The following is a 112,676-nucleotide window of genomic DNA, read 5'->3' as shown; positions in this document are numbered from 1 at the left end:
ATTTTTTTTTCTTCCAGTATTTCTAATAAATAAATTTCGGTTAAATATAGATGATGACTGCTTCCGTAATATTACTATTAGGCTACTAGTACTAGTAGTAGTAGTAGCATCAGCAATAACAGTAGTAGTAGTAGTAGTATAGTACGGTAGCAGCAGCAGCAGTAGTAGTAAGAGTACTAGTAGTACCGGTAGTATACTGAAACTTTTACTTTATCTTTTTTCATTAACGTTACAGCGATAATAAAGACATTAATCTACGAGTATTAGGGTCGCCGGCCTATGTGGCCCACGATCACAGTAGCCTCGTAATCCACATCCGCCAGAGAGACAGGTCTGAGGGCTGATGATCTTGTGCCCCTGAGGCGTTGGAGTGCAGACCTCACGAGGGAGAATGACAGTTGACATCTCATCCAGGCCACAAGAGAACTCTGAGGATGATGCTTCATCTCAGAAAGAACCTCTGCCAGTCTCGAATAGAATTTCCCCGCCTCTGGACTCAAACCACCTAACGTTGTAAACACAAGCTAGGGGTGAATCGATCGTGGTCCACATGGTGGATCCTTCTTAGATTTTTTTTTTCTTCTTGTTTATTCCTCTTGTGTGAAGCCTCGAGAGACAGTTCTCGGTGACATGCTGCCATAGGATTAAATACTGTGTCCTAATGTCGGAGAAAGCCTTCTGCCCACGTGTCCAGAACCTCGAGCACGAGTACTGACATCCACTCTTGCATCATTTGATGTGTTTGCTGTTCTGTGGATGAAGTGCTCGCCGTCTAGGGGGAGCAGAGTTGGCTCTTTGGTGACATCATGGCATATTTCCTGCAGCTTTTTCGCAGTGAGTTCGCACACTTCATCATGTCTCATGCACACAAAACCTCCCTACTTTCAAGCCATTGCATGGTTTGCATCAAAGACAGTGCCACAGGGACAGGTTTGAGGTAGGTTCTCTAATGGCCATCCATATCTCAGGGCCATGGTGTCATTAAAATCTTGCTTGTTGAAGCAAAAGTCTTTTGCCTTAAGAGGTAGGGTTGTCAGCCGATTCGATGCCCCAACTTCCTGTGCCACTTAAACTCTTCTGCACTGGTCTGATATCAGATGTTCGGTCATGTGCTGCAGCAACGCCTTTTGTCTTGCTGCTCGCTCTTTGCTTATCTGTGTCTTTATATATTTCTGCATCATGGTCGGCTTCACTCATCTCACCCTGAACACAAATTTTCCGTGACATGGATTCGGTGAGCCTAAGTGAATTTCTGTGTTCATAGCAGGCCATAGCTGCTGGATATATAATGCCAAGGTTCCCCATCCTGGGTGGTAGTGCTATAACATCCCTCTCTTCAGGTGTGGGGATAGCAGTAGTAGTAGTAGCACCGGTAATAGTAGTAGTAGTAGTAGTAGCACTGGTAGTAGTAGTAGTATCACCGGTAGTGGTAGTAGTAGCACAGGTAGTAGTAGTAGTTGTAGTAGGAGTAGGAGTACAGGTGGTAGTAGTACTACTACTACTATTATTACTACTACTACCGGTAGTAGTAGTAGTAATAATAGTAGTAGTAGTAGTAGTACCGGTAGTAGCAGTAGTAGTAGTACCGGTAGTAGTAGTAGTAGTAGTACTAGCAGTACCGGTAGTAGCAGTGGCAGCAGCAACAGTAGCAGTAGTAGTAGCAGTAACACCAATAGTAGCAGCAGTAGCAGTAGTAGTAGCTGTAGCAGTAGTAGTAGTCGTCGTAGTAGTACCAGTAGTAGTAGTAGATGCAATAGTAGTGGTAGTATTAGTAGTAGTACCTGTAGTAGTAGTAGATGCAGTAGTAGAGTAGTAGTAGTAGTGGTGGTAGTGGTGGTGGTGTCGTTTTATTTTTACACTCACCTCCATCCATGTGGAAAGTAAATTGTGAAGTGATAGTAGTAGTAGTAGTAGTAGTAGTAGTAGTAGTAGCTGTTGTTGTTGTCATCTGAAATGTAAATCCAGTGGACTAGAGGCTGAAGTGATCGTCCTACAGACCACCATCCTGCTTTAGGGGATAGGGAAGGAACTGAATGACGTTTGTACAGCTGGGAAGTGGAGCCACCCCCTTCCATCAGTGCCACCACGCGAAGGCGTCCTCCTCCAGCACCACGTCATCAGACTCAAGGTGTTAGTCATATGACCGTTATTGCCGATTAGTGGAGAATGGGGTGAGGGTCGGATACAACATTTGTAAGAAGAGAGGCAGCAGTTAATTTTCTTTTCCTTCTTTCGTCTTTCTTTTCTTTTAAGGAGTATAATCATGCAATGAAATATCGGTCCAGTAAAAACAAATATATGTTGATATACAATTTTATTTTACAACCATAACCCTCAAAGATTCATCGATACTGTCAAACTCATACGAGCATTACTTTGGAAACCTGTATTGCTGTTGTTTTCAATACAATGGCTCTATTAACACCTTCAATCCGATGCCGCAATTTGCACTGCATTCTTGCTACCCCCAGACGATTTTATTCCGTACAGTGTGTAGGTCTGGTTGTGACGGGGCTAATGAGTGCTATGTCTTACCTCTCCGTTCTTTATTCTAGCCTAATGGAAATAAGAATCGATTCGCAGTTGCAAGAAAAAAATCGAACTGAGGACAGGGATTTATGCAGGATATGATTTTCCCTGACGAAACTGGGCCAATCCCATACTCTGAATACTAAGCTGTAGGTGCAGGAAAATTGATGAGTCTTAGTTACGAGGTAGGAAAGAGTCGCCTTAGTCTGACCACACCTGTCCATCAACTGATCTGAAAAGTGTTGTGATGCTGGTCAGGTTAGAACAAACGTAGTGTACAGTCACCACGTTCCATTGTCTCCGCTATCGACAACAGTGGGGTGTACACGAAGGACGTTACACTGCACAATGATCGTTATCTTATCGTTCTGTCAAATCTCCCGTCTTTCATTTTCCGCATACTGTTATCTTTAGCAGTAATAGGGATAACTCTAGTGTTGCATTCAAGTTAACGCCAAATGATTGTATTCACCTGAGAGTGAGTCACTCACTGGAGCCTGAGTGTTACAACTGGTGCCCTTAATGCTCTCATGATCAGCGCAACTCTAATATTATTCGGTTTTAAATAACGTCAGACGATTTTATTCAGCTGAAAGTGAGTATTGGGAACCTCATTGCTAAAATAAGTGTACCATTAACCTTACCAGAGTCGGGACAATACCAGCACCGTATTAAATGGGTGTCTTCAGGTGTCAAGTGATGAAGTGTACGAGGTTGATAGATGGTAGGGGGATGAATATAGTTTTGAATGGTGAGTTGCTTGAGGAGGTAGATTGTTTTAAATATCTAGGGTCACATGTTGCTGTGGATGGAAGAATAGATGCAGAAGTGAAGTTTAGAATAAATGAAGTAGGAAAGGTGCTGGGAGGAATGAAAAAAGTGTTTAAATGTCGTTCGCTTAGAATGGATGTAAAGAGAAGGCTGTATGAGGGTGTTGTGGTACCGACTGCGTTATATGGGGCTGAAACATGGAATGTGGGTGTAGCAGAGAGGAAAAGTTTGAATGTAATGGAGATGAGATGTCTGAGGAGTATGTGTGGAGTGACGCGTATGGATCGAGTGCGAAATGATGAAGTGCGAAGGAGAACTGGAGTTGTTCGGGAGATGGCTGGTAGAGTTGAGCAGAGGGTGTTGCAATGGTTTGGGCATATGGAGAGAATGGATAATGAACGATTGGTGAAAAAGATAACGAGATCTGATGTGAGAGGAGTAAGGCTGAGAGGGAGACCACGAATAGGATGGATGGACAGTGTGAAGAGAGCGCTGGATGCGAGAGGGATGTCTGTTGAGCAAGGAAGAGTGGCTGTGCGTGACAGAAATAAATGGAGAGAAATTGTGAATGAATAAGTGATGACGCAGCCCTGAGGGGATATTCTCCCGCATTTGGTCTGATCAGCTAGTCAGGTCAGGTGCGGGTAAGGGGATGGGTCTGTTATGATGTGGCAGGGGTAAACCAGTTCTGCTGTCGGGCCCTGCTGCGGATGTCACTGATTGCATTGCGCAGTTGACCCTTGTGCGGTGTGATGCGGTGAGGATCTGTCCGTTCTCCCCTTTGGGGCTAAGATGCGAATGAATGTGTTTGAATGGATGAGTAAATGGAGAGTGAGTCGTCCTGTCTCGGCTACCTCCCTTTCCTTGGGGGAAGCAGCCTAGGTATATAGATAGATAGATAGTCTTCAGGGTCAGTCAGCCGTAAAAACTTGTGAGCGTCAATATAAAATACTGTGTACCCATAATTCCATTATAATGGCGTGTTTGTTCTAACTAAAGCTGCCGACAGCCATCACCAGGCCCGTGGCAAGATTATCGACAACGGGCTCCTCTACCCTCGAAAGCTGTGCTGAATAATTATATTATTTGAAGTCTAGCGCACGACTAGACTGCGCCCAAGGCAGTGCGTCACGGCACATTAATGTACTGCCAAAAGAACCCTGCTGCGCCATAACACCTTCCCCTCCCTGGCTGTATAACAACGATAATAAGTAAAAGAAAATTATACTGTAGTATATTATGTTAAGAAAAATGAGAAATACTATTTAGTAACGTAAGGAAACAAATGAATACATTAAAGTTTACGATCATGTCATGTACTCATGAAGTATAAATATTTCTGACTAACTGATAAGTGTATAGCAGACAAAAGAAGACGGCGAGTCAGTAGTTCTTTACATCCCTCGGCCTCTTCAGTAGGACATATAGTACTGTGATATACAACTCTGTACTGTAAACGCTATACATAGCCTTCTTTTAATGGGGTGACATATAACTACTCCTACTTGCTTTGATATATTTTCTTTAGAGATCCAGTGTGTCATTATGAAGTGAACTACGCAATGTTATACTTTCCTCCATCGCAACACCATCTTGGAGGGCGCAGAGGCCGTCCCCCTCAGGCCCAGCCCAGGGAATTGTCCCCAGCTGGCCCCACCCCCCCCTCTCTTCGGCCCTATTACGCCCTCACTGTTCATCATCACCTTTGCTTCATCATTCTTCACAATCTGCCCACCTATGATATCCCTGTTTTCCCTCTTCATCGGATTTTCCATCATAAAAATTAGATTCTTCCTTTCAACGCCATGATGATGAGAAACTTATGATGATGATGATGATGATGATGATAATGATGATGATGATGAGAAACTAATGATGAAGATGATGATGACAAACTTATAATGATGAAGGTGATGATGATGATGATGATGATGATGATGAGAAAAAATCATGAGGATGACGGCAATGATGACAATGATGCTGATAAACGCGTACATTGCATCTGAATTTCATGACCAAAGAGGCTGAGCACACATGAGTAGACAATATTTTGACTTTGCAGTTAAATTTGTACTATAAAAGAAAAAAAGGAATATCTTTGTAAAATGAAGTTTCAAAAGATGAAAAAATTCCTTGACGAGTGTGAAAAAGAAAAGGATGAGAGGAGTGGCGAGGACGTGGAGGAAAATGAGGAGGAGAAGGAAGAGGCACTAGAGGAGTTTGAGAAGAGGATGAAGGAAAAGGCTGTTAAGAAAGGAAGGGTGATAGGCATTTGGCTTGGGAATAACATGAAGTGGTTAGTGGATGTCACCAATGAGAGGGGGATGAAGCTGCAGCAGGAGCTGTACTGGAAGCGGTTAGGGCAGCAGGAGATGGGTCAGGAGGGAAGTGTTAAGTCGGTGGAGAGGCGGGTGGTCCAGTTACTGGTGATGCGGCAGGTGAGGGTGAAGGGAGTGCCGAGAGTGGAGGCCAAGATGGCAAAGCTTCGGCAGCTGATGGCGCAGGACAGGAGTGAGGACAAGGCCGTCTTGAGAACGACAGAGTGGAAGGTGAGGGAGGAGATGATGACGGCCATGAGGGAACAGGCAGAGAAAGTCATTGCGGAGGAGTTGGGCACGCTGATAAGAAGGAAGTTGAGAGAGAAGATGAGGGAGAGATGGACGGTGGCCAAGGAGGAGGAAAGAAGGACAGCTAAAGAAGAGATAAAGAAGGTTAAGCAGGAGATGCGGGAGATGGCCAAGGCTGAGAAGGAGAGGGCGAAGGATGAGCGGACGAAGGCAAAGGCTGAGAAGGAAAGGAAGAGGGAAGAGAGAGAAAGGGCGAGAATCGAGAAGGAAAAAGTTAAAGAGGAGATGAGGGAGAGGAAGAGAGCAGAGCGGGAGAGGGTGAGGGTAGAGAGATTGGCACAGGCAAGAAAAGAGGCAACGCCCCTGCCTCCCACACCATTCCCGTCACCCTCTTCCCCACCAACCCCCCCTAACACCCCACCCTCTCCTCTTCCTTCCCCCCCTTGTCCTCCAACCCCCCCTAACACACCAACCTCTCCTCTTCCTTTCCCCCCTTGTCCTCCAACCCCCCCTAACACTCCAACCTCTCCTCTTCCTTCCCCCCCTTGTCCTCCAACCCCCCCTAACACACCACCCTCTCCTCCTCCTTCCGCCGCTTGTCCTCCAACCCCCCCTAACACACCACCCTCTTCTCCTGCTCCTCCTTCTCAACACCTCCCTCCTCTCGAACCTCTTCTTCCTCTTGCCCCTCATAATTCTTTTGATGCCCTCATTCCTCTTGCCCCCCTTCTACCTCTTGCCCCCCTCCATCCCTTTAATTTCCCTGCAGCACCGTGAACACCTTCACACTCATGACCACCGTCACGGTCGCGTCATTGTCATATCATCATCTTCCTGATATCATTCTCATTTTGATATCAGCTACATCACCCTCACCGCCTCGTCATCTTCGTCATTTCATCTTGCTCCTGATATCATTCTCATTTTGATATCAGCTACATCACCCCCATCGCCTCGTCATCTTCATTTCATCTTGCTCCTGATATCAGTTTCATTTTGATATCGGCTACATCACCTTCATCACCATAATCATCCTCATATCACCTTCGTCCTCACATCACCATCATCCTCATATCACCTTCATCCTCATATCACCTTCGTCCTCATATCACCATCATCCTCATATCACCATCATCCTCATATCACCATCATCCTCATATCACCTTCGTCCTCATATCACCATCATCCTCATATCAGCTTCGTCCTCAAATCACCATCATCCTCAAATCACCATCATCCTCACATCACCTTCATCTTCATACCACCATTTTCTTTTCCTGGTTACCATCTCCTCACAAGATCCTGTAACAAGGATGGCACCTGTTCTTATATCAGGTCTGGACTTCAGTTGATACCATTTTGAACTTCACTTCTGTTAACTTTGATTATTCATTATACAAACTAAATTATCTAAATATTGCCAAATATATCTGTGCAGTTTATCCCTCCTCCAATGCTTCTTCAGAACCCAATGTATTTGACTCCATATCCACACAGTTGACTAACCTTAACCTCACTCTTACCACTGAAATTACCGTTTTGGGTTATTTTAACGTCCATCATGTAGAATGGTTATTGCATTCTGCCAGGACTGACGATACTGGTCTAGAATGAGAGATGTTGCAGAATCGTTTAAACTCACTCAGTTGGCAAAACAACCAACCAGAATACAAGATAATCCTGACCATAAAGCCTATCTCTTGGACGTATTCCTGACAAACAACGCAGATGGAGGACAGGAGAGCCAGCCACATGAAATTGCAGAAATCTTAAAGCAACAGTTTGAATGTGTTTTCAGGCCACCAGATCAAGAGATGAAAGTTACCTGCCCAACTTCCTTCTTCAATGAAAATCTAGCAACACCACACAGGCTCCGCAATTGATACACGCATATCAACTGAAGATTATCACCTCCAATGACAACATAGCCAATATATTAAGCAGAGGCTCCAGATGGATATCATACTCAGCATTTGAAAAACTGGAAACTTCAACTGACCCTGCCTCTGAAACTACTGCTATAGGATAAGGCAGTGCAAGTTGGTCACGTACCCCAAGTGCTTCAGACTTCCACACCATTCCCGTCATCCCCTTGTCCTCCAACCCCCCCCCCCTTAACACCCCACCCTCTCCTCTTCCTTCCCCCCCTTGTCCTCCAACCCCCCTAACACCCCACCCTCTCCTCTTCCTTCCCCCCCTTGTCCTCCAACCCCCCCTAACACCCCACCCTCTCCTCTTCCTTCCCCCCCTTGTCCTCCAACCCCCCCTAACACTCCACCCTCTCCTCTTCCTTCTGCCCCTTGTCCTCCAACCCCCCCTAACACTCCACCCTCTCCTCTTCCTTCCCCCCTTGTCCTCCAACCCCCCCTAACACACCACCCTCTCTACTTCCTTCCCCCCCTTGTCCTCCAACCCCCCCTAACACACCACCCTCTCCTCGTCCTCCTTCTGCCCCTTGTCCTCCAACCCCCCCTAACACCTCACCCTCTCCTCTTCCTTATCCCCCTTGTCCTCCAACCCCCCTTAACACTTTACTTTCTACTCCTCCTGCTCCTCCTCCTCAACACCTCCCTCCTCTCGAACCTCTTCTTCCTCTTGCCCCTCATAATTCTCTTGATGCCCTCATTCCTCTTACCCCCCTTCTACCTCTTGCCCCCCTCCATCCCTTTCATTTCTCTACATCACCGTGAACACCTTCACTCTCATGACCACCGTCACAGTCACGTCATTTTCTGTCATGTCATTTGTTTCCTGATATCATTTTCATTTTGATATCAGCTACAGCACCCTCATCGCTTTGTCATCTTCATCGTCATTTTGTCTTGCTCCTGATATCATTTTCATTTTGATATCAACTACATCACCATCACCATCATGTCACCATCACCATCATGTCACCATCACCATCATGTCACCATCATCCTCATGTCACTTTCATCACCATCATCATCATCATCATCATCGCCATGTCACCATAATCCTCATGTCACCATCATCCTCATGCCACGTCCTCCATACAAGGAGGATAGAAACGTTGCAAGAGGATGAAAAAAAAAAAAAAAAAAAAACAGAATATAAGAGACATATGGACGAGCGATTCGGTAAATATGATTTGGAGCAAATGGGGGACGTGGAATGAAAAGGTGAGACAGGCTGTGGCACAAAAGAAGAAAGCGTGGATGAGAAACATGGGCGTGGAGGAAGTTGAGGGACGGAAGAGAGAGTTGTATGTAGAAAGGATGAGAGAGGTGAAAAGACTAGTAAGAGAGAGTAAGAAGTGAGTGGATGAGGAACTTGGAAAGAATTTGAGTGCAAAGTGGAGGGAATGTAAGAAAATATTCTGGAAAGAGGTAAAGAGAGTTAGACAGGGTGATAAAGAAATAATTCGTGGAGTAAAAGATAAAAATGGTGGCTAGATTGCTAGTGGAGAAGGGAGAAAAAGCGAGGAGATAGAGAGAACACTTTAAGGAATTATTGAACATAGAGAATGAAAATAATGTTGAGTATAAGTGGCTGGGGAATGGCTGGGAGAGGGAGAGAGGTGAGAAGACAAGAAGAAATCAGTAGGATGGAAGTAGTGGAAGTAATGAAGAGTGTCAAAATGGGGAAATCCCCAGGAACTGATAGACTGTGTGGCGAAATGCTGAAGCATGGGGGAGAGATAGTAGTAGAATGGTTATGGAAGATGTGCTGATTGGTTTGGGAGGACAATAGAGTCCTGGAGGATTGGATATTATTATTCTCCTGTTCAAGGAAAAGGGGTAAAAGAAGTGTGTGGTAATCACAGGGGCATTTGTCTTCTTAATGTAATAGGAAAATATATGGAAGGAAACCTATTGACAGAGTTAGGGAAATAAAAGAGGAATTAGTTGGAGAAGAACAGGCAGGTTTTAGGAAGGGAAGAGTTTGTGTAGATCAGATATACATTCTTGGGTCTATAGTGGAAAAATTTAAAGAAGGGAAAGAAGCTGTATTCAGCCTTCATGGATTTGGAGAAAGCATTTGACAGGGTGGATAGACAAGGAATGTGGAAAGTATTAAGAATATATGGAGTCTCTGGGAAGTTGTTCAATGTCGTGAAGAGTATGTATGAGGGTGCTAAGGCTGCAGTGCGTGTGGATAGTGAACTGATGAACTTTTCTATTTGAGTGTTGGATTGAAACAGGGATGTCATGTCCCCTTGGTTTTTCAATCTGTATATGGATGGGGTTGTAAAAAAGGTACAAGGTAGGGCATTTTATGTTGTGTCGACCCTAATGAGAGAGAGCAGTGTTAACTGCCTGTAGGCTACTGTTGTTTGCAGATGATACTGTACTATTAAATTAAGACGAAGGGGAACTGCAAGGCTTGGTGAATGAGTTTGGAAGAGTGTTTAAGAAACGGAATCTAAAGGTGAATGTAGGGAAGGGTTAAGTTATGGTCTTCGAGAAAAATGAAGCCACTGAATGCACAGTGAGGCTGGATATGAGGAGGAAATGGAAAATGTGAGTGCGGACGGAGACTAATCAACCGCATGAAGTACAACGTGTGACGCATTATTAACAGGGATGTCGAGGGGTGTACGTGTCTGGGGCCGTTCAGTCTGGGGGCGGTCAGTTCATAGCAGTCAGAGATTCAAAGGGAGAGGCGGCAGTGGCGTGTCAAAACAACTGAGGTAAAACGTCTAAGTTTGAGATTGCCCTCTCAAACCACTCTCGGGAGGCAGCGTCTGTGTCTGTTCACAATTTCACACCCCAGAGCGATTAATGAGGGGAACACTCCAGAGGCATGTAAGCAAAGACAGTCTCAGAACAAATGAACAGACACCTACTGTTTCAAACTAACAGGGAAGGAAGGTAAATGAAACTAGCTAGACTGGCGGTCACCAGGAGGGTTTAAAAAAAAAAAAAAAACGCCGGTTGGGCAACCCTAAAAATCTAGAGAGCAAAACATGTCTGCACCCTCCACGATCATGCATCAAAGTCTGACTCTGGATACCGTTTGAAAAATCTTGGTTTTAAGGTCATAGGAGGAAGCGGATTCGTCAAGGATCGAGTGTTGCTTAACTTTTTTTTTTTTTTTTTTTTTTTTAACAACATAGTTTTAATGGTTTTACACGCATTTTCAACGTCACTTTCCATAACACTGCAACGATATGTAAGTTAATTATAGTAGGCTACAGTTCGAAAGACTTGTATTATTTCCAGAATAGCTTCACAACATAAGTTGCCGATTCGACACCTGTTTCAGTCTGTTCGACTTCTGCATCCTCAGTGCACTCATTCATGACTTAGCAACTTACGGGATGTGTGGAAGGTTTTTAAGCAGATTACTCATGGTAATTCTTGATTACGCTGTTTTGGAAAATTTATTAATGATTATTTCCGGTAAAATAGTTCAAAATAGCCTCTGAGATAGAAGGATGAATAACGGCTAAGTACTGTGGTAGCCTGAATTATTTTGTGGCTTTGTATCCCAGGATATTGGGTGAAAAAACCCGCCACAGGCTCAAAGGTCTAAGTTACGGAGATGAGCATTGCGGCTAAGCGCCTCATGGTGGGTATCCCCACCTATACCTATATATATATATATATATATATATATATATATATATATATATATATATATATATATATATATATATATTTTCCCACCTATACCTATATATATATATATATATATATATATATATATATATATATATATATATATATATATATATATATATATATATATATATATATATATATATATATATATATATATATATATATATACCAGTATTCAGTAGCTTTGTAACTACAATAATTGGCATATTTGTCCTATCTTCATATATATATATATATATATATATATATATATATATATATATATATATATATATATATATATATATATATATATGTGTGTGTGTGTGTGTGTGTGTGTGTGTGTGTGTGTGTGTGTGTGTGTTTTCCGTAATGTAAACAAACTGACAAGAATGGCCAGTCTAGGCAAAATGTTCGTACTCTAATATTGAGCTGCTTTTCATAATTTTACTTATTTTTTGTTGCTGTCATCGAAAAAAAAATCAGAGTCCAATTAGATATAAAGTCTGGATGCCTGCGATTGATATTATTACTGAATCGATAGTTTTCCCCAGATGAAGATATAATGAAACGCACCACAGTATGTGAGTCAACCTGTTGCTGCTCAATATCATTCTTCGTACAATGACGTGAGGAATAACAACATGTAAGTAATGCCGGGAAATATGCTTGGAAGAAGGCTGATTGATTCAAAATTGCCATTTAACTTGTAGAGACAACTGTGCCAGGGATTTCTGAAGATAACGTGGTCATGGTCAGTCAAAGGGTGTAGGCTATGCCAAGTTACCAATTTCGTGTGTATTTTGTATTTCATGTAATAGCAGGAAGTTGTTGAGGTACTGTATTTATTTCCTTTATTGCCATTTCTTTAGTGGGCAGTCATACCATACTCATTGGATTTGTGCTGTCATATAGTATATGCCTGTATGTGTTTTTTTGTGTGGAAATGAATATTACCGAATCTTGCTGAACATATTGAAAGGTGGCTTTCATGTCCCAACTTCCCAACTGGATGCTGGGTTTGGATAGGTTAGGTTAAGTTAGGGTAGATTAAATTATTAGGTACAGTTAAACTAGGTTGGGTTAGGTTTAGTTAAACACTTAGATTAGGCCCAAAATTGCCATAGTCATTTTATGGTTATTATTCATTTGCACCACAAATGAGGCCTCAAAACACTCAAATGAACTAAAAAATACTGACAAATGGAAGAAAAAAACACAAAAAAATAGGAAACAGTAATAAAGGAAATATTTACCATTGTTAATATGCAAATACAGTACCGGTAATGTGCTTCGTGAAAGATGTGGAGTGAGGACGTCTGTGGACACCAGAATCGAAGAGAGTGTACTGAGATGGTATGGTCATGTGGAGAGAATGGATAACGACAGAGTGGTGAAAATGGTATATCTGAGCGAATTTGAAAGAAGGAGGAGGCGAGGTAGGCCAAGGAGAAGGTGGAGGGATATGGTGGATGAGTGTGTGAGGAGGAGAGATTTGGAAGTTGGTGAAGGCCTGAGGCCAGGGGACTGACATGAGATCAGGCTGGCTGGATGAATATTGTGAGGAGAAGTGCATGATTATGGATTTGGAACCCCTTTTTAACATGACAGCATTCGGATTGACTCTTTTGGATACATTTACGTGAAGCTGCAGTATATACGTGGTGAATGTTTTTGGCATATCAGATAGAGCCAGGATTCCGGGGATTTGAATAAGTGAATGGAAGCGTGGCCCATTAGATTGGGCAAGTTTCGTGTCAAGTGGGGTTGGTGGAGGATTAGTGCCCCTCCCTGTAAAACAATTAACTCTGAGCCCTTGGCCACCCCGTTTGGGATACATGGCGTCTGGCAATGAATGAATGATGAATGAAGTTTGGGCTGTCTGGAAATTTCTACTCCTCACCCTGTTCTCAGGTGGGAAAGGAGGTCTGGATGGTGATGATGATAGACAAGGTATTGTTCATGGGTTCCTAAATATTTTCAAATTGCTACTCAAATTATACAGTAATTCTTGGGAATCATGTTGAAAAAAGATAAGTTATCGTAACCCAGTCATTGTACTGTATATTTCTCATTGTAATCTAGCCATCTGCTGATAATTTAATTCAGCCTTGGATTAAATATTTTTAACTGGAGGGTTTTAAATAATGCTATACTAAATCCCATCAGTATGAGAGGCAATTCCTAAGTTGAATGAAACTTGGTATTAGCAGGTATAAGCAAAAATAGTATGTCACTTAGATTCAAGGGATTAAGTATGAAATTGTCACATACAGTATATTCTGGAGATACGTAGAGGTTGTTTATTTATTTATTTTTCATATCTAATCCTTGTTCTCCCATCAGGACCATAGGAGCTTTGGGATAGGCCGTTTAATTCAGATGTATGAGGCGAGTGTTATTAATCACCCACCTCTGAGTGGCATTAATTTGTGCAATGACCTCCAACTTTCACTCGGATGAATGAGATCCACTTGAAGCACCCTAACCTACAAGACCACCAGCTGTCCATTTCCATATCATGGCACAAATTAGCATATGATTCTTGTAAAACATAGAGAGGGAGAAGTTCTTGTAGTGTTCATTCAGTGTTGTTTCATTATTAGTTGGTCTTAAATCAGCACCCATTACTGTGTTACTAGTGTTGCATATAACTAAGTATATTATGTTTTGAAGTCAGAAGTGAACTTTGTCTTGTTTTCATCCATCCAGTCCCAAATCTATAACCAAAACCATGTCTTACTTAAAGCTGCCTCATTTAAAGTAGTAGTCATCCTTCCTACACACATCTGAGACTATTAGTGAGGCTTGATTTTAGTCTGGTAGTTAGGATCCTAAATATTTTCAGATTGTGATTGGCACTCCTGATGTAGCAGTAGAGGATTGGTTGATACGGTATATAAACAGAAATCATGATTGTTGGGATGCATGGAGTAATAGCCTTCAATATGTTTTAAAGCCATATTCTTGACTGGTTTCTTTTGTCTTAAATATTTTCAGATTGTGACACAAAGTATGAGACTTGGGATCCATGGAGAGAGAGGAGAGGTTGCTGAACGTTCCAGTAGTGACCCATCTCTTGTCACACCACCACCTACTTCCCTCACCTCGTCCCTCTCATCATGCACCCTTACTTCATCTCTCACTTTACACACTCCCACCTCCCCCATCTCACCCACTCGTACCTCCCTCACCGCATCCCTGCCATCACACATTCCTGCCTCCACCATTGCGCCCACAGTAATTGTAAGGGACTCTTCGCATCATGAACTGGAACATTCCCTTGAGGATATGGTATTTTCACCAGAGGTGAGATAGAAATCAGTCATTCTGTGCATGGATAAATGATGAATAGATAAGTATCGGTACAACAAATAATTGATGTGGTGAATGTTTTTGGCATTCTGATGGAGCCAGGATTCCGGGGGCTTGAATGATAAGTGAATGGAAGCATGGCCCATTGGACTGGGGAAATTTGGGCTGTCTGGACATTGCTACTCCCCACCCTGCCCTTGGGTGGGAAAGGAGGTCTGGATGATGATGATGATGATGGTGATGATGAATAATTTCATAAGAAATATAGGATAATGAAAGGGATACATTCTTTAACTGCTGCAAATATATATGTATATTTAGCTTCCATATCATACACTAGGCCTATAGTTTATTCCAGACAGTTGGATGAAAGAGTATTCATTCACACAAACAAATATGCATATAAACACACATGCAAACATACTGAGTCACTGACTGTTCTCTACAGCCACACAGTAGTATCCCACAGCACGAAAAAAGACAATGGAGTGAGCCCCCTGATGAGAGAAAGCAAGTCTTAATGATCCCTAGTGAAAGCAAATTAAATTCAAACTTTTACTAAGACCAAGGATGTGAATTTAAAAGCCAGTCTTACCTTCAGGGCCTTGGGATTTTCTGAGTGATAGACGAGCTTTACTTTTAATAGCTGGATGCTTACCTGCCATGATGAAAGTCTAGCAAAACCGTGTACCAAAACGAGCAGTTGTTGGGACTGGGAGAGACTGCCATACGCACCATCTTGTGGCAGCTCTCAAAGCTAGCACAGAGCGGCAGGAGCTTCAGATTCACATCTTCCGTTACCGGTATTTTGAATAAATTGCGCATGTTATGTAATGAAGGTGGGGCTAGAGCTAGCTATGTGACAAGAGTGAGGAGTGGTTGGAAGAAGTTCAGGGAGCTGTTGCCTCCCCTGACATTGAGAGGGCTCTTCCTCCATGCTAAGGGATCTTTGTATGCAGCATGTGTTAGGAGTGTAGTGCTGTATGGTAGTGAGACCTGGGCAATAAAGGAAGAGGATATTTGCAGGCTCAGATGTACAGAAATGGATGTGCAGTGCATCCCTGAGCGTGAGACCTAGGGGGGCTAGGTTTACGATGGAAGAGTTGAGGAATAGGATGGGACTGGAGTGTATTGGTGTTGTGATGAGGAGAGGTAGATTGAGATGTTTTGGCCATGTGGAGAGGATGGGGGATGATAATTGGGTGCGGAAAGTGAAAAGTGTTAATGTTGCGGGTAGGGTTGCGAGAGGTAGACCGAAAAAGACCTGGGACGTGGTCATTCAGTGTGACCTCAAGGATAAGGGACTGAATAGGGAAGCTGCCAGAGATAAAGAAGCATGGAGAGCTGCCATTAGGTGACCAAGGCCGATGCATGCAAACATGTAGGAGCCTTCCAAAATGAAACGATTTCGCAGTTTAAGTGGATTTACCCCATTTATGGCCTTATGGTATTTTTTAAATATTTAGAGCAAACATGTATAAAATGCGAGTTTACTGTATTTTGGAAACAGCCAGACACACACACACACAGGCATGGGCAATGTCATTATCACCTTGTTAGGCAGGTGATAGCAGTACTCCAATGCTGTACTGTACAGAAAAGAATTTCTTTTAATGCATATGTACTGGTGCTTTATACTTTACTACATTATTTCATCTATCTATAGCCCGACGCCCTAATCCCGCAAAGGGTGGCCGCAGACAAAACGCCTCCAAGTCACTCTGTCACCCACCATTTGACTCCCCTCCCCCCAACTCACCCCCCCCTCCCTCATATACCTCTCAACTCCATCCCTCCACCTCATCCTCGGTCTACCCCTCCCTCTCCCTCCCTCCACCTCACCTACATACACCCTCTTAGTCAGTCTTTCATTCTCCATCCTCTCCACATGTCCAAACCACCTCAGTGTATTTCTCCTAATCTTTTCAACCACATCCACATCTACCCCACAACGTTCCTTCACTTCTTCATTCGTCAACCTGTCCCTCCATGTCACTCCACATGCTCCTCTCAAGTAACTCATTTCCACTGCTCTCACTCTTGACTTGTTCCCCTCTTGCAAGGTCCACGCCTCGCTTCCATACGTCAGGGTAGGGATCACAATACCATCATGCAGTGACTTCTTAACTTCCATACTCACCTCCCTATTTCTCATCACTGCTTTCAGTGTGCCAACAACCTTCCTTCCCTGCTGTACCCTTTCACGTACTTCATCCCCCAAAGTTCCATCCTTACTCATCACACTACCCAAGTACTTGAATGCACTCACATTCTCCATATCCTCACCATCCAACCTCACTGCACACTCTGTGACTTCATTCCTCTCAAACACCATAACTTTACTTTTGTTTACATTAACTTTCAGCTTCCTCCTCCTACACAGTGTCCCAAATTCATTCACCAAACCTTGCAACTCCCATTCATCTTCACTCAACAATACTGTATCATCAGCAAACAGCAACACCGGAAGCTTCCAAATCTCACCCTCATTCATTAGGGCCACCCTCACATCCACTGCTCTACCTTGTACCTCCTTTACGACCCCATCCATATATATATTAAACAGCCATGGAGACATTACACACCCCTGTTTCAGTCCCACATTGAGATCAAAGAACTCACTCAGCTCACCATCCACTCGCACCGTAGCCCTAGCTCCCTCGTACATACTCTTCACAGCACTCAACAATTTCCCCTCCACTCCATATATTCTTAATACCTTCCACATACCTTTCCTATCTATTCTGTCATAAGCTTTCTCCAAGTCCATGAAGGCAGCGTACACTTTCCTTCCCTTCTCTAGATACTTCTCCACTAAACATCTTAGAACAAATATCTGATCTACACACCCTTTTCCCTTCCTAAATCCCCCTTGTTCTTCTCCAACTAGCTCCTCTGTCATATGCCTAACCCTATCAATGAGTATTCTACCATATATTTTACCAGTCACACTAAGAAGGCAAATACCCCTATGGTTACCACATACTTCTCTCTCCCCTTTTCCTTTGTACAGAGGAACAATTATACCTGATTTCCAGTTCTCTGGAACCCTTCCCTCTTCCCAAGCCAATCTACACAACTTCCAAATCCACTCCACAACAATCTCACCCCCATACCTAAGCATTTCACCACACACTCCATCAATTCCTGGGGCCTTTCCCAGCTTAATCTTCTTCATCGCTTCCACTACTTCCGACCTACTGATCTCTTCCTCCCTCCTCTCATCTCTTCTTCTCCCAGCCATTCCCCAACCACTTATACTCACATTGCTCTCACTCTCTTCGTTCGTTCGTTCGTTTTTAAAGGCTCCAACATGCTTGCATGTGTCGGCCTTGGTCACCTAATGGCGGCTCTCCATGCTGCACGATCCATTGCAGCCTCCCTGTTCAGTCCCTTAACCCTAAGGTCACACTTAATGACCTCGTCCCATGTCTTTCTCGGTCTACCCCTCATAACCCCACCCCCAATATTAACACTTCTCACCTTCCTCACCCAACTATCATCCCCCATCCTCTCCACATGTCCAAACCACCTCAATCTACCTCTCCTCATCACAACACCAATACACTCCAGTCCCATCCTACCTCTCAACTCTTCCATTGTAAACCCAGCCCCTCCAGGCCTTGGACGCAGGGACGCACTGCACATCCACCTAATCATTGTCATTTCTGTACGTCTGAGCCGGCGAATGTCTTCCTCCTTCACTGCCCAGGTCTCACTGCCATACAGCATTACACTCCTAACACACGCTGCATACAAAGACCCCTTAGCACGTAGGGAGAGCCCCCTCAATGTCAGGAGAGGCAAGAGCTCCCTGAACTTCTTCCAACCACTTCTCACCCTAGCCACAGAGCTAGCTCCAGCCCCACCTCCAGCACACAACATGTCTCCTAAATAACAAAACTCTTCCACACACTCAAGAGATTCACCAGCAAGTTCAATTCTTTCACGTCTGACGATCTCCACCTGCTCACCCCGGCACGCCGTACACATAAAATCAGCATTATCTCGCAGTCTACCTCTGATACCACTACATCTCTTATGCACCCATTTATCACACACACCGCACAAGATGGAATTACTTCCCACGCCCTTGTGGCAAACTGCACATGGCCACTCTCCCTCGTCTTTGACAGTACCGCCACCAACCCTAGATATCATCACTTTTGTTTTATCTGCATTTACCCTTAAACCCTTTTGCCCCATACCATCTCTCCACTTCCTAAACCTTTCCTCCGCCTCCCTTTCATTCTCTGCAATCAACACCAAATCATCAGCATACAACAACTCCCACGGGAGTCCGTTTCTAAAGTCACGTGAAAGGGCTTCAAGTACCATGATAAACAACATGGGACTCAAGACTGACCCCTGATGCACACCAACATTCACGGAAAACTCATCACTCAAATCTCCATTCACTCTCACCTGGGTGTGAGCACCCACATACATGGCCATAACCACCCTAACCAGCCACTCCTCCAAGCCAAGCTTTCTCATTGCCCACTTCACCACCTCTCTAGGGACTCTGTCAAAGGCCTTTTCCAAATCAACAAAAACAAAATAAAGATCCCTTCTCCTACCAATATATTTTTCCTGAAGCTGTCGAACAATGAATATGGCATCAGTGGTCCCCCTACCTGGCATAAACCCAAACTGCATCTCATCAATATTCACTCTTTCTCTAATCATACCTTCTAAAACTCTCTCCATTACCTTCATTATCTGATCTAAAAGCTTTATACCTCTATAATTCCCTCTTTCCAGGGCATCACCCTTCCCTTTATACACATTTACAATTACACTCTTCAGCCAATCATCTGGGACAACACACTCATAAATAATCCTATTTATCAGGTCAGTGACTAAACTCACCCCTATATCGCCTGAGGCCTTCAACATTTCGGCAGTCAACCCAGACACACCTGCTGCCTTCCCCACCCTCATCCTGCCTATTGCCTCACTCACAGTAGCAGTATCAATCAAAGGCCAAGGGCCAGACACTGGATCTGCTGGCTCCAAACCTTCCCTGTTCCAGTCAAACTCCTCATTCAACAACCGGTTATAATGCTCTCTCCATGCATCTTTAATATCCTCACTGTTCACCACTACCCTTCCTTCATCATTCTTCACACACTGCTCACCTATGATATCCCGATTATCCCTCTTCACCTGACCTGCCACCCTAAATATATTTTTCCTTTCCCCATGATTTAGGTTATCAAGTAATTGTCTCTGTGACTCAGACTTTGCCCTGTATACCTCTCTCCTAGCCCTACGCTTGGCAGCCAAATATTCCTCTTTGCTACCACCCTTCTTCCATTCCCGGAAAAGCCTTCTTTTCTCCTTAATTGCAGCTTCTACACCCTCATCCCACCACCAAGTTACTTTATGTCTTGGTGGTCCTCTTGTCCAGCCGCATGTTACATCAGTAACTCTCAAGAAATTGTTCTTGAGGGCTCTGTACTGTTCATTAACGCCTCTGTCTACAGCTCCCTGTTCAGCCACCACTCTCCTCAACTCGCTATAGAAGGCATCCCTTACTACTTGGTTTTTCAGCTTCCATATTTTCCTCCTAGGTACATAAGTCCTCTTTTTCATCATTTGTTCTTTAAGCACCATATCACAAATCAATAGTTTGTGCTGCTGCACACACTCCTCACTTCCTATAACTTTAACATCCCTCACTAACCTCCTATCGGCCCTCCTAACCAGAAAATAATCTATCTGACTGCTATTTCCCCCAGACTCATACGTAATTAACCTACTGTCTCTTTTCCTAAAATATGTGTTGCACACAATCATGTCCGTTGCCTCCCCAAACTCGAGTATCCTTTCCCCTTCTGCATTCCTTAGACCATATGCACATCCCCCATGCACTCCTTCATAACCTTGGGCTGCTTCACCTACATGACCATTTAAGTCCCCTCCCAAAATCACTATCTCATCATCCCGCATACCACCCACTACACGTATTAAATCATCCCAAAATCTATCTTTCTCTGATTCATCCAATCCTGCCTGTGGAGCATATGCCGATATAATCACAGCTATCTTTCTTCCCAACAGAATTTTCACAACCAGTATCCTATCGCTTACTCTCAAAACATTCATAACATATTCCACCCATTTCTCCACAACCATCACACCAACACCTCCATATCCGTCTGTCCTCCCCTGCCAAAACAACTTATAGCAACAGTCCTTCCCAACAATCTTTCTGGCTGATCCACCCCTGTACCGGACTTCCTGCAAACACGCCACGTCCACCCACCTCCTACTGAATGCCTCAACGACTTCCCCTGCTCTTCCCCTCAAACTTCCCACATTCCATGAACCCACCCTCATCCCCATGGGTGATTTACTGTCCTCAGGCTTGCTTTGAAACCTTTTTTGTTTTGTCATCTTCAGTATTAATAAATGGGGACAGACACAGCACAGGTCCCACTCACCGCACAGTCCCAGGTCCAGGCAATGGATCTGGGACCCCTAGCCCACCAACTTACCAGTGGCTGTGGTAGTGGCCTCGGGGCACCCTGCCAGGACAGCTGCAGGGACACCCTCCAAGCGCGTCTTGGCACTGCAACTATCCCGCCATTATACACCCACTGATAGGGCAGCCTCCTGGGACGCTACTCCCAGGTTCGGGCCCCTCTCTATTGGGCGGAAGCGGCAGCCTGGGAACCGCAATGCCCTGTACCCTCTAGCACAGGCCCGAGCCCCATCTCGCCCTGGACCCATGATCTATGCCGGCGGAACCCCCGCCACGCCTCCCCCCAGAAGTCCGCCACTAGGTAGCGGGGGCAAAGTTTTCTGGCCGCATGCCCTTGCTGGCGCCAACCCCTGTAGCGTAGTGGGATACGTTGTGTGAAATGTAAAGTGCATGTGGTGTAGTGCATAGATAGTTAGAGGAAATGTTTGGGAGAGTATGCTGGTCTACTCTCCATGTTACTGTCACACTGAAAAGGTCAGCAAAGGGGGATGGTTAGATAGCTAGTGAAACAGGAGCTCCAGCTCTCCCTATCACCACCATTCTCATTCCCCTCGGGAGTACTACCCTGTTCGGCCCGTGCTACGGCCTCCTCTCTACATTCAACAAATCCTCAAAGTGCTCCTTCCATCTCCTCAATTTCTCTCTTTTCTCCACCAACAATCTATTATTCCTATCTTTCACTCCCCTACTATTTCCCCTTTCACACTGCCTTACTTTCTTTACCTCCTTCCAAAACAATTTCTTACTCTCCCTCCATTTCACACTCAGATTCCTCCCAAACTCTTCATCCACTTTCTTCTTACTCTCCTTCACCAGTCTCTTAACCTCCCTTCTCCTGCTCACATATACCTCTCTCTTCTCTCTCTCATCTTCTCCCCTACCTCTACTCGCCAACCATTCACCATATGCCTTCTTCTTTTGTTCCACAGCTCGTTTCACCTCATCATTCCACCATGCTGTCCCTTGCACACCCTTGCATCTCCTCCTCACTCCACAAACCGCCTCACACGCTGCGCTTATCTCTTCCGTGAATATCTTACATACGTCTTCCACCCCTTCCATCTGCTCTAGCTCATACCTTCCCAATCTTTCTTCCACTATGCTCTTATACATTATTTCATACAATGCTATATACAGTACATTATATTAGTTATTGAAGATTGCTATAGAGATGAACCTTGTTATTCTTGCATATGGTGCTGTAAATTTGGGAAACTGGCTGAGCAGCTTATATATACAGTAAACCCTCGATATAATGAACCCCTGTACTGTGAATTTCGGATATAATGAATGGCCAAATCGCGACCAAGCTTCCCCCAGATTTTGCGAACAAAGTTCGCTAAATGAGGAGGAAGTTCGGGAAGGAGCCTACGGCGACAACAGCATCCCTTTGTGGCACAGTAAATGTACTTCAACAGCATCCCTTCCTGGCACAGTAAGCAGACTGGAATGGTACTGCATTATACTGTATTCTTATTATAGGTATTGTAATGGTACTACGTTATACTGTATTCTTATTATAGGTATTGTATTTATATGTACAGCATCATACAGTATTGTATTTACATGTACAACTTCATAAACCATTGAATTCTCCATGTAAAGCTTCATAGAGTTAGTTTAGGTTATGTCTGAGCACATAGGACTGAACGACTCCCCTTTTATGGTGAACTGAGTTCAGTAATCCCTCAGAAATACCGACCCCTTGTATATAGCAAACTTTTGGATATAGCGACCCACCTCTCCCCCCAATTAGTTTTTTATATCGAGGGTTTACTATATATATATATATATATATATATATAATCCAGATCAATACAGGATAGAGGTACTGTCGCCACTTGGATCCTCTGACCACAATCTCATCAAAGCCTCATTAGTTAACCCTCCCACACCTCCCCATTCTGAACCTGTCAGGGTGACCCGATGGCACTTTGACAGGGCAGACTGGGATGGATTTAGAAATTATCTTGCTGATATTCCATGGCAGTCTTTCTTCTCTAGTGATCCCAATTCTACCCAGTCCCACATTTGCGACTTAATACTAGCTGGTATGGATTTATTCATACCAAGTCAACAATTCACTAAAAGATCAAACTCTCCAAAATGGTTTGATGGCAATTGTGCCAGAGCAACAGCCCAAAAGTCATTAGCATATAACTCTTACTTAAAATCAAAAACATCTGAATCACTCTCCCAATTTAAAATTTCTAGAAATCATGCAAAAGCTGTATTAAATCTATCTAAATCAAACTTTCTTCAAAAGCAAGCATCAAAACTACTTAACAACCCTAATGACAATAGAATATTCTGGTCAACTCTTAATTCTTTCAATAATAACTTTAACAAGTCATCTTCCATTCCCCCACTAAAATCTTCAGACGGCAATATTACAAATGACCCACGTGGGAAAGCAGATATCTTTGCTAGTACCTTTGCCAGAAACTCTACCATAGATGACACCAGCCAGAATGTCTCAGTACTGGAACTTGATTCTCCCGAAGTTGCCCCACTTAAAATACAGACAAGATATGTAAAATCCATCCTAGACAATTTACCTACCAACAAAGCTCCAGGCCCTGATGGAATTCCGCCAATTGTTTTGAAAAAGTGTTCCCCTGAACTTGCCTCTGTCCTAGCTAAATTATTCAGACTATGCATACGTACTTCTTTATTCCCAAATTCACGGATAGAAGCCAATATCCACCCAGTTCCGAAGAAAGGAAGTTCGTCTGACCCCTCTAATTACAGACCAATAGCTGTCACATCTTCTCTTGGTAAGGTATTTGAAACTTTAATTAATAAGCATATTGTTAAACATCTTGAATCCAACAACTTAATTAGTGATAGACAATACGGTTTTCGCCAAGAAAGATCCACCATTGACATACTCAATCTCTTAACTCATACCATCCATCAATCAATTGATCTTTTTGGAGAAACTCATGCAGTAGCTCTTGATATCTCTAAAGCTTTCGACAGAGTATGGCACCGTTCCCTGCTGTCCAAACTCCTTTGCTATGGACTAACGTCTTTTGTTCCATTGATTTCTTCTTATCTTAGTGACAGGAAAATAAGAGTAAAAGTAGATGATGTATATTCGAATTTCCACTCAATTAACGCCGGCGTGCCGCAGGGATCAGTTCTGGCGCCAACCCTATTTCTGGTTCATATTAATGATCTCTTATCTGTCACTCACAATCCCATTCACTCATATGCAGATGACTCAACACTACATAGTTCATTCACACTCAGACATCCATTTACAAAGTCTAATATCTCAACCTCTCAACTCAGTACAGCCATCTCCATAAATCAAGATCTGTCTACAATCAGTGAATGGGGACAAAACAACCTTGTCTCTTTTAATGCTAGTAAAACTAAATATATACAGTTTACTAATAGACAGATATTGCCAGATTCATACATTACCTTCAGTGCTACTAATATTCCCATCTCCAAAAGTATTGAAATTCTTGGTGTCTCACTTAACAGTGCCCTCAGCTGGACCTCCCATGTCAGATCACTTGCTAAAACCGCCTCAAAGAAACTTGGATTATTGTACAGAGTCCGTAACTTCTTCGCTGATGAGCAGTTAACTATAATTTATAAGAGTCATGTGCGCTCTCAGCTTGAATATTGCTCACCCTTGTGGAATGGTTGTGGAGAGGTTGCATTAAGACAACTAGACAAAATTCAGAATAAAGCAGTTAGAATCATTAACAACTCTGCCATTACATATAAACTACCTCCCCTGCAAGTAAGAAGGAATGTTGCCTCCCTTGCATTATATTACAGATATTTTTTTGGCAAGTGCTCAGACGAAGTTGCGTCCATGGTGCCACCTCTCCATGCCTTCCCTCGTGCTACACGGACATCTGGTAGCGCTCATGACTGGAATGTCACTCAACCATATTGCAGAACTTCTGCCTATCAGAATTCTTTCATTCCCCGAACTGCATCTCTCTCGAACTCGCTTCCCCAGAGTTGTTTTTCTCCAAATTTCAACCCACAACTATTCAAGTCTAACTGTTACAGATATTTTATGAACGGAGGACACCAGTAATCTGGTGTATGGATTATTTTTTTTTACCCATTTGTTTTTCCTTCCTCCGTTCTGTTATATATATATATATATATATATATATATATATATATATATATATATATATATCTGTACATGGATGGGGTATTTAAAGAGGTAAAGAGGTACAAGGTAGGGTAGTGGATGTGGATTGGCCCTGGTGAGAGAGGATAGTGTTTGAAAACTCCCTGTACTGTTGTTTGCAGATGATACTGTGTTGTTGAGTGAAGACGAAGGGGAGCTGCAAGGCTTGGTAGATGAGTTTGGGAGAGTGTGTAAGAAACAGAATCTAAAGGTGAATGTAGGGAAGTGTAAAGTGATGGTCTTTGAGAGAGGTGAAGTCAGTGAATGTACAGCGAGGTTGGATGGTGAGGAATTGGAAAATGTGAGTACGTTTAAGTACTTGGGTAGTGTGATGAGTAAGGATGAAGTTTTGGAGGGTGAAGTGCTTGAAAGGGTACAGCAGGGAAGAAAGGTTGCTGGTTCTTTGAAAGCAGTGATAAGAAACAGGGAAGTGAGCATGGAATTGAAAAAGTTACTACATGACAGTATTGTGATACCAACTCTAACGTATGGAAGTGAAGCTTGGACATTGTTGGAAGGACACAAGTCAAGAGTGAGAGCATTGGAAATGAGTTATTTAAGAGGAGCTTGTGGAGTCACATGGAGAGACTGGCTGACGAATGAGGATATAAAGGAGTGTTGTGGTGTGGATGTGGATGTGATGGGAAGCGTTATGAGGAACACACTGAGGTGGTTTGGCCATGTGGAGAGGATGGAGGGTGAAAGACTGACGAAGAGAGTGTATGTGAGTGAGGTGGAGGGGGGAAGAGGGAGGGGGAGGCCGAGGATGAGATGGAGGGATGGGGTGGAGAGGTATATGAGAGAGGGGGGTGTGAGTTGGGAGCGGGGCAGTGAAATGGCGGGGGACAGGGCGACTTGGAGGCGATTTGTTTGTGGCCACCCCAAACGGGATTGAGGCGTCTGGCAATAGATAGATAGATAGATAGATAGATATATATAAAGATGATACATGTATATATACTGCATAAAGATGATAACATGTATATTAATGAAACTGTAGAAATTATTTCTGTAATTTACCAAGGCATTAACAGCAAAAGTGAACACTGAAAAAACAAAGAATGGTGTTATAACAAGGACTTTCATGTTTTTTTTTTTAATGTGTCCGACTTTGGGCATAGGCTTCACAGCCTGCTCTCAAGGCCCAGTAATCCTCCTACATACCATACACATCTACATGTTATGTACTACATGTACAGTAGGTAAGTATGGGAGAGGAGGAGGTGAGGGCATGTACTGTCTGTGTACAATACTCATATTTCAGGCTGTGATGATAACGGAGTGTGATGGCGAGTCCTACAACACAGCCGCAACGCTATTATATTGCCGACGGAGAATACTCAGACCAAGAGATTTCATCATATCTCTTTTAGGTGTGTACAGTTATACCTTGTTTAACACCTTCCATCTGGATGAGCTTGTTTTTAGTTTTCTTCTAGCTTTCCCCAAGGGATATTTTTTTATTTTTAATTGAAGGGGTCTGATGCATCCTTCATTAATCCCTCCATTAATAAGGCACTTTTCATGAGCTGAGTAAAATGTCTGGTTGAAGCAGGAAAAAAATATAAAAAAGATACTACCATACTAAAGAGGTTAACTCACACAATGCCAGAAATTTTAGCAGTTTTATTCAGACTACTAGCAGATGATTTTATGTTAAGAGTGTTGTGCTGTATGGGTTTTATGCACTCTTGTATAACCTTTCCACAAGGTCAGAAATTTTTACTATTTTATTCATTTTATCCACAGGTGATTTTATTAATCATTAATAGTACTGTAGTGGCATCATGTTTTCTAAGGGTTATAGTCTACGATGAGTGCAGGCAAAATTCTACACTAGGTATGGTAGCATTTTGTCCACTCTCAGCAGAGGACCTCATCCTTGTCATTAATTAAATACTGTACTGTAATTGAAAAAAATTATGAATACATCAGGTATTGTAGTTGGGGTCATCCACTGTTCGTTCACATGATGTAGCGCTGCCTTCAAGTAACTCTACACATAGTGAGAAGCTAAATGGTTTAATGTACCTGTACACCAGGAAAGCATTTACTATGCTGGGTGGTAACCATATAACCAAATTTTGGCACCTGATGGTTTAGTGGGTAATTGTGCTCCAGTCGGATTGAGCCGGTGAAGCTTTATATTCAAGGGGTGGTTGGGGTTTATTGCTCATGTAATGCCACTCAGGGATGACTGAGGCTGGTCACTCTTATCTTAAATGTCAGGACCAAATGCCTAGCCCTGGGCTCCTACGCTTCTCATGGGGCAACGTAGGATTGGATGATGGATGGATGGATCGATGGATATCTCTAGAAACCATTTGCCATGCTGGGTGGTAACCACATCCCCAGGTGATGCTTAGTAATCTAGGTAATCTAGTGGGTTGAGTTGTTCCAGCTGGATGGGACCTGCAAGAGTACATCTGAGTGGAGGTTATGGTTTATTTCTTGCATAATGCCACTCACAGGTAAGTGAGGCTGGTCACCCTCGCCTAAAATATGAGGGCTGAATAGCTTACCCCAGGCCTTTTATGCTTCTGATGGGGCAGAAAAAAAAAGGGAATGATGGATGGATGGGTATGCAAAAGTTTATTTATGATATGTTTACAGTATCTTGATTATAAGACTATTTTACTTAGCTGAAATGACAACAGTGATATGAGAGGAACATACATAAAGTACTGGAAAATATGAGCAAGCACTGATACCATAGATTTCCATAAGGATAGGCAGAAGAAAACTGTTAAGAAAGATGCAGACAAGGTGATACAGTTTCCTCCAAGTTATTTAGGGCATTCCTAGAGGATATTTTCAGAAATTTAGATTGGAGTGGCAAAGGTCTTATTAACATTAATGGTGTAGGATTGAATAGTCTTCAGTTTGCTGATAATGTTATTTTTGGTGATCCAGAGGTGGAACATATGAACAGGGAGAAAGGTAGGCTTGATAATTAATATGCAGAAATTCTGCCTATCTATTTATCTCTCTCTATCTACAATGGGAGTAGACTGTAGCACCAGTCAAACATGGCAGTACTCCCTAGGTGGATGGAAAGCTGATGATGGGAGAGCTGGAGCTCCCATTTCATCAGCCCTCGGGAGAAGCTTCTAATCATCCCCCTATGCTGAACTTTTCCAGTCCCTAGAGAGGTGGTGAAGTGGGGAATGAGAGAGCTTTGGATTGAGGAGTGGCTGGTTAGAGTGGTTATGGCTCTGTATGAGGGTGCTCACACACAGGTGAGAATGAATGGAGATTTGAATAATGAGTTTTCTGTGAATGTTGGTGTGCATCAAGGGTCAGTCCTGAGCCCATTATTGTTTATCATGGTGCTTGAAGCTCTCTCATGTGACTTCAGAAATGGGCTCCAGTAGGATATGTTATATGCTGATTACTTGGTGTTGATTGCAGAGAATGAAAAGGAGGTAGAGGAAAGATTTAGGAAGTGGAGAGGTGGTGTGGGGCACAAGGGCTTGAGAGTAAATGTGGGTAAAGTAATAGTTATGATATCCAGGGCTGTGGAAGTACTGTCAGTAGAGGGAGGGTGGCCATGTGTGATTTCCCATAAGGGCATGGGAGTTAATTCTGTCCTGTGCAGTACTGTATTTGTGATGGGGGTGCACTAATATCTGCTGTTGTGAGAAGTGTGAGTTGTTCAGGTGTGACAGAGTTAATGCCATCTGATGCTTATTGTGTGAGATTAGTCAGCAAGAAGTTTGTAGAGTGCAATGCTTTGAATCCATGTTGTGAAGAAGCAAGGGAGACATGAGGAGTGACTTTGCTGAGAATGAGGCATTCACTTATTTTTGATGGTGTACTAAGTAGTGTTATGGATCTGTATGAAGAAGAGAGTATCAGTCTGCATAAAGAAGAGTAATGATTGTTATATGTTTCCAAATACTGGGAGTGCTACAGTATGCATATGAGTAGTTTTTGAGGGCCAGGATCTTTTATGGTCCTAAAGGTTTCAGTTGCAGGTTGCTGATGTCATCTGACCCTATGCTTGTAGAGTTTTCTTGATAATGTTATGTGTCTGTTGTGGAGTGTAGGGGATTGCATTGTGATTGAGTTGAAAGGAATGCCTATGTTGAGAGGGTTGTTTTTCATACTCGGTGTGTGTTGGTGTTAAGTGACTTATTTTTACATTATGATCTAGTGGGTTTAGGAGCTCCAGCTGGATGTGCCAGGTAAGGATTTACTTTCTAGGGGTATTTAGGATATATTGCTCACATGATGATGCTCATGAGCAACTGACCCAGCCACTCATACTGTTAATACTGTATTGGAACTAAGTCGCTTAACCCTGGGCCCTCACACTCTTTATGGGACAGTAAAGGATTGGATGATAGATGAATTGATAGACTGTGTACTTAATTAAAAAAAAAAAAAAATGGTGCAGGCATCACTGAACTCACACTACTGTGCTTTTAGGGTACCGTTCATGGAGTCTGGATGGACCTGATCAGTCACTGTACTGCAAGTTTGTCAGCGTGTTCCAGTTTATGGTGATCCTTGCATGCCTGTGTGCAGTGCCTGTTTTCCAGTATAATATCTGTCTCAGGTAGGTGTATTGTGTGCATGTAATCAGTGTGTTCAGTCAATCATCAACCATTTCACTGCTGTGGATGCACTTACCTGTAGTGATATAATTCTGGCTAACACTAAAGCACTAAGAGTTACATTTTTATGAGGTAGGGAGGCTTCATATATCACATCTTGCTGAGTGATTTACTCAACATGTCATATTTAGATATTCTTTAGTGCTGTAATGATACTGTATTTGAATCTCTGTAACTATTTAAGCATTTTTCTTCACATCAGATCAAGTTCAGAACCTACAGTATATGCTGTTAATCTACCTGTACTACTATATCCAAATGCTTGAATCTCAGAAGAGGTGCTATTAGGGACAGCTTTAAAACCTGTCATCTCTCTGATACAGTTTATCATGGAATTTTTGTCATTGTGGAATACACTGGAAAAGTATGCCCCCTCCAGAAGGAGTTAATATCAGTATAGTGTGCATAAACAACTGTACTGTAGATATTGTGATTAATGATTATGATAGGAAGTTGGTGTTATAGCATTCACACTTTTTTTTTTTTCACAGGAGGGATGAAGGAATTGGAACTGAAGTTCTCAACCATCCTTCAAATTCTGCAGTAATTGGTATGTTGAATGTTTCTTCTGTAATTTACTTTATGGCAGTTAATAGTCATTTTGTGATATGCTGTCCATTATAATGAGTTGTAATGGTAGGTGGGGGTGCTCACCATCCACTTACTCGATATATTGCTGCTCTCTGGTGCCTGCCCTTTCCTCTCTTCATTCTTTCGTACCACCCAGTGTAGTAAATGGTTTCCTGGTGTACAGGAAACCATTTGTCTTGTTACTCAGTGTAGAGTCATTCATAGGCAGAAGGAAGAGGAAGAATGAAGGAAAGAAAGACAGAAGAGGAAGTGTAAAATCACCAGTAGACAGGAGGAAGAGGAAAGAATGAAGGAAAGACAGAAGTGGAAGGAAGGAAGAGAGGAAAGAGCAGACACCCAACGCAGCACTACATCGAGTGAGTGGATGGTGAACGCCCCCACCTACAGTATACAGTATAAACAAATTATGGCACCTGGTGGTTTCATGGGTAATTAAGGTGCTCCAATCGGATTGAGCCTTTGCAGGTTTATATCCAAGGGATGGTTGGAGTTTATTGCTCACGAAATGCCACTAGGGATGGGTGAGGCTGGTCAGTCTCATCTTAAATAGCAGGACCAACTTGCCTCGCCCTGGGCTCCTGTGCCTCTCATGGAGCAACTCTGTATTAGATGATGAATGAATGAATGTGTAACTTCTAATTCCTATTGTATTGAAATTTGCAAGCCCCCTCCAAAAAATGCTTCCAAGAATAACAGCAATAATAATATAAATATTGATGGCCTAACCCTAAGCCTGTACACTCCTGAGGGGAAAACCAGGAACTGTTTGATGTATGTGTATTACATACTGTACTTATGTAGCATTTCATCATCGTCTTGACTCTTTCTCACTTACAAGGGGTGGGAGAAATCGAGAAACAGGAGGAGAAATACACAAAAACAGGACTATCACCAGGGTGCCCAATGAAGATGGGCCACACATCCATCAACTCGTAACACAAAATAATCCACACAAAATTCTGTAATAATAGTAATTATATTGGTTAGAGATTTGTGTTGTGGTGAAGTATTTGTTTCCAAAAAAAGGAATTATGTCAGACATGTGACTTAAGCTGGTTACCATCATCCTTTGGAGGTACTCCTGGACCAGGAGAATCCCTTTTCTGTCCAGTTCTCTAATGTAAGAGTTAACTGTTACTTCCAGTCCTTCAAGTATGCAGCAAGTCAATTCTGAAACTGTCATCTTCTGTCTGTATTTCCTACTACATATGACCTCCAGTCTTTCAAATGCAATGTGTTCAGGCATCTTGAAATGAATGGATCTTGAATTTGGCTTTCTGTTATCATGTTTTTATTTTTTCTTGGAGGGAACAATCATGCGGGCATGTAGCCTTGGTTCCTTCTTCTTTATTTAAAAAAAAAAAAAAAAAAAAAAAAAAAAGGGGGGGGGGCACTTGCAGCTGAGGAACTCAGCTGCATTCATTCATTCAGAACATGAGTTGATACTACTACACAAATATATCTTCTGCACAGCAGCAGTCTGTTTTCAAGGGTAGGCTCGACTTATAAACCATTAATGGCAGCTGGGCTAGGAGAAGGAAAATGCGTAATATAAACCCAAGGACCTGCTGTAGTTAAGGGTTGATGACAGTAATGGCATATGGCCTTAAAAAAAAACATACCTAAGCAACTTGGTGACAAACCAATGGTGCCAGCGTAGCATAACACCAAGTTGAATACAGTGTTACTGTTAGTTGCTATAAAAAAAAAAAAAAATAAATAAATAAAAAAAAACTTACATATGCATGCATGGGTGAGGCCTTTAAAAGCATTAAAAATTCAAAAACATGAAGTATAGGGAAGCCCCTAATTTGTAATGGTCAGTGTTAACCCTTAGACTTACCAATGACGACCTGGGTCGTCGTGTGTTTGTCAACCTCTGGCATCAGTTTGACGACTTTGCCCGTCATCCAATGTAATCTCTAAAGAAATAGTTTTGGAGTCGTCATTTTTGTTGGATGACAGGCTAAAGTGGGCGGAGCTAAGCCTGCCACAGCTGATGCATTCGTGCTCACTTGGCTTGCTCGGCTCAGTGTGGTGCGAGGTTCCACACAGGTAGGATGTACAGTACACCTCTTGACCTCCCACCGAACACTTATGCTCCTTTTGCTCGTGCATATATCCGGCGTTATTATTTAAGAAAATACAACAAATAATACTGTTGGAAAGGAAATTTATTCTGCTACATATTGAAGCAAAAATATTATTACTTCTTGAATAGTTTTTTTTTGGGGGGCGAATATTATTTTAAAGGACAGTGTAAAAATTTATCATGTCATCTAACTTCTCACTTTTTTTGCATTTTATTTTGTATATATTGTCTTTTTGGACAATGTATGACAGAGCAAAACTCTTCATCTTCAAAATGATACCACAGTGGCCTTTCCATGATCAGTAACTTTCCTATGAGCGTTAGAAGTAAAATGTCTCTACGCGACTGTTCTGAAAGCTCTCAAGCGAGAGTTATGCGCACAGCCAGAATTTATGCTCCTCCCTTCATGGGAAAGGGTTAAGATTCCTTTGAAGGTAGGAAATGGTCAGATTACTTTCCACAGTATATGATGCAATTAGGAGTAAGATAAAAAGGTCAGAATTCAAGTATTGGTGAGTTTTCCTTCCCTTTCGTAATCTGAAGCTTAGTCCTGTAGTCAGATAATTTATATTTTAAATATTATTGTTGTTATCTCCAGACAGTTTTATTTGGTTTAGGAGAGACTTTTTATGCTTGACAGGGTAATAGACTTAATCAGTGCCTTCAGTACCAGGTTCTTTTTAAGTTCAGTTAAATTATCCTCCCAGGAGCAAGAATACATTAAAAATACAGTAGATCATCAAACCGAAGGGGTTAACCTGCATGAAACCTTCTGGTTGCAGTAAGAGTAAACTATGAAAGATATCATCCCAGTGAATGGGCAAATTTGATAACACCTATTGCAGTGGTGAAGAACACTGGAGAGGGACGCTTTCATGTGGTGGCACTGATATAGCCATGTGGCTCCTCTGTCCAGTTGTATAAACATACCTCAACTCTCTCCCCATTCCCCAAAAGGAGGATGGTAGATTGCAGAAGGGCAACTTCGGTCTACAATCCACTTGGGTCCACATTCAAATGAGTTTAGGGCCACTGCAACAACAGCAACAGTGATAGGGATGTGTGTCATGGTAATATTTTTGGTGACAGAAAAAAGATGACATAATGAGAATTAATGGCTTTATTATTAGAACTGGGTAAGCAGTGTTGTAAACAAGCCCCTAAGTTTTGGCGTTCATTTGTGGAACTCCTGCAGTGACTAAGTATGATCAGCTCATACCTTTCAGTACAGAGTGTAGTCAACATTTTGACAGAAAGTTCAGACATATTCAGTCATCATCATATGCATCAGATATGAAATATTCCATGGAAGAAGGGCTAACAAGTCATAAGCAAGGTTTGGAGAAAAATACATTTAAAGATATGAAAGTTAACATGTCTGTAATGTCTGCTTCAGTTTTCTTTGTTAACCCACCAAAAAATTTATGAATTAATATACTTTCACAGTATAACTATTGAACATATATACAGTCATGATAACAACTACAGAATTTATGATGCGGTAAATAAGGGGTGTCTGGGTGGTGACGCTTATTTTTGTACATTGCAAAGCCCAAACTCTTCCCATTTTGAAGGTTATGAAATGATAAGACTATTTATAAGTACCATAATACTTGTCTCCCAGCCCTGCAAAATCCTTAATCTCAATAAATGAAAAAAAAAAAAAAAATTGAGGGGGCATTGTTATAGATGTTGTATCTTTAAATTATGTATTGAAGCCAACAGGTACTGTATTAGGCATCAGATGTTACACTCACTGGCCAGGAAGAGCCTAATTGACTGGGAGGCTTTTGCCTAATGGTCCTTTTTCCTCCCCCATCGGTGCACTGTCTGAGGGGTCAGGGGCCAGCTGAATTAAATAGGGTTGGTTGCTGGGGATACAAACTATGGACCCTCAGCTGTGCCAAATGGCCAATATTAATTTCTTATTCTTTGAGAGTAAGAACATGTAGTCTAGGCCAGAGGAACATGTTGAAACCTGTAGGTCCATTTTGCCATTTTTGATTTGTTTGCCCTTCTTCCAAGGAATGCCTCATATTATCATTAGCAATTTGGAGTGTGTCCATATCTTTGTGCTTTCAGTGTTATGTTCTTCAGGCCATTTTTTTTTTTTTTTTTCTCACAGTAGGCAACACTTTCAAACTCTAGGGGTTAATGAAGCCTGTAACTAACCCCACACCTTCAAAAAGGCTCTCTTAAAGTGAATGAATTCTTCTAGAAGTGTCAAGAATGATATGAAAAATATTTCATCTGTGTTTTTACTGCTATAAGGATGCTTCCTCATAAAAAATTTATAGTTTGCACCATATCTTTGTGCTTTCAGCCTTAATAATATGGCTGTTAATGCTTGAAAGGTAGTATTATCGTGAATAAAGGTTTATTATCATGAAGGTGGTATATAATGAGTATCACATGTTGCAGTGGTGCAGGACAATGACTGGGATGTGTGTCATGGTAATGTGGTGTTTGTTTACATCATCCCTGGCCTGCTCTTCCTGCTGGCCTACCTGGTCACCACCATTATCCTCAGATTTGGGGAGACAGAGCACCTTCAGACGCTGCCAGAGAGGGTAAGTGAGCCTTGGAGAGAAAACTGGCACCCATACTATTAATATCTCGTTTATGCTCTGTCAGAATGATTATACACAGCTTTGGGGGGAAATTGTGTAGTGAAAGGGTTAATATATATTTTATTCCTCCATTCCAAAAGTCTCAATCTGAATAGAACATTATGGAGATGGCAAGAATAAAATGAACACTATATACCATGATTAAGTTGGTGTTAAGCCTTTGAAGTCTAGGTACGTCTCTCAACCCAGTAAAGTAAGTTGACCACTATTCTAATTTTTTAGCATTTAGAAAATACTTTATTGTTACAACTTAATTTTAAACACTTTTCAAAGACTGTGCTGCACACTTCATCATCATCATCATCATCATCATCTGGACCTCCTTTCCCACCCAAGGGCAGGGTGAGGAGTAGCATTGTCCAGACAGCACAAACTTGCCCAGTCCAATAGGCCACGCTTCCATTCACTCATCATTCAAGCCTCCAGAATCCTGGCTCTCCTGGATATGCCAAAAACATTCACCACATTCTGCGGCTTCACACAAATGTATCCGATTGAGTCAATCCGGGCGCTGCCAAGCTCACAAGGGATGCCAAAATCCCTGATCATGCACTTCTCCTCACAACATTCATCCAGCCAGCTCGATCTCTTGTCAGTTCCCTAGCCTCACTGACTTCCAAACCTCTCTTCCTCAAACACTCATCCACCATATCTTTCCACCTTCTCCTTGGCCTACCTCACCTCCTTCCTCCTTCAGATTCGCTAAGGTATACTTTTTCACCACTCTGCTGTTATCCATTCTTTCCATATGACCATACTATCTCAGGACACTCTTCGATTCTGGTGTCCACCGACTTCCTCACTCCACACCTTTCACAAATCACATTATTTCGTATCCTATCCACCCTCTTTACTCCACATACATTCCTCAGCAGTCCCATCTCCACTGCTCTTACTCTTGAATTTTCATTTTCATGCCACACCATAGTCTCACACCCATATGTTAAAGTTGGCATTAACACTCCCTCATGTAAGCCTCGTGCAGCTGCAACACTCAAGCCTCTGTTTCTTATCAAGGCCTTCATTGCACCAGCTGCTTTTCTTCCTTGTGTCACTCTATTTTCAACTTCTTTTGCACATTTTCCTCTTTTTTCTATCACTGTACCCAAGTATTTGAACTCTCTTACTAGTTCCAGTCTCTCTCCTTTCACTGTGACATCACACTGGGAGTCACCTTTATACACCTTATTATTTACGATCTTACAAATTAAAGATGTTCACTGTGTCATTATATTTCACATATCACTCATCACCCTTAAGCAGTATATCAGGGACTTCCTGGGAAATGATGTGGGTCTGACTGAGGCAGAGCGCATGGAGGCAATAGTGATGCTGCCAGCCCGCCACCAACCGATGCACGAACACACAAACCACGTGGACTGTGGTCAGGCAGCGCGGACTGCGTCTAGTTTTATCGGAGTTTTCCCAATATATAAAAATTTAGCCCAACCGGCTTCTTGACTCCGATAAAAGCGAATTCCGGTCTATTGAAGTCCGTTGTAGTGATGTTTTACTGTAGTCAAGTAGTTAATAGAAAAAAAAGTTGTACTGTATTATTTTCCCCAGGTATTCCTCTTGTCATCATGTTCGCCGTGGGAGTTGGCCAAGCAGCGGCAACTGTGGTGCGTCTTTCTTGCATGGTTGTTGATGGGGGCTGTGTGTCTGGCTCTCTCACTAACTGCCCTCATACTCCACCTCTTGGCTGCCACTTCCATTCACTACACACTCATCGTTCCACAGTGAGCTTGTACACTTTTTAGTTATCCATTTTATAATCAAATAGAGCCCTTGGTATGTGTTGCTTTCTTAATGTCCTTTTCTGGCAGTCAAGTTCATTGGAGATTACCAAATAATTATGTACTGTATTGAATTCCGCAGCTGCCTATAAATGCAAATTTCCCCCAGTTTGCAGTACTGGTTGGATGAAAAATAGGTTGCATAATCCACATGCTGTGTGATCTAGTGATCAGAATGCCCCAATAGGAGTGATAGCAATACATAAGCCAAACCCCTAGAGATGGTGAGGTTTTTTGATCACCAAGCGCCATGAAGGGAAGTAGCCTGGTCATCTGCCCTTGACCCCTAGGCACCGGTCCACGTCATATGATGATTTGATTTTTCGCAGGCATGTTTGAACTTCATAGCGCCATATGGACTCAGAGTATTGTCCCGGCATGGCTGGTGCGGGGGGTCATGCTGACTGGCCAGGGGAGGGGGTTGGGGTGAGGGTAGGGGTGTGGGAGGGCAGCCCAGCAGTTAGGAGGGCTGTGGTGGTGGGTGGTGGGAGGCCGACGTAGGGAGAGTGGCTTGAACCAGCTGATATTGGTTTGGGGTAGGGGTAGGAGTCCAGAGGGGTGGGGTGGGGTGGGGTGGTGAGGAGGGCTAGTAGGGGGCCCTGAGGGGGTGTGGGGGAGATATGGGTGCTTTGAGTACACTTGTATTGACCCTAGCCATTCTCCCACGCACTACGCTGTCCTTGACCCCGCCATTTCACGCCAGTTCACTGTGTTCCGTGACAATGGAAGGACAGCCAGGACCATCCAGGCCTCGCTCCCCACCCCCGTGCATTCCACCCCTGCAAAGAAATGCCCCAAGGGTCTGAGTGAGGAGGAGTTCCTTCAGGAGTTGGCAAACCTGAGTGGAAAGATATTTTCATCAGCTAGCGAGACCAGCATTGCTGATAGTGACCCCGATTATGATTATGAGGAGGAAGTGCACACAATGGAGGCTGAGGTTGCGGCGGGAGAGGAGGAAGAGGAGGAGCGTGGTGGTGTGGAGGTGGAGGAGGAGGAGGAAACTCCACCTGAAGCAGATATTGACATAATATCATGAAATGAAGGCAGTGATTTTGTGCCAAATGTGCCGGATTTTGATGAAAATAATGCAGGATTCACTGATGAATTTACTTTAGGTGACGTTGCAACAGATTTGGATTATTTCCAGCTCTTTTTTGATAAAATGATGCAGTTCCTCTGTGATCAAAGTCAGGTTTTTTATGATTATTGTAGTAGGAACTGTACTGGCCCTCCCTCTGCAGCAAAGATGCAAAGCTGGACTGTGCCTGATGTTGAAGAGACGTATGTCTTCCTTGCATTATTGATGCTAATGGCACATGTAAAGAAACATGTACAGTACTTCATGATTATTGGATGCAGGATGACATTACAGCTACTCCTGTATTTGGCAAGTACATGTCCAGAGATCGCTTCCTTGCTTTGTTGAGATACTTATGTTTTGCTGATAATGACCACCCAGAACCACGTGACCGCCTGTGGAAGATTCGAAATTTTTTCACAATTCTGAAAGAAAGATTTATAAAATTCTTTAGACCATTTCAGAAAATTGTGATAGATGAGTCTCTGATGCTGTTTCGTGGCCGTGTTCTGTTCAAACAGTATATTCCCTCAAAAAGAGATCGCTTTGGCATAAAATTCTTTGTGTTATGTGACTGCAAAACTGGGTATGTGTTGGACATGATAGTTTATACTAGGAGTGATACAGACATTTCAAGAAATGACCCGCATGGGTTCTCAAGTGCGGTTGTGAAGAAACTGATGGATCACTATCTGAATGCAAATCATGTGTTGTACACAGACAATTATTACACATCTTCAGCACTGACTCAGTATCTGCTACAGCACGATACAGGCTTATGTGGCACAGTGCGCGCGCCAACAGGAAAAATTGGCCAAAATGTGAGGGACGTCTGAGGCATGGTGAAGTGCAGTTGAAAAAAAGCACAGAACATGGTAGCAATAAGGTGACATAATAAGCGTGATGTGAATGTGCTTACGACAGTGCACAGAGGTTGTATGGTAGATAGTGGCAAATTAGATAGAGCAACTAGGCCACCGATCATGAAGCCTAATGCTGTAGTGGACTATACCTACAACATGCGCCTGGTGGACAAAAATGATATGCAGATAGGGGCTGTGGAGTATGTACCTAAGTGTATGAAGTGGTATAAGAAAATGTTCTTACACCTTATTGACATCTCCATCCTAAATGCATATAATTTGTACCTGGCCAAAACACGCAACCGCATGTCACTGAGGCTGTTTAGCAAGACAGTAATAGAGCAAATTTTTTCTCATACGGAACTCTGACCTCGACATTATCTGGCCATCATCCAACAGCTGGCATGCCAGACCGTCTTTTGGCCTGGGACTTCATTCCTGTCATTTCCTAGAAGACATTCCCGGTACTGGTTATAGAGCACGGGGACAAAGGGCGTGCTTTGTGTGCAAGCACACCACCAAACGCCCACAAAAACGCAAGGATGTAAGCTCTTGGTGTAAGGAGTGTGGTGTTGCCCTATGCCTGCACTGCTTTAGGGAGTATCACACTGTCAAGAAGTACGAAAAACAATGAAATAATGTATAAATAGTATGTAAATAATTGTGAATACCTCAATAGATATAAGTTTATTAGAAAATAAGTATCATGGGAAACGTAAAGTAAGCTGATATTTGTTAGTGACTTTATTGTGTTTTTGCATTTTAGTTGTAATATTGTGTTCACACGGTATTGTGAATTAGTGAGAGAACCAAAGACACACGCCTCCACTTATTTTGGCATGAAATAATCCCCTCACCTCCCTCCATCACCACCGCCAAAACACCATCGTGACCTTGATCACGCTCAGCCCAGTCGTCACACACCGGCTCCCTCACACCACACCACCACCTCTAAATCGCCACCAGAGAGTACGTTCGCACTTGTTATGTGTTTTTTGTCATTTGTGATTGATTTGTGATGAAAAAAAATATTTTGGGGAAAATCGATTATCCTGAAAATATCCCGGTTTTGGGACGTGGATAGGTAAACCCATGGCCGGTGCCTAGGGGTTAAGTGTACTGAAGTATGGTAACTTAGTCTTGGGCCTCTGCACTTCAAAGGTAATAGTATGAGACTGGCTGTTTGTGGATTTTAAGTAGAATTTCTATTTTTGTAATTGATTTTGTTGTCAGGTCCAATAAATTGAAGAGAAATTGCCTCATAAAATTCCACTACTACCAACAAACCTGTTTTGCCAGAGTGCCCTGACTTCAGTACCTGTAGTTTGGTAAAAGTTGATGTTTTAAAACACATCCCTGACCTATAATGAGGCATTCTTGTGCTATCTGTCTGTTTGTTTAGTGACTCCATGTCTCTCATAAGGGTACTGTACTTGTCTAGTTTGCTTCATACTTTTTTTTCTAATAGCTTATGTTATTACCCTATAACCAAATTATGGCACCTGGTAGTTTAGTGGGTAATTAAGATGCTCCAGTCAGATTGAGCCTGTGTAGGTTTATATCCAAGGGGTGGTTGGGGTTTATTGCTCACGTAATGCCACTCAGGGATGAGTGAGGCTGGTCTCTCTCATCTTAACTGTCAGGACCAACTTGCCTAGCCCGGTGTCCTACGCTCCTCATGGAGCGACATGTGATTGGATGATGACATTTTCAGTTGCTGAAGACCAACTGACTAAACCTAAGTGCTTTTCAAAGGAAAGTCAGACTTAGAATGGAGGTTGTGAAATTGTGAAAGTTCTTGTTTATGAAGCATGTTTGATAATGTTAGTGCATCACTGGAAATGGTAGTGATTATGTTCATGTGGATGTGATTTCATTTTGCTTTAAATCCACTTTGATCCCAGATATTCTTGATCTCAACATGTGAGTGTGGAAAATTTAGTGAGAGGGGTAAAATATAAACTCTAGCAAGGAGAATAATCAGTGGTGAAGTTTTAGGAGCAAAATATGGCTGTGTGATTCAAATTGTAGTGTTATTTATAGTGCTCTTCCCAATTAATGGCTGTAGAAGGAGGTATATGGTATTTCTTAATGGATAAAGACAAATACACTGAGATAGTATGGACACTAAGAGTGAACATAAGGTGCCAAAGAAGTTTTGGAAAATATGATTGAGGACATTATTGGAAGAGGAAGCTGTACATAATGTGGGAGAACAGAATAGAACAGTCCATTGTGAAACAGAAGGAAGAAGATTTGTGAATGAGAGTGATAAAAATATATATAGTATGGACAGTAGCCTGGGTGTGGTTTTCATAGCTAGTCCTTGTTTGGTTGGTTGGTTGTTTTTGTTCCAGGCTCATCTGGACGTGAACTTGGTGGATTGTAGGAGACTTGCTTCCTTATTTGGGTGTTCTCAGAGATCTTTTGTCATATTAAAAGACTGCATTATGAGGCAGAGGTGCATGTTGTGAGTAATGGAAGTGTGTTACAGAAAGAGTAGCAGCATTACAATGAGAGCATAGTTGGAAAAATGATGATAGTGTTGATGGCATAGGAAATAAAAGTACAGCCAGAAAAAAAAAAATCATATTCTTTGTGTTGGACAGATATCATTATCAAATGGATGTGGGGGTGGCCCTAATGAATGAGGGTGAGATTTGGAAGCTTCCGGTGTTGCTGTTTGCTGATGATACAGTATTGTTGAGTGAAGATGAATGGGAGTTGCAAGGTTTGGTGAATGAATTTGGGACAGTGTGTAGGAGGAGGAAGCTGAAAGTGAATGTAAACAAAAGTAAAGTTATGGTGTTTGAGAGGAATGAAGTCACAGAGTGTGCAGTGAGGTTGGATGGTGAGGATATGGAGAATGTGAGTGCATTCAAGTACTTGGGTAGTGTGATGAGTAAGGATGGAACTTTGGGGGATGAAGTAAATGAAAGGGTACAGCAGGGAAGGAAGGTTGTTGGTACACTGAAAGCAGTGATGAGAAATAGGGAGGTGAGTATGGAAGTTAAGAAGTCACTGCATGATGGTATTGTGATCCCTACCCTAACGTATGGAAGCGAGGCGTGGACCTTGCAAGAAGGGAACAAGTCAAGAGTGAGAGCAGTGGAAATGAGTTACTTGAGAGGAGCATGTGGAGTGACGTGGAGGGACAGGTTGACGAATGAAGAAGTGAAGGAACGTTGTGGGGTAGATGTGGATGTGGTTGAAAAGATTAGGAGAAATACACTGAGGTGGTTTGGACATGTGGAGAGGATGGAGAATGAAAGACTGACTAAGAGGGTGTATGTAGGTGAGGTGGAGGGAGGGAGAGGGAGGGGTAGACCGAGGATGAGGTGGAGGGATGGAATTGAGAGGTATATGAGGGAGGGGGGGGGTGAGTTGGGGGGAGGGGAGTCAAATGGTGGGTGACAGAGTGACTTGGAGGCGTTTTGTCTGCGGCCACCCTTTGCGGGATTAGGGCGTCGGGCTATAGATAGATAGATAGATATAATTTCATGTATTGTGTTGTACAAAAAATACCATCCATCTTTTGAGTATCCAGCCTAATATTTCCCCATCAGGAACATAGATGCTTAGGGTTGGCAAGAGCGACTAGCTACTAACTTCTATCTATCTATCTGTTGCCAGACGCCTCAATCCCGTTTGGGGTGGCCACAAACAAATCGCCTCCAAGTCGCCCTGTCCCCCGCCATTTCACTGCCCTGCTCCCAACTCACACCCCCCTCTCTCATATACCTCTCCACCCCATCCCTCCATCTCATCCTCGGCCTCCCCCTCCCTCTTCCCCCCTCCACCTCACTCACATACACTCTCTTCGTCAGTCTTTCACCCTCCATCCTCTCCACATGGCCAAACCACCTCAGTTTGTTCCTCATAACGCTTCCTATCACATCCACATCCACACCACAACGCTCCTTTATATCCTCATTCGTCAGCCTGTCTCTCCACGTGACTCCACAGGCTCCTCTTAAATAACTCATTTCCACTGCTCTCACTCTTGACTTGTGTCCTTCCAACAGTGTCCAAGCTTCACTTCCGTACATTAGAGTTGGTATCACAATACTGTCATGTAGCAACTTTTTCACTTCCATGCTCACTTCCCTGTTTCTTATCACTGCTTTAAAGGAACCAGCAACCTTTCTTCCCTGCTGTACCCTTTCAAGCACTTCACCCTCCAAACCTCCATCCTTACTCATCACACTACCCAAATACTTAAATGTACTCACATTTTCCAATTCCTCACCATCCAACCTCGCTGTACATTCACTAACTTCACCTCTCTCAAAGACCATCACTTTACCCTTCCCTACATTCACCTTTAGGTTCCGTTTCTTACACACTCTCTCAAACTCATCCACCAAGCCTTGCAGCTCCCCTTCGTCTTCACTCAACAACACAGTATCATCTGCAAACAACAGTACAGGGAGTTTCCAAACACTATCCTCTCTCACCAGGGCCACTCAACATCCACTACCCTACCTTGTACCTCTTTTATTACCCCATCCATGTACAGATTGAACAACCATGGAGACATGACACATCCCTGTTTCAAACCAACTTTCAAAGAGAAAAATTCACTTAGTTCACCATCCACACGCACTGCAGCCTTCGCACCATCGTACATACTCTTCACAGCATTCAACAACTTCCCATCTACTCCATATATTCTTAACACTTTCCACAATCCTTGTCTATCCACCCTGTCATATGCTTTCTCCAAATCCATGAAAGCCGCATACAACTTCTTTCCCTTCTCTAGAAACTTTTTCACTAAAGATCTAAGAATGAATATCTGATCTACACAACCACTTCCCTTCCTAAAGCCTCCCTGTTCTTCTCCAACTAATTTCTCTGTTCTTTCTCTAACTCTGTCTATAAGTATCCTACCATACACTTTTCCTATTATACTAAGAAGACAAATGCCCCTATGATTACCACACACTTCTTTTTCCCCTTTTCCTTTGTACAAGGGAATAATTATACCTGACTTCCAATCCTCCGGGACTCTACCTTCCTCCCGGGCCAATCTGCACATCTTCCACATCCATTCTACTACTATCTCTCCCCCATGCTTCAGCATCTCGCCACACACTCCATCAATTCCTGGGGCTTTCCCCGATTTAACTTTCTTCATTGCGTCCACAACTTCTATCCTACTGATTTCTTCCTGTCTTCTCACCTCCCTCCTTCTCCCAGCCATTCCCCAGCCACTTATACTCGCATTACTTCCATCCTCTGCGTTCAACAATTCCTTAAAGTGTTCTCTCCATCTGCTCACTTTTTCTCCCTTCTCCACTAGTAATCTACCATTTTTATCTTTCACTTCCCTGCTAACTTCACTTCCACCCTGTCTTACTCTTTTCACTTCTCTCCAGAACATTTTCTTACAGTCCCTCCACTTTACACTCAAATTCCTTCCAAATTCCTCATCCACTCTCTTCTTACCCTCTCTTACTAATCTTTTCACCTCTCTCTTCCTTTCCACATATAACTCTCTCTTCCGCCTCTCAACTTCTTCCACGCCCCTATTTCTCATCCATTCATTGTATGCTTTCTTCTTTTGTGCCACAGCCTGTTTCACCTCTTCAGTCCACCACGCTGTTCCTTGCACCCCCCTCCGTCTTCTCTTCCTTCCACACACCACATCACATGCTGCACATATTTCTTCTGCTAGGTATTATATGAACAGTAAACTCCAGCCACCCTTTGGAATTAGACCCTAATGGGCCACATTGTGTTCAAGTACCTCAGCTTAATAGATTACCAGGCATCTAAACATAGTATGAGGGCAAAAAAACTAATTTACTACTTTTTTATACATGAAGGCTCACCCTTGATCTTCCTGTGTACCTCTGGGAGCTGTCCCAGAAAGGTTACCTCTGGGAGCTGTCCCATAAAGGGGAGAATACTCTAGTGTAACAGGCTACAGAAAATGCCAAGGGTAATAAATGCATTTACAGCATGGTGGCACATAAATCAAATTTTTTTTTAGTCATATGCTTCATTATGTTAAATCCATCACTGTGGTGATGTACTTATTACGAGCAGTTTAGTACATTATTGCTATCTAGACTATAGTCATGAATTGCTGCCTCTGCTGTAGCGAGAGAGAGGGGCACTTTCCCCCTCCCCCCCTGGGGTGTCCAGTCACCCCATCAAACTAACCATTTAGATCATATTGTGATATAGATTGGTTTTTTATCTTATTTTTTCATATTGTTTATCATTATACTGATTTTAAAAATCACAAAATTTATTTCCCTGTGCGTGTTTACCTGACAAGTAAGATATGAATCCATTTGTTATTATTTTACTGATATTAAAATTTATTGTATTTTATTATTATAGATTAATAAACACCAGCTACAAGGCATTCAATCTTTTCATTAGTGATCGTGGAGATATGCTGAAGCGGCAGTATGAATATATTTTACACGTTAATAACACTGCATGTATTTTTGTATTGGGGTGTTGTAACACCCCACCGGACTAACCATGTTTGAATACCCCACGGACTAACGAAGGGTTAAAATGGTGCACAACATTACAATTGTTAAACATGGCTCTTTTATAGTTTGGCAGTTCCATAATATTCCTGTCAACAGGAGTGAGATGCAGCAATCTGTGGTGTGTGGTGCGTCGCTGGGGTTGTTGTGGTTTCAGGATATGGTGCTGGTGGTGGGGGTGCTCCTATACTGTACACAGTGTCACCTACTCTCACGCCTCCTTCACATCATCAGGAGAACCATCTATCATGGCACCACTCCCCTTATCACCATCAAAAGGGTAAATACATGTTGGAATGATGGCCTTTCATAAGTTTGATTCCCAAGAAATGATAGCAGGCTTTTTGCACATGTTACTACCAACATTTGTATGGGGAGGGAGTTGGTGATGGCCAATACCCTCTATAGGCACAAAATTATCCACAGGTATACATTGCGAGTGATGAAAAAGGTGGGTTGTGAATTGAATGAATGGAAGGCAATGATTGATTGCGTGTGTATGGTTGAGAGAATGAAAAGGTATGTAATGGAAGCAAGAGCAAACAGAGATTGGAGGGGTGGACTTTTGGACCACCACTTGATAGTGGTGAAAGTCAATGTTCAAGTGCGATGGAAGAATAGAAGGAAGGAAGGACAGGAGGAAGTAGTCGATACAAGGAGGGTAGAATGGTTGCAAGAGGATGGAAAAAAGGCAGAATATAAGAGAGAAGTGGAGGAGTGATTGGGTGAATATGATTTGGAGCAGGTGGGGGAGGTGGAAGGTGTGTGCAAGATATTCTCAGAAGAAATCTGTGCAGCATGTGAGATTGTGTGTGGGGTAAAGAGAAGATGTAAGGGGATGCAGGGAACAGCATGGTGGAATGAAGAGGTGAAACAAGCTTTGGCACAAAAGGAGAAAGCATATAGTGGGTGAATGCGAAACAGAGTCATGGAGGAAGTTGAGAGGTGGAAGAGAGAGGTACTGTATGTGTAGAGAGGAAGAGAGGTGAAAAGAATAGTAAGGGAGAGTAAGAAGAGAGTGGATGAGGAATTTGTGTATAAAATGGAGGGAATGTAAGATGTTCTGGAAGGAGGTAAAGAGAGTTAGGGTGATAGAGAAGTTAGTAGGTGAGTGAAAGATAAAAATGGCAGATTCATAGTGGAGAAGGGAGAAAAAGTGAGCAGATGGAGAGAACACTTTAAGGAACCGTTAAATATAGAGAATGAAAGTAGTGCAAGTATAAGTGGCTTGGGAATGGCTGGGAGAAGGAGGGAGGTGAGAAGGGAGAAAGAGAGCAGTAGGATGGAAGTAGTGGAAGCAATGAAGAAAGTCGAAATGGGCAAAGCCTCAGGAATTAATGGAGTGTGTGGTGAAATGCTGAAGCATGGGGGAGAGATAGTTGTAGAATGGATATAGAAGATATGCGGATTAGTCTGGAAGGAAGGTAGTGTCCCGGAGGATTGGAAGTCAGTATAATTATTTCCCTGTACAAAGGAAAAGGTGAAAAAGAAGTGTGTGGTAATCATAGGGATATTTGTCTTCTTACTGTATGAGGAAAAGTATATGGTAGGATACTTATTGATAGAGTTAAGGAAATAACAGAGGAACTATTTGGAGAAGAATAGGGAGGTTTTAGGAGGGGAAGAGGTTGTGTAGGTCAGATATTTGTCGTTAGGTCTTTAGTGGAAAAGTTTCTAGAGAAGGGAAAGGAGTTGTATGCGGTCTTCATGGATTTGCAGAAACCATATGACAGAGTGGATAGGTAAGGAATGTGGAAAATATTAAGAATATATGGGAGAGAGAGAGTAGGTTGATTACATACGAGTCTGGGGTAAACATCAGTCAGATAGACTATTTCCTGGTTAGGAGGACTGATAGAAGGTTAGTAAGGGATGTTTAAAGTTATAGGGCGTGAGGATTGTGTGCAGCAACACAGGTTATTGATGTGTGACATGGTGCATAAGGAGCGGGTAATGAAAAAGAAGATCTGTGCACCTAGGAGTAAAATATGAAAGCTGAGAAACCAAGCAATAAGGGATGCCTTGTATAGCGAGGTAAGGAGAGTGGTGGCTGAACAGGGAGACATTGACAAAATAATAATAAACAGTACAGAGGCCTCAAGAGCAACTTTTTGAGAGTTACTGATTCCGTATGTTGATGGGCAAGAGGCTCACCAAGACATAAAGTAACTTGGAGGTGGGATGAGGGTGTAGAAGATGCAGTTAAGGAAAAAAGAAGTCTTATCTGGGAATGGAAGGAGGGTGGTAACAAAGAGGAGTACTTGACTGCCAAGTGTAGGGCTAGAAAAGAGGTTTACAGGGCGAAATAAGACTTTTACTTGATAACATAAATCATGTGGAATGGGAGGATATTGATATTGATATTTAAGGTAGCAAATCAGAAGCCTCGGACAAGGACTGACCAAACGTTGACGACCCAGGACCGGACAAAAGACTTGGTAATGTGTACATGGAATGTAAGAGGAGCGAATGATGAGGTGAAAGAGAGAGAGATTGTCCAGGTGCTTGAGGATGCGAAAGTGGATGTATGTGGAATAACTGAAACAAAATGGAGAGGAGAAAGTGTGAGAGAATGGGAGTATGGATGGGGTATATGTGCAGGAGTAGATGAGAATGAGAGGGCAAAGGAAGGAGTGTGTATAGTTGTGAGTAAAAGATGAAAGAAGAGCATAAGACAGTATGGATCAGTTGGGTCAAGGATTGTGTGGGTAAAGTTGAAAGTTGGAATACAAATGTGGGCGATTGTGTGTGTGTATGCGCCAACGCAAGATCGTGATAGAAGAGTGAGAGAAGAGTTCTGGACAAATGTGGAAGTGTGCATGGAAAAGTTTGGAAGGAATGAGAGAGTGTTTTTGATTGGTGATATGAATGGTAAAGTTGGTAATGTGAAGGTGGATGGAATAGTTGGTGAGTGGGGTGTGCCTGCTGAGATAGATGAGAATGGGAGTGCGTTAGTGGACATTTGTGCTGGGAGGGGGTTGGTAATAGCCAATACCCTCTTCAGGCATAAAATGATCCACAGGTATACATGGCGAGTGATGAGAAGGGTGGGTGGTGAACTGAATGAAAGGAAGGCAATGATTGATTATGTGTGTGTGGATGAAAGGATGCGAAGATGTGTAAAGGATGCAAGAGTGTATAGAGGTTGGGAGAGTGGACTTTCTGACCACTACTTGGTGGTGGCCAGAATTAGGATGCAAGTAAGATGGAGGAATAGAAGAAGGGAAAGACGAGAGGAAGGAGTAGTTGCAAGGAGAGTGGAAAGGTTACAAGAGGATGAGAAAAAGGCAGAGTATAAGAGAGAAGTGGAGGAACGATTGGGCAAATATGAATTGGAGCAGATGGGAGACGTGGAAGGTGTGTGTAAGATATTTACAGAAGAAATATGTGCAGCATGTGATGTGGTGTGTGGAAGGAAGAGAAGACGGAGGGGGGTGCAAGGAACAGCGTGGTGGACTGAAGAGGTGAAACAGGCTGTGGCACAAAAGAAGAAAGCATACAATGAATGGATGAGAAATAGGGGCGTGGAAGAAGTTGAGAGGCGGAAGAGAGAGTTATATATGGAAAGGAAGAGAGAGGTGAAAAGATTAGTAAGAGAGAGTAAGAAGAGAGTGGATGAGGAATTTGGAAGGAATTTGAGTGTAAAGTGGAGGGACTGTAAGAAAATGTTCTGGAGAGAAGTGAAAAGAGTAAGACAGGGTGGAAGTGAAGTTAGCAGGGGAGTGAAAGATAAACATGGTAGATTACTAGTGGAGAAGGGAGAAAAAGTTAGCAGATGGAGAGAACACTTTAAGGAATTGTTGAACGTAGAGGATGGAAGTAATGCGAGTATAAGTGGCTGGGGAATGGCTGGGAGAAGGAGGGAGGTGAGAAGACAGGAAGAAATCAGTAGGATAGAGGTTGTGGAAGCAATGAAGAAAGTTAAATTGGGGAAAGCCCCAGGAATTGATGGAGTGTGTGGTGAGATGCTGAAGCATGGGGGAGAGATAGTAGTAGAATGGATGTGGAAGATGTGCAGATTGGCCTGGGAGGAAGGTAGAGTCCCGGAGGATTGGAAGTCAGGTATAATTATTCCCTTGTACAAAGGGAAAGGGGAAAAAGAAGTGTGTGGTAATCATAGAGGCATTTGTCTTCTTAGTATAATAGGAAAAGTGTATGGTAGGATACTTATAGACAGAGTTAGAGAAAGAACAGAGAAATTAGTTGGAGAAGAACAGGGAGGCTTTAGGAAGGGAAGAGGTTGTGTAGATCAGATATTCATTCTTAGATCTTTAGTGGAAAAGTTTCTAGAGAAGGGAAAGAAGTTGTATGCGGCTTTCATGGATTTGGAGAAAGCATATGACAGGGTGGATAGACAAGGATTGTGGAAAGTGTTAAGAATATATGGAGTAGATGGGAAGTTGTTGAATGCTGTGAAGAGTATGTACGATGGTGCGAAGGCTGCAGTGCGTGTGGATGGTGAACTAAGTGAATTTTTCTCTTTGAAAGTTGGTTTGAAACAGGGATGTGTCATGTCTCCATGGTTGTTCAATCTGTACATGGATGGGGTAATAAAAGAGGTACAAGGTAGGGTAGTGGATGTTGGAGTGGCCCTGGTGAGAGAGGATAGTGTTTGGAAACTCCCAGTACTGTTGTTTGCAGATGATACTGTGTTGTTGAGTGAAGACGAAGGGGAGCTGCAAGGCTTGGTGGATGAGTTTGAGAGAGTGTGTAAGAAACGGAACCTAAAGGTGAATGTAGGGAAGAGTAAAGTGATGGTCTTTGAGAGAGGTGAAGTCAGTGAATGTATAGCGAGGTTGGATGGTGAGGAATTGGAAAATGTGAGTACGTTTAAGTATTTGGGTAGTGTGATGAGTAAAGATGGAGGTTTGGAGGGTGAAGTGCTTGAAAGGGTACAGCAGGGAAGAAAGGTTGCTGGTTCCTTGAAAGCAGTGATAAGAAACAGGGAAGTGAGCATGGAAGTAAAAAAGTTACTACATGACAGTATTGTGATACCAACTCTAACGTACGGAAGTGAAGCTTGGACATTGTTGGAAGGACACAAGTCAAGAGTGAGAGCAGTGGAAATGAGTTATTTAAGAGGAGCCTGTGGAGTCACGTGGAGAGACAGGCTGACGAATGAGGATATAAAGGAGCGTTGTGGTGTGGATGTGGATGTGATAGGAAACGTTGTGAGGAACACACTGAGGTGGTTTGGCCATGTGGAGAGGATGGAGGGTGAAAGACTGACGAAGAGAGTGTATGTGAGTGAGGTGGAGGGTGGAAGAGGGAGGGGGAGACCGAGGATGAGATGGAGGGATGGGGTGGAGAGGTATATGAGAGAGGGGGGTGTGAGTTGGGAGCAGGGTAGTGAAATGGCGGGGGACAGGGCGACTTGGAGGCGATTTGTTTGTGGCCACCCCAAACGGGATTGAGGCGTCTGGCAATAGATAGATAGAAATCAGATGAAGAGGGAGAATAGGGATATCATGGGGGAGCAGTGTGTGAGGAGATGAAGGAAGGGTAGTGGTGAACAGTGGGGATATTAAAGATGCATGGAGAGAGCGTTACAGCCAGTTGTTGAATGAGGAGTGTGACAGTGACAGGGAAGGTTTGGAGCCAGCAGATCCAGTGTTTGGTCCTTGGCCTTTGATTGACGCTTGTACTGTGAGCGGGGCAATAGGCAGGATGCAGATGGGGAAGGCAGCAGGTGTGTCAGGGTCGACTGCTGAAATGTTGAAGGCCTCAGGAGATTTAGGAGTGAGGTTAGTCACTGACCTGATAAATATGATTATATGTTTTTTTTTTTTTTTCTTTTTTTTTCTCCTGCCATGTTTATATGATTTTATTTAACTCAGGAGAGACTGTTTGGTATAGCCTTCATTAACCTCTTCAGTACAAGAGGTCTTTGTTTAGCTAAAATAAAATCAGCTGGAGGTAACAAGTCATCTTTAAAAAAAAAAAAAAAAAAAAAAAAAAAAAAATGCATTGAAGAGTACAGGTTGTGTTAGGGTAAGTTTCTCTGAACTGAACAAAATCCCTTAATGTTAGCATGGATGAAAGAAGCCTGAGTGATTGTATGGCAGTGAAAGGTTTAATAACCAAGCACATCATCTTATTTATCTGATCCTGAGCATAGAAAGGTGTTAATAGCGAAGCATGTAATTTTATTTATTGGTATCTAATCCTGTGCAGTAAATTGGTAAGACATCAAGGTTCCGCAAACATGAACCAGCTGAGCCTAAAGGTGGTGCTTTCATTTTATCTCTGACAGTTTTATGTATATAACTTAGGAAAGAGTATTCAAATTAGAAGATTTAAGTATTGCATCTTTAATCTTTTTGTTGCATTATGAAGGGTCTCTCCTAAGAAAATACATTATCAGGAGGTAACAGTAAGAAACTAAAACCAGTGTTGGTGTACTGACATAGAAAGTAGCCAGCACATCAATCTATTTATCTTGTCATCTGCAGCAAATTGATGAGACCTCAAGGTTCCTGCGACACTTGAATCAGGAGCTGGGCCTGAGTGTGGGACTATTCCTGTGTCTCATCACCTTCAGGGCATGCACTGGAGCTGTCACACTCTTCTCTGCCATTTCTCACTACCTTGGCTCTTGGGTATGCACACTGACTATTCAGCATCAGCATCATTTTCATCATCCTCATCGTCATTGTCAGCATTGGCTTTAGCGTTGTCTTCATTTTTGTTATGACTGTCATCATCATTATCTTCATCATCATCACTTTTTTTCCTCCCCACCTAAGGATACAATGAGGTAGAATCCAGAAACAAGTAAAGAGAATGAATGAAAGTGGGGAAACAGTCAAAAGCATACCCAGTGAAATGGCCCAAATGTTCATTCACACATCATTCTAACCTTGAAATCCTGGCTTTACTGTAACCCGCCCCATCCCGACCACTTTTCCACCACTGACTCCCCCCAATCCCGATCATTTTAGGAAATTTTTTTTTTTTGGCTCAAACGTTCACTTTTGGTGAGAAACATCGAAAATTCATAGAGAAATCGCTCACTTGAGGTTTAAAATACTCATTACAGGTAGGAGTACCTCCTTACCTTACGGTATTCTATCAGGCTGGCACCAAAGAAAACGAGTTCTATGGGAGGATAACTATTTCACACCACTCATAAACGGTATTTATTTATTTACTTGGTACGAATTTATATGTAGTACAAGAGTATATTGGTTTTCAAGCAGTAATATAGGCATTATAAGCATTGTTTCACTCACTAATGCCTGACCTTTTTTTGCCACATTACCTGATCATCATTTCTAACTGTTTCTTCCTCTAATGCTATGTAAAGTTTGTCCTCCACATTGTCATTGATTGGGGAATCACTCTGGCCCTGAATTTCGTACCGTGGCATGACATGGCTATACTGGCCAGGTCACTGATAACAGGTGAATTGCTGAGACAATGGCATGCAGGGGGGGGGGAGGTCATGCTGGGTAAGGCATTGTCCCTGCCTGGCATCTTGTTGAGGAAGGTGTCACGTGTATACGTACCAAAAATGACTCGCGAAAATTGAAAGTTGTGCAAATTAGGGACCTTGCAATATTTTCGCGTTTACAGTATGTACGTTGACGGGATTGGCAGTGACAAAACGTGTAGACGTTAAAGAACGTCGACAGGACGCCGCGGGTTAATAACCTGTCTATGCTTATTTATGTTTCCTTTATAGATGTTCTTCACATACATCTGGTAGATAGAGTTTATGCCAGAAAAGTACCGTAAAGTGCTTAGACAAGGAGAAAATGTTACTGGTCAGTTTTCTGGTGTGGTGGTGTGGCACAGTTCATAATACGGTTAGTCCTCACCATCAATCAGGAATGTGTCTCCAAAATATAATATTGTAATTTTTTCTGTAAAACTGGGACTGTTCATCAGCAGTGAAACTTTGATTGGCAATTTTTGTTATGTCCTGTGAACATAATAGCAGAAACAATATTAAAAAAGTGCAGTTTGTAATGAAGACTTATTGTGTGCATGCATGCGAGAGGTGGTGGTGATTATCATCCACTCGTTCTATGCAGTGCTGCCTACTTTGTCCTTCACCTTTATCATCATATTCTATATCTCCCCTCCTCTCTTCCTATTTCTTCCACCTGCCTTGTCACATTTTGTTACTATTCTTTCCACTTCAGATGGTTCTGTACTGAGCAACAAGTTTAGTGGTTTCCTGTAACCCAAGAAACCATTGGCAGTGCTGGGCAGTAAACATATAACCAAATAATGGGGTGATGTGGAGTCTACCATGATGCCCCTTTAAGTTATTGAAGAGATGCAAGTGTGGCATCCATGTGGAACCAGATCTCTACACTTCCCCATGTCTTGCTGTGGCAAGGGAACAATTGTTCATTGTATAGAACAGCCCTCCAAGGATGGTTGCTTGCCTGTGATTGATGGGTCTGCTTTGCTAGACAGACCAGGGTTGCACAACAGCAAAAACAACGACAACTGTGTGAATGCTGCCCAGTTGCCATCTTCATCATTATCATCCTAACCTCTCTTTCTCATCTGAGGATGGTGTAAGGTCAGGATGGGAGAAAATAATGGTACAAGGCAAACTTATCTCTATTGCTGTTGATTAAACTCAGTCACTCAGTCACATGCTTAAAGAAAAGATGTTAAAGTTCATTGTTTTTGTTGTTGTTGCTCCTCGGTCCATCTGATTGAGCAGATCCATCAACTGCAGGTAAGCAACAGCCACTATGGGGTTGTCACATAGGTTCCCTGTACTGTTGATTTGTCTGTGTGTTAGTGTGGCATGTGCTGTGCAGTGTTTCATTATGTGTTATATTGTGCGGGCCTATTCTACGAGCTGGACGTGTCATTTTTACTTCCACCCAACCCAGATCTAAGCTTATAGCTTAGGAGAGCTGGGAAATATAATGCCTGCTTTACACTTAACTAGGTAAACTTGATCATCTCTATCCCCATACACGCCGGGGGGTTTCCGATGTTGCACGCTCCTCCCTACGGAAGACATCCGTGATGGAAAAAAATACCATTACCTTAAACCCTAATATCTGCCAAACTATAACAGCTAGAGAAAAATTAAAGATACATAAGAATCATCAACTCTTCCTTTTTCAAGTGAAAGTATCCCCATGTCTCTAAGTCGTCCCCTCGATGAGTAAGGTTAAGTTAAAGTTCAAAGGGTAGTGGGAAGACACCTGCATTTATACACATCAACTGGCGTTGCTCCGTGCCCAAAATCGTGACTGCTATACACGTCAGCCGGCGCCGGCGGTTAGGGGCTATTTAAGGACACTTCTGATGGATGGATACAAGGAGGGGGGGGGGGAGGCTTGTAATATGGTGTTGTGATCAGGGTGTTGTATTGCCCTGTGTGTGAAGTGAGTATGTAGGTGTTTTTCATTGATAGTGTTGTAAAGTCTGGAGATGGGTAATTTTTGTAGAAGGTTTGATAATGTTTGTGTGGTGATTGTTTTATATGCCTAAGTGTGGTGTATTGGCACAGGTTGCTGCATAGACCTGTGTCACCCATCATATCAAGGTAGTCGCTGACAGGGAGGACTTTAGTTTCAGACTGTAAGTGAGGTGTGAGAGTGATTTTGATGCAGCCAATGGTGATATGTAGGGTGTACTGTATGATTTGCAAGGTGTTGTAGAGGGTATTAGATAAGATGGGAGCCCCTGCCAGGGAGGCATAGGACATCACTGATCTAATGTGCTGTTTGTAGAGTAAGGAGAATCTTTCTTTTTGTTGCCTAAAGTCTGGCCCTGTAGTTGGTCTGAGTGCATTAAGTCTAGGAATGCTCTGCCTTTTAATGTCTTGTACATGGTCCTTGAAGGTGAAACCAGCATCATATATCATTCCAAGGATCTTAGTGGAGAGGGTGTATGGCCAGTGTACATTGTTAAGTGTGATGTGGGTTGAGCACTTGTGTTCGTGTTTACTGCTGGTGAGGAGCGTGGTGGTGGATTTAACTGGGGTGATCGTCAGCATGTTGTCCTTGACCTGAGTCAGCAGTGTTTTGAGGTGGTCCTGTTGCAGTCTGCAGGCTATGTCTGCATTGTGGTCTGTGGTTGTTATGGTGATGTCATCTGCATATAAGGCAATATTTGTGGGTGGTTGGGGTGTAAGAATATCATGCAAGTATTGGTTGAAGAGTGGGTGAGAAAATGGAGCTGTGTGGAACTCCATTTGAAAAATTTTGTGTTTGTAATGACTTGCCTTGGAATGTAACATTTCCCTGTTTACCAGAGAAATTGTTGGCTCTCAAGTGTTTTGTGTTTTCTCTATGTTTGTGTTTTATATCCTGGTGATTAGTTTTTGTCAGGGGATAGCATCAAAGGCATTGTGCAGGTTTTGCAGAGTTGGTGCCATGTTATGCTTGTTGTAAGAGGTCAGACAGTAAGGTATTTGCCAAGTGAAGTGCTCTGAATCTGTATTGTGAAGGAGGAAGGGGACATTCAGTTATTTTGAATGGTGTGCTAAGTAGTGTTGTGGGTCTGTACAAAGATGGGAGTGTTGGGTCTTTGTTTGGCTTAAGTATAGTGATGATTGTTTCGTGTTTATAAGCACTGGGAATGCCACAGTGTGCATATGAGTTGTTGCTGTTGTTTGTGAGGGTTTGGATGCTTTGTGGTTCAAAATAATTCAGATGCAGGTTTGCTGATAACATCTTGTCCTATGCTTGTAGAGTTCTTTGTTTTCTTGATATGTTGTGTGTCTGTTCTGGAGTGAAGGGGATTGCATTGTGATTGGGCAGAAAGGACTGCCTGTGTTGAGAGGGTTGTTTTTCATACTCAGTGCGTGTTGGTGTTAAGTGACATCTTGTTTGCACAGTGGTTTATGAGTACCAGGCATGTCCATTCGTTTTTTGTAGGAAGGACTGTCTTAGGTGTTGGAAGTGAAGGCGGCGTGGGTCTTTGAAGTGTATGTTTGTGATTTACTGATGTTAAATATTGAGCTGAGGGGAGGTCTGTGGAATAACAGTGTTGTTGCAAAGGTCTTCCAGTTTCCTATTTTCTTTGTACTAATTTTCTTGTTGATCTCATATTATATTTCTTGGAGCCTTGTGATGATATCTTATGTCTGCGGGAGAGATGAGTTTTGTTTAAGTCTGTCACATTGTCCCATGAGGTGGGCAATCTCTAATGTAAAATTTAGGTTGTAGTGGCTTCTGCTGCCTCATGGAATGTGGCATTGTCTGTGCTGAATATGATGTTGAACTTCATATTTTTCTGTGCCAGTAATGTTGGTAATGGGAGTGTTATGTAGTGTGCAGAAATACTGTTTTGTTTCTTCATTGAGTTTTGTCCAGTCTGCTTTCTTGTAGTTTGTGAATGTGAGGCATAATTGTAGTGTTAATGATGGTGAGATGATATGTAGTGAGTTTTTTAACAGTACAGTTCAGTAGTTTGACATAGTTTGCACTGTATTACTTACTTTTCCTGACCTGAATAAAATAATGTAGTGACAGGAAGAATGTGATAAGTATGGTGCCTTCTGACTGAAGGGGAGAAAAAGATTCTTACTTTCATTCATAACTACAGCATTAAAGAGGGTTGTCATCTGTTATGAGTTCAGTTGTGAAGGATAGGTCCCAGTAAACCTTCACATATAGGTACAGAAGCACAAGACCTTAAAATTGATTACTTATAACCAGGACTTGCTATATCTCAGCATTATTTCCAGCATGAGGGAAGGGTGTTAGATGTATCAAGTGGCTTCATGAAAAAGGATAACTTCACAAAGAGCCTTCGTTATGTTGCCATGATAGTGAACCTAGTGCCATGGCTGGTGCTGCTGCTTATGCCACTCTTCACAGCTGCCAGGGTCACCAGCAGCTATCGGGCGCTGTGTAAGGTTAGTTGTCAGCCAGAATTAGTATGGTAGTGTCACTTCTTTCCTAGCATATATTGTGATTACATTTGCATTTTTAACCCCATCCATTCAGGCAACACTTTTTTCCCTCCCAGTCTCTTCACATGATTACATTTACATTTACATTTTCATGCCACACCATAGACTAACATCTGTATGTTAAAGTTGGCACTAACACTCCTTCATGTTAGCCTCGCACTGCTGCAACACTCAAGCCTTTGTTTTTTATCAAGGCCTTCATTGCAGTAGCTGCCCTCCTTCCATGTGTCACTCTACTTTCCACTTCTTTTGCACATTTTCCTCTCTTTTCTATTATTGTACCCAGGTATTTGAACTCTTACCAATTCCAGTCTCTCTTCATTCACTGTAACATCACACTGGGATTCGCATTCTCTCGCAACAACCATCACTTTACTCTTTTCTACATTTACTTTCCAGGCACGATGCTCACAGACATCTACAAAACTCTGCACTAGTCTACCAAGCTCCTATCTGGTATTTGCAAGTAACACTGCATCATCAGCATTCAGCAACTTTGAGATATTCCAGCCATCACCATTCATTAACAACACCATCCCTCTCTCCATTACTCGTGTTTTTACTTTACTCGTGTTTTTACTTCTCTCATTACCCCATTCATATATATATATATTGAACAACCATGAGGACATCACACAACCTTGTCGCACACCCACACTGATCATGAACCATTCACTTAAATGCCCATTTACCCTTACACATGCCTCACTACCATCATAAAAACTCTTGATGGCACCTAGCAACTTACCATCTACACCGCACATGCACAAAACCTTCCACAATCCTTCTCTGTCTACTTTGTTATATGCTTTTTCCAGATCCGTAAATGCCATAAACACCTTATAAATCCTTCTCATTCGCCTTTCCACTATCTGTCTTACTGCAAATTTGTGATCGACACATCCTCTGCCACTCCAAAAGCCACCCTGTTCATCACTCACTAGGACTTCTGATATCTCTCTTACTTTCTCTGTAATAATTCTTCCATATACCTTCCCTACAACACTCAGTAGACTTATGTCACAATAATTTTTGCACTCACTTTGCTCCCCTTTATTTTTGTACAGGGGTACAATCACAGCCATTTTCCACTCTGCTGCACAGTTTCACTCGTCCATACCTTCTTACATGTCTCCAACAAGCATTTCATTCTGCTCTCTCCACCACACTTAATCATCTCTGCATACACTTCATCAACCCCAGCTGCTTTCCCATTTTTCAGCTGCTTCACAACATTCTTAACCTCTGTGAGTGTCACGTTTCCTGGCACTGCATTCCTTCTCTGTACAGCCTCAAAATGTTTAACCAATATAAGATGCATTCTATATGCCCACAGTACCTGATGCTACCTTACTGTGATAAACTAGGAACAGCTTGGGGAGCATGGGCAGCATTCCTGGATCCACCCATGATCACTGAAAAAATGTTTATGTACTAGCCTGCTGTATAAATACCTGCAAGTTTTACAGCCTGCTATCATTAATGTTTGGAAAATTAGAATTTAGACTTTTCCATAGTTCTCATAATGTACATAAAGGTAGACGGTGTTACAGTATTCATGCATATTTAATTATGTCCAAATAATTCATGCACTGGTCAAAAATACAATAAGCACTATTACATAGGCAGTGGTAGTGATCATATAATATGTGAAAATTATAATGTAGCATAACCATACCTTGGTTAGGAAAATATCCACACAGATGATCATAACTGACTGAAGTATTATTTACCATTTTTTTTTTCTTAATCTCTTTGGTTTATCTTGCCTAATGTGTTGAATATGGGGTTCAGAAATCAGCACTGTGACTGGCTCATTTGAAAAAAAAAAAAAGTGTGTCCCAAGACCATGACTTCAGCCAAACGAGTTAATTTGAGTAAGTTGTGAATTTGAGTAAGTTGTGAATTTGTGCTTAAGATCATCTCAAGCCCAACTTCCACATTTGACTTAAGCCTTGTTCTTGCATATAGGGCTTAATGTCTTTCACAGCCTGATTTTCAATCCCTAGATACAGAGCATGTGTAGATCATGAATTGAACCTGATAACCATCGTTCCAACCTGTGTTCAGTCATAGCAGTTTACTTTAAATAACTTGGTAAAGTACAGGCGGTTCCTATTTTATTAATGGTCAGCTTAAGTTTTTTTTTTACTTAACAATGGCAGAATCTGTACTTCAGAATTTAAATTTTGATCTTTTCCTGGGCTAGCGATGTGAGGTATGATACTCTCTTGTGTTACTAGGCAGTGGCAGCAAGCTAAGTCCCAGTCTTCCCAGGCGGTTGCTAGTGTAAACAGTCGATGCTCCGATGCTCTACAGTGTTCTGTGTTGCCAGTGTGTGTGTGTGTGTGTGTGTGTGTGTGTGTGTGTGTGTGTGTGTGTGTGTGTGTGTGTGTGTGTGTGTGTTTTTTAATAACCCCCAGTATCTGTGTTGAGTTTTGTGCATCCATCATTTCTACAAAATACCCATCTGTCTCTCGTGCTACTGGTGAGGAGAAGAAGAGGAAAGCAATTACTTTTGAGAGGAAACTTGAGATAATTGCCCAGCATGAAGATAACAAGCTTGTTGGGTCCTGGTCATTTTGGCCATAAGTCATTTAGGCCATAACGTCCAAACTGGGAAACAGCTGAATCACCTAATGGCCTAAATAACATAAGTTAATGATTTTGCCCAACTGTAGGCTAATGCAAGTGTTCTAAGCTCAGTTAAGGTAAGCATGGTTAGACTGTGAAGTTTGGTTGGTTAGGTGTATTAAATGTATTTTCAACATACGATAAATTCCACTTACCATCAGTTTCTCTGAACGTAACCTAGTCGTAAGTAGGGACCACCTATATTGTGTTGTTAAACAGATTAAGTCTGTAGGTTACAAACACATGTTTTTCTTCTCCTCTGGGCAAGTTGTTGAATCATTGTTAGTTTTATTTTGTTTTGTTTTATTAGCAGTCCTTAATTTGCTGATCTTTCTCACTGATTTGTTACTCACATAAACAGTTCATCCTCCCATAACCACATGCATTATGAGTATTGATAATGCAATGTTCTGTCCACATTCTGCAGATTTTCAAAGTCCTTTATTTGTTGTCTGATGCTCCTTGTCCATATTCAACAAGTTTTCAGAGTCCGTTTGTTCCCCATAGGCTGGCAGTCAGCTCCACGGTCGCCCCTTTGGTTACCAGTCTACACCACAGATGGATATTGACTCATTCCTCCTCTACGTGTCGAGCCTACACCTGCAGGCAAAGATTCTGTGGGTCCCTATACGTACTTACTTCATTGTCTCTGTTGTCGTTCTGGCATCTGTGTCATTTCTTATTCTGGGTTATCTCTATTTTTAATCCCATCAGACTGAGGTTGTACATTACAGTTAAGTCCACATTGTAAGTTTTTTTTTATGTACATGTTTGCTGTAGGGTCCACAGTAAGCTACAAAAATTTTACCCATGAAGACTCAGGCCACCAGTCAGTGCCACATAGGGAAATGAACTCATTCCTCTCCTATATGTTGAGTCTGCATTTGCAAGCTAAGATACTGGCATCTAGGGGATATTTTCATTTTTAAGATTCTTTCTCAGCTTCATGGCATTCTCATGTATGCCTCTGCTGATAATGCAGTTAAGGCCATGTTATTCAAATTGTGAATATGCTGGTGTGGATAGGCCCCCAGTTTTTTATGATGATTTTTTATTCAGGTAAGGATAAAACATGTCTATCCTTTTTGTGTTGTTGCAGTTACACAGATATCCAGTACAGATGTTCCATACTGGTAAATTTATCTGTGTCTATCCATAGCCAGATGCTGAAATAATCTGGAAAGGGGTGGCCGCAAATGAATCATCACCATGTCACCCTATCCTCAATCGTCAGGCTGCCCACTTTCCAACTCACTCCCCCTCATTCATATGCCTCTCCATCCCATCCCTTCATCTCATTGTGGGTGTTCCCTTTCCCTTTCCTCCCCTCCATCTCACTCACATACATTCTTCTAGTCATTCTTTCATTCTTCATTCTCTCCACTTAGCTGAACCACCTCAGAGTACTTGTAATTATTTCTGACACTTCCACATCAACACCATAATGCTCTTTTTCCCTCCGTACTTCCACATGCTCCTCTCAAATAACTCATTTCCACTTCTCACTTCATTGAATTGTGTCCCTCTAACTGAGTTGAAGCTTCACTTCCATACCTTGGAGAGGGGATTAGAATATTGTCTTGTAGTGTCTGTTTTTAAAATATTTTAGTTATGCAGTCATACTCCTCTGTTCCCTATCTTTGCTTCTAGGGCAGGTAAATGGCGATAAAAAATTAGGGACTTGCCCATACCTCTGCAGTTGCTAAACTAAAGGTTGCAAAGTACTAGGTCTTACTGTAACGTTTCAGATTTTAAAGAATAGTAATGAACACAGTGACACATTCCATATGTGCAGTAATGGGAGTCACCATAAGTTACTGAAAGCAGAAGTTACATGTAAAGAACTCATCCAGTGTTTCAACTGCCAGATACAGTAATCAAGTTGGAACAGGCCTGTGTATGTTGGCTGTAACTACTTAAATACTGTGATATCTTGTTACCTGTTATTCTTGCCATTTCCAGACAGTTTTACTCATTTCAGGAGAGACTTTTCAAATTAGAGGGTTTAAACTTAGTCTTCATTAACCCCTTCACTACGAAGGTACTCTCTGTAAAATCATTTGGGTGAAGCAAGAATAAAATTAAAACTACATAATCAAATTTTAGCAATTAGTGTTGTTTGGTAATCGATAGTAAACTCTCAGTTATCTGTCAGGGCATCATCTAGCAGGTGTTAACACCTGTCACAGCAATTAGGACTGAATTTTTAAAATTCCACAGGAAGCCCCAAAATCAAAATCTGTGCCATTTGTTAGGAGTCCCAGCAACCAAACAATTCAGCAGCATGAGTCTTATCACCAAAACACTGCCATGAGCCTCATTACCAAAGCACTGCTTTTGATGTTGCCAAATTTGGCAACCGTGTCTCGAATTTTTTTGCCTGTATGTCTCTGTCTTTTGTTTTCTTCTCATGTTCAGTATTAAATATATCTACAGTATGCACAGTATATCCCTCCTCAGTACATTTCATATTCTTTTTCCTCATGTATCATGTCCCAAAATGACAATGTGGCAGTCCCCCCCCCCCTGCACCTCCTCCAAGGCTGCCACTCCACACTGTCTCCAGTACTGGACACCGTATGGCAGTGGTGCTTGAGCTGGAGTTTGTCCCGTTTTTCATTTTCCCTGCCCTGCTTTGTATTGTACTGGTGTCATAGCTTCTGCTGGCTTGTATCACTATGGCACCACCTCTTGCCAAGCATCCCAGGAAGGTCCTATCTCTCAGAAAGAAGTGGGATATTATTAGGAAACTGGATGAGGGATAGACAGTGAGTTAAATGGTTGAATTTTTTAGTGTCCTATATGTGACCCTGCAGGACATCAAGAAAGTATGAGAATGAATCATATAGTATGGGATTAAATATGGACAGACATCCTGACTTTCTGATTGGAAAATGATGACCACACCCAAGCACCTGGATTTACACCAGGCAGTGTTGAAGTGGTACTTGCAGCAGTGGAGCAGTGGTGTTATGGTGCAGGTGGTGGAGGTCAAAGATGTGGCAGCCAAGTTTGCTAGAAACCTGGTCATAAGTGCCACTAATAGGGGCCAGATGGAGGCCCTCCTGTTGTTCTCAAGAACTGTGCTTCTGTGCTTACACCCTGCCTAGACAAACTCTTTTGCCTTTGGCTATCAATCTTGAACCTTTCCTTCTTGCTGGAAGTTTGCTCTCATTCAGCCAGTCCCAAAGAAGGGTGACCGTTCCCAACCCTCTAACTATCGTCCAGTTGCTTTAACATCCTGTTTCTCAAAAGTTTTTGAGTCAATTCTTAATAGAAAAATTTGAAAGCATCTTTCCTATCACAACCTTCTTTCTGATCGTCAATATGGGTTCCGCCGGGAATGCTCCACTGGCGATCTTGTCACCTACCTTTCAGACTCCTGGTCATCCTCCTTTCAGGACTTTGGCGAAAGCTTTGCCATTGCACTTGACATCTCAAAGGCTTTCGATCGAGTCTGGCATAAATTTTTAATTTCCAAACTGCCCTCTTACGGTTTCTATTCTTCTATCTGTGCCTTCATCTCCAGCTTCCTTTCTGGTCGTTCTATAGCTGCTGTTGTAGACGGCCATTTTCTCCTAGATCTGTTAACAGTGGTGTTCCTCAGGGCTCTGTCCTATCACCAACTCTCTTCCTTTTATTGATCAATGACCTTCTAAGCTGTACATCTAACCCTATCCACTCATACGCTGATGACTCCACCCTTCACCTTTCCATTTGGTTCCCACAACATCCATCTCAGCAGTTACTTCAACAAACAAGGGATGAGGCTATGGCATGCCTAATGTCTGACTTGGCTCGTATCTTTGACTGTGGTAAAAATAATCTGGTTATTTTTAATGCATCAAAGACTCAGTTTTTACACCTATCAACCCAACAAAATCTTCCACAGGTATACCCACTAATGTTTAATAATATTTAGCTTAATCCTGCATCATCCTTGAACATGCTTGGGGTTTCATTTACTCGGGACTTATCTTGGAAAGATCATATTACATCTCTTGTAAAATCTGCATCCAAGAGATTAGGTGTGCTAAACCGACTCCATTCCTTCTTTACCCCTGCACAATTGTTGACTCTATACAGAGGTTTTATCCACCCCTGTGTGGAGCACAACTCTCATGTGTGGGGAGGCTCCCCACATACAGCTCTTCTCAATAGGGTGGAGTCAAAGGCTTTTCGTTTCATTAACTCTCCCCCTCTTACTGACTCCCTTCAACCTCTGTCTCTTCGTCGTACTGTTGCATCTTTATCTCTCTTCTGTCGCCACTTCAATTGTCACTGCTCCTTTGAACTGTCTGCATGCATTCCTCCACCTCTACGACTGGCCCGTAGCACCCGTCTAGCTGCAAACTCTGATCCCTTCTCTGTCCAGCTCTCTAATGCAAGAGTTAACTGTTACTCCCAGTCCTTCATTTATGCAACAGGTCAACTCTGGAACTGTCTCCCTCTGTCTGTATTTCCTGCTTTCTATGATCTCCAGTCTTTCAAACACAGTGTGTCCAGGCATCTCGAAATGATCGGATCTTGAATATGGCTCTTTCTTGTATTTTGTTTTTCTCTTGGAAAGAACAGTTTTGCGGACTCGCAGCCTTTGGTTCCTTCTTCTGCACATAAAAAATAAATAAATAAATAATCACATGGGTGTTACTGTATTAAGAAATTCTCCCTGAACTCTGGTGAGTTTATTCCCCCTAATGTCCCATGATTTATTTCTTTTACTCATGCCTCACCTGTCTCTCTCATGCTTGGTTAGGTCTAAATATCCTCTTTCTGTCTGCCTTGCTAACCTGCCTCGCCTTGCCTGACTGCCTTTGAGTATTGGGTGTACAGTGTGTTGCAATACATTGTACCGTAGAGTACAGTACAATGACATTTCATCATGCTCATTACAGTATTCAGGAGTGCTTTTCTATGTTCGAACAGTTATACAGTACAGTTATAAGGTTTTATGGGGGATTGGGGAGGGTAGTGCATCAGTTTCTGTCAGTATTTAACCTTCTGTCACCCCTTTGGCTGCTACATGCTGGATAATTGAAAGTTTACTGTATGTGCTGTACTGGTCATAAACTTAATGCTCCTTATCTATGCCATCAGTTATGGATTTATTAGAGGTTTATTTTATGTATAGTAATGGCATTTAGTAGATTATAATTTTGATGTACTGTATTGCAGTGGTACTGTATGGAGTGTTTCCTAAACTTGTCTTCTGTTGAAGGTAATGAGTAGAGAATGATGTTGTGTTGACTGATCCTACCTGTAAATACTTACATGTGCTGTGGTGGATCTGGATTTTTAGTTATATTGGCCTCTTTGCTATGACGAATGATGTTTTCCTGCTGTCCTCAGACAATTTTATTCCATTTTGAAGAGACTTTTTTAACTGGAGGGTTTACCAGGTTTATTTAGCCTTCATTAGCCCCTTCAGTACTAAATATTGTATTCATTTTAAGGTGACTGTTGCAGGAATAAATGATAAAAGATGTTATTGTAGTGAAGGGGTTAAAGAATCTCATGTAATCATTGTTTACTGCATTGTCTTTTCTTCAAATTTGTCTTCAGCTTGTATCAGTGTTCCTCAAACATCACTTGTGTTAAAGTACTGTATTTTACCATAGAGAGTGGTGTTGGAGAAGGGTATCTTCACATGGTGGCATCAGTATGACTGGTTGGTTCTGCTTCTTGGTTATAATACGTCCTTCTCTTCCTTATCCCTGGAAAGAGGGATGGTGGAGTGCAGAAGGACAGCTTCAGCCTATGTTCCACTGGGCTCCCATTTAGATGAGCCTGAGGCCACAACAACAACAGCATCCAGAGAGAAACGTGTGGCCAACCTGAGTGTATGCATCAACTGTCTGTCTGTGGGCTTCTCCTTTTGTATTTTTAAGTTTTGTAGGACATGAACAGGAGAGAAATTGCAAATGTGATTTTTGATGTTTTGTGATGAATTTTTGCACATATCCCCAAATGATAAGGTTAGGGTGTAGCTTCATATTCATCTGTGCCGAGAGTCCTCATTAGTATTTTGTTGTTGTTTTTTTAATAGCCTAAATAAGTTACAAATGTGCCTATTAGAGTTTCTGCTGCTGCCTATAAAACCAGTTTCCGGTTTTGTCCAAGTTCCAGTTACCATCATCATCATCATCTAATCCTGTGTTGCCCCATGGGGAGCATAGGAACCTGGGGCTAGGCAAGTTGGTCCTGACATTTAAGATGAGAATGACCAGTCTCACACATCCCTGAGTGGCAATACATGAGCAATAAACCCCAACCACTCCTGGATATAAACCCACACAGGCTCACTCCAATTGGAGGACCATAATTACCCACCAAATTATCGGGCGCCATAATTTGGTTATAACTTTGGCAAAACTGTGATGAAATGCCTCCGTTTGCTAGAGGATTTCTCAAGAAAAAATGCCATCTATCATTTTCTTTTAGCATGGTGTTATTCTCTATTTTCTGTCATATCCTCAGTGAATAGAATGGTTATGCTGTTAGAAATTCTCCAAAGGCCTGTTATACTCAAAGACCTTCATCAACATAATGTCCCTGACTTCAGGCTCGTGAATGCTGGCATGATCTATGACTTAGTAGGAGCAAACAGCAAAATCCTAAGACTTTTTTTTATTTTGAAGAAGATGTGTTAATATGCCTCTGATTGACAGAGGATTACCAATCCAGTTTTTAAAGTGATCGCAGGCTATACACATTCATGGGTGAATTCTGTGTCTTTTAGATGCAGTTGTGAATACTTGGCAGATAGTCAGTTCATTGACTGTCCAATTGAAAAGGGGGTACCATACCCTTGTCATGTGCTTCTCAGTACATAATTTGATCAGCCAGCATGAACCCTTGTCCATTCCTTAGCCTCATTTACATTTCATTTATAACAAGCCTTGGCCATGCTGACTTGAGGGAATCTTGAATGCCTGATGGCTGATATCCAGGCTGATTTGCAGCAGTCCTGGTTGTTATTCTGAGATCATTATATATGACCACTTCCCATGTCTTCAGTCAGTCCCTAGGCACTCAGCATGTACAGTACTGTACTTGCATATCCCTAATCCCCCTCAGCCAGTTATTTCTCATTCGGCTCACAAGCTGTACCATCTCATTTTTCTTTGTCATATTTCCTGCATTTAACAAATAAGCAAGAGCCTGAGTACTGTATTATGGTTATTACCAGTATATACAATCATTTATTTTTAATACGTTGGCCTTTCCTGATTTCTGAGTAATATATACACACATATACTTTTAAGTATGACTGAACTGATAAAAGTGGATGAATATTTCTTTCATTATTGGTTACTTACATTTTTAAAACATGGGGGCTCATAAAGTGTTGTTTGGTTGGAGGTTTTGGATGGCTGTGATGGTTGTGTTTCTGTTGAGGAGGAGGGATGTTAGTGAGGCATTCTGTGTAGTACTGGGAGGTTGTTCATTTCTGATGGGGGCCAATGCAACATAAAGTGTCTTGGGTGAGATGGAGAGAGATGCCTTTAATTGATGCACCTATGTACCAAGATAGCAGAGTTGTACAGATCCACAAATGTTGTTCAGCTCTTGTCCACCTCCTGAAAGTAGGATGGTAGGCTGCAGCATCTGCACAAAACCCCATTCCAGAGACCCTTCCTGTAGTGAAAGAGCATAAAGAAGTTTGTCTCTAATCATTTCATTATTAGACATCTCTTCTAATATGAGAAGGAGTGTCAGGTGGTTGCAAGAATAATATATGAAAGATGTAGTGAAGGGGTTGTCTTTCATTTAGTGACATATTTAGTATTTCATTGATCTTTCTTTCACTTGAGGAGAGACTGTCCAAATTAAGGTAGTGTGGTGCAGCTTTCGCCAACTCTTTCAGTACAATTGATATCCCCTAAGCTGAATACAGTTGTCAAGAGGTAACATGAGTAAATCAGTAGAATGTGTTGCCCAAATGTAGGGGTCAGCAAGGACTTATAACCAGAATACTGTTCTTAATCATATCCCAACTATCTTAACCTGATTTACTTATTTTTGTTTTCATACATTGTCTCTATCTATCTATAGCCCGTCGCCCTAATCCTGCAAAGGGTGGCCGCAGACAAAACACCTCCAAGTCACTCTGTCACCCACCATTTGACTCTCCTCCCCCCAACTCACCCCCCCCCTCCCTCATATGCCTCTCAACTCCATCCCTCCACCTTATCCTCGGTCTACCCCTCCCTCTCCCTCCCTCCACCTCATCCTCGGTCTACCCCTCCCTCTCCCTCCCTCCACCTCACCTACATACACCCTCTTAGTCAGTCTTTCATTCTCCATTCTCTCCACATGTCCAAACCACCTCAGTGTATTTCTCCTAATCTTTTCAACCACATCCACATCTACCCCACAACGTTCCTTCACTTCTTCATTCGTCAACCTGTCCCTCCACGTCACTCCACATGCTCCTCTCAAGTAACTCATTTCCACTGCTCTCACTCTTGACTTGTTCCCCTCTTGCAAGGTCCACGCCTCGCTTCCATACGTCAGGGTAGGGATCACAATACCATCATGCAGTAACTTCTTAACTTCCATACTCACCTCCCTATTTCTCATCACTGTACCAACAACCTTTCTTCCCTGCTGTACCCTTTCCCGTACTTCATCCCCCAAAGTTCCATCCTTACTCATCACACTACCCAAGTACTTGAATGCACTCACATTCTCCATATCCTCACCATCCAACCTCACTGCACACTCTGTGACTTCATTCCTCTCAAACACCATAACTTTACTTTTGTTTACATTAACTTTCAGCTTCCTCCTCCTACACACTGTCCCAGATTCATTCACCAAACCTTGCAATTCCCATTCATCTTCACTCAACAATACTGTATCATCAGCAAACAGCAACACCGGAAGCTTCCAAATCTCACCCTCATTCATTAGGGCCACCCCCACATCCACTACCCTACCTTGCACCTCCTTTACAACCCCATCCATATATTGTACCTTACTGTAATAACACCACACTTCAGGAAGCATGTTGGTAGGAGGTGGCAGCCATCATTCACTCACCTGATGTAGTGCTGCCTACTTCATCCTTCCTCTTTCTCATTCTGTTTTTGTGTGTCCTCCTCTCTTCCTACTTCTCTCTTTTCTCTCACTTTTTACTACTCTTCTTTCCACTTCAGGTGGCTCTACACTGAGTGACAAGCCTAATAGTTTCCTGTAACCCAGACAGCCATGTATAATGCTGGACAGTAACCATATGAACAAATCAAGGAGTGAAGTGGAGTCTACTATGGTGCCGCTTTTAACTGAGGGAAGAGATGCAGATGCTGTGTCCATCCAGGAATGAAACCTCCACACTTTTCCCGGTGCCTCACTGTGGCAAGGTGTTGCTGGGCACAAGGGAACATTGGTACACAGCGCAGGGTGGTCCTGCAAGGATGGTTGCTTGCCTGTGGTTGATGAGTCTGCTCAGTCAGACAGACTAGGGTTGACCAACAACAGCAGAAACTTGAGGAGACACTAATAGAATCTATAAGTATAATATTTCAGTCTCATCTTCAGAGGAAAATTTTACTTTTCATTATTCAGTAGTATCCTGTGTGTGTCAGAATCATTAGTCTCCCTTCTGTTGTAGACAGCACTAGGCTGTTGCAAGTGCCTTCCCACCATACAGTAAGCCCTTGTTATATATCACATAATTTGATGTTCTTTTTTCTTAATAAGTCTGAGTCTATAGTGAATTACAAACCCACTTTAAAAACTTTTCACCAGTTTACCTCAGGTTTGCAGGACATGTTTTCTTGAAAAGTTTGAATATTATGGAACACATCCCTGGCTTGTAATATGGATTGCCTGTACAGTAAACCACTTTGTCCTAAAAACTAATGGATTTTAGATCCACACATTTTAGGCTGAAGTTTTCCAAGATGTTGTCTGTCTTATCTTTCATCCCCTTCCAGCTGTGGCAGACATGTATTGCCTCCAAGTCTGTAGGCTCTGTGTTTACCTTTAGCCAGGTGCCGTAATCCCAAAGGTGTTGGCCATGAGCACATTGCCTTCATGTCGCCCTGTACCCCTGTAGGCAACCGTCCGTCCCATCTCGTACTACCCATATTCATCAATCTCTCCACCCCATTCCGTCATGTCACCGTCGGCTATCCCCTCTCCCTCAAAAAGTACTGTATTTTCATTTTATATGTATAAAATATATTGTGTTGTGCTAATTTTGATGCTAGTGCTAAAACTGTTTACCATTAGTATCTTTCATATAAGGCGTAGAGTGTATGCCAGTCATATTTTTAAAGATTTATGCAAGCGCTTCAGTTATATCTTAAAAACTGCAGGGTGCTTAATCATTAGATTTTTTTTTCCCTTTTTTTAATGATTTTTCTTTTTTTACATAGTACTGTATATGATTTTCATTTAGAGTCCTTTGCTGGTGTTTCTGTAGGGTACTGCTGTAATGGAAGTTTTTCTAATATTGTAACTTTTCATGATGAGTGCATTATGTAGAAATACTGATGTATATCCAGTATATTATTACATATATTGTAATAAGCAGGAATTGCTGAGCAAAATGAATATGGCATAAATACAGTCTTACTATATTCGAGAGACTAGAGCCGCTAGACACTTAGCACAGAGCAGAATGATTATCGATGCCATATTGTAATTTATAATGCCGATAGCACTGATATTGCAAAGTATTACAAATGAGGGAGCATAGCACGCAAAATACGGTATTGTACTGTATAGAAATTCTGTAATACATGTCCAGTGTGACAAATGCTAGCTCCCACAGTATTTGAGGAGGCATGGTCTAAGCTTTATACATGAGGAGGGAGGGAAAGGATGTACTATATTGTTCAGTATATAAAGCTGCAGTAGCATGGTGGTCGTGTTTTCATCTTGTGATGCATGTGCCTTGACTGAAGGGTTCGAACTCAGACCTTGGCAGACATAAATTGGATGCAGGTAATATGTCATTTCATATGATAATATATGTGTGTACTGGTTAGTTTTACCGATGAAATACATTGTATACAGACTTACACATAATCTTAGCCATTACAAAATTTCAACTTTCATATGCATCACTTCCAACAGACAACTTTTCTCTATTTGTGTTTTGCCATCATGGGGTAGGGATTAATTTTAGCTATCACATTCCCTCCAAGAAGATCTGTTTTACATTGGACCTGCTGTATATGGACTGATGCAGGTAATTTACTGTATTGTATACAACTGGTAACATAGTGTCCCAGTTAGATACATAATATTTTATCTGAAATGAAATGTGAAATTTTGTTAAAATTATGAGTTTTGAAAGTTAGGCATTAACCCCCATTACAGTATACAGCACTTCCCTACGATGCATGTTTCCCATGTGATTCACGTGTTATATGATGAGCTGATGTTCAGGTTCATAAAATTAGCATAGCACAAATAGAACATACAGAATGTGAAATATGGTCCGAAAATGTCCCAGGTGTGGCATTTTCTATCACTGTGCAAGTATGTTGAAATACCATGAAGTATGTTGGATGAGATGAGCCACACTTGCCCCTGGTGGATAAGGGTCAATTTTCAGCATCAAACCATTCCACGTTAAGAGGATTCATAGAAATACTTGCCATACATTAATGAAAAGCTACACGCAAGTAATTATATCTGTCTGATTATGAATGAAGGAAATTGGAAGTCTCTTGGTGTCCCCTTTTTGTTTATGAGAGACTGTGTGGAACATACTGATGTTATCAGCTGGTTACTGACTATTTGACATGAAAACAAACATTAGCATGAGTCAAAGTACACCATATTTAACCTCATTATGATCTGGGCATAACTGTTTTGAATGATTTTTTTTTTCTTTTTTAACTCTAAAGTGAAATAGAAATGTGTGATATGTGTGAACAGTTAACACATACGATCAGCTGTTCAGTGTGTGGAAAAACATAAAAAACAAAACATGACATCTCCATATGTTCTGTGCATTACAAGTCTGAGCGATAATTAAAATTTTTTTGTGTTCTAACATGACAGACATTGAGTGATGTGTGTGGACAGTAGCATAAACATCCAGTCAGCAGATTTATGAGCATGTGCTTGGCAGGAAAACATGAAAACAGAACATAACATCACAATGTGATCTGTACATTCTAGTTCTGAATGCTGGTTAATATTTTTTAGCTCTAAAATGACAAAAAGACACTGTGATTAGGGTAATCCAGTACAGCAAATATACTTATCATTATGTTTATCAATTTCTGGTATTTTTAAGTCCAGTGTGAGGAGGTAGGGCAGGCTCAGGTGGATAATTGGGGTGATGATGGGAAAATTTGGGGAAAACAAACTTTATACTGATGTCCTTTTATTTGTACAGTGCAAAATTATTGATAAACAGACTGTACAAGGATGTATTTTCTGTTGTAATCAGACTTTCACCAGACATTTTTATTTATCTTACAAAGGATCTGTAGTAGAGATGATTACAGTAATTAAGGCTGTTAGGTGGGGGCACACACCATCCACTCACTCGATGTAGTGCTGCTCTCAGATGCCTGCCCGTTCCTCTCTTCCTTTCTTCTTTCCTGCCTTCCCATTTTGAATTTCTTTCGTTTGTTCTTTCCTCTTCCTTCTGTCTATGGGTGACTCTACACTGGATGGTAAGCCTAATGGTTTCCTGTACACCAGGAAACCATTTATTATGGTGGGTGGATTATTTTTTTTATTCATTTGCTTTTCCTTCCTCTGTTCTGTTGTTAAAAAAATATATATATATATATATATATATATATAGTGTTACGGAACAGAGAAAGATAATGTACACTTTAAGTGAGAATACTAATAATCACTACTGTCCCGTAAAGATCCAGGTTCAAAATAAAAGAGTTAGGTAAAATTACAAGTTAAAGTTTAATGCTCAAACTAACAGCAAAACATTCAGGACTCATAAGGATAATGTAATGGCAAATAAACAGGTTAAATATATGGTTAACTGCAATAGCCTCTGTTAACACGAAATTAGCGAGAGTAAATTTATCTAAGTCAGCCCTGATAAAATGAAAATACACCAGGTAATGCTTAGTGAATGCCAGATAAATTATTACAGATACAAACTATTATCAAAAATGACTGACATAAAATCCAACATTAATCAAAAACCTCACTAGGCCCAAGAATTAACTTTATGCTACACAGTACAAGAAAAAATGCAACAACACTTATACTCAAATTACACACAGCTGCTAGATGTTTGGAGATTTCTTGAGCACTCACAATAATAATATCTGTACAGGGGAGGACAGAGATGTGAACAAAATGAGGAGCAGATCTAAGTGGCAATGATGCAGAGACTGAGCTCATTATATAGGGGCCAGCAGAGCTTGATACAACTTGTAAGAAGGACGCGCAAATGAAGTCATGGGGACAAAGAGCTGAAAATCCTGCTCTGAACTCCAGAAATGACGACTTACTCTACTATAACGGTAGAAGGGGGGAACTGAGGCAGAACACGCTCGTGATCAAACATGCAGCATACTGTGCGTTAAAATTACACAAAGGATGATGAAATCATAGGCTATGTAACAATATATATATGTATATATATATATATATATATTCATTCATTCATTCATTGCCAGACGCCCTGTATCCCAAACGGGGTGGCCAAGGGCTTAGAGTTAATTGTTTTACAGGGAGGGGCACTAATCCTCCACCAACCCCACTTGACACGTAGGGAGAACGTCATGCCAACAGCATCTGGTGTTCCCAGGCGGTCACCCATCCAAGTACTAACCAGACCCAACATTGCTTAATATATATATGTTGTTTATCATGGTACTTGAAGCCCTTTCACGTGACTTTAGAAACGGACTCCCGTGGGAGTTGTTGTATGCTGATGATTTGGTGTTGATTGCAGAGAATGAAAGGGAGGCGGAGGAAAGGTTTAGGAAGTGAAGAGATGGTATGGGGCAAAAGGGTTTAAGGGTAAATGCAGATAAAACAAAAGTGATGATATCTAGGGTTGGTGGCGGTACTGTCAAAGACGAGGGAGAGTGGCCATGTGCAGTTTGCCACAAGGGCGTGGGAAGTAATTCCATCTTGTGCGGTGTGTGTGATAAATGGGTGCATAAGAGATGTAGTGGTATCAGAGGTAGACTGCGAGATAATGCTGATTTTATGTGTACGGCGTGCCGGGGTGAGCAGGTGGAGATCGTCAGACGTGAAAGAATTGAACTTGCTGGTGAATCTCTTGAGTGTGTGGAAGAGTTTTGTTATTTAGGAGACATGTTGTGTGCTGGAGGTGGGGCTGGAGCTAGCTCTGTGGCTAGGGTGAGAAGTGGTTGGAAGAAGTTCAGGGAGCTCTTGCCTCTCCTGACATTGAGGGGGCTCTCCCTACGTGCTAAGGGGTCTTTGTATGCAGCGTGTGTTAGGAGTGTAATGCTGTATGGCAGTGAGACCTGGGCAGTGAAGGAGGAAGACATTCGCCGGCTCAGACGTACAGAAATGACAATGATTAGGTGGATGTGCAGTGCGTCCCTGCGTCCAAGGCCTGGAGGGGCTGGGTTTACAATGGAAGAGTTGAGAGGTAGGATGGGACTGGAGTGTATTGGTGTTGTGATGAGGAGAGGTAGATTGAGGTGGTTTGGACATGTGGAGAGGATGGGGGATGATAGTTGGGTGAGGAAGGTGAGAAGTGTTAATATTGGGGGTGGGGTTATGAGGGGTAGACCGAGAAAGACATGGGACGAGGTCATTAAGTGTGACCTTAGGGTTAAGGGACTGATCAGGGAGGCTGCAATGGATCGTGCAGCATGGAGAGCCGCCATTAGGTGACCAAGGCCGACACATGCAAGCATGTTGGAGCCTTTAAAAACGAAAACGATATATATATATATATATATATATATATATATATATAACCAAATTATGGTGGCTGGTGGTCTAGTGGGTAATTAAGGCGTTCCAGTCGGATTGAGCCGATGCAGGTTTATATCCAAGGGATGGTTGGGGTTTATTGTTCACGTAATACCACTCATTGATGAGTGAGACTGGTAACTCTCATCTTAAATGTCAGGATGAACTTGCCTAGCCCCGTGCTCCTGTGCACCTTAGGGGGCAACACTGGAGTAGATGGGTGGATGGATGAATCTAACCCTTCCAGTGCAGATGAGGGATGCTGTTCTGTAGTGGCACAATATAGCTGGCTGGCTCCACTGCCCATTTGCACAAACATCCTCAACTCCTTCTCTGTCCTCTGCAGGGAGGACAGTATGCTGCAGAAGAATGTAGCTTCAGCCTATAGGCTACTGGACCTGCATTCAGATGAGTGTGGGGTTGCAGCAGCAGCAGTCTAATCCATTGAGCTCAAAGTCTGTATGCTGGATGAACTTGTTTGGTGGCATGAAGAATAAATGAAAATACATCATTGCAGTGAGGGGATTAAAACTAGTGACCGTCCTCATGCTGCTGCTGCTGCTGCCACACATCCAGTAATAGTAATAATCATCTTGAACCAGCTTTGATTCATATGAGAGTTGTGTGAACATTTTGAGCCTGGGGACATCTTTTCATTTTTTTCTTGCTGGAAAGGGCTCCCTTCACACAGCCACCTCAGCTCACACCCGGTTCCCTCAAAGAAGGATGGTGGACTACAGGAAAGGGCAGCTTCAGTCTGCATTCTACCTGGTTGACACCCATATCAACATGAGGCCACAATGATGACAGTGATAGAACAACAAGAACAACTTGAGCTTGTTTACCATAGTGAATGAAAATAAGAAAGAACTCAATGATAGTAAATGTGTATGAGAGAGAGAGAGAGAGAGAATGGCACCTGAACATACAGAGTCAAGAGAGAATATTCACTGAACATACAGAGTCAAGTATGTTGAATCAGTCCCTTTTATTGTACAGTATACAGTTTCCCCAGTGGTTGCTTGTTGCTTTATACAGGATTCTTCCCCTCTAAATCTATTTTATATAAGTGACTAGTACTGTATATTAAAAGCTATTTTATACCAGAAGTCTATAAAATGTTGCATAAAGTAATTAGTTTTTTTAGGTAATCATTTAGTCTTTGAACACTACCATTAAACATCTTGAAACATTCTCAGTGCCAGTGAGATTATGCATATTCAGCATTTACAGTTGGTGAAATCAGATTACCCTTACGCATACAGTATATTTCAAATCAAAGGCCACTTGGAGGACTTTGCTCTTGTAATGCCCAATCTGGCAACTCTGTGATGGTGCCTTGTGACACCTCCACATGCGCAGTTGAGGGTTACCAGCATAGAATATCTTTAACAACAAATAGATTTCTCACTGCTTGGTTTTTATTAGTGATTGAGAAGCGGTATTTCTGGGTCATAGTTAACAAATGAGTGACCATCCTACCATTCTCATTCTTATTAATTTACCAAGAAAATAAAGAAAAAATTTAACGGCTCCCAGAAGAGAGACTCAGAGACGGCTCACACAATTCACTTAAAACAGCCGGATCGTTCACGAACGACACATCCCGCCACTGTCGCGAGGGGAAGGATGGAGGGCAGGTAGCAACCAGCAGCCTCCATCACTGACCAAGGATGACCCAGAAGAGCCATCCAGCGAACCTGAGCTTATCTAAGCTCGTTTTGCCGTGCAGTACCCTTCATCATTCATCGTCATCACGGCCCCCATCATCATCATCATCATCATACAGGTACAATAAACGCTAGTAACTGCATTATTATACTGTATTTTCATAGTATACGCCAATATATAATCAATTTATGATTTCAAATATATTTATGAGTAATGCATTGTAGTGTCAGTGGTTCTTAGGCTACACAATTACTGGTAAATGTCATTTTCTGGAAGCCGTCAAGAATGAGCGAATTTCAAGAATCAGCGAGGCGGTGGTGTGTGTGTGTGTGTATATATATATATATATATATATATATATATATATATATATATATATATATAATCAGTACTTCAATATTCCCTCAACAATCCGACGTCATGGCCAAAGTCATGTCCGAGTAGTGACAATATCCAGATAATGAACAATCCCCCCACTATGCCCGCACCCTACCCATACCCAACCTCCAACCTATACCTAACCTATTTTTACAGTACCTCTGCATTTTTTGGCAGATTTTTCCAGTCATTCAGGCATATTTAGACATGAAAACTTTTGGCTCTCCCCTTAACCCCTTAACCGCGGGTATTGTTTTGGTCTGACTGTCCTCTCCCGCGGGGGTTTCAGCCAAATGTAAACAAACCTTTAAACCTTAATAACTCTGCACAGAATAAAGCTAGAGAAAAAAATAAGGTACCATTAGAAAGTACAAACCTTCAGCTTTCCATTGATGTAGGTTTCATGACTTCGTTGACTTTCACAGGACAGGGAGAGCCGTTAGAAGTGAGGGGTGTGAAATAACTATTTTACGCCCCACACACCAGTACCAAATGCCAACCACTCTCTCATAATAGTAATATAAACATATATGAACACTGTACATACGATAAACACCCACTCTGTGTTCACTGAGGTAGGTAAAAGGCACTTCCCTGCGGCTGCGCCCGCTCTTCACTGCGGCTGCGCCTCACTTCACTGCGGCGGCACCCGCTCACTGACGTTTCCTGCGATCTTTTCATTATTTCTAACTTCTAATATTATTTTACATATAATATGGGCAATGTACATTATATTTACAATGCACTTATTACTATATTGCGTCACTGGCGCATCACAGAATTACATAAGTGCCGCAGAATTCCACAAGTGCCGCAGATTCTCTTATTACAATATCACTTATTATACTGGCCAATATTTCCTTTATTTTCTAGGCAAAATATCCCTTATTACTACATTATCCATTATACAATTATTGGCAAAGCACGTCACTGTCGCATCACTATATATCACTGTCACTTTCAGTATTTACTCAGAGAGTGGTACTCGGCAAAGCACGGAGTTACACATAGAGCGACTTGGCATTCAAGGCACTGGTGTGTGCTCATTTTTCTCGTCGTAGGCCTTCGTGTGGTGGTTGAACATACTCTGCAGCGGCCCTGTGACAACCTGCCGCCTGCTTTAGGAGGCAATTTCACAAGCTGGTGCCGGCTCATGTAATTGCGGCACTCAAGACGGTCAGGTTGTGTGTCAGAGTGTCGCCTCAGGATCAATGCCGTCACCTGACCAAATCGTTCAAGTAGCTGCTGAACGACAGTCTTGGAAAACTGTCTCAGTGATGGTTGCCTTATGCAAGACTTGTGTCTTGTAAAGAATGAAGGCATTGAGCATGCACATATCGAGCATGTGCAGGCAAGCCTTCCTGTACCATCGGGTGTTTCTCCTGAGACAGTCTATTTCGCCAATCATCATATCAGACTTATCAACGAGTCTCATATTTACATTATAATCAATGACGGCATCAGGCTTCATGATTGGCTCTCCCGTCCTGTAGCTGACCTTCCCAGTTCTCTTCATTTCCCCCTTGTGGATGGTGCTGATCATATTGACAACCTTCTTGTCATGCCACCTGATCGCAAGAAGCTTTTCTGACTTCTTCAGGTGAACATCTCCCCTGGATGATGATGATGCTTCGGGGAAACTAGGCCACTCTTTCCTATAGCTCCGTACAGTGCCAACAGTGCCAATGCCGTGTTCAGCAAGGTATTTGGAGAGTTTCGGTGCTGTGTAATAATTGTCTGTGTACAGCACATGATTACCACCAAAATACCTCTCCATCAGCACTTTTACAACGGAGCCAGAGAAGCCAAGGGGTCTTTCCTGTTCACATCCATTGTGCTAGCCGAGTAAATGACAAAATCCATTATATACCCCGTCTCACAGTCACACAGCACAAAGAACTTTATCCCAAAGCGGTGGCGTTTGCTGGGGATGTACTGCCTGAATTTGAGACGTCCTCTGAACAATACCAGGGACTCGTCTATGACGACTTTCTGCATAGGCCTGAAAAATCGCATAAATCGATCCCTAATCTTGTTGAGGAAATCCTCACTTTCCACAAAGGGTCAGTTTGGGACGGGTTGTCATTATCAGCGAAGTGCAGGTATCCAAGCAGCTGTCGGAACCGATCCCGTGACATATACTTCCCGAATATGGGGATAGTAGTTATGTCATCCACGAGCCAGTACTCCTCCAACTCATGTCTCTCTTATATGGGCCATCAAAAACATGAGTGCAAAAAAACATACAGCTCTCTGATCCCGACAGGCAACCACGACACTTGCTTTGGCGAGCCAATAGGTCCCAGCCCTTGTGCTGCACACTGAGTTGCATACCTATTGGTCTCATCGCTGACATGCTGCACAATTTCATCATCAAGGAAGGCCAGGAAGTAATCAACAAACTCATCACCTGCGTTGCATGGGAAGGCAGGCTGTATTCCAGCATTTGTCATATCAAACGGTGGATTGTGTGGCTGGAAATCTCCACCGTCAGTCCAAACAAATGCATCAACTTGCCCTGTGCGTGGTTCAGTGGCAGGGGCATGTTGCATTTCACTCGTTTCCCCGTGAGAAGGAGCTGATGTAGAGGCAATGGGTGAGGCAGGAGGTGAGGCAGGAGGCAAGCGGGAGGTGGGTGAGGCAGGAGGCAACGGGGAGGGGGTGAGTGCGGGGCGGTGAGTGGGGGGGTGGCGCGGGTGAGGGAACTGAGCGGGGGCAGGCGGGGGTTTCTGACCTGGTGCGTGGTGAAACTTGACCCTTTCTACCCCGCTATCACCTCGCTTATCGCCTCGCTTATCGCCCAGCTTTGCCCTCCAACTGCCACGCATCCCCTTTGTTCTAGGCCTGCCTGCACGGCCTGCACGGCCTGCCTTCCCTCGCTTTGCAAGCTTTGGTAATTCGTACTCCTCAGATGATGTAGACTGAGGAGAGGGCACGACAGATGATGATGATGATGATGTGAGGGCAATTGGGCTAGGGGAACGGGAAATTGATGGGAAATGCGTACTAGGGCCTGGTGTGGGAGACGTGAGCCTGCGCTTCACTCCCTTCCCACGTGCAATACCAGATTTGCCCATAGGAGCCTTTCCTTTCCCAGAGTAAGTTGGGGGTGGTGGGGGGAATCAACACGATCACTTTCATCACTGTCACTATCAATGGAAAATGGTTCACCACCAATCACTGCCAAATCATCACTGCTTGCTGTGAGTGTGTCACTTTCACTGCCACAATCAAGAGTAGTACTTACTGTTTTGTCCAGCTCAGTTCTAATTTCAGGAGTGCTCAACCCCTTCTGCCTCGCCGTCGGCAGTTCCTTTACCGGTGTAGAGGTAGAGGGAACACTAGCACTAAACATTGTAGAGGAGGAAGCGAGCGACGATGAGTCGGGACGGAGCGCCATTATCACGCAGAGCTGGACAGATACTGACTGACGCGGGTCAGGGCAGGGGTGGGGGGGGTCCCCTCGGGGTTGGAGGAGGGAGGTGTGGGATGGCTGGCGTGAAAGAACTCGACAGCTACTCTTGCGTGAGAATATTTGCGCGCCGGGAAAACGCGCGGTGTTCAAAATATTCACGATCATTCCAGAATGCCACCCGCGGTTTGGTCCAGTTTTGTCGCCGTCATTCTGGAATGACACCCGCGGTTAAGGGGTTAAGGGTCGCCACAGCGGACCACCTGTAGATCTTACTCTGTCTTCTGCATCTTCTATTACACCTACGACCCGCATGTCCTTCACTACATCCATAGACCTTCTCTTTGGCGTTCCTCTCTTTCTCCTCCCTGGTAACTCCATTTCCAGCACCCTCCTCCCGACATACTCCTCATCCCGCCTCCGCACATGTCTAAACCATCTCAGTCTCGCCTCTCTAGCTTTGTCCCCAAACTGACGTACGTGCGCTACCCCTCTAATATGCTTATTTCTGATTTTGCCCAACCTCGTCACTCCTAGTGAAAATGCAACATCTCCAATTCTGCTACCTCCAACTCCTCCTGTCTTTTTGTCAGCGGTACCGTCCTCATTCAGTACAACACGGCTGGCCTCACTACACTCTTATAAACTTTCCCTTTCATTTCTGCCCACACCATTTTCCACCCACTCCATCCAGTCTGCACTCTCCTTTTTACCTCTCCACCACACTCTCCGTTACTTTGTACAGTTGACCCCAAGAATTTGCATTCATCTACCTTTGCCTCCTCTACACCTTGCAGCCTTACGGTTTCCCCATCATCTCTCACATTTACATTGTAATGCTAGGTGTTTTAGGGTCGGCTTCCCGCCCCCCTAACGCCTTGTGTGTAGCCGGGTTCTCTTTCTAGACCGGAGCTTAGACAGATAGGAGAGGGGCAGGACACAAAATCTCAAGGCAACAACCTTACATGTGTATTACTAAATTTTACAGTGGAACGGGTAGATGTCACGAATACAGATATACTGGACAATTATAATTCTTATTAGTATCGCGCAGGATACTACTCAGGTCAAGATCGAGTAAGGTGAATAGCACTTAGGGCAGAGGGGTTATATACTATTACTGTAGGAAATCCAAGTTTTATATACTAGTGGGGTGGGTGGGACTATTTCACTGTTGGTAATTATTGCTTTAACACTGGGGTGTGTGCATGATCTGAGTATGATGCGGCGTTATTAGTTGGTGGCGTACTTACTGTAATAGACCCGTATTTCACTGCCTTGCCGTGTTCACGGTTTCACTGTCACTTTTACTCACTCCACCACTCTTTTATATTGTCACTGATGCTTTTCTCACGGACTTCCTTTATTCTGTTAATTCACTGTTCTGCCTTCACTTCATTAAGTCACAGACACTGTGCTTTTACTGTCACTCTTTTCGGGTCTGGGCGTCATGGCGGTCAGGTACAAGGGCGGCAGAGGTGACTCAGCCTCACTACTGATGGGGCTGGGTTCTGCTGGGGGCCTCTGTGTTCAGGGGCCACGGAACCACGCGTAGGGGCGTCCTCTCTCGTTTGGGGCTGCTGGTGGCGAAGGGTCCCGCACTTTTGGGGATTGGGGCAGGAGTTCAGCCCTCGGGACTGGGGCCGAATAGCTGCCTGAACTTCTCGCTCAGGCGCCTGACAGAGGACGAAGATCTCCAGCGTCTGGGTGTAGGGAGGTCCCGCCCGGGGGTCCTGGGGGCGGTCTGGAGGTCCCGAGGGCTGCGGTCCCTGGTGTTTGGAGACGCTGTCAGAAGGGGGCTGCGGTGTCAGCCTACATTGGGGTCCGTCAGGCGAGTCCTCTCCGGATCCGGCTGCAGTGAGAAGAGCCCAGTGGAAGTCATGGGGCCTCTCCAGTACTCCTCCAGGCTGGAGGCTCCCTCTAGGTCGTAGGTTGGTGAACAGGAGTCAGGACCTGACGGAGGAGCGGCTACCAGCTGTCTCCTGCCGTAGGGCCCGGCTACTGGCTGTAGCCTTCTGGGGGAGTGGCTGCCGGTCGTCGCTAAGGCCCGGCTACTGGCTGTGACCTGGGAGAGGGAGTGGCTACAGGCCATCTCTCAAGGGGCACTTTCAGAGCGGCTACAGGCCGTCTCCTGACGGCGGGAGTGGCTGCAGGATGTCTCCTGTTTTCCTCCAGAGCGGCTGCAGGCTGTCTCCTGTAGGAGGGTTGAGCTGCTACCGGCTGTCTCGGGGGTGCTGACTGGAGCTGGAGTAACAGCTCCACCCCGTAGTTGTCGAGGGTCGGGTCGCCCGCAAGGTAGTTGCGGTTTCCTGCTATCGTGGCGACGGGCGAGTTATGGGTCATAGAGGCGCGCTTCCCGGGCGGACTTACGTCCCTCTCGCACGGGGCTGGACCGCACACTGTCTACCTCTCCGTGGGCTCTTTCTGGGGGTGTCGTGTTGTTTTCATCTGCTTACTTTCATCATCTCTTACATTTACATACATGAACTCAGTCTTGCTCCTGTTTACTTTCATTCCCCTTCTTCCCAGTGCATTCTTCATCCCTCCAGCTGTGCCTCGGCTTCCTCCCGGCTCTCACTACATATTACAATGTCATCTGCGTAAACATCATTGTCCACGGAGACTCCTGTCTAATTTCATCAGTCAGTCTGTCCATCACCACTGCAAACAAGAAGGGACTCAAAGTCGATCATTGATGCAATCCCACCTTCACCATCAAACCCTCAGTCATTCGTACAGCACATCTCACTGCCGTTACATTGTTGTCGTACATGACCTCCATTACCCTCACATACTTCTCTGCCACTCCTGACTTTCTCATACAGTACCTGTACCACAGCTCCTCTCACGGTACCCCATCATAAGCCTTTTCTAAGTCAATCAACACAATGCAACTCCTTCTGGTCTTCTCAATACTTCTCCATTACCATTCTCTAAGCAAATATGGCATCTGTGGCACTTCTCCCTGGCATAAAACAATTGCTCCTCACAGATCCTCACTTCTCTTCTCAGCCTAGCTTCCACCACTCTTTCCCATATCTTCATTGCATGGCTAATCAGTATTATACCTTTGTAGTTGCTGCAGCACTGCACATCACCCTTGTTCCTGAAAATCAGAACTAGAACACTTTTTCTCCACTCCTTGGGCATCCTCTCACCCTCAAGGATTTTGTTAAACAATCTGGTAAACCGCGTCACAGCCATCTCTCCTAAGCTCCTCCGTGCTTCTACTGGTATACCATCTGGGCCCACTGCCTTACCATCCTGCATCCTCTTCATGGCATTCCTCACTTCGTCTCTGCTGATCTCTTGCACTTCCTGATTCACTACCTCCAACTCTTCCAACTTTCTCTCTCTCACATTTTCTTTATTCATCCTCCTTCCACCTTCTTAGTACAGTACACTCTCCTCACTTGTTAGTACAATTCCATCTGCATCCTTTATCATTCTAACTTGTTGCACATCCCGCCCAGCTCTGTCTCTGCCAGGCTAATCGGTACAGGTCTTTGTTCCCTTCTCTACTATTCAACTTCTTGTACAGCTTCTGGTATGCCTTTTCTTTTGCCTTAGCAACCTCTTTCTTGGTCGCATTCCTTGTCTCCTTATACTCCAGAATGCTTTCTTCGTCCCTCTGTCTATCCGTATTCTTCTTTGCCTGCTTCTTCCTATTTATGCTATCCTGTACTTCCTAATTCAACCACCAAGTCTCCTTGTCTTCCCTCCTCTGTCCCAATGTCATCCCAAGTACCTTCTTTTATTTAGACATGAAAGCACACATACGAATATCCAAAATAATTATAAACCAAGAAAACCATGCCAAAAAACCATTGAAAGGAGGTCTGGATGATGATGATGATGATGATTTTAATCAGACCATGTACAGTACAGATCATCATCACCATATTGACCTCCTCTTCCCTCCTGAGGACATGATGAGGTAGAGTCCCTTGAAACAGGTACAACATACTGTAAAAGGAGGAGAGAATGGTTGTCGTAAATGGTGATTTCAAATGGTGCTGAATATCCTTTTCTGCATTTCAAATTATGAATGTCTGTGTAATGCATACCAATATCAACAGCCTGTTTATAACAGATTAAAGTGGGTAATCAAACTGCATATATTAATATAAACTGTGTATTTCCTGTGGTTACCAATATTATTGTCTTTATCATATTAATAAGTCCTACCACATGTAACTGTCATTCATAGTACACCGTACTGTACATAACAATGCAATAATATAAACCTGAAAAAAAGGTAGTATTGTGTAGTAAAGAATGCTTAATGCAAGTGTGTTCAGTACTCCTGGTGAGAGATGATCTGCAAAATAATACAGTCATCATTTTAAAGTTGAAGTGAAGTTTGCAATGAAGGAAGATTGAAGTAATGGTTATACATTAAGGTGAAAAGAAATATGGACATGTGAATAGTAATAAAATCACAACAAACGTGGCACAATGCAAGGGCTGGATGCACATACAACTTATGATCAATTCTCTATGGTAATCAACTGCTTTTGCTGGATAGGCAAGGAGAGTACAAAATCTTCCCATGGCTTGCAAAAATAATTTTTTATTTGTGAGATGGAAATGTCATAAGCTATTTATAGTTTCTATAGGAATGACAAGAAAAGGAGACTGCATGAACTTCCCATACTAAAGTACTTGTTATGCTGCATATCAAAGCCTCAGTCCAAAAAAAGGTGTCACAAATCATGGCTGATGGGCATCGGTTATTCAGATATAAGGTACTCAACATCATCATGTTCCATGGTGTTGTGAAAAGTTCAAATGGATGAACTACAGTATACCCACACAATAAAACTGTCATTGGTTCCCTTCACTACAACGATACATTTAATGTTCAACCCTGCCACTGCCAGATGATTTCCCATAATCTTAGAAGACTTTCTGAACTGGAGGGGCTACTTGTATACTACATTATTCCCTCCACTACAAGAGGTCGCTCCTAAGCTGGATAAAATTATTCGCAGGTAGCCATATTAAAATATAAATGTCCTTTGGCTGAAGTGTTGTGAGAGGATAAAACAACTCCACAACAACTTAACTATCTTCAGGTATGACCAAAGAGGATTCAAGAACGGCTGAAACTGCTGCATTCACAAACACAATTCCAGCACTGTACTGTATTGGGGCATCATTCATCCATGCAGCACACCACAGCATTTAACTAATTTGGCAGTTTCTCTGTAGCCGCCACTCAGAACAATAGTTTATGATACAGGCATCTATGAAATCTTCAGTTATTTAACCATCCATCCATCTATCATCCAATCCTTTGTTGCCCCAGGAGGAATGTAGGAGCCCAGGGCTAGGCAAGTTGGTCCTGACATTTAAGATAAGAGTGACCAGCCTCACTCATCCCTGAGTAGCATTATGCGAGCAATAAATCCCAACCACCCCTTGGATATAAACCTACACAGGCTCAATCCGATTGGAGCTCCTTAATTACCCAGTAAACCACCAGGTGTTATAATTTGGTTATATGGTTACCACCCAGCACTGTAAATAGTTTCCTGGTGTACAGGAAACCATTTGGTTTGTCACTCTTCAGTTGTAATCCTAGCCCTTCCAGGCCTTGCATTCAAGGATGCACATCCATCTAATCAATTTCATTTCTGTACATGTGAGTCTATGAATATCCTCTTCCTTTGCTGCCCAGGTCTCATTACCATACAGCATAACACCTCTAACACATGCCGCATACAAAGACTCCTTAGCATGGAGGGAATGCTCTTTCACTGTCCAGAGAGGCAACAGCTCCCTGAACCTCCTCCAACCATTCCTTGCCCTACCCACAGAGCACATGACATGCCCCCCAAATAACAAAACTTCTACACACTCAAGAGACTCAACAGCAAAATGCTAACATGGGCTTAACTACTGTTATTCTTGGGCTAATTTTGAGTTTACATTTTATATTAACACAGGTCAATTCTCAAACATTTCAGAGCTATAATACTAGATGGTCCTACAGGTGAATTATGAGGGAGACCAATTTCACCCATAAGGTGATCAGTAACTATAGCTCCATAATGTCTGAGACTTGAAACCATACTAATATAACAATTATTACCCTAAATTATCTTTAAAATAACCCTCTAATGTTTGGTACACTTTTCCCAGGACAAGCCATATATGATAACAATACTACTGAGAACTGTACTTTAGCACTGATGTTATAATATCATACATTCTCATAGCTCCACTGCATTATCCTGTCATCCTAAGAAATGTGTGAATAATATTCCGTTTTGCTCAATGTTCCTGCTCGCATTTCCCTTCTGTTAATGTTATTTTAAAGAGAGTATTTTTTGGTCAGAACAGATAAATAAGTGTAAAGCTAAACATATAACCACCAATCTTCTGTTATACACAAGACACCTCTATACTGTACAGTACATATAACTCTAGTAACCACCTCTGTCACCTATACAAAATTATAAGCATTGTGTATATAACATGTACATTTTTTACAAACAACTATAAAACTATGCTGGCTATAAAAAAATGTATCACAATGCAACTTGTCTTACAATCTATCGAGAATAGAAATATAAATCACTTTTCATCTACTGTGTAATATACAAAATAGGGAGGACTTTCACACACTATAAACACACGGCATAAGGGTCACTTTCTTGTATGATTAGCAGGCTATCTAGCATCTCTTCCTCTGACTTATTATGCTTATTACACATTATTCTTTTAGATGTAAAGTTATGACTTTTTCATGACAGACTGCATATATATACAGTATAAATATCATCATCATCATCATCGTCATCCAGACCTCCTATCCCGCCCTAGGGCAGGGTGATATATACTGTATACTGTATATAAAACTTGCCTAGCCCCGGGCTCCTACACTCCTCATGGGGCAATGTAGATTGAATGATGGATGGATGGATGGATATATATATATATATATATATATATATATATATATATATATATACACACATACATATATATATATATTCAACAAACGTTTTTTCCATTTAAAGATGGGATGAGGTAGGATCCGAAAAATGAGAAAGAGAGAGAGAATTATCAATAGCAAATAATATTCAACAAAACATGAATGTGTCCTATACATAAATAAACTGTGAAGAAAGAGGTACTAGTGAGTCTCCTAAATGGTGAGAAAACGGCCCAAAGAAGAATGACTGAAGGGGGAAATTGTGAAATTCCAGCTTCAATGATGTATCCCTTCACTATGAGGGGTCCTTTTTGTATGTTATTCCCAGTAATGCCGGACAATTTTATTCTTCATAGTGGAGGGGTAAGAAAACCCCTCTATTAACCTCCTCAGAATGATTATGACCTTTCCTTTATGCTTGCTAATGCCTGACAGTTCTATTCAGTTTAGTGAAGGGAGTAATATGATTTGCATCTTGATGACTACTTGTATTTGTCAACTAAGTTTAACATAAATTTATCATAACAAAAACATCACCTTTCAACAAGCAATGCATTAAATTAGGAGAGACATCAAAATATGCTTTACAAATGTCATATGTCAAAAAAAAACCAAAAAACAACAACAACAACAACAAAAACAAGTGTAATGTACAGATAGTTACTTCCCTACATTCCTCTTAAAAGAAATATGATTAATTCATACCCAGTTATTAAAACGATACTTTCTTCTTTTGCTTAAAAAAAAAAAAAAAAAAAAAAAAATCAGTACAATATACAGTACATTACACAAGAAGAAAAGAAGAAAGACAAAATATTAACTAATAATCCTTTGTCTTTTTTCCAGACTTTGACTCAATAATCTAATTTTAGCCACTTCACTATGATGACATCTTCCTTGTGTCATTCCTGCTACCTCCATATGATTTTATTCAACTTATATTTTTCAGATTGGAAGAGTCAGACATAGTCTTCATTAACCTCTTCAATATGAACAGCCTTTTTAAAGTTGAATAAAAGTACTGTAGCAGGAATATACTAAAGATGGTTTCCCAGTTTAGATAGAAATTCAGCCATTTCACGACACTGAGGTCTTGACGTTTTATTCTTGATAACTCTACAGAAATTTATTTATCTCTGGAGAAACCTCTCATGGTTAAGGGGCTAGAAATATTCTTCACTCTTCATTCTCATATTTCTCATTTTTATTTGGCTACCACCAGATGCTTATACTCAACTTTGGGTAGACTTCTAGCAGTGAAAGTGCTATTGTAAATTGCATCAAACCCCTTCAGTGTTAAAAATCTATCCTATGCTGAATAAAGTCATCTGCTGCACACAATAAAATAAAGAATATGTCATCACAATGAAGGGGCTAAACCCCTCAATTATAAAAGGTCTTCCCAAGAGCTAAATATAATCATCTGGCAGTAAGGAGAGTAAAATTTACAAAATCGGTTTTGCGGCAGAAAGAACTGAAAAAAATATGGCATCATCACACTGAAGAGGTTAACAGTAAAACGTCAATTACAGGGGTTGAATAATGCTAAGCAAAAGTAGTAATCAATACAGTGTAACAGTTACTGAAGTTGTGTACTGGTAGTCCTCATTATAAGTCTGGGATGTAGTCTAAAAATATTAAACTTTTGCCACAATACTGGGAACCATAAATAAGGATACTGGTAGTAGTTGTAGCTGCAACCCCAGGCTTACCCAAATGTGAACCCAGTGGACCGCAGGTTGAAGATACCTCTGTCCATCATTCTCCTTTGGGGGGATAGGGAAGAAGCTGAGGAACATTTGTATACCCCCGCAATGATGCCACCTGATAATATTGGTGCCACCACATGAAGGCATCCCTATAGCTGTTGCTGTTCAACCTGTCCATCTGGTTGAGCAAACTCATTAACTACAGGCAAGCAACCACCCCTGCAGAGCCATTCCATGCAGTTATCTGATGTTCCCTTGTCAAGCAGTCATCATTCTCAGTAAAGGTGCTGTTACAAAATATAGTTTTTTCTGAACTAGATATACATATATTGTGGGAACTGGCGAATCAGCAGTATAGGAGGCAATGAAACTTTGGTAGACAATACTTCTGTAGTTCAGACATTTATATATATAAAAAAAAAAAAAAAAAAAAAAAAAAAAAGTCTTACTGTAGACTTAATCTCTTCACTAAGATGACATGTTTGCTTAGTACGTTTCTGCTACCTCCATATAATGTTACTCAACCATGGAGATACCTTTCACATGGAAAGGATTAATGCAGACTATATTTAAATCCTCCAGTCTGAAAAGTTTATAAAGTTGAAAGAAATCATCCGCTACAGTAGTAGCAATAACAACACAAAAATATGCATCATCAGACTGAAGAGGTTAATGAGAATAGGACATTTTAAAAAAGGCAACTTATGATGACTTATAGCAAGGACTTACCACAATGCATATTACCCATATCCTTTATAAAATGCAGATCTGACAATGTTTAGCCCTTCCAGTACAATGATGTCTATTTTACTTTATGTTTCCACTGTCACCTGGTGATTTTATTCTGCTCGAGACACATTTAGGACTGGATGGGTTAAAAAACAGTCTCCTCTAACCCTTCCAGTGCCAGAACTACTTTATCACATTAATTCTAGCTAACTACCACCAGATGATTTTATTCAGTGATACACCTTGCAGTGAAAGGATTAACATGCAAATATGAGTGCTGTGTGACCCATTCATGTCTATACTCTAAGAAGGCCAGCTGGAAAACTATGGTACTAACTGTATACTTGAGCATTTGTTGTGAGGAAGGTACATAAAAGGGAATGTATGGTGGAAGGGGAGATGGTGAAAGGTGAGGATGTGGTGCAAAAGGAAGGAGATGTGCAGAAAGGAAAGGGGGGGTGGTTTGAAGAGAAGAGGGAGAGGCTGCTCGGTTGGACAGAAAGAAAGACTGAGGGCACAGAAGTTGAAAAGCAGGAGAGGAGGTTGAAAGAGATGGGCTGAAAAGAGCAGGAGGGAAGGTTGAAAGAGATGGGATGAAAAGAGCAGGAGGGAAGGTTGAAAGAGATGGGTTGAAAAGAGTGGGAGGGGAAGTTGAAAGAGATGGCTTGAAAAGAGGAGGAGGAGAGGTTGAAAGAGATGGCTTGAAAAGAAGAAGGAGAGGTTGTAGGGATTGTGAGGAAGTTTAAGAGCATACAGACAAGAGAAAGCTTGACGGGATCCCAAGGAACAGACTGAAAAGAAAATACAGAAAATTGGGGATTAGCACAGGTTGAAAAGAACTGTGAAAATAAAATGAAGGAATGTTTGAAAAGAATAGTGATGGAGTGAAAAACAGTGAATGGTTGGTTGAGAGGACAGGAATGGCCTGAAAGGTACACAGATAGATTGAAGGAGATACAGATATGGTGGAAACAAGAGGAAGAGGTTAGCTGAGGCATAAGGACAATTTGAACATGATAAAGACACGATGAAAACATTAGAGGCAATGAAAAAAAAGGGGGATAGCCTGAGAAAGAGACATTGAAATGGGGAAGAGACATGCTGAAAAGGAAAGAGGCAAACTGAGGAGGACTGAGAAAGTTCGACTTACTGTAAGATCAAGTGGAAATAGGGGTTAAAACTTGACACTCAAGAAATTGGAAGGAAGAACTGCATGTAAAGAGTAAAAAACAACTGTCTTCCTAGTTCTATCACAAGATTATATAATGTATTTACAACTGGTAAAGCAGAACTAGAGTCTATCTTGAGTGCATTCCCCAGAACAAAATGTAACAGAGATACATAGGTAAAACTGATGACAAACAGATGAGAGTGAAGTTAAAGGATGGAGATTGAGAAAATGGAAGATAATGGCTCAAGCATGAAGTGATGGAAGCTGTATGTGCAAGTGTGGACTTTGGGTAACTCAAGCTACGAGAAAAGATATACAGTAGTTTGCTGAAGATACAAGGGGAAGTGCAACAAGGACAGTGGGCAATACAGATGGTATTATGTGCTCAAATGAGACAGCCTTATCCTGAAGATTCACAACCAGAATAATACACAAACTGGGTAAGGAAAAGGATCAGGGGAGGTAGGAAGAAGGAAGACGTATGTGATACATCACAACCATATCTAGAGGAATTTCTGTTGTCATCATGTAAGTGGTTGACATTGCTGACAATTATCCATCAGCTGAGGTTGGTAACGCTCAACCTGAATAGTGGTGTGGAAGATCTGATGACGTGTACGTATAACTCGCTGAGCATCATTTAGGACAGTCTCAGGGTCTGTATCCGGACCTGTTGATAGAAGTTAAGAAGTGAGTTAAGACTCAAGATGGTAGCTACATGGTAATGAGTGAGGCACATCATATGCAACGAGTTATATACAGTACAGGCCTGCATAACCTAGCAGTCAAGTGGAGTACTTCTCGAAATTGGTGGTTGCATCTTGATTAAGATCCATGAGGTTCAAGTTATCTGCCTCTGACTGTGATTAATTTGTCTGTCTGTGACTGTGCCTGAAACACAGATGGATAATTCCTATTGAAAGGCGGTGTTCCATGCTTGCATGGGTCAGTCTTTGTCACCTGATAGCTCCTCTTAAATATGTACAGTCTCTTACAACATTCCAGTCAAGTCTGCTAATCCTATGCTTATTCTGAGGACCTCATCCCATATTTTGGCACTGGTGAAGGACACATTCAAGTGGTAGTACTGACATGACCAATGGAGTTGCCTGGTTATACATATGACCCTCAATCTCCTGTACCCCAAAAAGGAAGATGGTGGACTACAGAGGGGCAACTTCATTTTCAAGTCCACCAGGTTCATTTTTCAGATGAACCTGGGACTATAACTACTAATGCTGTTACTATCCTATATTTTCTTATATCAGCTCATGAGGGCTCTCCCTGTCATGTTTAGATCTACATAGCACTTTACCCAATCACTTTCACACATTCTCTCCACATGCTCAAACTATCTTCTTGCACTCTCAGGTTTGCATACACATCCAGACACTTTCTGTTCTATAAGCATATCATCAAACTTCTTTCAAATCTCACTTCAACTTGAATTAATATTTAAATACAGTAAAACCTCGATATAACGGACTTCAATAGACCGGAATTCACTTTTATCGGAATCGAGGAGCCACTGGATGGCATTCTTATATATAGGAAAATGTCCGATAAAGCCACAAGCAGTCTGGCCTGCCTGACCACTTCAACTATGTTCATCACAATGAGGTAAATAAAAGTCATGTTTATCAGTGTACTGTACAGTATTATTGTGTAACTTATACCATTTGATTACTGTAGTGAATGTATAATACTGTACAGTACTGCAATGGTTATGAAAACAGTTTAAAAACCATTGGTGCGATCCAGATTAATGTCTGATATATTGGAAAAAGTCCAGGCTAGCAGGGGGAAATCCGGAAGTCGCTTTTAGGGGAATTTCACTTTTTCGAAATAGCACGGGCCCCAATTAGTCCGTTATAGTGAGGTTTTACTGTACCAATAATAAACAGGCCTTACCAATTGCAAGATGCACTGAACATGCATTTTTGTCTAGCGTGAGAGCCCACACATGTAGAGAGTGGACCATCTTGACTCCTGGAAGAGCTGCGAGGTTGGAAGAAACTGCAGCATAGTCTACTCCAGGTGGTGCCCCCTCCATAAGCACAATTGCAAGGTCTCTTAGAATAGGTACCGTGGTGAAGATGACCAGGACTGAGAAGATGAAGGTGCAGATTGGGTCTGCTATCTTGTACTGAGGCTGTGGGGGGAGACAAAGATTATGTTCTGGACCCATATTCTCTTTAGCTAATCAGGCTTTCCAGTACCTCCTTTTTACCAATGCATAAGTGTTTTTGAATATGGTGTCACAATATTCCCCTGTACTGTGGCCTATGTCACTGATGCAGTATATGTTGATGTTGCAAAAGAGAAGGTACTAGGAAGCTTCCTTGGCAGATGAGAATAAGTGCTTTGCATTACAACAGTCTTAACTCAGACCTCTTCACCTTGGTAACAGTAACAGCAAATTCCACTGTAACCCCACTGAAGTGCAGGGGCCAAAGACAAGGCTACCATTGTCTAATACATATATATAAGGGTCAGTCAGTCTAGTTCACCTGATGGAATATACATGACTAAAAAACCTTCAGTTACCTCATGGAGACCAAACCCATGCATGGTTGTCACTTCAAATGGGGCATTCTAATCACTACATCACCAAGGAAAATACAGAAATAACCAAAGCATCTCTTACTTAACATGAGGGTTTCGCTGGCCAAATGGTCCTCAGTATTAAGCAATTTCATGTTATGTGAAAATGTTTTAACATGGATTCAATGGCATTATCGTCAGGGGTCCTATAGGGGATACTTAATCCAAGTCCATTCGACCAATTAATCAAACAAGTCATGCTATGGTTCTTCTTAAAGGAATTCCCCACACTGAGCTTGGCCATGGTACAGCTGATGCTTTTTTCAAGCCGGAAGATTAATCAAATGCCAGAACCAGCTAATTACTTCCCAACAGTTTCTGGAAACTGGCAGGGAAAAAATAAATATAGTAAACTCTCAATCAACCAGCGTAATTCAGCCATGCCCTACGCTGAATAACATGAAACGCCGGACATTGCATAGTACTGTACCTCCCAACGTCTCAATATTCGGTGTCGAGCTGGATACTGCGTTATTAACTGTCTAGACCCTCTATCCTAAAAACTTTCCCATGAGTAAAAGATGAAAATTTTAAGCATAAAATACAGTACTGAAAATACGGTAATAAAGTGCTGGTTGGCTACCGTTTATGAGTTGGTTGATACACCTTGACACCAGATAATGAATAGAACCACCATTTACGTCCTGTTTCGGTACCAGATATTGCATAATTTTGCTGGATACTGCTTTAATAGAGCTAAGATAACAGCGCCAGATACTATGTTGGGCCGGATATTGCAATGACATAATTGAGAGTTTACTGTAATATGAGATGTGCATTAGATTTTTAACAACATGAATCTCAGATTGGACTCTGACTATTTAGTTGTGACTGAATGTTTCCTGCCTGAAAGTGATGACTGTGTGGCTGGCTACCAACCTGTAGTCACATTTCACTCTCATGGTAGTACCTCCAAGGGTCAATGGCAGAAACCCATCTACTGCACTACCAAACTCAAATTCACAACCAACCTATACTAGGTGTAGTTTGCATATTGACATTCTATGCCACTGTATGGGTATAAATATTTGTATAATTTTGATTATGTATAATTTTGTCAACTGCAGTTGACCCTTGTGCGGTGTGGTGCGGTGAGGATCTGTCCGTTCTCCCCTTTGGGGCTAAGATGCGAATAAATGTGTTTGAATGGATGAGTAAATGGAGAGTGAGTCGTCCTGTCTCGGCTACCTCCCTTTCCTTGGGGGAAGCAGCCTAGGTATATAGATAGATAGATAGATAATTTTGTATAATTTATAAAGGCTCCAACATGCTTGAATGCGTCGGCCTTGGTCACCTATAGGCACCTCTCAATGTTCAATGATTTCTGGCAGCCTCCCTATTCAGTCCCTAATCCCTGATGTCACACTCCATGACCTCATCCCTGTTTTTTTTCAGTCTGCCTCTCGCACCGTAACCCTGAGTGTTCACACTTCTCACTTTCTGCATCCAACTGTCATCCTCCATCCTCTCAACAGCTAAAACCATCACAATCTACCCCTCCACATCATTACACCAATACATTCCAGCCCCATTAAACATAAAAGATGTAAAAAAGGACACCTATGGTAAAGTGACAATAAAAACTCAAAAGCCTAAGTTGTATTCATACTTAAACCCGGCACTGCTGCTATTTTATATACAGTACATACAGTAAAAGTCCCCTCATTCAGCAACTGGTCTTATGGTATTTCCGGTCTTTCGGCGGTTTTTATAAATAATCCCATTACGAAGGTTATCTGCTCTTCCAGTACATAAGCTGAGCCGATCGGCACTCATGACAGGGTCACCTGCTCGTTGCTGGTAACCGTGCGCCCAAAGTTGCCAATCTGGCGCTGTTGGTGCTAGATCTTGCACTTTTCATAATAATTTAGGGCTTTTCATGATAATTTTGTACCAATAAATATCAGCTTTTCTTCTATATCTAGCGCATTATGAAGTCCGAATTACTGCAAAAATTTGAACAGTTCACCTGTAACTTAGCACATTTTAAAGTTGGGCTTAACGCTTTTGAAGATTTCTGCTTGCCAACACTGCATGCGCCATCAGCCATCATGACTCGTGAGTGTCTGGCTTTGTAAGCAGGACCTTAGAAAGTTTGAAAACTTTGTTGTGCTATTTTATGGTGTACAATGTATAATGTAAATACACCTATGTAAAGGTAAGTTCATTTGTACTGCATCACTAAATACATTAAATATAAGTTGCTTATTAAATATTTAGTGCTCAGGGTTAACCAATAATACTTGCTTGACACTATGATTGCATTGGAGTGACCAACCATGACTGTTAGAAATTTTTTGGCAGGTTTTTCCAGTCATTCGGCACTTTCTGCTCTTTTGGCATCTGCTTGGTCCTGAAGATGCCAAATGAGTGGACTTTTACTGTACTACTCACCAATTTTCGAACAATGTCGAACAATGAATATGGCATCAGTGGTCCCCTTGGCTGGCATAAACCCAAACTGTATCCCATCAATACTCGCTCTTTCTCTTTCTTCCTGATGAAGCTGGTAAAACAAAATCAAACAAAACACTTACATAGAACCGAATGATATATGCAGCAATGAGCACCCCGACACTCTGGATGAGATCTCCAAGGACATGGATGAATGCTGCTCTAACATTAACATTCTGCTGTTGGTGCTGCTGCTGCTGCTGCGAAGTGTTTGAGGTAGAACTGGTGTGGGTGTGGTTGTGTGACCGGCCCCCATGGCTGTGACCATGGCCTCCACTGCCCACATGAAGTACAACACCAAGGCTGCCAGGACAAGAAGAGGGAAGCTTTAGATTAACTCATTCTGGCTCCTAAAACTGGTACTCATTCTCAATTATAAAGAACCAGTTACACAGAATCACCAAGCACTGATGAGAAGCCTACATATGGTGGCACTGTGCACCCTGCACCCTGGGTGGAGCATCCATGGCATCCACCTGGGAAGCAAAGCTCCTCATATTTTCATGCATCTCACTATAGGAATGACCCTGGTCCAACCCAGGTGAAGTGCTGTCTACCACACGGGAATGCCGGATCCGCACACAGTGTGTACTGTACTGTACTGTACTGTTCCTAAAGGATGGCCCTAAACAGTGGTTAACAAGCCTGCTCTGCCAGACAGACTGGGGTTAAGCAACATCAAAAACAACAACAACCTCAGGGCTGTTTGGCCAGGCTGCCTAGGGAACAACTTCTGCAACAACAACAACAACAACAACCTTGGATTGGCTGGAAAATAATACTAGCCTGACTCTCAGGTACCTACAACTCACTCTCAACAAAATAAGCTGTTTGGCTTCAACTGGGATAGCGTACTAGAGTTGTTCCAGTCAAACTATATTTGAGGGTCTGATCTGTACCAGCTGCCTGTGTTATGATTATCATCATCATTATCCTGAAACCCCACTTTTTTTGTCCACATAAGGATAGAGGGAGTTATGATCTACAGACATGGAAACAAAGTAAAAAAGTGGGAGAAATACATGTACCATCAGCCTGTCCAGTGAAATGGATCATACAATCATTCACACATCATTCAAGCCCCTAGAACCCTGGCTCCATCTCCTACCCATCTGCATTTTTTTTTTTTTTTTTTTTTTTTTTTTTTTTTATGCACTTCAAATACATCTGTCTGACAGTGTCAATTTATCAACTATCCAGTCAAAAAGGAAAGCCAAACCCTTGTTTTGCATTTCTCTGTATATACCTCACCCAACCAACTTGAACTCCCATCAATGCCTTTGCAATGACATTCACATTATCCATCCACCCCCTTCTTGGCCTACGAAGACTTCTCCCATCTTCAAACTTATTCAGATACACCCTACTTGGTGTTGGAGAGGGAAGCCTTTCCTCTCCTCCATCCTTCTTTCCTTCCATCCTCTTCTGTCTTCCTTTCCTTCATTCTTTCCTCATCTTCCTGACTAAGGGTGACTTTACACTCCTTCTTCTGTCTTTTTTTCCTTCATTCTTTCCTCTTCCTTCTGTTTGTGGGTGACTCTACTCTGAGTGACAAGCCAAATGGTTTCCTGTACACCAGGAAACCATATACTATGCTGGGTGGTAACCATATAACCAAATTTTGGTGCCTGGTGGTTTAATGGATAATTACGACACTCCTGTCGGATTGAGCCAGTGAAGGATTATATCCAAGGGATGGTTTGGGTTTATTGCTCACGTAATGCCACTCACGGATGTGTAAGGCTGGTCACTCTCATCTTAAATGTCAGGACTAGCTTGCCTACCCTCAGGCCCCTACGCTCCCCATGAGGCAACATAGGATTGGATGATGCATGAATGAATGATGTACAAACCACCATTTCACCATAGGCTTTTCTCATTCACAATGCATACTTGTTCTGTTACAGGCACTAAGAATATTGTTATTTATTTTACTTATTAAAGGTGAGAGTGAGATGTACAGATGGAAATGAGTAGAGATGAAAGCAGGCTACTAGCTAAATAGCTACACAAAGAAGACAGCCTGGCCTCGTCAACGTGCATTTTTACACAAACATTACTTTCCACACAAGGAGCTACAGGCACTGAGAATATTTTCTTATTCAGTAAAAGTGAGAATGAGATGCATACACAATAATGAGTAGCACTGAAAGCAGGCGACTAGCTATGTAGCTACACAACATAAACGAGACAGGCTGGGATCACCAGTGCACATACTTACATAAGCATTGCATTATTTTCCACAGAAGGAGCTACAGGCACTGAGAATATTTTGCTATTTAATAAAATTGAGGAAAATATATGTGAGGTGGAAATAGGGACAGCAACTAACTACGAATGTATGGTAATACTGGAGACACATTAGCACAGTCTGGTGCACAATTACGTAAACATTTTATTTTCCACAGAAGAAGCTATAGATACTACAAATATTTTGCTGTATAATAAAAGTGAGTGCAAGATAGAGAAGTCTGATGAAAATGTGTGGAGCTGAAAGCAGGACACCTGCTACGTATGTAATGATGGAGACAGGCTGGCACTGCCTACTTGCATTCGTTCATCAATTCATCTAAACCAGTTTTGCCCCATGAGGATCGTAGGAGCCCAGGGCTAGGCAAGTTCATCCTGACATTTAAGATGAGAGTGACCAGCCTTGCTCATCCCTGAGTGGCATTACGTGTGCAATAAACCTCAACCACCCCTTGGATATAAACCTGCACTGGCTCAATGTGATTAAAGCACCTTAATTACCCTCTAAACTGCTAGGCGCCACAAATTGGTCACATGGTTACCACCCAGCGTAGTAAATGGTTTCATGGTGAGCAGGTAACCATTTGGCTTGTCACTCAGTGTAGAGTCACTCGTTGACAGAAGGAAGAGGAAAGACTCAAGGAGAGAAAGACAGAAGAGGAAGGATGGAAAGATGGAAGATGGGAAAGGACAGGCACAAGTGCAGCATTACATTGAGTGAGTGGATGGTGAGCGCCCCCAACACCGCCTGCATGCATATTTATATAATTTTTTTTCTTTAATATTCCACAAAAGGAGTTACAGACACTAAGAATATTTTGTCATTTATTACAAGTGAGAATGAGATGCATAGGTGGAAATTGGTGGAGCTGACAGCAGGTGACTGGTGGGTTGGCAACAGGTTACTGCCAGTGCCTGCCTTGGAAATAATTAATAAATACTTCCAGACTGGAAAAAAAAAAGTCTATAGGCAACGCCATTGAAAAAAATCACGTCAATAATGAGTCTATATATCTAAATCGATCTATCCATTTATCAACACATATGAGATCGGTCTGGGGGGTGGGGGGGTGGGGGGATTTAAATAGAGCTCCAACTGGCAGCCACAGTATGTTGATTGCAAAGGGAGCACTGTGTACCTGTGACACTGAGCTTTGGTCAAACACTAGCTGCATCATATGGTACTGTGTCACTTTATCATCACGGTATACGTGCTTGAGTGAATGTGTGTTTTGTGCACTTGCCAATTTGTTGCAAGTTGAACAATGATGGACCTTGAAGTGCAATGTGTTCAAGTGAAATTGTTTCAAACTGGGAAAAACTTTAACTATCTGAAAAATGTCATATCAGGTGATGCAATGTGGGTGTAAGGCTACAATGCTGAAACAAAAAGGCAGCCACTGCAATGCGTTGGACCATCATCAGTGCAACCACAAAAAAAGCATGTCAGAGTTGCTCAACTGGAAGGCATTCATGATGAATTTGTTTCATGTGGTCAGTCAATAAAGAATTTTACTTGGACATCCTGAAGTGTCTGAGGGAGGCAGTGCGAAGGAAGAGGCCTGAGGCATGGACGAACAAAAGCTGGATGCTGCACCATAACAATGCACTTGCTCACGTGTTGCTCCTTTTCCATGAGTTTTTGGTGGAGCATGAGATGACTATCATCCTTCAAATGTCCTACTCTCTGGATTTGGCCCCTGTGGACTTTTTTTTTTTTTTTTTTTTTTTCTCCCAAAGTTGAAATTCACCCTGAAAGGTTGCTAATTTCAGATAAATGAGGAGATAGAAGAAAATTTGCCAAGTGCACTGAAAACAAGTTCAGTCAAGCACATGTACAGACCTTTGATGATTAACTAACGTGGTGTGATGCGGCTAGTGTCAGACTAAAGCTCAAAGATGCTGGTACACAGTGCTCCTGTTGAGATCATGATATGGCTGCTAGTTGATGGGCTATTAAAAAAGTTTGGTTTCTTTTTGGAGAGACCTCGTATGAGGTCAGACTGAAATGTATCTGACCAAATTCTTTTTCTCATAAACTAGTAGGAACAAGAGCATGCTGCTCAGTGTAGCGTGACCTTGAATTTTGTGCAAAAGCTTGAATATGCTCAGCACTGCCGCCCAGCCCAGCTGCTGCTGAGAATCGTGTTTTTGAGGAATGTTCTTCTTGCTCCCTGCATTTTCATTCTGTGCCACAATGACTTAGCAAACTGAGCAGTACTATTGCATCAAATTTTGTTCAAAACTTGGTGACACGCAATCTGAAACCATCACAAAGATTGAAAACGCTTGTGGCGATGAAGTTATAGACAAAGAACGCACCGTACGTTCGGAGCAAGGTGAAGCTCATGCTGATATATATATATTTTCTGACTACCAGGGTACTGATCATTTTGAGTACAATAAGGAAGGCCAAACAATCAATAACTAATACTACCTGGAAGTTCTTCGTTACCAATGGAATGCAGTGCATCACATGAGATGATAGTTATGGGACGAGGAAGATTGGCAGCTCCATCACAATAATGCTCCAGCCAACTCATCACATCTCATCCAAAGATTTTTGGCCAAACACAAGATCATACAGGCCCAGCAGGCTCCCTACTCTCCTGACATGGCTCCCTGCGACTATCAGCTACTTCTTTAACGGAAGGTGCTGCTGAAGGGTGTGTGGTTTGAGGACACAAGTGAGATAAAGAAAAATGTGACAAAGTTCTTGTTGGTGGTCCTCAAAACTGACCTTACAAAATGTTTCCTGCAATGAATGGACTGCTAGGCTAAATGTGTTGAATCCCAGAAGGTATACTGTGAAAGGGATTTAAGTCTGAACCCAGTACGTAAGCTTGCTTTATTTTCACCAGTTAAAGGTTGGATACTTTTCTATCAGACCCTGTATATCTATCTATCTATCTACAGTATATACAGATATATATACAAGATACTATACACTGTATGACCATGGGGGCACCACATACCCTTGTCTCACTCAAACAGCAATGACCCACTCTCACATCCATCTACTTCTACAGAAGCTTCACATTCATTCATTCATCATCTAATCCAGAGTTGCCCCATGAGCATACAGGCCCGGGGCTAGGCAAGTTGGTCCTGACATTTAAGATGAGAGTGACCAGCTTCACTCACTCCTGAATGGCATTACTTGAGCAATAAACCCTAACCACCCATAGGATATAAACCTGCACCAGCTCAATCCGATCGGAGCACCTTAATTATCCACTAAACCACCAGGTGCCAATATTTGCTTATATGGTTACCACCCAGCACAGTAAATGGTTTCATGGTGTACTGGAAATCATTTGGCTTATCACTCGGTGTAGAGTCACCACAGACAGAAGGAAGAGGAAAGAATGAAATAAAGATACACGGAAGAGGAAGTAAAGAAGGATGGATGAGAGGAAAGGGAAGGCACCCGACAGCAGCACTACATCGAGTGAGTGAATGGTGAGTGCCCCACCCACCACTGAGCTTCACTACTACCATAAAAACTCTTTACAGCATTCAATAGCTTACCAGCCATACCACACACATGTAAAGCCTTTCAAAATCATTCTCTATTCACCATGGAATACATTTTTCCAGATCCACAAATAAAATTTTATAATGCTTTTCCAAACAACTCACACAATATTAATGACGACTCCAATGGCAGCAACAATGATCATGGTATCTGCCTCCACCTCAAAGTCCATGGTGATGACTCGTTGGATGGCAGCGTACACTAAGATACCTGTGACGACCCAGATGAACAGCACGCTCACCACTGCACCAAGCACCTCTGATGGTAAATGTGAAATGCATTATGGTTTAACCCTAAACCCCCTCACTCCAATGATGTCTTTTGTATTATTCTTGATACCCCAAGAAAGTTTTATTCACCTTGAGAGAGATTTCAAACCTGAAGGGTTAGATTGAGCCTTCATTATTCCCTTTAATACCAAAATGCTCTCCAAAGATGAACTGAATCTGTTAAAAAAAAAGGTTAAAATAAAAGAGAAAAATGTCAGTGGACACAATGTTACTTTCTAGTATTTCTATTAACTGAGTGAAGTCATATAGCATTTGTCTTAACGGAATAAATAAGTATAATCAATTGCAGAAAATGGGTTACTTAAAATAGAAACTGGAGCCTCTGACTGTCAGGATTAATTAGTTCAACAAAACTTTCTGTGTTAGCTTGCACAAATACACAAGCACACCAACTGCAGAAAATGAGTTATTTAAAGAAATTTCCTGATAAAACACTGCCAGACAGTATGCTTAAAAGGTACAGACATATGGATAGGATGAATGTAGATGGGATGGTGAAAAAGGTACAAGTGGGTGAAACTGAAGGTGGGTGGTACAGCAGGCCACAAAGGTTAGGAGGAGGAGCCAGGATTCCCCTGGTTTGAATGATGTGTGGCTAACTGTGTGGCCCATTTCAATGGGCATGCTACTGAAAGTTCTCACACTTTTGAACTTTCTTTTTCCACATTTCTCGATCATGTCTTATCCATACTTCGGTAGGAAAAGGGGTCTGGATGATGACGATGATGATGATGATAAATTGGTAGACGGGATTACTATAAATCGGTACCTATTAAACATAGGCAAACAGAGATCCCATTGCACTTTTAGGATCTACGAGGGCTGTTCAGAGTATATATCCGATCTTAGGTTCTAAAAAAATAAATAGCTAACCTGCTGAGTTAAGACACTAATCCCCCTCAAAGTAGGCCCCTTCTGACTTGACACACACAGCCCACAGTTCTTTCCACTGCCTGAAACATTTTTGAAAAATCAGTTTTCAGTATATCCTGCAGGTGCTTTGTAGCATTCATCTTGCTCTCTTCTCTTGTCTTCAATTGGGAACCCTTCAGTGGAGTTTTGAGTTTCGGGAATAACCAAATATCGCACAGAGCCATGTCTGGTGAGTAGGAGCCTGCCGGACCTGGGGGATGTTGTGCTTGGCCAAAAATTCCTGAATCAGTTAAGAAGAATGGGCAGGAGCATTGTCATGGTGCAGCTTCCAACTTGCCATCTTCCAAAAGTCTGGTCTCTTCCACCAAACTGCGTCACGAAGACGACGGATAACGTCAAGGTAGTAATGTTTGTTGACAGTTTGACCTACTGGTGAATACTGGAGATGCAAAACACCACAGTAGTTAGAAAAAACTGTCAGGATGCAAGTGTATTTCACCATGCTGCTGACTTGTCATGCTTTTTTTTTTTTTTTTCCCGAGGCAACCGGCATGCTTCCACTGGGATGACTGTGCTTTGGTTTCTGGGTCATACTTGTACACCCAAGTCTCAACTCCAGTGACTGCAGTCTTCAGGAAGCCTGGATCATGATCTGCACACTCTAACACACTTGAGCAACGTTCATCCAAGAGAAGAGATCATGATGACTGTGATGAAGCACCTGCGGGAGATATCGAAAACCAACTCTGAAAAATGTTTCTGGCAGCGGAAAGAACGCAGGGCTATGCGTGTCAAGTGAGAGGAGCCCTACTCTGAGGGGGATTAGTGTCCTCGCTTAAAAGATTGGCTATTTATTTTTTTAGAGCCTAAGTTCAGATACTTTCTGAAGAGACCTTGTATTTTAAGTCAAGAATTCTTGCCAGTTGTTGTTGCTGCTCAATCCTCGTCATGCCTGGCCAAGGAGACCTGTTGGCTGCAAATAAGCAAATGCTCCTATGAGGTTGTAGGTTCCCTATACCGTTGATGTGTCTGAAGCTTAGCGTGGTATGTGCTGTGCAGTGCTCCATAGTGTGAGTTACATTGTAAGGGTCTGTTCTACAAGCAGGGGACACATCATCTGTGATTTCATTCAACCCAAATCTGAGATGATAATTTTGGAGGACTGGATGATGCCCTGATCTAAACCTAGCAAGGTGATCTTAATAAGATCTATTTATGGATACCTCTAATGGGTGGTTGTTGGGAAAGGAGTTGTAGTATAGTGTTTGGATCAGGGTGTTGTATTGCCCTGTGCATAAAATGGGAATGTGGGTGTTTCTTCAATGCTGGTGTTGAAGTATTTGATGGAGGAATCTTGTTGGACAGGATCTGGTACTCTAATGTCTGTGTGGTGATTGTCAAATGTGTCTGCTTGTGCTGTGTGGCTCTATTGTGTGTTGGCATAGGCTGTCACACAGAATTATGTGCCTCTTATATCTTCTAACAGGGAAGACTTTGGTCTCAAAGTGTGGTTCAGTAACCTCAGTCTGTCTGGATGAGCTCTGACTCAGAAATGTAATGTTTGTTGTTATGTCAGCTATTCCAGTTCTGTTCCTGCCCAGTTGATCAAGTATTAATATGTTTATATTACTCTTCACACATCCCTCAATTCTGGTTACGGTACATCATTCAGAACTGTAACCCACATACCATATCAAGGATAATTATGGCACACTTTAAACCAATTCTGTGTGTGTGTGTGTGTGTGTTATCAGATGATGGTTATTTTCTGCTCTGCTACTGAAATATAATAAACATGGGCATCAAGCCTCCCAGACTTGTGTAAGGCTTTTTATTAATGTATGGTGAGTATTTCCACCAAAATTTTTGAAGTGGAAAGGGCAATTTTCAGCATGGAAGTTAATACCACTTTGTTGCTGTGCATGTTAAACAAGGCATATTGGTAGTCAGTATATTCTAACCAAAACAAAGATGGTATACCCAACTTGGGACACATATAGTTGCTCAGCCAATCATGTTTCCTGCATTATCACTATGCAGATGACAGAAAAATGCACATATAACGTAAACCTGAATGTTGTGTGGTTGGTGTAAGTAAAGCAAACCACAAAAGTTGTGAGTGACCTCTCTGTAGAACATAAATGACAGTGAGAAGCAAAGCTACATTACATCAGGAAAGTACTGTATTGCAGTGTACATTATGATAATAAATTACATCATACATGTTCTTTTTCTTCATTAAAAAATACAGAAACAATACACACTACATACTATACACATACACCCATACAATATACTGAAAGCATTAATTTTACATCAGAAAGTTACCATTTTGGTGGTAGATGGTGGTGACCATCAACCACTCACTGGATATACTGCTGCCTACTTCCTTCATCTTTATCATTCTCTTTCTGTCAGCAATAGATAGACTCTTATCTTTCTAATTCTCCCATCTTTCCTTTTACTTTTTATTAGTCTTCATTCCTGTTCAGGTGACTTTACATTTAGTGACAAGATAAATGGATTTCTGTAAGTTAGGAAACCATTTGCAACACTGGGTGGTAACCACATAACCAGCCCATATGTGTTACCTACGTGTCAACAAGTGAGTTGGCAGAGGGTTAGTGCCCCTCCAAGTAAAATAACTAACTCAAAGACAAATAGCCACCCCTAATGGAATTATGGCATCTGGCCATAGATACACAGATAGATAGAAGTTATCATTTTCTACCAAGACCCAAGGAATTGCTACAGGGCTAAAATATCTACATTCCCACCTTAATGAAAGATTTACAGGCAACCCACCTGCTCTATAGTACCCAAAGTTCATTTTCTTGGAGGCTGGGCGCATGGCAAGGTAAATGGCTATAAGGGAGACCATGAAGGAGGTGAGGTCAGTGAGGAGATGTGCTGCATCAGACATGATGGCGATGCTGTTTGCCAGATACCCACCCACTGCCTCACCTATCTGTGGAGGGCAAGTTGAGAATTAACCCATTTGTAGGTGTGTTCATTGCATCTATAAAAATTCATCAACAGCCAACTATTATTCCTACTGCAGAATGAGTGAGGTAGGGTTTAGAAAAAAAAAAAAAATCATATATATATATATTATATATATATATATATAATATATATATATATATATATATATATATATATATATATATATATATATATATATATATATATATATATATATATATATGTATCATCTTAAATGCCAGGACCAACTTGCCTAGTCCCGGGCTTCTATGCTCCTCATGGGGCAACGCAGGATTAGATGATGGATGGATGGATGGATGGATGGATATATATAAATATATATATATATATATATATATATATATATATATATATATGTACTGTATATATATATATATATATATATATATATATATATTCTGTATATGCAAATGAAGGAGTATCCTGCTGTGAACAGCATGTCTAATGAAATGGGCCAGGCAAAAAAAATAAAAGAAATAAAATATAAAAGTTTAGCCCACAACATGGAGTCAGGAATCTATGGGCTTGAATGATGTACTGTACAAAACAGTGTTTGGCTCTTTTCACTAAGCTTGCTGCTAATAGTTCTTCCATCCATCCATCCATCATCCAATCCTATGTTGCCCCATGAGGAATGTAGAAGCCTGGGGCTAGGCAAGCTGGTCCTGATATTTAAGATGAGAGTGACCAGCCTCACTCGTCCCTGAGTGGTATTACGTGAGCAATAAGCCCCAAACTCCCCTTGGATATAAACCTGCACCGGCTTAATCTGACTGGATTGCTTTAGTTACTCACTAAACCACCAGGTGCCATAATTTGGTTATATGGTTACCAACAAGCATAGTAAATGGCCACTTTCTTAATTTTTCTCTCCTTGTTTTCTAGGTTCTACTTCACCCCATCCACAGATGGGAACAAGAAAAAAAAAAATGTCATGATGATGATGTACCCCTTCACTATGATATCTTTTGGTTAAATTCATGCTAGCTCCACATGATCTTATTTAACTCTGAAAGATTTATTTCACTGAAATGGTAAATGAAATCTGTTTCATATCCCTCCAGTCTATAGTGTCTCCTTCATGCTGAATAAAATCTGATGTTAGCAAGAATAAGATGAAACCTAGCCGATAAAAAGTTTGATTATGGCACACAGTCATTAGCTTGTAACTTATCATGGCATCATATATATCTTATAACTCTACACTTACTACGTATCTCATTATTTATATATTAATACTGTACTCTTACAAGCCACCATCAGCCTAATCTCTACTGTTATGGCATTTCACCTTTATTCATCAGGCACTGATGAGCAGCCTATATGTGGCGGTGCAGTGTACTAGGCGGAGTGATGCAGCTGTGGTGTTCACCAAGTAGGCAAACCTCCTCATATTTCTTGCACCTTGCTATGGGCAAGGATCTTGGTCCAACCTTGGCAAGGCACTGTCTAGTACGAAGAAGTGGCAGTTCCCTACGTGGTGTACACACTGTGCTTTACACGTACTGTATTTGTAGTAAGGTCCAACAGAAGCAGTTGTTTACCTGTGGTTTCTGGATCTACTTGGCCAGACTAACCAGGGTTAAGCAACAACAACAGCAACAACAACATCAGGTGTATACACTAATCTCAGCAAGAGAGTGAAATATGAAAAAACTCTCAAGTGACTAATCAGGAAAAAAATAAATATCCATACACATCTGAACATTACCTCTTTCAGTATGATTTATACTTTTTTCTTCTAGCTATCACCTAATGATTTTGCAGTAGTGACAGATACTTAGCTCTGCTACTTAACCTGTGGATTTCACAATTACCTTTTTTTATCCCACCCTGTGGTGCGCAAAAAATGAAGAAAAAAGTTTATTTTTTTTGTTTTTGTTTAATATAAACTTGAAGATAAACATCTAGGGCATCATCTGGTGAAAAAAAAAAAAAAAAAAAAAACTCTCCGTCTTTGCATAGGGCCATGTGTAAGTTTATGTAGGGAAGTAGTGAAAAAATGAAACAAAAACAATTTTTTTTTGTTTTTGTTTATTATAAGCTCAAAGATAAACATCCAGGCCATCATCTGGTGAAAAGAAAAAAATTTCTCGCTCTCCGTCTTTGTGTAGTGCCATACATAAGTTTGTGTAGGGGTGGAGTAGGTGGCAGTGATGCATGGCAGCACAGCCTGAGCTGTGGCTCGCAACATGACGCTACTCAGCCTGAGCTGTGCCTCGCAATCCACGGGTTAATCCAGCGATGCATATTTTACTAGAATTTTTATATAAGATGATTTTATTACACTTAAGAAAGGCCTCACGAATTGATGAGATTAATTTAAGGCAAATCTAATCTTACCAGTCTGAAAAGTCTATCCTGAAATTGATTAAAATCATCTAGAGAGCATGAGAGAAAACACACACACACACACACACACACACACACACACACACACACATACACACAGGAAACAAGAGGTTTAAAGGACCTTTTACACTCAGGCCATACTCATGTGGAATTAAACCTTTCAATCAGATGATGTATTACTTTAAGAATGTTCAAGCTACCTCCAGATTACTTAGTTAACTTTGGAAGACTCATTTGTGATGGCAGGGTTAGAAACAGTCTTTATTACCCCATGGCATGAGATTTACCCTGTATGGGTCAATTCAAGGGGCATGCAACCTACCTCATATGAGTGGAATTTTTGACAAAGCACCATGAAGTTTCTTGTAGGAGTAGCATCACACAGTTTTTAAGGGATAATAGGCTATCTATCATCTTTCATCCCCACCCCCTAGGTTGAGCCCAGAAGCAAAGCAACAGTAACTACTATGAACAAACTTGATGCAATTGCTAATTCATTTATCATAGCATCAGTACCTGAAGAAAGCTCAATTCTGTCTTGAAAAACTGGTTTTTGATGACATAAATGAATGCATGGCCGACAGCGGCAAGGGGAAGAGTGGGAATGATGAAATAAATTACCAAAAGTATCGTGAAGAGAGTCAGACAGGGTGACAATGAAGTCAGTACGGGAGTGAAAGATAAAAATGGTAGATTACGAGTTGAGAAGGGAGAAAAAGTGTGTAGATGGAGAGAACACTTTAATGAATTACTGAACGCAGAGAACGAAAACGATGCGAGTATAAGTGGCTGGGGAATGGCTGGGAGAAGGAGGGAGGTGAGAAGACACGAAGGAATCAGTGGGATGGAAGTTGTGGAAGCACTGAAGAAAGTCAAAATGGGGAAAGCCCCAGGAATTGATGGAGTGTGCAGTGAGATGCTGAAGCATGGGGGAGATAGTACAGTAGTAGAATGGATGTGGAAGATGTGCAGATTGGCCTGGGAGGAAGGTAAAGTCCCGGATGATTGGAAGTCAGGTATAATTATTCCCCTGTACAAAGGGAAAGGGGAAAAAGAAGTGTGTGGTAATCATATGGGAATTTGTCTTCTTAGTGTAATAGGAAAAGTATATGGTACGATACTTATTGACAGAGTTATGGAAATAACAGAGGAATTAGTTGGAGAAGAACAGGGAGGCTTTAGGAAGGGAAGAGGTTGTGTAGATCAGATATTTATTCTTAGTTCTTTAGTGGTAAAAGTGTCTAGAGAATGGAAAAAGTTGTATGCGGCCTTCAAGGATCTGGAGAAAGCATATGACAGGGTGGACAGACAAGGATTGTGGAAAGTATTAAGAATATATGGAGTAGATGGGAAGTTGTTGAATGCTGTGAAGAGTATGCATGAGGGTGCTAAGGCTGCAGTGCATGTGGATGCTGAACTGAATCGGTTTTTCTATTTGAAGGTTGGGTTGAACAGGGATGTGTCATGTCTCCATGGTTGTTCAATCTGTATATGGATGGGATTATAAAAGAGATACAAAGTAGGGCAGTGGATGTTGGAGTGGCCCTAATGAGAAAGGGCAGTGTTTGAAACTCCCTGTACTGTTGTTTGTAGATGATACTGTGTTGTTGAGTGAAAACGAAGGGGGGCTGCAAGGCTTGATGGATGAGTTTGGGAGAGCGTGTAAGAAATGGAATTTAAAGGTGAATGTAGGGAAGAGTATAGTTATAGTCTTTGAGAGAGGTGAAGTCAGTGAATGTACAGTGAGGTTCAATGATGAGGAAATGGAAAATATGAGTACGTTTAAGTATGTACTTGGGTAGTGTTATGAGTAAGGATGGAAGTTTGGAGGGTTAAGTGCTTGAAAGGGTACAACAAGGAAGAAAGGTTGCTGGTTCCTTGAAGGCAGTGATAGGAAACAGGGAAGTGAGCATGGAAGTGAAAAAGTAATTACATGACAGTATTGTGATACCAACTCTGATATGGAAGTGAAGCTTGGACGCTGTTGGAGGGACACAAGTCAAGAGTGAGAGCAGTGGAAACGAGTTACAGTATTGGAGAGGGGCCTGTGGACACATGGAGAGACAGACTGACAAACGAGGATGTGAAGGAGCGTTGTGGTGTGGCTGTGGATTGATAGGAAGCATTAGGAGAAACACACTGAGGTGGTTTGGCCATGTGAAGAGGATGGAGAGTGAGAGATGAACGAGGAGAGTGTAATTGAGTGAGGTGGAGGGTGAGAGAGGGAGGGGAGGGCCAAGGATGAGATGGAGGGATGGAGTGGAGAGGTATATGAGAGAAGAGGGTGTGAATTGGGAGCAGTGCAGTGAAATGGCGGGGGACAGGATGATGTGGAGGCGATTTGTTTGTGGTCCCCCGTACAAGGGATTAAGGCATCTAGGAATAGATAGATAGATAAACAGACCGGAGCTCATCACGTGCAGGGTTACAGTTTTGACAAGACTAAGTACCATTTGTATAGGTGCCAGTTTCCTGCCTAATGAGAAATTTTCAATCACAAGAATTCTGTAACTACAGTGAACTTAGTGAAAATATTTCATGTATAGGTGTATAATACCATTTCCAAGATTGTGGTAGGTGGTGGCGCTCACCATCCACTCACTCAATGTAGTTCGGCTCTCGTGTGTCTGCCTTGTCTTCTCCTCCATCCTTCTTTCCTTCCATCTTCTTCTATCTTTCTTTCCTTGTCCTTCTGCCTACGGGTGACTTTACACTCCCTCTTCTGTCTTTCATTCTTTCCCCTTCCTTCTGCCTATGGGTGACTCTACACTAAGTGACAAGCCAAATGGTTGTCTGTACACCAGGAAACCATTTACTATGCTGGGTGGTAACCATGTAACCATATATTGGCACCTGGTGGTTTAGTGGGTAATTATTGCACCCCAATCGGATTGAGCCGGTGAAGGTTTATATCCAAGGGGTGATTGGGGTTTATTGCTCACATAATGCCACTCAGGGATGAGTGAGGTTGGTCACTCTCATCTTAAATGTCAGGACCAACTGCCTAGCCCTGAGCTCATACGCTCCTCATGGGGCAACGTAGGATTGGATACTGGATGAATGAATAATATAAATTTGTAACGGCTACTAAATTGATGATACTGCTGCACCACAGTGTCTATTCTGCAACCCCCCTCTCACAGTCCATAGGTTAAAACTTTTGCAAACCGATTTCTCTCCCAAAACAGAACATAAACTGTCTGAAGTTAGTTATAAAAAAAAAAAAAAAAAAAAAAAAAAAAAAGGAAGGTTAAGAGGTTTTCTACCACTTCCTCTTAATCTTTACTGTACATTGCATGTTAAAACCATGTATTCTTTTGTGTGTTATTTGTGTCATTCTAATACAGATAGTTGTAATCTCGGGAAAAAAAAAAAAAAAAAAAAAAAAAAAAAAGCTGCTCCACTACTGTACTTACAAACCTGGCTCCAAGACTTTCTTTGTAACTCAAAATACACAACACCTGAGGCCAAATATGTGTAAAGCATTGGTGAACACCAGTAGAACTCTGAAATTGTTGTACCAAATACTTCAAGTCTATCTATCTATCTATAGCCCGACGCCCTAATCCCGCAAAGTAAATTCAGTAATTAACAGCACTGTCATTGTCTTAATACATACTGTACTGTGCTGGATATAATATTATGTAATGTCAATAACAAAATAACTCAATTTCTAAATGCTTCTCTGAAAAGTCTGTATCTTTGAAAGTTTGTAAGTATGGGAGCAACTGTACAAACCTGCAATACACAAAAATACCCTTGTAAGCAAGTTTGGGGGTCTCCAATATTCATGAGAATACAGTATAAGGCAAATACAGTAATCCCGCATTATACGATGCCTCTTTATACGATATTTCGCTTATACAAGGTCAAAATTTTAGTACCCTATGCCCGCTATACAATGGGAACGATTTGCTACAACGATGGATCATCCGCGGCTCAGTGAACAACGAATGTGCAAACGCAACAAAAACATCCTCACACTGTCGGCATTGGACCACACACACTTGTCCACCAGTCCAGCCTCATTAGCTAGCCCTGCTCAGCCAGCTAGTTCTGACATTGATGAGTGAGGGCTGTGACTGTGAGGCCGAGTCGGGACAATTCGCCGTCAGGACGATTCCCCGTCATTAATTTACGTATCAGTTTATTTAGCAAGTACGCTAGTTTTTGAATTACGTAAGTTATAAAAGTAATGGTGGTTTATTGTTTATATAGTAAATGTAAAATATGGCATCAAATCATGGGCATTAAATGAAAAAATAATAAGATAT

At 42.1% G+C, this 112,676-nt stretch overlaps 2 protein-coding genes across 2 annotated transcripts in view; one reads left to right on the top strand and one right to left on the bottom strand.

Annotated features, from left to right (window-relative positions):
* The first annotated feature begins 5,420 nt into the window (after positions 1 to 5,420).
* GrlHz (Gustatory receptor-like Holozoa) lies at positions 5,421 to 60,826 on the top strand. Its single transcript, XM_080281223.1, has 11 exons — positions 5,421 to 5,849; positions 14,435 to 14,743; positions 26,672 to 26,780; positions 29,839 to 29,968; positions 30,518 to 30,576; positions 35,131 to 35,279; positions 36,906 to 37,078; positions 45,688 to 45,868; positions 52,041 to 52,187; positions 57,260 to 57,430; positions 60,629 to 60,826. Exons 1-11 carry the CDS (start codon positions 5,421 to 5,423, stop codon positions 60,824 to 60,826), a joined length of 2,055 nt encoding a protein of 684 aa, XP_080137349.1.
* A 30,427-nt stretch (positions 60,827 to 91,253) lies between these two features.
* The window catches only part of LOC145411168 (proton-coupled zinc antiporter SLC30A2-like), a 26,074-nt gene continuing 4,651 nt past the window's right edge, over positions 91,254 to 112,676 (bottom strand). Inside the window, exons 3-7 of the mRNA XM_080281222.1 lie at positions 105,850 to 106,012; positions 101,986 to 102,139; positions 96,177 to 96,396; positions 92,947 to 93,187; positions 91,254 to 91,705 (exon numbers count right to left, since the gene is read on the bottom strand). Coding sequence (XP_080137348.1) covers positions 91,560 to 91,705; positions 92,947 to 93,187; positions 96,177 to 96,396; positions 101,986 to 102,139; positions 105,850 to 106,012 — 924 coding nt within the window. The 3' untranslated portion in view covers positions 91,254 to 91,559. The remainder of the gene's footprint in view (positions 91,706 to 92,946; positions 93,188 to 96,176; positions 96,397 to 101,985; positions 102,140 to 105,849; positions 106,013 to 112,676) is intronic.

This window comes from Coenobita brevimanus, chromosome 88, assembly GCF_032717465.1.
Source record: "Coenobita brevimanus isolate Jiangsu-jjx chromosome 88, ASM3271746v2, whole genome shotgun sequence".
In the NCBI taxonomy this organism is placed as follows: domain Eukaryota; kingdom Metazoa; phylum Arthropoda; class Malacostraca; order Decapoda; family Coenobitidae; genus Coenobita; species Coenobita brevimanus.
The sequence above is the reverse complement of the archived record's forward strand: the minus strand, read 5'-3'. Positions and strand labels throughout refer to the sequence as shown.

What these genes read in the sequence shown, in the direction of transcription:
- GrlHz (XM_080281223.1), top strand. Translation starts at nt 5,421, where the DNA reads ATGAAAAAATTCCTTGACGAGTGTGAAAAAGAAAAGGATGAGAGGAGT. An exon ending in ATATGGTATTTTCACCAGAG is followed by an intron (nt 14,744 to 26,671) that starts GTGAGATAGAAA and finishes CTCATATTTCAG; the next exon opens with GCTGTGATGATAACGGAGTG. An exon ending in TTCAAATTCTGCAGTAATTG is followed by an intron (nt 30,577 to 35,130) that starts GTATGTTGAATG and finishes CACATGTTGCAG; the next exon opens with TGGTGCAGGACAATGACTGG.